The following is a 144,179-nucleotide window of genomic DNA, read 5'->3' as shown; positions in this document are numbered from 1 at the left end:
TTTATAGTTAATTGATTGCTAAACATGTTCTACAAGCTTCCCTTATTCAATAACATGTGAGTTACTGCACTGCTACTCTAGAATCTTATCTTCCAATGACGGAGAAATCATTTCATTTATTTTTTTGTAGGTCACACTCCTGAAAACCTCCCATCTCTCAAGGTATTGCATAGAGCAGAATGGAGGAAAGTATGCTAGATTTTTTACAAGAATGCTTATTTATTATGTTATTTTGACAATTGTAATTCTACCTTCTGAACTGGCAGAGTGTGCAAGTACATAAAGCATGATGGAAATCATATTTGAAAACCATCACCCATTTAATAGACATAACACTCTAAGTCCAGAGAACTGTCATTCCATAGGTAGCGTTGGCAACATTATTGAACCTAAAAAAATGGCGCCCACAATTTCCCATGGCCAAAATCTTGTGAGATCGTGAAGAGATTGCAGGAAAACCTATAAAACCTGGGGCATTCTATGAGACCGTAATGATGTATTCAAAGTCTAATATTGACAGGGCAGTTGCAAGATTATGTCTGGAAAAAGTACCTTAAACTCTTGAAATACACTGTTTAACCTATTTATACATATTTATATAAGCATATATAGTTGGTCAATCCAGTTCTCTGTGAAGAAGTAGAACTGCACAGAGTACACTAACCCAACATTACCATATAGTAAAGGTAAAGGTTTCCCCTGTCCAGACATGTCCGACTCTAGGGCACAGTGCTCAGCTCTGTTTCTTAGCTGAGGGAGCCAGCGTTGTCTGAAAACATTTCTGTGATCATGTAGCCAGTATGACTATACACACCGAGATACATGGAATGCAGTTACCTTCCCACTGAGTCAGTACCTATTTATCTACTCACATTTAGATGCTTTTGAGCTGCTAGTGGGCAGGAGCTGGGCAAGAATGTGAGTTTAGGTCGTCACGTGGTGCTGAGGTCTTGAACCTGGGCTGTCAGCTTTCCAGCTGTCTTTAACCGTTGAGCCATCATGCTGCCCTAACATATAGTACCCTTAAGCTGTTGCTGGAAACCCAGCTTCAATATATCTGCTCAGATCTAAAAGACAAATTTGTTTTATCTGAAATGGCATGGGGCTGGTTTATTTGAGGGGCTGCTTTTCTCCAGTTATATCTGTTCATCACGTTCAACAGGGGAGGCATGTTACAAATCTTGTCTGTTAAACGATTCCATCTGATGGAATCCAGGAGGTGAGTTTTCTTTGCAATTTTGGAAAATCATCCATCATGAAGTGAGAGTACCTCCAGCCTGACCTTTTGGAAATTTCTGCTAATAACGGTGTGCCTCTTTTAAAATGTAGCCACTGTTAAATTTCCCCAAGAGTTTCCAATTAAAACTTATCTGACAACTTCTTATGACCAGTGAGAGTTCTGCAGTATTTTGCTCTGCTTTTTATCCCAGATTCCCTCCATCATCTACCAGTAGCATTTGTAAGCCTGAGAGATCATGTAAGAAAATGGCAGATGGTTGTTTCTCTTCTCCATTCAATGTGGCCCTGTGAATTCGCCCGTCAGATAGCTCAGAAATTCAGTCTAATTTGCATAATAGTAAAAAGGATTGCACGTGGACAGATAGGTATGTTTATAATTATAGGCCTAGTATTGTTATCATAACTCAGGTTGAAAGTATTCTGTTATTTTTAAACATTTTTTAACTATACCCAATTTAATTGATTAAGTCTCAAAAGAGACTCAAAAGCTACAAAATACATACCTTATTTGTATTAATTGTTTTTATTGTTGTTTTTATTGTTGTTAGCCGCCCTGAGTCCTTCGGGAGATAGGGCGGCATATAAGTCCCATAATTAAATTAAATTAAATAAGGGTTGGGAAGGTATTTTATTTTGAGGGGGAAAAATACGAAAGTAAAAGATGGAAACTAACAAGTCCCTATGTGTTTTCCATTACCTCAATTCTGCACTATAACTACAGCACATTACTATAACAGTTGCAATTACTATACTCAGGTAGTATTCAATTACTATCACAGTACTACACACTAGAAGGGGCCACGAGGACTCAGTGTTAAAGAGTTCCCATTACTTGCCCCAGCTCCTTCCCACCTAGCAGTTCAAAAGCATGCAAATGCAAGTACATTAATAGGTACCACTTTGGTAGGAAAGTAACACATTCCATGCACCTTTGGCATATAGCCATGCTGGCCACATGATCACGGAAATTGTCTTCAGACAATGCTGGCTCCCTCAGCCAAGAAACGGAGAGGAGTACCATGCCCCAGAGTTGGACACAACTTACAGGGAAGCCTTTAACTTTTTTATTACACACTAGAGTAATATTTTTTAATGTTTTCTTTATAAAAACACTCTTCTGCCTGTAATTCCTCGCCTTGGACGTTATGCTTTTTTCTTTTGCTGCTGGCCAGTATGTACTTTCCACACTGCCTTTATATTTGCTCTTTTTCTTTCTGTGCCTCTGTTTTTGCTATGTGTCTTCTCCTTTGAACCGTTCACTCCTTGTGAAGGAAAAACACCTTTTATTCTGCTGCTTTAACCTGTTTTTGCTGGTGACTGCTGAGCTTTCAAAAAACACATCTCCTCCCCCATCTCTTTCGAAGTTTGCAGATTTCTTGACACTTCTGCCATGTTGATGCTGGGGACAAGGCTCAAATTGACAGGGACGAAGACAGCACAGGTTCCTGCAATTTTTCTAAACAGCCTTCTCTTCCACACACTTCGTACTGTAAGGTATTATTAGGACAGCTGAGCTTGCCATACATGGCAGAAAGTGTAGCAGATTTAATAACAAGCTTAGTACAATTTTTCCCAGGTTCCACTAAAATGCACACAGAGGGCTTGCTGAAAATCTTAAAAAGAGTCCAATCCAAGTGATCTTGTTTCCTTTTTGTCACCTGAGAAATTCTCCCTTTCCATTAAAGTGCAAAGCTAGCCATTTTCTTGCCTTAACTGTGCAATTCTTCAGGGACAATTGTACAGTAAAGTTATACAATCTTACTACAATTTGACAAAGTTACTCAGAGCATCCCATTCTTTGGCAAGCTGTGATCTTGCTATGACAATACATTATCTTGCATTCAGCACAACTTCTGAATCCAATATGTTTTATGTAACACCGAACTCAGTCTGATGGGAGATACTGATCCATCCCATTAACCTGGGGATGTGGAGAGGGGTAATTCATTATAATAAATCCAGAATATTTAGGAAATTTAAAAACAAGAAAAGGGTTGAGCCTGGGCAGTAAGAAATAAATGTGTCATTTTAATTATCACAAGTGATATTCAAAAGAAAACATAGAAAACAAAACTTAAAGGGTAATTAGGCCAAAGTACATATAGGTGATATATACAGTAAGTTATTAAAAAATAAGCAAATCCCTTAATTAAGAATTTCTGGAAAGCTGTTAGTGGTTAAAGAAGATTTTTCAATAGGTATAGAAGTATGTGTTTGAGGAGCTGCTAGAATTCTTTTACATTTGGAAGTTCAGGTGGTGTGGGTAACTAACAGTGTCATTGTAGCTGCATTGCTGCAAATTGCTAATATACAGTAAACCTTTAAAACCAAAATGCAGATTACCAATAAATTTGTCTATGCTTTAAGATTTATCTCAGAAGGCATGTGTTCAAATAAAGAGTTAAGCTCACTTATAATGTCAGGAATCAGTGATAGACTTTTTTTAATTTGCAGTCCAGAAGTCACCGAATTTCCTCCTACAGGATCTGAAGTTGGCTGATTTGCTGCCTTTTATAAAATACAATTAAAATAGAACTAGAAGGGACCTGGGAGGTCTTCTAGTCCAGCCCATTGCTCAAGCAGGAGAATCTATACCAGGAGTGTCAAACTGCTGGCCCGTGGGCCAGATGCGACACGCCAAAACCATGCACACTCCGTTGCCGGCATTGCCATCACGTGACGTCATGAGTTTGACACCGTCTCAGACAAGTGACTGTCCAGTCTCTTCTTAAAAACCTCCTATGATGGAGCGGCCATGATTTCTGAAGGCCAGCTGTTCCACTGGTTAATTGTCCTCACTGTTAGGAAGTTTCTCCTTAATTCCAGATTGCTCCTCTCTTTGATCAGTTTCCAACCATTGTTTCTTGTCCTTCCCTCTGGTGCTTTGGAGAATAATTTGACCCCCTCTTCTTTTGTGGCAGCCCCTCAGATGCTGGAATACTGCTATCATGTCACCTCTACTTATTTTTTTCTGTAGACTAGCTAGCCAAACCCAAGTGCTGCAGCCGTTCTTCATATATTTTAGTCTCCAGGCCTTTGATTATCTCAGTTGCTCTTCTCTGAAATTTTTCCAAGGTCTCAACATCTTTTTTGTAGTATGGTGACCAAAATTGGTTGCAGTATTCCAGGTGTGGTCTCACTAGGGTTTTATAAAGAAGTATTAATACTTTGCATGATCTTGATTCTATGCCTGTTTATACAATCCAGGATTGTATTAGCTTTCTTGGCTGCTGCTGCACACTGCTGGCTCATAGTCAAGTGATCGTCCACTAGGGCTCCAAGGTGTCTCTCACAGTTACTGTTTTTGAGCCAGGTCTCACCTAATCTGTACTTATATCTTTGATTTTTCTTCCCTAAATGTAGCTTTTCTTTTCTCCATATTGAAACTCATTTTGTTGGATAAGGCCCAAAGTTCTGAGAGTTGTTTTCAGTGTAAAATTATAGTTAAATATTTATATTTTATGATGTCAACTAGTCTATGTTTTAACTTGTTTTGCTTTGGCAGTCTTGATATTGAACTTGAAAAATATTTTAGATATTTAATTCTTAAATTAAACAAGGAAATTTATGATTCATTTAGTGACAATTTGAAGTTACAACAGCATTGAAAAAAGTGATTTTTAAACCATTTTTCACACATGACTGTTGCAGCATCCCCATGATCATGTGATCAAACTTCAGATGCCTAGCAACTGACTCATATTTATCACAGCTGCAGTGTCCTGGGGTCATGTGATCACCCTTTGTGACTTTCTAACAAGCAAAGTTGATGGCGAAGCCAAATTCACTTAACAGTCATGTTACTAATTTAACCACTGTGGCAAGCAAGGTCATAAAGACAGAGAAGGCCTCCTCAGGGTACCGTCAGCTAGGCAATGTCGGCTGGCGACCCCCAGGGGGAGGGCCTTCTCTGTGGGAGCACCAACCCTATGGAATCAGCTCCCCCCTGAGCTTCGGGTAGCCCAAAACCTCCAATCCTTTCGCCGCGGCCTCAAAACACACCTGTTCCACCAAGCTGACCTAGACTGACAGGCATTTTAATTAATTTATATTTAGTATTTTTAATTCATTTTAAAATTCTCTAATTTTTTATTGCACTGATGTTCTCAATTTTCATTTTATCTTGATTTATGTACTTATTATATGTTTTATTGTGAGCCGCCCTGAGTCCTTCAGGAGATAGGGCGGGATATAAATCCCATCAATAAATAAATAAATAAATAAAATGGGGCAAAACTCACTTAACAACTGTCTTGTTTAGTGACAGAAATTTTGGGCTCAATTGTGGTTATTAAGTTGAGGGCTACCTGTAGTTTATTTCATAGATGTTTATTCCACATTTCACTGAGAGCTCAAGGCAGCATACAAAGAGTTTCCCCTCTTGTCATCCTTGTTTGGTTGGTTGGGCTAAGAATATGTGACTGGCTCAAAAGTTACCCAATTAACTTTTGTAGCTAAAGTTAAACTAGAACCTTCTGTACATCTCCCGATTCCTAGACCAGCACTTTCATGGATCTAGTTCAGTCTGTTTATAGACCAGCACTCCAGTGGATATAATACAATCCATCCCTAGGCCAGCACCCATGCTCTCAAAGACATAATGTAGACATAGTGAAAATCAGTTGTATCCAAAGAAGCAATTCCATTGGAAAATACCATTTTATCAATGGAACAAATCAACAGGCCACCATGGAGGATTGGGACATATATTTTGGGGAAGAGGTAGAAGACAATGGCAAGGAATCCTAGTGCATAAATCTAAATGCACTCTCTTAACTTCCAATAGTGAAGGCCAATTAAGTAATCATCAGCCTCTGAAATGGAAATTTATATTATATATATGGCTGTAAGAGAGAAGCAGACATATAATTAGGCCCTCTGTAAAGTCAGTTAATCCTTTGAACATCAGGAGCCCATAATCCATTAACTGGCTTCCAAAAGATGGATGATTCATTTATTTGGCAAATAGTAAAGCATCAGTTATCTGGAGATTGTAGTTGAAATGAACTTTTGATTAGTCATAATAATATCTCAAAGTGAATTTCCCACTTTTAAATAGATTGTACTAGCTGCTTAATAATATCAACATAGAGTTGTTATATGTTAAATTTTAAAAAAAAACAGGCAGGATGCATGAATTTTGCTACAAAGCTCCTTTTGTTATAATCGGAAAGAAAAGCTATTGCACATCTAATTGCAAACATGGGCTTAGACTTCCAGCTGCCTTATCATAAAAGTTAAGTAGCACAAAAATTACACAGAACACAATTATACAAACATTGACCAGAGACTTTGATACTACAAACCTGGGTTAGCTGAAGGCTTTCAAGCAACTGCAAAGTAGACATAATTAGAAAACACTAATTTCATACTTTGCTTACACTTTTGTGAAAAAAATATAGTCCTCTGAAATTTTGCATATCTGCCATTGGATGTTACCAGAGCTGTACAGGTAGTTCTTGGTTAACAAGAATTGGGACCGGTAACTCCATCACTAAGTGATGCAATTGCTAAGCAAGATATCAAGGACTACAACTTGAGATTTTGTTGGCTGCTTCACCTTTGACTCCACTTGTCAGAAGCCAGACAAATGGCAATCACATGACAATGACACTATGAGGATCACACATGCCCATCAGTTCCAAAACTCCTAAATCTCAACCATGTTACAAGAGGGAGAGTGCAATGGTTTTAAGTGTGAGGAATGGGCATAAAATTACCTTTTTCAGTGCCATCATAACTTTGAATGTTCGGTAAATAGGGCAGTCATTAAGTGGAGGCTATTTGTACTGATAATATTCACTTAATTGCAAATACTTGTTCAGCTGAATTGTAGGTCAGCTGATATTGACCTATAATGATATTGTTAGATGGAGCTTCTTCTTATCTTGGGTCATAGTAGTGTATTCTTATAGCATAACACAACTAGCATCATTGAGCAATTTAAAAAGTGCATTCACAGATCTACCGTAAGTAGTGTAATACTATAGGGGAATTAAGACACTTTCTTTTCTTTGCTATGTGAAATAATTTGAAGAATTTAAGTTGGAAGTCTAACATTGTTGGAATGTTTTGATCACTATTCAGTAAAACACCAAAACAAATGTATTATAAATTAGAACGAGAACAATAGTTTTAGTGATATTATTTGATTTGTTTGAGTGCCCATCTCATTTAAGTGACACTGGACAACCGAGTTTGTAATTAAAAGTTCCCCAAAAGCGAACAAATATATATTTTCCACCAATCTACTGTACGATAGGGCTTGGGGAAACCATCTTAATATTTGAAGTGCTATGAGGTAATGTATCTCACAAAGTACCGTATTTTCCGGCGTATAAGACGACTTTTGAACCCCTGAAAATCTTCTCAAAAGTTGGGGGGTCGTCTTATACGCCGGGTCGTCTTATACGCCGAAAAAAAAAACACAAATCAGTCGAGCATACTTTCTGGCAAAGCCGGGCCACCCCGTGCAACCGAGCTATCTCTGGCGCAGCTCCGGGACACGGCTGGGCGGGAGCGTCGGGCGGCTCTCCCCACGCAAAGCTTTGCAGGTAACTCGCGGGCTAGGGAGCAGTGCCCTCTGCACGCCCGCGGACCCGGAGCCGCGGCGGAGAGGCGCTTTTTCCCTTTCCCTTCATGGGGGGGTTGGTGTGCGCCTCTCCAGGGACTGCTGGGTGGGCCACGTGAAGCCGAGCGGCGCTTCCTGCGCAAGTGGCTCGGCAGAGGCGCTGGGAGAGGCCGGGGAGTGAGGCGGGCTGGCGGACAAAGGCGAGAGGGGCGTGCCTGTGCTGAAGGTTCTCCCGGAGCCTGGCCTGGGGCGGGGGCGGCGCCCCCTGGGCCTGCTTTCCCCCTCTGGCCCCGCTCCTCCCCCGTGCCTGCCACTCTTCTCGGCCTGGCTTGGGGCTGCGACTGCGGCTGCGGCTGCTGGCCCCTTGTTCCGGGAAGCCCCGCGAGGAACCATGTGGCTTTTTGCAGTTTTGCTTAGCTTCCTGTTTGGCGGGGCCTTCCAGCAGCTGCAACATTCGAGCAAACTCGCATGGGGCAAAGAGGGAAGGAAGGAGACTTGGGGAGCCTAACCTTTGGGGACCAGCAACTTGGGAAAGCTGTAGCCTCAGGCTTCCTTCCGGACTCACCTGTCACCAGCACCGCTCTTCCCCCCGCGGGGATGCGCTTCCGCCGGGCGGTGCTGGCCGAGACGAGCCAGCAGCCCCACGCGCACGCGCAGCAGCAGCCGCCGGCTCAGCAACAGGTCGGAGCGCAGGAGCCGCACCGCCAGGCTGCCCAGGAAAAGCAGCCACACCGAGAGGCTGCATGCCCAGGCCAGCTCCATGAGGGGCAGGGCGGGAAGCCGGCCGGGAAGAGGGACCGGGAGCCCGGGCCGAGCGCGCCTCGGCCGACAGTGAGAGGGAAGCGGCACGTGAGTTCTAAAAAAGAGGCTGCGGGCGGAGCTGCCCCGCCCTGCGCCGAATGGGAGAAGTTCAAGGCCTGGGGGGGAAGCAGGAGGGGCACCGGCCGTGGCGGGGTGGTGGCTGCCCTCCGGCGCTGCCTGCCGCCCGGGAAACGCTGGGCCTCGGGGGCCGGCAGAAGCGCGGGAGCAGCGGGAGGGCCAGCGGGTAAGTATTTTCCGGCGTATAAGACAAAACCTTCAAAATCTTCTTAAAAGTAGGGGATCGTCTTATATGCCGGAAAATACGGTACCAATGCAGGACATCTTGATAATGTGATTTCATTTACTCCTGCCAGCTTTGGCACATTAACAATAGGAAAAGAACAGCATCTTTCAACAGGTAAGTGCAAAAATAATCAGTGTCCTTCCACAGAATTTCAATAGTTCATAAGAGTATAAAAAATCCTCCACGTTCTTCACGCAGAAAGGAAAACAAATATACTCTTCTCTGTATTTCCAACTAGAGTATTATGTGCATTTGGCCAATTTCCCAGAAATCTGAGTTGCTGGAATGCATGAGAAAGCTGCCCTACCCATGAAGAAATATAAATTTTAACATATAAAAGAATGATGGTGACATGATACTGAAATATAGTGACCAGGTGCTTTTTTCAAAAGCTGCAATTTGGATTATAAATTTTGCTTCTATTTGGTCTAAGCAGCAAAAATCAAGATGAGGAACTTTACAGTGAGAGGTAAACTGGCTTATGGACTAATCAGATTTGCTCATAGAAATGACTTGTATAACTGGGAAAATGAAGCCTGTATTGGAATTGTGAAAAAAAAATAAGATTGGGTTTCTCCGATAAGGTTGAATGTGAAAGTTAACAGAATTCCAGATTAATCGGGGAGCGAGAAGGTCTCCAACAAATGCAGAAACAGTTTCAGTTGCAGGAGTTTTGCGATTTGACTTGCACTACAGAGAAAATAAGTCATCCTAGATCTTCACCACATGTTGCCCTTCCACTTCATCAAATTGTTTGTAATATGGTTTATCTTTTAAAAGTGTGTTTCTTTTTTTTTATTGAAAAGTTTTATCATACATTTTATCTTTAACAAACCCCCCTACCCCTCCCCTATCCCTCCCTCCTTACCCCTCCCCCCCTCCCCCCCCGACTTCCCAGAGCTAAGTACAAGGTATAAAAAACAAAAAAATCATAAACAACCATATGCTAACAACCGTAAACTCTAAAATCTATCACTCTCTAGCTCATATAGGATAACTACAAACACTATTAATATAAAATATATAAAAAAGAGAAAAAAAAAGAAAAAAGAAAGGAAGACTTATTCAAATGCTACATGAAACTTTTTAGTCCCATATTTGTTCTGGATATACTCAATCCATTTTCTCCACTCCATAATATAGCGTTCTTGCGAATGATCTTTCAAATAGGCCGATATCTTTGCCATCTCTGCCAGGTCAGAAATCTTTAAAGTCCATTCTTCTATAGTTCCTCCTTCTTCCAATACTGACCTATTAAGAGTCTTGCTGCCGTAATTAAATTCAACATCAACTTAGTGTCCACAACTGTAGCATCTGTAATTATTCCCAACAAAAAAAGTTGCGGACAAAACTTTATCCTCTGTTTAAAAATCTTCTGCATGTTCCACCAGACTTTTATCCAAAATGCCTTAACCCTTTTACAAGTCCACCATATGTGAAAATATGTTGCGTCTTCGTCACCGCACCTCCAACATTTAGGCTGATAATTCGGATACATACTTGCAAGCTTTTTAGGATCTAAATGCCATCTATAAAACATTTTGTAAAAATTCTCTCTTAGATTTTGAGCTTGTGTAAATTTTACGTTCCTCACCCAAATCCTTTCCCACGTATCCATTGTAATAACTTCTTGGATATTTTGGGCCCATTTAATCATACAATCTTTAACAAGCTCTGTTTCTGAGTCAATTTCTATCAATGCAAAATATATCCGTTTGATATGTGCTGGACCCTAATTTCTAATTTGCTTTATCAAATTTTCATCAGTCATTGTAAAACCAATTTTCTGGTCTTCTTTCCACCTGGCCCGTAGCTGAATATATTGAAACCAAGTTTGAACAACCTTCTCTTCTCGCAAGAGGCTATATGATTTCAAACACCAGACATTTCTTTCCAAGCTCAGAATCTCCTTGTACGTAGTCACATCATGTTTGAAACCAGCATGTATATTTTCTATTGCATGTTTTGGAATTGCCCACAGTGGTATCTTGCAATCTAGCTTATGTCTATACTTCTTCCAAACTCTCAACAATGCCTGTCTTAGAATATGCACTCTAAACACATTGTCTACCTTCTTGTCATACAACAAATATGCATGCCAGCCAAACAACAAATCGTGGCCCTCAAGATTTAATAATCTCTCTTGTGTCAAATTAATCCAATCACTTATTCCTACTAATGCAGCAGCTTCATAATATAGTTTAAGATTGGGCATTTTAAGACCACCTCTCTCACGAGTATCCTGCATAATCTTAAGTTTAACTCGTGGCCTTTTCCCTGCCCAAACAAATTTATTGATACCTCGCTGCCATTCCTCCAAATTAGAATCTTTCTTAAGAATCGGTATCATTTGAAATAAAAATAAAAATTTAGGCAGGACGTTCATTTTCACTGCTGTGATCCGTCCCAACAAAGACAATTGCAATTTTTCCCAACTCTCCCAATTCTTTTTGAATTTTCCCCCATAATTTTTCATAATTATTTTTATATAACTTTGTATTAGAGGGCGACAAAAGCACCCCCAAATATTTAACCCTTTTAACAATCTCAAATCCAGTTAATCCTTCTAAGAGAGCCTTTTGCGAAACTGTCATATTTTTGGCCAGAATTTTGGTTTTCTGTATATTAACTTTAAATCCAGAAACCTTCCCGTATTGTGTTATTATCTCCATCAGGTCCACAACAGAGTTCTCTGGCTGGGTCACTGTAACAACCAGGTCATCTGCGAATGCTCTCAATCTATAATCCTGATCTCCAATTTGTATACCCTTAATTTTTTCCGAATTCCGTATTTTAACCAATAATATCTCTAATGTTAACACAAATAACAAGGGCGATAACGGACACCCTTGCCTTGTGCCCTTCTCAATATTACATGCTTCTGTCAAACTATTATTAACTATAATTCGGGCAGTTTGTTTTTGATATAATGCCCTAATCGGTTGTAAAAATTTTTCCCCAAAATCCATTTTGTCTAAAACTTTCATCAAAAATTGCCAATTCAATTGATCAAAAGCTTTTTCAGCATCTAGAAAAATTAGCGCCGCAGGGATCTGGTTGTTCCTTTCCAAAAACTCTAACACATCAACTATATGCCTCACATTATTTTTCATTTGCCTACCACTAATAAACCCCGTTTGGTCCCCATGAATCACCTGTTGCAGAACCCTCATCAGTCTATTAGCCAACACCTTAGCGAATATCTTGTAGTCTGTATTTAAAAGCGATATCGGTCTATAATTTTTAACTTGAGTAGCATCTTGGTCTTCCTTCGGAATCAAGGAAATAAAAGCTGTTCTCCAAGACGGTGGCACCTTTCCCCCCCTCTGGATTGTCTGGAACAGTTCCTTTAACGGTTTCATCATCTCTAATTGTAAATTTTTATAATAAGCCGCAGACAAACCATCCGTAACTGGTGCTTTATCCATCTTCAATTCCTTAATTGCTGTAAAAATTTCTTCTTCTGTAATTAATTGATTAATCCCCTCTTTTTGTACTTGCGTAAGAACCGGGATGCTAGCATTCTCCAAATATATATCAATGTCATTTTCATTAATCTTCTCCTTAGCATATAATTTAGAATAAAAATCCACAAAAGCATCCTTGATAAGGTCCTGTTGAAACACAACCCTTCCTTTATGCTCAATTTTGTCTATATTAGAAGCCCTTTGCTTTTTCCTCAATCTATAAGCTAACCATCTACCTGGTTTGTTGGCGTTGCAAAAGGTATTATGCCTGGCAAACCGCAAATTGGTTGCCACTTGGTCAGCCATTAATTTATCAAATTGTCCTCTTAACAGTTTAATAGCCTCCTTAATCTTCACATCCTCTGGATTCAAAATCAAAGCCTTTTCTTTTTCCTTTATTTCATTCTCCAGTTCTTTCCTCCTAGCTTCCACAGCACGTCTATGTTTATTATTCATATATATCAACACCCCTCTCATATAGGCCTTACTAGCATCCCAAAAGTGTGTTTCTTAATTAACAATTAAAGCTTAAGCTGTACTTCTCTGCCCTAAGCAAGACCATCTTTTCTCTTTTGACAGGGAATTACAGTGAAAACAATTGCTCTGTTGGGGTCCCCGGAAGCAGTAGTTTTGAACATTTCTATTTTCATAAGCCAAAGTTTAAATGGTTCAACCAACCATACAAAGACCCAGGACCTAGTTCAGCTTCAGCCACAAAAACCTCCTAATAATTTTGAAACTCTTTCTCTCTCAGCACAACCTAGTTCATAAGGTTGTCATGATAAGGGCAAACAGGAAAAGGAAATAGTATGTGCTATATATTTTTGGTGTTGCAGATACCTTTTTAGTTTAGATTTTTTTAAAAATCTTTTTTAAGTTAACATAATGGAATATGGGGAAGATACAAGACATGGAAACTTGGTAAATGTAGAAATAAGGAACAAATTGACTTTTACAGAATACAGGTAGTCCTTGACTTTATGACCAACCTGGGACCAAAATTTCCGTTGCTGAGTAGTTGTTAAATGAGTCATACCTGATTTTTACCTCTTTTTTGTCATAGTTGTTAAGTGAATCGCTGTACTTGTTAAGTGAATCTTTCAGTCATTAAGTGCATCCTCCCACTTAGCTCATTAGAAACTATCTGGGAAAGACACAAATAGGGATCACATGACCTCAAGACACTGAAACCAGAGGTAATACGTGTTAGTTGCCAAGCACCTGAATTTTGATCACATCACTGTAGGGATGCTATGGCAGTCATAAGTGTAAGCAGTGGTTATAAATCAATTTTACAATGTTGTTGTAACTTTGTTCACTAACTGAATATTTCTAAGTTGAGGACTACCCATACACTAAAATGGTTTATAAACATGTTCGCTTACTTCAGCAAATTATCTATATCCTGTTAATCTACTCCAAGACTAACAATATTCCTAACCCTGGCTCCCTGATAGGAAAAGTATTCCCAATCTATGGCTTTGAGCATCCTTTGTCCTTCTCCACACTGTTATACAGTATATCCCATTTCTCTATGTGGAATATAACATAGGGTGAGATTCCCTATGGTTTTATCGTCTGTCTCCACCATCCTTATTATCACACAATATACAAAGAGCTGAACTCTAGTGTAAAAGGAAGGCTATAAATCTAACAAATAAATGTCATGGAAGAGTGATTTATACATAAACATACTCCCTGTATACATAACACTCAAAGTTTATTATATTTGGCTTCATAACTTTCTATCAATATTATTCTCCAAATAAAATTTTCATAGGGAACCATGTCATGAATTGTGTGCTATAAGGACACTGTTACTGGCTATTTTATCCAGCAATTAATTTTAAACTATAAATGAATAAATCAGTATATACAGGCATACATATAGGCATACTTGGTTTATATAAACCCAGTCATATTAATTCCCATCATATGGCTTCAAAATCTAGAAAATTTCCCTAACATGTGAAATGTGTTTATAATGCAAAGTGGAATTTTCTCAAACAAATAATTCAAAGAACTCAAATTATTTTACAAATATAAATAATCGAACTATAAGACTGTCCCCAAAATAAAAGCTCTTCTTTTTAGTCAAACACAACCAAGGAAATTGATTTTTTTTGTACAATGGACATTTATAACAAATAATAACATTATTCTTAAGAAAATCAGTACTGCTAAAAAAAATCAGTAATTCGTGCCAAAACGACTATTAACTTTCGAGGTGCTCAAATAAATGACTAGATTAACTATAAGGTATTCATTTGTTTCTTCCATCCATATTAGTTCCATGTACACTTTTCCAGTTGAATCCTTATAATTCATACAATAACAAGGTCCCAGAAACTGATAAAGAGTAGATGTTTTGATTGATAATTTCATGTCTACTGGAACACTAATACACCAAAATGGTTTTTGTGAATCATCCAGAAGAGTCAGATCCATAATGAAACAACTCTATAATACAGCAGAAAAGGAAAGAAAATCAGTGTTTGTGTCTGTTATTTCCATTCCAATGAAGAATGTAAAATCCTTTCCATAAAATACATCTTTAGCAGGTGTAGAAAATAATAAAATATATCATATTGGCTTTAAAAATCTTTCGTAACAAAATTACCAGAGAATAGGACAGATATATTTTTGCTTTATAATTATAATTCTTGGTTATACAGGACAGTCAAAATGTAAAAGTCTTATATTCTAGATTAATAAGAAGTAACAATTTTTAACAGGTATCTATTACATTAACATCCCTCCCCCCAAATACCATAAAATTTGTTTGCATAATCCATTTGAAATATATTCTATATCAGAAACACTGCATTCAAAATAACTTTATGTGGAGATAGTTGGTTTTTAGGGTTATTTTGTAGACCTATAACTTTTATATAGCTGCATTTATCTATTTACAATAAAGGACTAATACTGTTTTATACAGCACACTAGCAACATAAAAACTTATTTTATAAGTAAAATCAACTATTCAGTTATTTAAAATTACCTTAATAATGCCTTCAAATGCATCTGTCCTCCAAGACAATCCAATGTTTCCATCAAGAGGAAGATGTTGAGCTTCCTTTTTGTAACTGATTACTGAAAGCCTGAGATATCTATTTTTAATATATTCTGAAAGTAAATTAAAACATAATTATATCATGTCATGGCCAATAATGGTATGTTGAAAGAATATGTCAATTCTTTAAGTCTTGTCTCAGTAAGATTTATGCTACCTATAAATGAATGAGGAATATTTCCTAGGTTACAGTCATGGTCCATTGGAACATGGAATAAATAGAGATTACAATACTATCAAAGGCAGTAACACTTTCATTACTTTAATTTTTTATGCCTTAATGACTAGCACTATAAAGTTCCACCATATTCTGTTATATGACATAGCATTCTTAGGCTACTTTGGCTACCAAACTGATTTTTTTAAATACCATTTCATTTTAATTGCAGTATTCTCAATTTTGTACTACCTGTCTTTTGTGACATCTACAGAACAGTGAGCAAATGTTTTTGGAGAACAAATTTTACAAGAAATACCATTAATCAAGCCCAGGTTGTAACCAAAAATACCTTTTGTTTGACTTTTAGCAGAGGAAGCATCTTATGGATGAGAAATTAAATAGACAAATATAAATGGCTAGATTATCGTTGAGATGTTTGAATTTTGATAAGAGGAATACATAATGAAATCAAGAACTGAAGCAGAATATAATTGCTAACAGTTTTCTTATTTACAGTAATTAGAACTGTAGGTGAAGTTTATGGTTTTGAACCTAAGACTGATTTTGAAACAGAATTGTGTACAAATGAAGAGTGTATAATTGTTAAAATGTGTAAACTTATCTAAATTTTAAACAGAAGAACAAGCAAAAAAACGTATAACAAAGAGGGCTAAAAGTTTTGGTTATAATATACAGATCGAATAGTGAAAAATGTGTGGCTGAAACAACTGTAATTTGCACTGTTATAATCTTAAAGAGAATTTTTATAAAATGATGTATCATTGGTATATGTAACCAAAGAAATTGTCTAGAATACATAAGGGCACTTTGAATTTTTCTTGGAAATATGAACAAGAAGGGACATTTTATCGTATTTATAGACATGAAAAAGCTAGAAAATTTTGGATTCAAACACATACACTGATTCAGTGAATTTTAAAGATTAATATACAATTGAGACCGGGGTTTTTAACCAGGCTCTGTATTTTTTGAACATGAGAACTGCAGTGAGATTACTGTATGCAGAAAATGGAAAGATTCAGAACTACCCACAGTGGAGGAATGGTTGGTAAAGATGGAACTTGATGAAAAGGTCAGATTGATTCTTTGATTAGAGAAACTATACCGGTACTATTCTACATTTATTGCTGACTGGAAAACCCTTATGGATTTTTTTTGCATAATAGACAAAAATGAATTTATGATTTATGGTTTTATTAAACAAATTATAGAACAAATAAAATCATGTTGTAACTTCAGTCAGAGATTAATTTATAATTTTACTTAAAATTGCTCTAAACAAGATCTAAAGCCACTTTGTATATTTTACTTTCTTTTCTACTTATGTTACCTTTTCCCCTTTCTTGCATTTTAACTTTGATTTTTCTTTTTATTCTTATTATTTTATATTAGTTTGTATCAGTTTTTATCTAACCTTTTAAATATATATAAAAGAAATGCCATTAATCAACTTCAGTGTGAATAGTAAAGGTAAAGGTTCCCCCACACATGCGTGCTAGTCGTTTCCGACTCTAGGGGCCGGTGCTTATCTCCGTTTCAAAGCCGAAGAGCCAGCGCTTGTCTGAGGATGTCTCTGTGGTCATGTGGCCGGCATGACTAGATGCCAAAGGCACACGGAACGCTGTTACCTTCCCACTGTAGTGGTCCCCATTTTTCTACTTGCATTTTTACGTGTTTTCGAACTGCTAGGTTGGGAGAAGCTGGGACAAGTAACAGGCACTCACTCTGTTACGTGGCACTCGGGATTTGACCCACCAAACTGCCGACCTCTCGACAAGCTCAGCATCCTAACCCACTGAGCCACGGCGGCCCTTATTCAGTGTGAATACATATTCTTTTTTTGTGCTCCTCTACTGTAGCTACTCAAAACTTTAAGTGTCTTTGGTGGGCAACTACACAGAAGGCTTTTAGAAGTCAAACTGAATGATGATAATAATCTTCATTCAAAAATATGTTTTCATAAATATTCCTAAAGATTAGGGCTTGTACTATCATAGCTTGCAATAACAGAAATTAGAAAATTCTTCAAAATTAGCACTAATTTTTGTTTTAAAAAATTGTATTTTCCTGTTTTCATTTTCTTACATGCCATGTCTTTCAAGATTGTAAGCTTCAACTCAGGAAAAAAAATTATGTAAGCCCCCCAGGTAAACTTTTAGACTGGAGACTAAAATTAAATAAACATATTTTCCTTTTTTGGTCCACTGTAGATATTTAAGTGTGCTCTATACTGAAGTGGAAAAATCTACTAAGGAACATTTGTTTTTTTAAAAAAATACTGTACCTAATGAGACTTATTGAGATTTCATGGTTATTCCTTTGAAAATTATAGTTTAAAAGCACTGCCCCCACAGATAAACATTAGCAAATTTGCAGTCCAAGTAGTACCTTTTTTACAAAACAAACTGCGAAATGTGTTACACAGATAATTATTTCCTCTACTCTGTAAGTCAATATGCAACTGATAGCCATGCAGGCCATATTCAGGGTCAATATCATCTGGGATAGCCTTAATAGGGGCTCCATAATGTCTCCTGGGGAAAAAAATGAGAAAATTGCATGTATAGGGTATATAATGACTACATAAAATGTTATATTATGAACTGCACCTGGGGAGAGGTTTTCAGTCCAATTTCAGCTCTCAGTTATTTTAATTTATATTGGATTATCATCTGAGTAGTCTTTAGCAATTAAACTATTAAATATATAAAAATGAATCTCTTTGGGGGATTTTTAATATGTTTAACTGAAATTGTAAATGTCTTATTCTGTTTATACAATCTTATCTCATATGGTTGCATAAGCAGCTTATATAAACTCTTTATAAAATAAGATTTTTGTGTTTCTTATTGACAATTGTTATGTGGCAGGTACTCGTTTGAGTCCTAAAGTCTCAGAGCACTTTAGTTTCTTCATTTTCTATTACTTTGTCTATTTTATGGTTCCACCAGATCTTTCTTTCAGGCAAATGGTATTTCTTGCAGATATTCCAGTCCTTGTTGCTATTTTATCATGCTGTTGCTTATAGTCAGTCTGTGTAATCTTCTTGAAGCAGCTAACTAGGTGATCCACTGTTTCTTCAGCTTCTTTGCAGAAGTAACATTTGCTATCCTCTCAATTCTGGCTTTGTATGCATTTGTTCTCAATGTTTGATCTAGTGCAGCCAGAATTAGACCCCTCTGTCTCTTTCTTCAACTTTCATGCTCTTAGGCATTGTCAGGTCATCTTGTTTATTTGCTTTGCCTGGTAGTTTTTTTTAATATACCGTATTTTTCGGACCATAAGACACACTTTTTCCCTCCCAAAGGTGGGTGGAAAAACGAGGTGAGTCTTATGGTCCGAAGGTAAGCGAAAACACTTGTCTCCCATTCAGTCAACGCAGTCCATCAGCTCCATTGGAGAGACATGATTGAATGAAGACGTGGAATTCTCCGCCTTGCCCCTGTGATTGGTCAGCAGGGGAGGAAATACGGACGTGCCTACCATGCCTTCTGACTGCCTCCCCCTCCCTGCATGCGCACATTTTCTTTCTTTTACCTCGCTGCTAAAGAAATAGTTTTTGCTAAACTAAACCTCATAGGCGACTTGCCCCAGCAAAGCCGTGAGGAGTTGTCCCTGCAGGTTTCTCTGCAAAGTTTATTGGAAGTGATTTCCCATTTGCAAGATAATACTGCTAATTGTTTGAAATTGCTTCGGCATCTTAGAAAACCTATTCAGGGAAAAGAAACTACCGGTACCTTCCTTTCTTTTTCTTTCTTTCTTTCTTTCTTTCTTTCTTTCTTTCTTTCTCTCTTTCTTCCTCCCTCTCTCCTTTCTTTCTTCCTTCCTTCTCTCTTCCTTCCTTCTCCCTTCCTTCCTTCTTTCTTTCTCTCTCTCTCTCTCTTCCTTGCTCCCTCCATCCTCCTTATTTCTTCCTTCCTTATTTTTCTTTCTTCCTTCTTTCTCTCTCTCTCCTTTCTTTCTTTCTTTATCTCTCTCTTTCTTTCTTCCTTCCTCCCTCCCTCCCTCCTTCCTTCCTTCCTTCTCTCTCTCTCTCCCCTCCTTCCTTCCTAGTATACCGGTACTATTTGGTTCAGAATATTTTTTTTCTTGTTTTCCTGCTCTAAAAACTGGGTGTGTCTTATGGTCAGGTGCGTCTTATGGTCCGAAAAATACGGTACTTGCCATGTAATATTTTGTCTTGCCATGTCTCTTCTGGTCTTTCATGTAAGCCAATTTCACCTCTCCAGTACTCAGTAAGCCTTCCTGTTGTATTAGTGTCCGTGCATCTTCTTTACTGTCCTTCAGATACTCTTTCAATGCTCTTTTTTCCTTCTTCAGCTATCTGCTATATTTAGAACATTTCTATTTCCCTAGTAGAGCCTGTCCACACTGCTGTGTGGATGAAGGGCATGATTCATTGTCATTTTTTTTTCCTGGTCTTACTGTACAGGGCTTTTAGTTCTGCTTGAGCCTAGTCACTATTCTAGCGGCGTATCTAATGACTGGAATTGCCCAGATGCTAATTGCCTCAATGGTATTTTCTCTATTGAGTTTAACTTTTCTTCCCTTTCATGATGGATTCACTTCTAATCTTAATATCAGTGTGCTTGGTGAAGTCAGCTTAAAGGATGCCCAGGTATTTGTAGTGATTGTGTTCGTCCCAACTCTTCGTGTTCAAATTATCCATGTAAAGGGGGTGAAATAGCCTGGAAGCTGTTTTTGATGTTTGATATCTATGGCCTGACTTATTGAGTATTGTTGACAGAAGTACAATGACAGTACAATGACAAACAGTAACAGTGATAGTGAGACTCTGAAAGATTGCTTCCTTGATATTAACTGCATCTTTGTTAAAACAACTAAAATCAGTACTTACACTGTAGCAGAACCAAAAGTGCTTCTTTCAATGAGCTGGTGGTAATGAAGACTTGCCATAACAAAAGCAATCTCACCTTTCTATGAAATAATTACAAATGGCATATATTTCAGGATTAAAGTCTTTGCCTTTCTGAAAGGTCTTTGACAAGCAAAATCCATTTAAGACAACAACATAAAGGCATCTTTTTGTTCTTGTGTGATCACAATCCATTTCTGAAGTTTTTAAATTATACGATTACAGTATTAAAGTAAGAGTTTGCAGAGGCTACCTCATTTTGTTTAATGATCAAAAACAAAGTTCCAAAAATAAGCCATCCTAGTTCCAAGTTATCCTGTAGATAATCAATCACACTTGAACCTGGAGTGTACAGAGATTTGGAAAAGTGAGACTTTGTTGCTCAGAATTTCCATAAGGATTCAATGAAATTTTCAGCAATACAGTTTACAGTAACTGTTTCATCAGTTGAAACAGGTGGAAGGACTTTTGAGCTATTCACCTATATAAATTATTTAAGTTGTTGTGTGGAACTGGAAGTGCAACTTTTTCCAGGAATTACCTATTCCACATTTTAGTCAGGGATGATAATTCCTCTTCCTGAATGCAGTAGAGCCAAATATCATGGTTGAGGTAGGAATGAATGTACTAACTAAATATTTCCATTAAATAAATCAGTTAGCTCATAGAGCTGAGAGACTATTCGACAAGATTGGACAAGATAATGGCATGGAGAATTTGCTTAACTAAAGATATTCCTTACACTGATATAAAATCTTACTAGAAATCCAAGATTTTGAGAGGGACTAGCTCATTCATCACTAAATCAAATATTACCCCTCCTGACTGCATTTTATATAAAATGCCAAATTTTTATTTTTGGTGGAGCAATCACAGAAATACAAGCAAATCAAAGCTGAAAACTAACAGATAAGAGTCAGAGCTTTGTGGATGCCTACATCTGAAATATAACATATATGATTTTGAACTAATGAAAAATATTTTCTAAAATCACCTCAAAACGCGGGTTTTGCCTGAATCTGAAAAGAAAAAGCCTATGAAGGAGAAACAGAAACCATTTTAAGTCATTAATCACTACCCATAAAGAAAAATCAGAATGATAAATGCCAGTTTGTGTGGTAATTTCCTACCTCTCTTTTAATTTAAATCTCACTAAACAATAGGAAGTTGTGTTCATTATTCTATAACTGCAAAGCAACAACAAGAGAGATGAGCAACTTTATGTATTTTAAATATAAACAATAATTTAAGATTGCCTCTGTATTGCAGTGTTGCTCCTGGACCAAAAATATAGACGTGTCCATATATAATGTTACATTTATCAGTATATTATCAATTACTCAGATAATTTAATACAACATACTCTATTTCATCACATTTCTACTCCCATTACAGTTCAGTTATTATTTTCCTCTGCTCCATTCCTCACATATCTTAACTTATTTATTTATTTATTTATTTATTGATGGGATTTATATCCCGCCCTATCTCCTGAAGGACTCAGGGCGGCTCACAATAAAACATATAATAAGTACATAAACTTGGCTAGAATTAGTAAATTACTTATAAAGGAAACAGCTAGTAGATCAGTATCTCCTATGAAAATGCACTTCTATGTGTTCTGATACAGAAATTGAACCATTTTCATATGTACAGCAATAATGCCTTCAAAGCAACAAATAGAAGACAAAACTCATAACCCCAATTATTAAATGTTAATTGTTCAGCTGAGCAGTACATTGTTTTCTCTTAGGGCTTAGGCTATCAAATTTTCAATGTTTTCTATATTTTTAATAAAAGCTAGACTTGGTACAAATCATCTTGTGTCTTCCTAATTGTAGTAACTATTATGACTTTTACTTTCCAAGTTTATTTTATATCATTGTTTTATATTTGACATGATGTAATATTGGCCTTGGACCACAAATGAAAAAATCTTTTTAGCTGAAAAAGTATCAGAAGTCTGTTTTGCATTTATTCTGATTTGTAGAAGAATTTCATCCCTATTCATAAGAGGCTGAAAAATAAAAGAAACATAGAAGCAGGAATATTCAATCAATCAATAATTATCTCCAGAATAGAAGTTTACTCAGATGTAAACTAATCAATCCATAGTAATCTCAATGTTTATTTTACATAATTTCTATCCCATACCAATTACAGCACAGCCGCATTAAACACCAGAAAACACAAACCCAATAAATGTATGGCAATAGCACCCCTGAAAGTTATGTCCAAAGACCCATCAAATGAGGACTGATTTTACTTTTTAAAAGTTAACAGAAATTGTATTACCATTTGTGGCAAGACACAGAGAAGGTACATGTCCAGATCCTTACCCCTTTAGCTTCATTGGAGGAGACATACACAACATGGCTCCCTTACTTAAACTAGTCAACAAATGTATATAAACTCTTTCAAGGAATAAACAATTAAATCATTAATAATTAGCAAAATTAAATAATTAGGCTCATGATAGTTTTAAAAAATAGAACAACTCAGTAAATATTAGCACAAACAGTTCTGATGTACATTATTAGCTACATTAACATACCAATTTTGATTACTGTGCATAAGCAATAAAAATAAATATCTCCAAAAAAAAGTTGTATATTAAAAAAAACAAACTTACCTTCCAAAGTCCCAGCATGAACCCTTGGTCAAAATGGTAGAGTTCAACAAGTGGATCACAACCAATCATTTTTGCATTTTCAGTCAAGTTAGCCAACTTGTATTCAGAAACTAAAGACCGTTGCCATGGGCTTCAGGGATATTGAATCAGTTAAACACAAATGTCCACTGTCAGTGATTGAACTTCAAAAAAATTTCAACTTTTCAATGTGCAATTACTAGCAATAACGTAAACTAAAAGCAGTTGCAAGTCTGTTGTTTTTCTATCAGATTATAAGACCAGCACTATATATTTATTTATTTACATTCCACTTTCATACCATTCAAGGTGACATACATAGCATTTTTTTTCTAACACAACCATCTTAGGTGATATGTTGGGCTGAGAGAGAGTAATTGCTCCATAATCAGCCTGAGATCTTCTGAGGCTGAGGATACACTGGAACTATTCTCCTCATTGTTAATCCAACCAACCCCTTCTCCAATCCCCCTCTCCCAAATATCTTTTTATCATGGGACTATTATGGAAGGGAAATCAACTTTCTTGTAATTTAAGGTGTCTTTCACATCTATATAAATATTTTCAATAGTAAGACAAGAAACATACAGAATCAATTGAAGACAATATTTGTAGCTCAGGGTTGAACTATGGAGTCTTTGGTGCTGAGTTTGTTTTCTTTAATTGTTTAATTGTTTCATTACCCAACTAGGTAACTTCATCAGGGCCAGAAGACATTCTAGTGTTGATGATATTACAGCTAATGAAAAGTCTTCCAAAAAATAACGAAGCTCAGAGAGCACAAAGAAACAGACAAACATAAAGAAATTGATCATTAATAATACTGTTATGTTTTAGACTATTTAGGAACACCTAAAGCACTTGTATAAGAGTCACCACCAGGAGGCGCTGAACTGTAACTGTTTTGGCGGGAAGCAGTTTCGGCGGGAAACAGACATTCAATCCGATTGGTTGGCTGTGTACCTGGCCAGGTACTGGCCAGCTATATAAAGAGTACAGGTAGCCCCTATTCCTCAGTACAGTCACTTCCACCTAATAAAGAGCTGTTATGCTGTACTCATCAGACTGGCGTCCTTCCTACTCTCCAGAACCCACAACACAACAATGGCGACGAGGATGGGATCCTGCTTTGCTTTAAAGAGCTGAATTCACGAGGGGACAGCTTCTTTCCCCCCCTTCTACAGCCGGCTAGTCACCACGCTAGCTGCCTCACATACTCAGAACTAACCGTCTGAGTCGGTGGAGCAGGATCCAAGAACAAGAGGAAGAAGATGCCAAAGGTCGGCCAGCCCAGAGAATTCAACATCCGCCATCCCGAATGGTGGCCATCACACCTGGGGCAAGTTGAGAACTATCTCGGGGCGAACCAAATCGCTGAGGACGGTCTAAAAGCGGCAACCTTGCTTTGCATAAGCGGGCCTGCCACATTCAATTTGGCCGAAAGCCTATTCGCACCGACACCGATCGAAACCGTCTCATACAGAGACATCACGCAAAAGCTGAACGGGCATTTCACACCCCGAAAGTCCAAGCTGACCTGGCGGTTCCGTTTTGACCAGAGGGTACAACAGCCGGGCGAATCTGTGTTGGAGTTCATTGCGGCCTTGTGACAGGCCGCCCGCCTCTGCAAGTTTTCCAACCTGGACGAGAGACTACAGGACAGGCTTGTGTGCAGCCTAAGAGACAAGCAACTGCAACAGAGGCTTTTCACAATGCCAGATATAACTCTCCAAGACACTCAAGATGAGATCTTGGCCGACGAGGCGGCCAGAGGCGGTACAGACTCCCCTGCCCAGCAGCCCAGAGGAAGCAATACACTATGAAGGCGCTACGTACGGCGAGCACACAGACAAGGAAGAAACCAACATCGACCAGATCCAGCGAAAAATGGAACAACGGGATCGACAATGTGAGCACAGGGAGAGCCAGCAGAAGGCAGCTCCCTCCCTGAAATACAGAGGCTGCAGAGGCAACCATGCGTGTGTGAGCTGCAAGTTCCGATCGGCCACGTGTCAGGCCTGCAGAAAATTGGGCCACATCGCAGTGGTCTGCCGTAGCTGTTTCCGAGAAGGCCTACCCAAGCGATAGTCAGAAAACTCGTGGAAAAGTACCGGGTCCCGGAGCTCGACAAGCATGGAGTTTTTTGAAAGCCGGAGGGCCATCGGCTGAACCAGGGCCCGCCTGCCGCTTAAACCCAAACTAAAATTTGAATTCCATTTACAAGGCATTCCTTGTAAAATGGAGCTAGACTCCGGCTCTGCAGTCTCGATTATTTCCGACGAGACATTTAAACTTGTTTGCGGCCGGAGCAAGCAGTGGGTTAAATTGAGGCCCTCCAGTATCATGTTAACCGATTTCCAAAATGCTCCAGTAAAAGTTAAGGGGGAGGCCACCCTTTCTGTGCAGTTTAAGAGGTTTCAGGGGCACTTGGATGTTATCATAGTTGAAGGCCGTAGAACCAGTTTAGTCGGGTTGGACTGGTTTGAGACACTGGGCACTATGATATCTGGCATCCACAGAATGCAGGGAAACAACATCGAATCTGTCTGCAAAGAGTTTGCAGACGTATTCGATAGTAAGCTGGGAAGGTACACAGGGCCCCATTTCATTTAAATTAAACCCCAGTGTCTTACCCATTAGAATTAAACCCAGGAGAGTCCCCTTCGCACTCAAACACAAAATAGAAAAAGAGCTAGACAAACTAGTAGAACAGGGGGTCCTGCAGCCGGCAGACAGGGGAGAGTGGGATACCCCGATAGTCACCCCCCTCAAAGTTAACGGGGAGATCCGTATCTGCGCGGATTATAAATGCACCCTAAATAAGGCCCTAAACCAGCACACTTACCCAGTCCCAACAGTCAGCCACGTTCTCGCTTCCCTCCAAGGCGGCACCATCTTTGCTAAACTGGACCTCGCGCAGGCGTACCAGCAGCTGCCAGTCACCATGGAGACAGTAGCAGCACAAACAATTGTAACTCATAAGGGAGCCTTCAGAGTTAACCGCCTGCAGTTTGGCGTAAGTGTAGCACCAGGAATTTTTCAAGAGGTAATGGAGCCAACACTTAAGGTGTATGCCCTTGTTTTGACGATATCCTCATTGCAGGAGAAACAGAGGAAGTGTTAGCAGACAGACTTAAGGCAGTTTTAAAGAGGCTTCGCTCTGCAGATCTCAAGCTAAAAAGAGACAAATGCAGCACAGGGGTTGCATCCACAGAATTTTTGGGGTTCAGAATCAATGCAAGGGGGATTCACCCCGCAGAATCAAAAGTGAAGGCAATTAAGATGACCCCCGCTCCCAGAAACAAGGCTGAACTGCAAGCCTTTCTGACATTATTAAACTTTTACCACTCCTTCCTACCCCACAAAGCAGCCATAGCTGAACCCCTGCATAGGCTCCTGGATAAAAAAGCTGCATGGAAATGGACCAATGTCCATGACAAAAGCTTCCAGGACCTAAAGGCTCTACTGTCCAACAAGTCCACAGTCACCCATTTCATTGAAATGAAGCCTATCTGCATTGCTTGCGATGCTTCACCATATGGAGTGGGAGCAGTGCTAAGCCATCTGGAGGAAAATGGTACACAGGTTCCCATAGCCTACTACTCTAGAACCTTGTCAGGGGCAGAGAGGAACTATGCACAGATAGACAAGGAAGCCCTGGCAATAGTGGCTGGGGTCAAAAAATTCCATGACTATCTGTATGGTAGGGAATTCACAGTGTTTACGGACCACAAGCCTCTATTAGGCTTATTCACCACTGACAAACAAACCCCACAAATACAAACCCCAAGGATGCTCAGATGGTCCATATTCTTATCGGCTTACAATTTTAAACTGATTCATAAGCCAGGGAAAGAAATGGGCCATGCAGATGGGTTAAGTAGGCTACCCCTAGCAAACATAGAACCAGATCCGGTGCCCGCTGCACAGATACTGGCAATCCAAGAGCTACCGGAATGCCCTCTCCATACAAGGGACACTGCAGTTGAGACAGCCTCAGACAAAATCCTGAGCAGAATTCAGTCTTGGGTATTCACAGGGTGGCAGGATAAAAGTCCAGGCCCGGAATTCCAAGTGTATTTTTTAAGGAGGCATGAATTATCTGCACATCAGTCACCAAGCGACCACGGGGAGAATTACCCCTTATTGAGTTTTCAAGATGGCACACAAGCTAGCTCACATCCCCCCTACCAGCACCACCAACAAACAACCGCGTCCGAACCCGAGGAGGATCATGTTGACACAGAACTGCATCGGGAGAACCCCGATAAACCAGGACAGCAAACCTCCCAGGACCGTTGGGCTAACCCTGCCACAGGATCTGACTATGGGGTGGGTCTACCAGAAATGGTCAGCCAGAGCTTACCTGCTGACTCTCCAGTTCAGGAGAACTTGGATGTCCAGGATACGCCGAGTAAGGCGCCAGCCCACAAGGGGGAAGAAACTCTAAGACGTTCATCTTGCCCCCATAGGCCACCCACATACCTCACTGACTATGTGAGCAAATAAGGGAAGCCGGATGCCTAGGTCCATTGGGAAGATTGGTTGTCATGAATGTAAGTTCGTTGTATATGTATATTGTTTCATCCTTAAGGGGGAAGGGGTGTTATGTATTAGACTTTTTAGTAACACCTAAAGCACTTGTATAAGAGTCACCACCAGGAGGCGTTGAACTTTAACTGTTTTGGCGGGAAGCAGTTTTGGCGGGAAACAGAGGTTCAATTCGATTGGTTGGCTGTGTACCTGGCCAGGTACTGGCCAGGTATATAGAGTGCAGGTAGCCCCTATTCCCCAGTACGGTCACTTCCACCTAATAAAGAGCTGTTATGCTGTATTCATCAGACTGGCATCCTTCCTACTCTCCAGAACCCACAACACAACAAATACTTCCTTAGATACAGAAGGAATCATCATACTTCTGCCATATGAAGCTGCACATGCACATTATTTTGCTTGCTCTCTTTCTGCCCTAGTTAAAACTAATAATCATATTAAACAGTCTGCAATAGCATTCCACTGATTTCCAATCTGATCGCTACTTTTATTATTATATTGTTCATAAATGGATCTACAGCATACTACAATAAATTAAAATTATACTCACAAAGATACAACTTAAAAAGTGATTAAATTAACTTACCCATTACTATTGTGCACTTTATCCTCACCCAGAAGTACTGGGGTCACTCCAAATAACTGCAAAGTTGACAAGGTATCTAAGGGAGGCCATTTATTATTATACCAATATACAGTAACAGTTGTTTCATTAAAAGAAATGTCAGCCTGATCCATTTCATGTTCCTTTTCATTGTGATCCTTTAATACGATTACCCATCTCAGTCCAGAGATTCTGTGATTGGAAAGGCAAAAGAAGTGCTGAAGGCTTTACGCCATCCCTTTAATAAGGAAATAGCTTATCCAAATGTTTAACAATTACCACACTGTGCTAGGAAATTCCAAGGACATGTTTCGGATTTTTTTTAAAAAAATCGTTTCCCCACCAAGATAGTCTCTCTTCAACAAGATTTATATATATCTAACCAACAATATTATTCAACTTTATGATAGTGGCGAATATCTATAGCTCAGGTTTAGGATGAGGGTGAAGGTTTGTTCTGAGAGTTTGTGGATTCGTTTCCAAATGTTTCATTACCAGGCTAGGTAACATCTACAGCGAAGTTTAGGGGCTGTCACTGTCAGTGTTCTTCTGTTTATAAGGGCTTCATGTGGTCAGTAGGTTTTGTGATAAAGTCAGGTGTGGGTGTGTCAAGTGAGGGTCTTGTAATGGATCTTATCCAGAACCAAAGACAAGATTCAGAAGGATGAAAAGTAACAATGTAATCTACAAAATCAACTATAACAATTGCAACCAATTCTACCTGGGACAAACATCACCTCAATTAAAAACCAGGATCCACAAACACGGGCTGGCAGTCAAACGCCATGATCCCAAATACTTAATCTCTGCCTACATCGACACCAAACAGCACCAGTTCAATTGGAGCAACACAAAAATCATCGGAAAACACTACCACACTACCACTACCACTACCACACTACCATTCTTGAGTTCATCAAAGCCTGGCACTCCACAAGCAATTCCATCAGAGACATTGACCTGCAATTAGCCTGCAAACCCCTCAGAATCCAAATCAACCGCACAGCAAACCAGAAACAGCACCAGCCCTCAACCAACCCACACAAGCCCACCCAACCAGCACTTTACCTCCCAATGACCCTCACCTGAGGTAACCCCCATCACAACCATCACAAAACTCTAATGACTCACACCTGACCCATTACAAAACCCTCACCTGACACACCCACATCTGACAAAATCTATTGACAAAACCCATATGAACAGAACAACATTAACACTGACATCCCTTACACCTCACTGAAGATGTCACCTAACCTGGTAACAAAATGTTTGGAAACCAACCCACAAGCTCGGAGAACGAACCTCTACCCTCATCAACTTTATGAATTTGTACTTCTTATCTTACAACTAAATATTAACCAGAAATAAAGAACTTCCATGTGTTCCCCCAATTAACAGAAATTTATAAGTGAAATAAATGTAATATTTTATTAAAATCTTATTTTATTAATACTGCTTACTTGATAGCTTCTTTGGTTTTAAGTGGAAGACCAGTGTAAGTGTTTATTGGCTTAAGAAGCTGAATTACACTGGATCTTTGAGCAGCTATTTTTTTCTTAAAGTACTCTCTTTTCCAGCACGTTGACTTGGAATCTTGCAATTCTGGAAAGCTCAGAGATGTGCTGTCTTTTTCCTGGACAGATTTAGTTCTCCATTTTTTTCTTTTAGGTAGAAAAGACTTAGAGTATATTTTGAACCAGACAATACTATTGAAAACACACATACAAATACAAATACTATGACAGTTATCAAAACCATGAGATAACAAAACTTAAAAATTAAGATATATTAAGAATATATTAAGTTTCTTAAACATTTACCACTATGCCGCTTTACAAATCCATGTTTTAATGAATCCAATGGCAATAATTCCACTAATAATAATGAGCCAGCACTATTACAAGTATAGCCAATTTCATAATTTCAACTTCTTATGTAGCTTTAGTTAGTGCTGAAAAATTAAATAATTGCCAAACAAAGAATGTTATATTACCTAATCAATTTTATCCTATCATCTTTTTCTAGCAAAAAATCAATATAGTAAGCCCTCTTTATGCTTTAAAAAGTAAATCTCATTTCATAACTACAAAAACTTGTCTTAGTGAAAATAAAATTATTGATCATCAAAAATTAGCATCAATAGTGCTTAATATAAATTATGTTTGTAAAAAGACTATTAACATATATACAATAACTACAGAACTTCACATGCATATGTTGTTGTATTTACAGTATCATTTTTAATCAAAATGCTTCTCACTGCAGTGTCTGAGATAGAATATATAATTTAAGACATTATCCAATCAAATTGTCTCATATAAACATTTAGACAACTTGATTGGGTAATGTCTTGAGCTACATATTCTTCTTCACTACTCTGTACTGAAACAGTGAAACCGTTTCTTTTTCGCTGATACAGATTTCAAAGATTTTAATAATTTATATTATACTGACTACTGTTATATAGTAGCCATGACTCATGCTATTCCTTACTTGTCATTGGACAGATGATAAAAACGTTTGTTCACACAGCCAATACACAGTAGAGATGCAATATCTAAGTAGGAGAATATTTTCAGAAGTATTTCTGATGGTATCCTGGAGAAAACAATGGGGTAATTTGAGCAAAAATTACAGCCAGCAATTGTGTTTTAAGGAATGCAATTTACAAATAAAACTAGAAATTCACATTACAACTTCTTTAAACCAAACTAAAAATCTGAAAAGTCACTAGGTCACCCACAAATGTAACCTGCAGAAAATAGTTCTTCAAAGCAGAAAACTTCTTATGCTCATTTGATATAAATTACAACATGTAATCTTGAATCATCCATCTAAAGGGCCTTTCAGCTACAGCAGATTGTACCAAAAAAGACTTTGTACAAAGATTATTGAATGATATTTTAACAATTATTGTAAGAATAAATAAAAACAGTTGTTAGATCCTTGGAAAACACTGCATATGAGACCTCCTGACCAAATTTCACTATACATATATAATGCAAATATTCATATAATACTGCATTATATAAACAAGTACACTTGTTTACTTCTAGCTAAACATCAAGATGCTTGCTTCAAATATTTCAAGCCAGAATCAAATATTTTATGCCACTAAAGAAGCGTAAAGCCATGAACAGAAAAATATTCTGCATTTTTATTTATTTATTTATTATGGGACTTATATGCCGCCCTATCTCCCAGAGGACTCAGGGCGGCTAACAACAATAAAAAACCAACAGTACAAAAGTTAAGAAAAAAATTAAATAGCCCCAAATATTAATTACACAGTTAAAAATTAAAACTTTTAGAAACCCATCATCAATCCAGGTCAGCCTGATGGAAGAGGAACGTCTTGAGGTCGCGGCGAAAGGACCGGAAGTCTGGGGCCATCCGAAGCTCAAGGGGGAGTTGATTCCAAAGGGCTGGCGCTCCCACAGAGAAGGCCCTCCCCCTGGGGGTCGCCAGCCGACATTGTCTGTCCGACGGCACCCTGAGGAGGCCCTCTCTGTGTGAGCGCACTGGGCGATGGGAAGTCGTCCCCGGCAGCAGACGGTCCTGCAGATATCCCGGGCCTAAGCCATGTAGGGCTTTAAAGGTAAGTACCAGCACCTTAAATCTCGCCCGGAAGACAACCGGTAGCCAATGCAGCTCACGCAGGAGGGGTGTAATATGGGAGTATCGGGATGCTCCCATCACAACCCATGCGGCCGCATTCTGCACCAGCTGGAGCCTCCGGGTGGTCTTCAAGGGCAGCCCCATGTAGAGAGCATTGCAGTAATCTATCCGAGAGGTAACAAGTGCATGAGTGACCGTACGTAGGGCATCTCGGTCCAGATAGGAGCGCAACTGGCGCACCAGGCGAACCTGGGCGAATGCCCCTCTGGCCACGACTCCAATATGATCTTCAAAACTGAGTCGTGAATCCAGGAGGACGCCTAAATTGCGCGCCCTATCAACCGGAGGCAACACCTCTCCCCCCATAACCAAAGATGGAACCTCTTGGACAAGACGAGATGCCGGTACGTAAAGCCACTCAGTCTTGGCCGGGTTGAGCTGGAGCCTGTTCTTCCCCATCCAAATCCGTACCACTTCCAGGCAATGGGACATCACATCGAGGGCATCACTGGCTTGGTTCGGGGTGGAGATAAAGAGCTGGGTATCATCGGCATATTGATGATACCTCATCCTGAAACCACGGATGATCTCACCCAGCGGCTTCATATAGATGTTGAACAGGAGAGGCGAGAGTACCGACCCCTGAGGCACCCCATAACTAAGGGGCCTAGGGGCTGACCTCTGCCCTCCTGTCAACACCGTCTGCGAACGGCCCAAGAGGTAGGAGGAGAACCACCGTAAAACGGTGCCTCCCACTCCCAACCCCGCCAGATGTCGCAGCAAGATACCATGGTCGATGGTATCAAAAGCCGCTGAGAGATCTAAAAGGACCAGGACAGAGGAATAACCCCTGTCTCGGGCCCGCCAGAGATCATCCACCAGTACGACCAATGCCGTCTCCGTGCTGTACCCGGGCCTGAAACCCGATTGGTATGGATCCAGATACTCAGTTTCCTCCAGGACCAAAGGGAGCTGCCGTGCCACCACACTCTCAACAACCTTCGCAAGAAAGCGAAGGTTGGAGACAGGACGAGTTGTTTAGAATAGCTGGATCCAAGGCAGGTTTCTTGAGGAGGGGCCTCACCACCGCCTCCTTCAAGGCGGCAGGGAAGCACCCCTCACTCAAGGAAGCATTTATAGCTGCCAGGAGCCAGCCTCGTGTAACCTCCTGGGCCGCATAAACCAACCAAGAGGGACACGGGTCCAACAAACACGTGGCGGCACTTAATTTCCCCATGATCCTGTCCACTTCATCCGGAGTCACAAGATCAAACTCTTCCCAAATATTCCCAAACCCATCGTTTCCCCTTCGTCAGACACTGCCCAGTCGGAGTCCAAGCCAGCCCGAATCTGAGTGATTTTATCCACCAGATACTCACTAAACTCCTCGGCCCATCCCTGCAAGGGGTCCTCTCCCGTCCCCTGATTTAAAATGGAACGGGTCACCCTAAACAGGGCGGCCAGGCGGTTATCTGCGGATGCAATGAGGGTGGCGAAGTAAGCACGCTTCACCACCTCCATTGCCACAAGATAAGATCTAAAAAAGGATCTTAACTGTGTTCGGTCAGACTCAGACCGACTGGACCTCCAAATGCTCTCTAGGCCCCTTCTCCGGCGCTTCATCTCCCGCAGGTCCGCGGAGAACCAAGGAGCGAGCCGGGATCTGCGCCGGGTCAGAGGCCGCAAAGGCACAACACAGTCGAGAGCCTCGGAAGCCACCCGTTGCCAGGCATCAACTAAGGTCTCGACCGGGCTGTGGGAAAGGGAGGAAGGAATCAGTCCAAGCGCCGTCTGGAACCTATCTGGGTCCATCAGGCGCCTGGGGCGTAACCACCTGGTCGGTTCCGCATCCCAGCAGCGGGGAGTGGCATGACGGAGGCCCAGCCATAGGAGATAATGGTCTGTCCATGAAAGGGGTAGAGATGTTGGATGTTGAGATGTTTTGAAATTATTCTGAAACATCACTGCAATTGTTCATATTGCTATATTATTATTTATATTACATCCTATTAATTACAAGTGATAATCTTCCTTTGGATTGAATCAGTATTGTTTATGGGACAAGCTATCAGTTTAAATCGGCTACAATCATTCAAATTTCATCAAAAATAGAATCTTCTACCTTGAAAAAAGGTAAAATATCCAAAGGAAGATTATCACTTGTAATTAATAGGATGTAATATAAATAATAATATAGCTAGTAGAATTGAAATATTCTTTTAGGACCATTATTTGATAGAAAATGGGAAATTATATCACACTTTTCATATAGCAATATGAACAATTGCAGTGATGTTTCAGAATAATTTCAAAATGCAGAATATTTTTCTGTTCATGGCTTTAGGCTTCTTTAGTGGCATAAAATATTTGATTCTGGCTTGAAATATTTGAAGCAAGAATCTTGATGATGTTTAGCCAGAACTTGTTTATATAATGCAGTATTATATGAATATTTGCATTATATATGTATAGTGAAATTTGGTCAATATATAAATTCAATCAGCATGGCTTAATGTTATGCACAACCAGACCATCAAGGTTATGATAATTATATCTTGGTTTACTTTTATGTAAGAATACAACCAATGAGATTTACATATCTGAGTGAATGTTTTTCAGTTACTGCTATAAAGTAAAATGCATCTTACCTGTCAAAATGTATTACGGATTTTGACATATTAGACTTCCCAAATTGCCAACAACTGCGTATCTCTTTCATTTTAGAAAGCTTCATTATTGATGAGTATTCTGACTCAGCACTAAAAAAACAAATACTTAATCTTAAAACTATTCCGTCTCAAGTACTGTATGAATACTTACTATGCTTTGAAAAAATATTGGTAGGCCACTGCACATTTGAAAGACCTAATTATTTTACAACAGGAACCCTCTTCCTTTACCAATAACCTAGTCAAGCTTTTCCTAGGAAATTATAAATGGTGGATAATTATTAATTTTACATGTTACATTGCTTTTAAAAGTGAATAAAGGAAAAACCAAGAGAATATAACAGTCCCTTATACAAAACAACATTGCTCATTTAAGCAACACAAAATACATAAAACTGGAGCCTCATTACGTTAAACAATATATTTATTTATTAAATTTATATGCTACTCATTTCACTATTGAGCAATTCTGAGTAACAATATAATTTTGAATATAGTGGTATGGTATTAACAAAATGCCCACACAGAAAGCTGGATTCGCTTAGCCAGCCTGGTAATTTGCTTAATGCTGTAAAAATTGTTGTAAACATCTGATCCAACCTGACTTACAACAGTATTTAGCTATGGTTGAACTGCATAGAGGTAGTCCTTACAACAGTGGAGTGGTCCCAAGTTGAGGACTACTTGTATGCAGTTCAACCATAGCTAAAATAACCATGATTAATGAATAACCACATATGAATCCAATTGTGCCACGACCCAAATTCGGGTTTGTCTTAGCATAAACTTAACATTTAAGACATGAGCAATTTAATTAAATCAGGATAAATTTCTTATTTACTACATGGTTAACTTTTTAATTTACATTTCAAACAGTGCTGATATCTGTTGACCCTTGTACAGTTGTCTACATTTTAATAATGATTTATACTTTTAAAATGGCACAAGTTATTTAAACCTTATTCAAGAATTTATCCTTCATTTTCAAAAAATCAAATGTAAACCAGGTAAGAAATATAACCAAATGAGCTAATTCGGCTCATTTCCCCCCCCTTCTCTGCTCCCCACTAACCCATCTTTTTTTTTTTAGTAATCATATTGATGTATTTTTCTTTTTATATTTCCTTGTTTTTTTATTGTTCTATTATTTTACTTGGTTTAAACTTCCTTTGTATTCTTTTGCTTTTTTATGGTTGTGAACCACCTAGAGTAGCCAGCCCTGTGGCAAATACAAATAATACTAATACTAATACTAATACTAATACTAATAATAATAATAATAATAATAATAATAATAACTCCATCAGATATTTTCTTTCCTTAAAAGAACCAATAAAGGAAGAAAGCCATGAACGAAACCCGGCATCATAGCAATCTACCGGTTTAAAACTAGCCAGAAGCAGAAACTTCAGAGATGAAGGGCACCACCGGGGCGTCAAGAATTAAGGCGGGAATCTTTCGGTTTTCCCCACCGGCAGAGACCGTGGAAGTCTCTTAACACGGGCCCAGGACACATGGGCAAGTTGGCGGCGAGGGGAAACCGGGACCGGGAGGCAACCGGAGCAGCTGCAGGCTGCTCTTCACCTCGGCCGCCGAAAGACGCGGCTTTGTCCGAGGAGACCCGCCATCCCTCGAAGCAAGCGAATTCGGGTTACCGGTCTCCCGCTGAAGAGCTGACCGCCAGGGAACTATTCCCGGCGGGGAGGATAAAGAGAGGCGACGGCGAGGGAACGCCAATTCCCCGCCGAGCTTCGGCCTCAATCGAAGAGCGCAGGAAGCCAACGCTGTGCTGCCTCAGAATCCAACCGCGTCCGGTTGCCATAGAGACGGGCCTCGGGGTGGTAGCTTTGGAAGCCTCAGGTCGAAAGCGCTCTTGGTCTCCGGGGGGTGGGGGGGGGTAGGGGGGGGGTTCGAGAATCCCAAGCCCAAACTTTCTGTCAAACGCCCAGACGCGCTTTGTCTCCAGCCGCTCCGTTTTCCCGGCTTCCCTTTGGCCCTGTGGACAAGGGGCGGGGCGAGCAGGCCAAATGGGAAGGAGCGCACGTGATTTTCTTTATTAAATTTAGACGCTGCCTTGTCTCACTCTCCAGATTTTCCAGTTAATTCTGAGGGTTTGTGCCGCTAAAGCCAGAGTGCTTCTGGTTACGGGGGTAGGCAACCTCGGCTCTTTTATGACTCATGGACTTCAACTCCCAGAATTCCTGGCAGTCGGCTTGGCTGGCTCAGGAATTCTGGGAGTTGAAGTCCATGAGTCATAAAAGAGCCGAGGTTGCCTACCCCTGTTTTGGTAGAAGGGGTGGAAGAGCTGGTCCAGGGCGGTGTGTGTGTGTGTGTGTAGAATCAGTGGATCATTCTTAATACTGTGGTATTCTGCTATGGCTCTCCCCAGCTATGGAACATATATGGCCTGACCTTGCAGCGTCTTCTGCAGTGCCCCACGTATTCCATCAAGAATGTTGCTTCCTGTGCATTCCAAGCCTTTGAATGATACAATCTTATTGGTCTCCCACCCCCACTGCTGAGTTGAAAAGTTACATTCAATTCATCCTTGAACTGGCAGAAATTATACTATTATATATAAAATGTACTTCCTCAGTGCTGATGCCCATTTCTTGCCTCTTCTCAGTCGTTGACTTAACAGTAATGGGCAGCAAAGTCAAACAGATGTTATATATCTTGAGTTTGTCCTTGGTTGGAATAAGTGAAAAAGCATTACAGGTACTCCTTACGACCACAATTGAGACCAAAATAGCTGTTGCTAGGTGAAAGACTTGTTAACAGAATTCTGCCCCATTTTACAACATTTAACAATTGTTAAGTGAATTACTGCAGTTAAATTAGTAACATGGTCATTAAGTGAATCTGGCTTCCCCATGGACTTTGCTTGTCAGAAGGTCACAAAGTGATCACATGACCCCAGGATACTACAACAGTCATAAATCTGAGTCAATTGCCAAGCGTGTGAATTTCATAACACAGGGGGATGTTGCAATGGTCTTAAGTGGGAGAAATAGTCATAAGTCACATTTTTCAGAACCATTGTAACTTTGAACGATTACTAAATGAACTGTTATAAAGTCAAGGACTACCTATATTCTCACATTTCTTAACCTTAGCAACTTTAAGTTGTATTGCACTTCAACTTCTAGAATTCTCCAGCCACAAATTCTAGGAGTTGAAGTCCATATTTCTTAAAAGTTACTGAGGTTAAGAAATGTTGCACTATGCTAATACTAATATAGTTAAGCAAGAGTTAAGCCTCTCTCATGGATAAGGTCGAGATGAAGATTGGATAACCATCTGTTCAGGATGATATAAGGGCTCCTGATGTGTGTGTGTGTGTGTGGTGTGGTGTGTGTGGTGTGTGTGTGAATATTCACCACAACCTGTTGAGGCGTAAAGGTACCTATTTTGGGGACAAGTGCAGGTGACTATGTCATGGATCCCTTAAACAACTCTGCACACATTGCTACAGCTGCTCACATGACAGCTTTTTTCCAAACATCAAAGGCACTTTCAAGCAAAGGCTTCTTAGAATTATGGGAATTACATTTATATTTTTCTCCATATCTTAAAGGAATTAATATATAATTATGCTGCTAAGTCTACAATATCATCATTTGCTGATCTTTTGATATGTCAAACTCGCAAGAAATTCGAATGAAAAGTAGCTGACAATAAGGTTATGTGTGAGGAAAAGCTATGTAAGAACCATTCATGGATGTTATTTTCCCCAATTCATGAGTCCAGTAGAACTCTCTCTCTCTCTCTCTCTCTCTCTCTCTCTCTCTCTCTCTCTCTCTCTCTCTCTCTCTCTCTCTCTCTCTCTGTGTTTGTGTGTGTGTTTCTTTAAAAATGTTTCTGTACTTTGTACAGCAAGCAAATCCATCTTTAAAGCAATTTAAAAGAACACTTTTAAACCCAAGCTCTCTTTCACAGAATGAAATTCTCAAATATCACCAATAATGGCTTTAGTTTATGGGAAGTGACTTTTTCATTAGTGACTTGAAAAACTAACAAAAGTCAAAGAGATACCAGCAATAAATATTTCAAATGCCATTTCGTAGGATAAGATACATTTTTTTAACCTGGCGTTTTCCAGTTGTGTTGGACTTCAACGTATGACAATTTTTACACAGCTCAAACTGATAAGGAATCATAATTTAAAGGCTTTGGGAGTCAAATTTGGGGAAATTTGTACTGTGAGGATAATATCCAGTTACATCAATATGCCAGACGCGCGGTATTTGATGCTATTCTCTATTTTGAATAACCCATGCTATACGGATCTCAGTTTTTTTTTTTTTCTTGTGCATTAGCCAGAATGACCAAATTCCGCCAAAAGCTCCTTCTCTATGAATTAAGCCCGCGAACTGAAAGCCGGAACTCTACTTCTGAATCTAATGCAATTTCGGCTCTATGGAAAATATCGCGCCTTGCATTTTGGGAATTGAAGTCTTTCATTTGTTTTCTCTGCAGATCAGTGAGCAGATCGTATATCCTGCAAACTACGGTTCCCACAATCGTTTGCAAACGTAAATGGTGCGGCGAGTGGCAAGTATCTGTGACATTAAAGGTCGTGGCCGCCTTTGCTTCGTTCGACTTCATTCAACAAGTGAAAACTGCAAAGAAAAACATCGTAATGGGTCGTTCAACGGCTACGGGCACTTTGCACCGAGAGTAAACTGCAGAGCGATGCCTCCGGCTGCTTGCACAAGTCGCAAGGGGGCTGGAATTGATTCCTGGGTCTTACGGGTCTTATGATTTACAGCTAGTAAATAATAATGCTTTCCGCTTTTGTGCGAGGAATTTGCTGTAGTGATCAGCTACTGAGATCTGCGGTGAAGCAGGCGCTTGCACGGCACAGGACGGCATTTCTAAGCACTTGGGTATGGTCCAGAGTAGGGCAAGGGTTCAGCCATGACCATGTCTTGAGTCCTGAGATAGGCTACGATGGCGTAAAACGAAGTTTCTGGGTCCCTTCGAGTCCCCTGAGATCCGAAAAATCAGAGAACAGGAGCTCGCAGGTGCCGGTGCAAATTAAAAAAGGAGACGTTTCACTGTCAGCTGCTCAAAAAGGTAAGGAGGGAGAGACGTTGCTTTCACTTATTACAACGCTCAGGACTTTTAAAGCGTTTCCTAAAATGGAGCCTCTTGCTATGGATAATATTCTTTGGGTGGGTCTGGACGGTTTCAACGTTTGAAGGGTAAGGGTAAAAAGTCGTTTGCTTCTTTGAAAAAACCCACTTTGGCCTAATATAGTCTTACAATCTCAGCCTGCAGGGCCAAATACAAGAGTGAACCTTAAGCAAATCTGGAAGGCATGTGGTTGCAGCAAAATGTGGAACGGGGATATCATAGCCAGCCAGATTTTGCAGAAATACAAATCTTGAAGTGTTCTTAATTTTACTGGGATTTGTAGTTTAGCAATTATGCTGGCTGGAACTTAGGTAAGTAACACTTGAAGGGCCAAAGGTGAAATACCTTGGCAGGCCTAAGATCTTTTTTCACTCCTAAGCTGAACGTTTGGCAGAAAATAAAATTTACTGTCTCCACTATCTGTCTATTCTATTTCAAGTCACCTTAGTTACCGTACCTGATTTACTATCAGAGCAATGGGAAGCAGCTTAACAGACTTTGATGTTGCTTTTGGACGTGACAGAATTAGGAGAGACATAGTAGTTTATCCTAGTACAAAGGACAATTTAAAGTTAACTCATTTTTAGGCTAGGGACAAGCCTGTGTTCAGTTGGACTCATTCTTTGTCATTCTCCAGTGGCACTTAAGGCATCTCTTCTGGTATTTCTTCTGGCAGAGTTGTTGTAAAAACCAAACAACATTCCAGGTTCAGCACATAATTAGAGATTTCATAGAAACAATGCCATCTGACTGTTGTCTCATCCCAACTCAAGGCTAAGGCCTTAGTCAAACTGTCCCAGTTCCATTGATGTTTGGGGCAGAATGCTAATAGGTCTTGTCTTCTTAGTGGGGAGCGCAACAAACTTTAAAAAAAAACAGCAAACTAAAAAAGCAGACCATGAAAACTGGTGGTAATGTCCTCGACTACCACATGTTACAATTGCCCCAAGCCAAAAAAACAGATCTAATGTTTCCCATGGACCCTTTATTACTTGGGTCAAGTCTGTGTGGCTATAGTAGCCATGAATTCCTGCACTGCCATAGTCTTTATGGCATCTGGGACAGTTTGAAGACACCAAGAACTTTTAACCTTGGCAACTCTGCTGCTAACACACTAGCAGAGTCCAGCATTTCAGACAAGAATGTCCTTGCCCAGCAGGCAGGCCGGTATAGCAGCACCAAATCCTGTATCAAGAGAATCTCACATCCAGTATCTGCAGAACAGAATGATGGTGAAAACCATTAAGGTTTCCCAGATAATAAGTGCCATCCAACCTCTTCTTCCCTGGGGTTGTGACTGTTGTCAGATTTGAAATCCAGATGGAAACATCTCCCATCTGGATCCACCCAGGCTTCAGTAATGAGTGCCAAATCAAATGTCTTGTCTACAACCTTACATTCAAAATAGTAACAACTAGAATCCAGGGCCATGTAGAATCCAGTGAGTTGGAATTGGAGTGATACTAATGATTCTTAGCAGAAGTAAAAGCTGTTTCTTCCTCCTAATTAAGCAGTTGTACTATGCTATTTATAATATATATGTTTTGCTATTTATAAAATACGTCACACCTTGACTATTCCAGTTTGATATTCATTGGATTTTATTCTGTTTTTTATTGCTATCACATACTTTGTGTTCTTTTCTGGGCTATGACTGAAGTAACATCTCTCTCTAAATATATAGAAAATTAAGAAACTTTTTGGTAGTCAGGTTTAGCTTCGTGTATTTATCTCTGAAAAGGTGAAGTGAAAAACACAACACAGTTGAAGCTTTTTTAACTAGTCAAAAACATGGGCCAAACCATGCCAAATTTTTAAAAAATATAGGAAAAGAATCATGGCAATAATGATTTACCTCTGCTGGTTTTAGAACTGCTGTTATCTTTGTTATGGAATAAATATTTTCTTGCCCATCTCATCTGTGCTATGAAGTCAGTAATTTTAAGGAAAGAGAGATGATATTGGCAGAGATTCAGCCAAAGCTAATCCAAAAGATTTTACTGCCCCTATTACTGGAACAGCAAAATCTTTTCTGTATAACAAGTTAACCAAGTACAGTATCCACTAATCAAAACTAAACAACCGTAGAAAGTTCCTGATCAAAAATCCATCCAATTGGATATATTCTTAAAATTCTTGTGAACAGAAAGCACAAGTACATCTTCCTGTCCACTAATGCACTAGCAAGACTACATTAAAATCTTAAAGAAGACGGAGAATGAAACAGCTGTAGAACGTTAGTACATGTGATAGAACTAACAATTTAAATGCTTTTCTCACTGTTCTCAAGACAAAAGCCATTAAACTGTTTTGATTCTCAGAGGAAGCTCTAAGAGGCATTAATTTTAGATCTTGTGCTTTTTTATCTGGTATTTTACAGGTATTTTGTTTGTTGTAATCTTTTTTTCCTCTTTCAGTGAAAGAAGCAGGAAGAGATTTCACTTATTTGATAGTGGTGATTATCGGGATTGGTGTAACAGGTGATTAAAACAGGAAAAAAATTCTAGTTTACAAAGTGTTTTAATATTGGCTTTTTAGAAGATTGATTGATTGATTGGCATCTGATTTTCTTCTCCTTCAGGTGGGTTATTCTATGTGATTTTTAGGGAATTATTCTCTTCTTCCAGTCCCAGTAAGATCTACGGTGATGCCTTGGAGAAATGCAGAGCTCACCCTGAGGTTTGTGTCCAAATTTCAATGAAAAGGATGTTGATTGTAGAAAAAACTACTCTTAATTTTTAAAAAACATTTTCTTTAATTGATCCTCAGAATCAATGGAACTGGGTTTGCTCATTATGAAGTGAAAGATAGTTTTCTTAAATATTGCTGATTCTCAACATATGAAAGTAGGATTGGCCATTCTTCTTCTGCCATACCAGGGACATTATATCATAGCATTTTCACATCGTATCAGTTATACATAATCTATTTACAGTAAAATAGGCCACAGGTGATAGAGTATCTGTGCCAACTGCTCCACTGTGTTCTTTTTTCTTTTTTTTTCTTTTTCTTTTTTTGTGAATTGACATTTTCAATAATCTTCATAAATTCCAGCATGGCTATTCTATCATTCAACATCAAACACAAGGAAACCCAAATTTCATGTTAAAAAATTACAGAGGGAAGACCACAGAAATTATTTAAATGCAGTGGCAGGTAATATTAGACTAGCTGATCCAGCACATGAAGCTTTTTCCCCAAAGAAGCATGCCTCGTTTTACTAAAATTTTGAAATCAGCATAGGGACCTGAAGACCTGGCTCTTCGAGCTCTCTGGCCCAGGCTGAGAATTTTAATTTTAATTTTAATTGGGGTTTTTACTCTTTCAGGGACTGTTATAATCTTTTTAATTGTTTTTTTAATTTTTGTATTTCTTGTTTTAATTCCCTGTAAACCGCCCTGAGTCCTTCAGGAAAGGGCGGTATACAAATCCAAATCCAAATAAATAAATAAATAAATAAATAAATAAATAAATAAATAAATAAATAGTAAAAAAATGTAAATTATGTCTCATGGGAGATTATATAGCATTAGTAGTTATTCTGATGAAGCTACTCACTAGTCCTAGATAGAAAATGGATCACTAAACACATTGTTTTGTTGTAACTAATTAGGTAATAGGAGTTTTTGGTGAACCCATAAAAGGCTATGGTGAAGCTACACGCCGTGGGAGAAGACAATTAGTCAGGTATCTGTAATGGAGCCCTTAACATTTGTATTAAATGTTATTTTCTGGTTGTTACTGTCTTTGTTACTGTTTCTACATTATTCAGCTTGATTCTTCTTGTATTTAATTTAAAAAGTAGTAATTTAGCCTAACCTAAATTTGCCTCTAATGAATGAAATAGCAGTTAATAAGAATCAAAAGTTTGGATTGTTTCTTAGCAAATATACAAGCATTTGTTTAGTATTAATTGTTGCACGTGTCCGTTGATGCTGATATACCTCTTATATATTGTTATGGTACAGGTAGTCCTGAACTTAACAATCACAATTGAGCCCAAAATGTATGTCACTAAGTGAGAAATTTGTTAAATGAATTTTGCCCCATTTTGCAACTTTCCTTGCCACATTTGTTAAAGGAATCACGGCAGTTGTTAAATTAGTTAACACGGTTGTTAACTGAATCTGGCTTCTTCCATTGACTTTGCTTGTCAGAAGGTCGCAAAAGGTTATCACATAGCCCCCGGGGCACTGCAACCCTCATAAACATGAATCAGTTTTTAAGCATCCGATTGTAAATCACGTGACCATGTGGATGCTGCAACAGTCGTGAATGTAAAAACTTTTTGTCAGTGCCGTTGTAACTTCAAATGGTCACTAAGTGAACTGCTATAAATCAGGGATGACCTGTGTTAGTGGGAGAGTCAGTCCTTGTAGAATTGCAAGGGAAGTAGCAAATAGATCATTACAGTTTTTAAAAATGCAATATGAAGTGCTTACAAAACTACAAATGGAATTCTCATAAATACAGTCTACCATATCCAAGATTCATTCTTTCAGATTCTAAATTTACAGTTCAGAATCAAATCAGAGCACATTTGTTTGTCTTTACCAAGAAAACACCATATGAAGCAAGATGGTTTATAGTTTGGCAAGCTTGATATCAGAGATACAATCAAAGCTGTACAAATATCTTAAAGAAAAAACAATATGAAAGGACATAGACCACCTGTTCCATTGCTGAAGCTCACACAAACTAGTACAAAAGGATATGAAATATGCCCATCTATAGGGCAAAAGAAAGAATATTAATCAGGCCAAACAAAACACCCAATATTATTTCAGCATGAAATAGTGAGTAGTTTAGAGGTAGGAATATGTTCTGTCTTGGGAAATACTTCATAGAAACAACTGAGAAGTAGTTGAATAAATAATTGATAAAGTCTTTCTGTGGAAACATGTCCCATGTTTGTTTAATAAATCCTTTAGTTATTCTGTACCTGAACAATGGAAGATTCAGAGGAAAGGCTATGAAAAGTTCTCCATTGTCATTCTCTATTATTATCATGAGTTCAAGTCCTGCCTTAGTCATGAAAGCCAGCTGGGTGACTTTAGGTCAGTCACATTATCTCTCAGCCCAACCCCTCCCCCCCACAGGATTGTTGCTGTGGGAAAAATAGGAGGAGGAAGAAGTATTGTGTTTGTTCCCCATCTTGAGGTGCATATTGCCACATTAAAGGCATATCTTTACCAGTAGCTGGAATTCAGAACTGAAAAGTCAGATTTCTTTTCCCAGTGTAAAAATCTGGTTTTGTTTTTCTTCCCTTTAAGGATATTGTTTTCAATAATGCAATTTTTGCCTTAAAGAAGTGGTTTAGAATGTAAATTATGTACATAGGATTTATATAATGATTGCGTAAACAATTTTCTAGGTATCTTAAATCTTAAACTTGTGTCACACATTGAAAGACAGCTCCAGGTTTATGAGATTCCAACAGCAGAATCAAACATGTTATGGCTGAAGGGCAATGAGTGTCATGTTCAGTGTGAAGGCATGGCAGGACTATTTGTCAGCTTACTTAAATTAAGGCATAAAGATGCCATATACAACTATCTAGTACATCTTGTAATATTGTAACTGTAAATTCAGGAATGTACTGTATATGGATCCTTGATCTCTGTGCCATAGTGATAGATGTTATTAGACAATAAGATAATATTTACTGTAGAAAATATTGTATACTATCCATTTTATGTTGTATTCTTTAGCTTCTGACTTTAGTCTGACATGCACTTGATTCAGTTCATTTCCCCTAAATATCCTTGATGAAATTTGCTTCTGATTAAACTGGATAGAATTAGACATAAATAATATTTATCAAAAGGGGCGCAGTGGCTCAGTGGGTTAGGACGCTGAGCTTGTTGATCAGAAGGTTGGCAGTTTGGCGGGTCGAATCCCGAGTGCCGCGTAACAGAGTGAGCGCCTGTTACTTGTCCCAGCTTCTGCCAACCGTAAAAATGCAAGTAGAAAAATAGGGACTACTCTGGTGGGAAGGTAACAGCGTTCCGTGCGCCTTTGGCGTCTAGTCATGCCGGCCACATGACCACGGAGACATCCTCGGACAAGCGCTGGCTCTTTGGCTTTGAAACGGAGATGAACACCGGCCCCTAGAGTCGGAAACGACTAGCACACATGTGCGGGGGAACCTTTACCTTTTAATATTTATCAAAATATTCTGTCTGATTGTGTTGGCACATTTGGAACTATGAGCCTAAGTAGGATAGGTATAAAAAGATTTATTTACATTCTGAAAGGAAGATGATGTTTACTGTGGCACAGATCTAAAGTACACATAATAAATGGATGGTTCTAATCAAATAAAATCTAGGAAATTGGTATGTTTCAACAAATAGTTCAAAATTTTACTATCCTGTCTTCACACTACATCAAAGCACATTGACATCTCGTTGTAGTAGTATTGCTTACTACCTACATTTCAAGGATTTTGTTTTCTGTGTTCCCATCTTTTGTTAATTAACTGTTTGCCATGGGCTGCACCATACATTTAAGTTTTGAAGTCACAATTGCTTTATCCAAAAACTGCAGATGTACGATTTGAAGAATTGTTTTCTTATGTTGAAAAATATTTCTTTTGTGATTTTCATCAGCCATATTGAATTTGTAAAAGATGGATTGAAATACATGCGTCTAAAATTCTACATTGAGGGATCTGAAAAAGGAAAACAAGGAACTGTTCATCTTGAAGTCAAAGAGGTACAAAAACTCCAATAAAATATAGACCATAATTTAATACAGAGGTGGAAAAGCTCCAGCTTGTAGAAGTGTAAGTGGCAGTCTCAGGCTCTTCCTCATAGTTACATACCATATAAGCTGGAACATGATTGGATCATGTATTAGAGTAGGTTTATCAGTAAAGGAGATGACAGAGAATATGAGAACTGCTTCTTTTTAAAAATGCACTACGAATGACCAGGATTTTAGGCTTTCAGCCCCGGAAATCCCACACCTCCGATGATCTGACCTTTGTGACATGTAAGGATTCAGCCTTTAGGTCAGATTTATTTCCACATCTCTGATTTAATACTGAAATTATCCACATCTCTTTCTTCATTTTAACAGAAATTACCCTTCTGTTTTTTTAACAGAATCCTGAAAGTGGAAAATATGAATATCGTTATATTTTTGTGGATATTGATAGCTACCCTAGAAGAACAATAATTATTGAAGACAATAGATAGTGGAATGATTGAAAAAGTCTTTAATTGCTGGGATACTTGTTGATAGTATGCAATGAACAACGAAATAATAAACATGAAAAAGGTAACAAGTCATGTTGCATCCTTACAGACTGTCCACATAACTCAAGAGGAACCAGTGGAACTATATATAATGAAGTTGCATAAATATTGGAAATAGAGAATTATGAAAATAATAGAAATGCAAATAATTTGATATTTTTATACAAAATTAGCAGAAAGTTCTCAGTGCAGCAAATGTGTGATTCATCAAAGATTGTAAATGAGTGAATTAGTTTTTATGTACATGCATGCATCCAACAAGTAAACTTCTAAATTTTTGGAATGAATATTTCTGTTTCAACTTGGATTTCATATCAATATTATAATAAATAAGACCTAAAATATATAAAATAGTGTTCTTTTTTAATAGAGTTTGTGTGTATTTTGCCCCTCAAACATTAGTTTAGAATGTTAAGTAGCAAAATATATTATAATACAATCTCAGCTGAATAATTTCTGATTTGATTTTGTTTCTTGGGAGGACATAGATTGAAATTAGCATACTATTCAATTTTTTGCATATATAAGAAAAGCAGCCAGTTATGAATGGTGCCTTTTTAAATTGCATCCATGGCCATAGTCTTTCATTTGTTGAATCTTTGTCAGGAACATGAATGATCCTATAAAATAAGCTATCATACAACAGTTCAATATTTATCTAGACAACAGTATTTACCCTATCTAACATGATAGAGTTGATTAGTAACTATAAAGATAGCTTGGATCAGTGATGTTGACAGATAGGTAGCACTAAGAGAATAGCATTCTACTATGACATTACTCATTCCAACCTTGGTTAGGTTGTAACAATGTCTCTTATATTCTAAGCAATTCCAAGAGCAGAGGAATGTTTAGCAACTATCAAACAATTCTATATAGTACTTAGTATACTTGTTTGACTTCATTGAAGGTAAAGAATGGTTCCATCTGGTGGCTTTAAAGGAAATTGCACCGATTCTAACATCCTTTTCCATAGTTCATTTACATGTAGATCTTCATATGCAGTTAATGTATGCCTCAAAGTCATACCATTGTTTGACTATTCAGAAAATGTTTGAATGTTCAGAAAATATGAAAGGGAAAGAGAGAGGAAGGAAGGCTTGTACTTTTAAATTAGATAATTAGAAACTTAGCACCTAACATTTTTTTATTATTTTGTTTGCAATATGGCACTCTTATGGCCTGTGTTTCTCCCCCTCTCCCTCCCCAGTCTCAGGGTAGCTTGCTAGCTGCAAAGACAGTTTAACAAAACACAGTTGAGCAGTGTCAAGTCTCAGCAATTGCTTTTTTAGGCTGCGGTATGCCTGTTGCCTTCACTTACAGGAACAAAGAATGTAATTCCACATGCTGAAATTTGATAGAGGCACAATTTGGACAATACAATAAATTGCTAATTTTCAGGTAATATATATAACTGTAGGAAAAAAACATTTTTTAAAAAAACAAACTACAAAATAAAATAGCAACGCAGATTGTAATTTTGCCCACTGGCCACTTTGCAAAGAATAACTCTTAACACTAAATTTAGCCATCCACGAAGAAGATTATAAACAAGTAAGCTGAAAATGTATTCACAGATTGCCAAGACTGGCCGTTGTGAACAGAGCTGCACATGGAACAGTGGAAACTTGTCTAGTAGAGAATAGATCAGTTTGCAGAAACAATCTTTCTCCTAAGCTGGAGGTTTCTTTTGTGTTAAGTCATTTTTTTTTCTTTTACACCTTTTCTTCCTTTGTCTCTTGTAAAACCACCTAGATTGGAAAAAAGTCACTGATGATTTTTGGATAAGGAGACATTTTCAGAAAGAGGCTCACACTAAAGACCGCTGCCTCAAAACTCCCAGCATTTTGTTTCATATTAAACTTTATAAAATATGCTGTCTGGCATTGTTTTGGGATTTTTACTTCCTCGTATACAACTGTATAGCAAGATGGAAGCCATTTTGAACTGAAACATAATGCCAAGTTATAAAAACAGCACCATTTCAAGGGATTGGAACAAATGTAGCTTTATTCATCCATAAAGTGAGAAAATCTGCCATTTCAGCAGGTATTCCTAATTCTACTAACATATGATCTAGTATAATTGCAAAATATGATTTCATTACTAAATTGGTTGCCAAGAAACACATCACAATAGAATTAATTAGTTCGATTTTATTGGCATCCATTTTTCTCTCACACATACATACACATAGGCACATACCTTTCTGCAGTTTTGAAACGCACCAGCTGTGCTTTATTGTAAAAGACTGCACAATTCTCAAAACTAATTGGAAGAGTAACAGACATCAGTAACTCAACTACACAGTTGAAAGTGGCTAATGTGACTTCCGAGTGGCAAGGCTTCGCCGCAGGCAGCCATTCTGGCTGTCAGCCCCGTCGTCTCCGTGGAGCCGCTGAAAACAGCGCCGATCAGCTGTTTTGACAGCTCGGAAGCCCGCTCCTCAGGAGAAGAGGAGGGGGTGAGCGCCCAGGTAGGGGTAGAGCTCTCCAGGGCCGCCAGAGCTAAAATTCTGGCGGCTGAAGGATTGAGCACCCCCGAAGCCTGAGTTTGCTCTGGACTGCGGGGCGCCTCTGCTCCGGGCTTTTGGAGCAGAGCAGGACGTCAGCAACCATCCCTGCCAGCAAGAGAGAACTTTAGAGAACTTGGATGCAGGCAGAGCGATACAGGAGAATCAGGTGAAAGTGAATTTATGATCTTTAACTTGGTGGATTTTGTGGAGTTTGATGAAAGTGAAAGTGCGTAGCAGGCAATAGTGGGTGAAAATGGCTGCCAAATCTTCAAAAGTTCCTAGAAGTGCGGGGGCTTCTCCAGTGCAGCAATCTTCGTTACAAGCTTTAATGCCCCCCTCTGCACCTGCACCTGCATCTGTACCAACTTTTACAGTTAAAGATTTGCAGGATGTTTTGCAAGAGGCTATGAAAAAGCAATCACAACAATTAGTTGAACTTATGGATGAGAAGCTTACAGAACTTATGGATGAGAAGTTAACAGAAATGAGGGCAGACATTTTACTTGCATTTCAAGGCATGGCTGTATGCATAGAGCGCTTGGACGAGAGAGTGGAAGATCTCAGCCAAAATAATATCAGATTAGATGCAAAAATGACAGAGACTGAAAATGTGGTGGATAAAATTGACAACGATTTGACCTTGGTACAGTACCATGAGATGGAGTTCGCTGTGAGAATCAGAGGCTTAAAAGAGGATCCTAAAGAAAATTTGAAAAAAATAGTTTCCGAGGCTTTGGAAGGTGTTTTGGGGCGATCAGCAGATGCAATTATGGAGGATATAGACAAAATTTTCCGTGTTACCTCGTGGATTGCAAGACAAAGGAAATTACCCAGAGATGTGGTGGTTTATTTTACAAAGAGAGCAATTAGAAATGAGGTTATTCAAGCCTTTTACAATAATAAATTTGCAATTGCTGAACAAGAAGTTTTGAGATCCCTCCAAGAATCCTAAGGAGAAGGAAGGAATTTGCCTTTTTGGCACAAGAATTAAGACGACATGATATTAAGTTCAGATGGGAGATACCAGTGGGTATGGTGGTGATGCATGAAGGCACGAGACATCGTCTTATTACAGTGCTGCAGGCACGTGATTTTTATAGTAATGTTTTAAAAGCAGTCCCCATACCACTTTTGGAATCTACAAAAAAGAATGGTGAGGGAGAGTCTCAATCCCGCAGTGAGAATTTACAAGGTGCTGAAGGAACAATGCAGATGAAAGAGAAAGCTACAGGAGTGGATCAAATTTCAGTATCATCGGAGGAGGTTAGAGATCAGAGAATGACATGTGCTGCTTCGAGACGAATGAGACGAGAGCAAGAACAAGAACAGCAGAAAGTCATGATGGCACCTCCAAAACTTACTTATAGTGAAGCTGTGGGAGGAGCGCGACTTAAGAGAGTGCAGGTGATTTTGGAAGAAGCGCTCCAAAAGCTTCAGGTCGCGAAAGATGGCGACAAAGTTTCTAACCTGGAATGTTAATGGCTTAAATTCACCACAGAAGAGAAAGTTTTTCAATATTTAAAACAATTTAAGAATGATGTTATTTGTTTACAAGAAACACACATTAGAGTTATGGATCAAAAGTATTTGTTAAACTCAAGACTGGGCACACAATTTATTGCTTCCGGATAAGAAGTGGATAATGGAGTGGTTGTTTATGTTAAGAATACTTTGACAGCGGCATTGATTGAAGCAGATAAACAAGGAAGATATGTTATAATTGAACTGTTAATAGAAGGCAAGAAAACGCTTTTGGTTGGATTATATGCTCCTAATCAACAACAAGCAGACTTTTATAGTTTATTACACAGCAAGATTACTCAGTGGGATTATAAATCTTGTATTTTTATGGGGGACTGGAACGGCGTTTTGGATGTACAAATGGACAAAGGGGGTTATTTTAAAAGTACTCCAAGTCATGCTAAACTGCCTAAATCTTTTTTTGAAATGAAGGACGATTTGGAATTGCGAGATATTTGGAGAGAAAGAAATTTGCAAGAAAAGGATTATACTTTTTTTCTGATAGACATCAATCTTTTTCTAGGATTGACTTTATATTAATTACTAATGATTTCTTTTCTAGGATTAAGAAGATTAAGATTTGTCCAAGAACTATGTCTGATCATAGTCCAGTCTGGTTAGAGATAGAAAGATAATAGGGATAGGCGCTCCTGGCGTTTAAATGAGAATTTGTTTACAAATCAGGAAAATGTGGAAGAGTGTAAAAAACAGATGAAGGATTTTTTTAAAATTAATATGCATAAAGGTACTCCTATTAAAATGGTCTGGGATGCTAGTAAAGCTTATATGAGAGGTGTATTAATATATTTGAATAACAAATACAGACGCAATTTGGAATTTAGGAGGAAAGAATTAGAGAATGAAATTAGGGAAAAAGAAAAGGCTTTAATTTTGAATCCATCGGATGTGAAGATTAAAGAGGTAATTAATTTATTAAGGGGACAGTTTGACAAGTTTATGGCTGATCAAGTGGTAAGTAACTTACGGTATGTTAGACATAATATTTTTTGCAATGCCAATAAACCAGGTAGATGGTTTGCTTATTTGTTAAGGAAGAAGCAAAGGGCTTCTAATATAGATAGAATAGAACATAAGGGTAAGGTAGTGTACCAGCAGAGTCTTATCAAAAAGACTTTTGTTGATTTTTACTCTAAGTTGTACGCTAGAGATAAGATTAGTGAGGCAGATATTGATGATTATTTGATGAAAGCTAATATTCCTGTTCTCACATAAGAACAAAAGGAAGAGATGAACCAATTGATAACTGAGGAAGAAATTTTTTCAGCAATTCAACAATTGAAAGTGGGTAGAGCGCCAGGTACGGATGGATTGACTGCTGTGTATTACAAAAATTTACAGTTAGAGATGGCAAAGCCATTAAGGGAATTGTTTCAGACAATTCAAATGGGAGGAGGGGTGCCTCCGTCTTGGAAAACTGCCTTTATTTCTTTGATTCCGAAGGAAGACCAGGATGTCACCCAAGCAAAAAATTATAGGCCAATATCACTTTTGAACACGGACTACAAGATATTTGCTAAGGTTTTAGCTAACAGATTAATGAGGGTATTGCAACAAGTAATTCATGGTGATCAAACTGGGTTTATAAGTGGTAGACAAATGAACAATGTGAGGCATATAGTTAATTTGTTGGAATTTTTGGAAAGAAACAATCAGATCCCTGCAGCGTTGATCTTCTTGGATGCTGAAAAAGCCTTTGATCAATTGGATTGGCAATTTTTGTTGAAAGTATTAGATAAAATGAAATTTGGGGATAAATTTCTACAACCAATCAGGGCATTATATCAAAAGCAAACAGCCCGCATAATAGTTAATAATAGTTTGACGGAAGTATGTAACATTGAAAACGGTACAAGGCAGGGGTGCCCGTTGTCACCCTTATTATTTGTTTTAACATTGGAGATATTATTGATTAAAATACGGGGTTCGGACAAAATTAAGGGAATTCAAATTAGAGATCAGGATTATACATTGAGGGCGTTTGCAGACGATCTGGTTGTTACAGTGACTCAGCCTGAAGACTCAGTTGTAGAACTGATGGAGATAATAATGCAATATGGGAAAGTTTCTGGATTTAAGGTTAACATACAAAAAACTAAAATGTTGTCTAAGAATATGATAGTATCACAAAAGGCTGTTTTAGAAGAGCTAATGGGATTTGAAATAGTTAAAAGGGTTAAATATTTGGGGATATATTTGTCACCCTCAAATGTAAAGTTATATAAAAATAATTATGAAAAGTTATGGGGAAAAGTTCAAAAAGAATTGGATAGCTGGAAAAAACTACAATTATCTTTATTGGGAAGAATTGCAGCTGTGAAAATGAATGTTTTGCCAAAAATTTTATTTTTATTTCAAATGATACCTATACTTAAAAAGGATTCAAACTTGGAGGATTGGCAAAAAGGTATTAATAAATTTGTTCGGGCAGGGAAAAGGCCACGAGTTAAATTTAAGATTATGCAGGATACATGTGAGAGAGGTGGTCTTAAAATGCCTAATTTTAAATTATATTATGAAGCTGCTGCTTTGTCAGCGATAAGTGATTGGTTTAATTTAACACAAGGGAGATTACTAAATCTTGAAGGCCATGATTTGTTATTTGGTTGGCATGCATATTTATTGTATGATAAGAAGGTGGATAATGTGTTCAAGGTACATATTTTAAGGCATGCTCTGTTGCGAGTTTGGAAAAAGTATAAACACAAGTTAAATTATAAGATACCTATATGGGCAATACCGAAACACGCAATAGAAAATATAAGTGTTGGGTTTAAACATGATGTGACTACATATAAGGAAATTTTAAGTTTGGAAAGGAATGTATGGCAAAGCCATATAATATTTTAAGAGAAGAAAAGATTGTACAAACTTGGTTTCAGTATGGGCAATTACAGGCCAGGTGGAAGGAAGATCAGAAAACTGGTTTTTCAACGATTGATAAAAATTTGGTAAAGCAAATTAGAGATCAAGGTCAAGCACATATTAAAAGGATATATCTTGCATTGATAGAAATTGATTCAGAGACAGAACTTGTTAAAGACTGTATGATAAAGTGGGCTCAGAATTTTCAAGAAGTCATTACAATGGATACTTGGGAAAAGATTTGGGTGAGAAATGTAAAGTTTACACAGGCTCAAAACCTAAGAGAGAACTTTTATAAGATGTTCTACAGGTGGCACTTAGATCCTAAAAAATTAGCAAGTATGTATCCGAACTGCCAGCCCAAATGTTGGAGGTGTGGTGGTGAAGATGCAACGTATTTTCATATATGGTGGACCTGTAAAAAGGTTAAAGCTTTTTGGATTAAAATTTGGTGGAACATGCAAAAGATATTCAAGAAAAGGATAAAGTTTTGTCCGCAACTGTTTTTACTGGGCATTATTACTGATACTACTGTTGTGGACACTAAGCTGATGTTGAACTTAATTACGGCAGCAAGACTTTTAGTAGCTCAATATTGGAAGAAGGAAGAACTGCCGACTATAGAAGAATGGACTTTAAAAGTTTCCAATCTGGCAGAAATGGCAAAGATCTCAGCGCACTTGAAAGACCAGTCGCAACAGAGATATATTGTGGAGTGGAGAAGATGGATTGATTATATCCAGAATAAATATGGGACTAAAAAGTTTCATTTAGCATTTGAATAAGTATTGATGTGATATTTAAATTGCTTGTAGTTATTTTATAAGAGTTAAAGTGTGATATATTTAATATTTTATTGTTGTTTGCATAAGGTAGACTATGATTGTTTGTATATTTATACCCTGTATTGAGCTCTGGGAAGTCAGGGAGGGGGAGGGGAGGGAGGGGTTGGGGAGAGGGGAGGGGGTTGGGAGGGGTTTTGTTTTTTAAAAAAATGTATTGTAAAACTTTTCAATAAAAAAAGTGGCTAATGTATTTGTATCCATTGAACAAATCCATTGGCTAATGCAATTGTATTTTTTAAAAAGAGTGTTAGAAGACATAGCACTGAAGAAACAAAATATTCAGCTCCACTAACATTTTGTTATCTAGGGGACTTTCAAAAAGCACTTTGATGTCACCACCATTTCTATTTCCTTATCTTTCCAAAGTGATCTCTGAACATTTCATTTCTGACAACTCATAGTTGAAGGCTTTGATTGCAGATCAGCCCTTGTCAGATGATGATGATGATGATGATGATGATGATGTTATCCATTCATTTGTGTCCAACTCTTGGTGATTCTATGGGCCAAGTCTCTCCGCATCTTCCGATCTCACTAATTCTTTGAATTTTTCTGCGCTCTGGCTGGTGTCAGCTTCCCAGAGGAGGAGGATACTAAACTATGGAGGAGATGTGAAGCTGTCCAGCAAGCATTCTTCTTCAGACAGTTGAAATTCTGGAACCAGGTGGAGAGGCAAGACAAGAATTTCTTCCAAGGGGAAATAGATCACCCCCAACTTTGCCGAGGTCGGATGTTTCCAGCTGAAACCCATTTTTAGGGCAGTTTTTCTTTAACCGTTGCTGAGCCAAAAAGTAAAAAAAGCAGCTCAGCTTTGAAAAGAGAAGTGTTTAACATTAAAACAGAACTGAGACAAAGGTGTGAATGGTGCAGACTTCATGTGGAACTGCAGTGATGGGTTGTATCATCCAGCACTGTATTATATTTGCAATGGCCAGTGCAACAAGTAACATGAAGATAGTTGCCACTTTGTTCTGTACCTGTGAAACAATAGATATTTGAAAATACATGTGAAAGACTTCATAAACAAAGCTCTTTAATTTCAGTGATTCTAATATGCTTCCAGACTGAAAGCTAGATTGACAGCACTATCAAAGGGCAGTTATCCCTGCTGACACTCTGGAGCAGACTCCTAGGGAGAAAATGTGGCAAGAACAATTTACTGGGCATGCAACCTTCCCCACTGGCTTCCCCATTGGCTTTGTTTGTGGGTAGCCAACAGGGAAGTAATAACCTGATGACATCCTAATCATGTTCTGGGCACCCAAGCAACCCTATCAAGGGCACATGACTGCAGGCACATTGCAATGGCTGGAACTTTGAGGACAGATTGGATATCCACTACTTCACCACTGCCATAATTTTGAGTGGTCGCTGAACAAATAGATTACAATTTCCTATACTATACATGGAGACAAAAGAAGGTTGTATACAGATAGCCCTCAACATATGGCCACAATTGAGCCCAAAATATCCACTAAGCAAGATAGTTGTTAAGTGAATTTTGCCCCATTGTATGATCTTTCTTGCCACAGTTGTTAAGTGAATCACTGCAGTTGCTAAGTTAGTAACACAGTCATTAAGTGAACCCGGCTTCACCATTGTCCTTGCTGGTCGGAAGGTGGCAACAAAAAGGTGATCACAGGCCAATACAACTAAATATATGACAGTTGTCAAGCATCCAAATATTTGTCATGTATCCATGGGGATGCCACAATAATCATGAATGTGAAAAATGATGTCATTTTTTCAGTACTGCTGTAATGTAAGTCCTGCTTCAGCTAGCACTTCCAAGAAATCAGAACGCCTGAAACTGGCATCGTTTCAAAAGGAATTTTTATTGAGAAATAGTGATAGCAGAATAGTAAGGCAAGATCTAAATAATTCTCACGCAAAACATTACTTTAAAACTCTTTTCAAACCCCTCCCCAGTGCCCAACGGTCCACTATGATTTCGGCCAATCCACAGGTGTGAAGTTGTTATGGGAACCAGTGATAAAGCCACAGTTCCCAGGCATTTCGTTTCCATCCCCCTCTCTTCCCAGCAAAGACAGATTGCCCCAGGCACATTCCTCCTCCCTTTCACACATGCACAGAGGTGAAAAGAACAAAGTAAAGGAAATACATCCCAAAGCCCACAGAGCTTTCCCCCTCCCCAAAGAGCGAAATCTCCCCCCTCCCAACAGAATGGCAGTACCCGAAAACGAAATGTAATAGTTTTGAGGGTCTGACATGTAACTTCAAATGTTCACTAAATGAATAGTTGTAAGTTGAGAACTACCCGTACATAGATTAGAAAGAAATGTGGGGACAAATATAGTCAAAGCACAGAGATAAGGTATGCCAATTAGAACATGAGAAATTAGGCCATTCCTTATTGGAAAAGTAAAACTTGAAAATTCCAGAACTAGAGCTCTGGGGACTAGTAACCATAAGATGGCTTTGCACCTTTTTGCAAGTGGCCAGTCAAATGCTTTTGCTTTCTTGCTAAATAAAACTCTTGATTTCTGAATTATGGTATCTGGCTTTTTGACTCTAAGTGAGGAAAAAACAAAAGGGAAGAAATTCTCCTAACAGTCTTTTAAAACACTTTTTTAAATTGTGTTCTATTCTTTTTAACATCCAGAGTCAATCGGCTATCCGGTGGCCTCTAAATCAATAAATAAATTCACTGCATTGTTTTCAATAAATAAATTCGCTGCATTTCTGAATTTGTTGTTTGATACATTGTATACCATCCAAATCTTAATTGATTGGCATGGAACACAAATAAAATAAAGTGTTGGAAACATTCAATTACAACTGCACTTGAACTCCATCCAGACTGCAGCTTTCCCATCAATGAGAGTTGCGCTTAGTTGCACTTTCAGCATCCTTTCATTTTTATCCTCATTGTAATCTAGGCCAAATTCTCTCAAGATTCATGATAGCTGCCAGAATGCTGGAGAGAAAAAGAAATAAAATAAATCTTCAATAGTAACAAAAAGCATGGCCTGGCCTGTCTCCACTCCCCTATTTTCAGCGATTTGATTGATAGAAGCCATTTCAGCAAGAAAACATATTTCACTGTTTCCACCACAATTTTATAGCACCTTACTTTTACAAGAAGGGCATGCTGATGGACTGTCAGATCTCCTAGTAAAGAAAGTCCATCATACACTTTTAGTGTTTCGTTTAGGACAAATTTCAACACTTCGCCTGGAGACACTTACATATGGGAATTAATCATAACAACTCTTAGAGGGTAGTATCTATCTTAGTTAATTTTATTTACTGCTAAGCTTGTAAGCCGCCCTGAGTCTTTGGAGAAGGGCGGGATATAAATGGAATTAAAATAAAAAATAAATTTATTGTTCAAACATACCACGAAGAGGTGATGTTTTGACATTGTCATAAGTCTCTAAGTTGGCTAGTTGGACTCAGATACTTCAGGTATCCATGCATCAATATTCAGCCAAATTGCAATTAATTAACCCTTTTAATGATTTTTGGGAGCATTCTATTCCCATAAGACAAACTAGAGTTGGCAACTGTATTTATGTCATTTATGAATGTATGATTGTTATTGTGTTCCAAAGTTTTCCAATGGTCCAAAATTAATATTGCAATATGAATCCAAAATTAATATTGCAATAAATGATTAATAAATCTTTTTTTAAAGTATCTTTGGAGGCCTTTCTAAATGCCAAGCACAGTTAGCTCAATTTGATAGGAGGCATATAGATTAGATTTTAATTTAACGTCGTTTAACACTTTTGATCTTGGTTGCAAGGAAAAGTTGGGTATAAGTCAAATAGTCCTAACAGGATGAGGAGTAGCCTTAACAAAATTCAGCTTAATGGCCAGAGAACATGAATTTTGAAAATTACATTTATGCCTATAGCCCTCTGTCTCTTTGTATATGACAGCAGTGTTTCTCAACCTCAACTTCCCCTGGTAGTGGAAGTCCATACAGCAAGGGTGTCAAACTGCCAACCCGCAGGCTGGATGATCATAGTGAAACCGCACCCACTCCATAGCCAGCAATGAATGAACGAACCTTTATTGTCAAAGTACAACCATGTGTACACTGATTGGCTGAGCCTCCTTTCATGCCCCCCCACACCACAACTCACAGTGACAACAAACCCACCATCTTGTTACACCGTGAGCTAATTGCACAACACACTGGCCTCACAAGTCAATCATACATAAAATTATAAAATTATTTCCCATTCAAGAGCCTAACAGCCCATGGATAAAAGCTGTTCTTCAGCCTGTTGGTACGGCTGGCTATACTCCTGTATCTCCTACCCGATGGTAGGAGAGTAAAGAGATATCGACCAGGGTGTGTCGTCCCTGAGAATTTTCCTCACTCTTCCAAGGCAGCGAGCCCTGGCGAGGTCATCCAGTGGTGTCAGGGGACAGCCCACAATGTCTTGTGCTGTGCTCACCACCCTCTGTAATACTTTCCTATCCGCGGCTGTCAGGCCAGCATAACAAACCACAATACAATGCGAGAGGACGCTCTCTATAGTAGACCGGTAAAAGGTCACTAGTTGTTGTTCTACCCTGTTCTTCCGCAAGACCCTGAGGAAGTGGAGTCTCTGTTGGGCCTTTCTGGCCACCTGGGTTGTATTAACTTTCCAGGTAAGATCTTCACAGAGGTAGACTCCCAGAAATTTAAAGAAGGAAACTCTCTCCACACAGCCCCCCCCCCGATGTAAAGTGGGGCAGGTTCCTCTCTTTTCCTCCAGAAGTCTTAACACCATCTCTTTTGTCTTGCCGATGTTCAGGTGCAAGTTGTTCTCTGAACACCGTATGAATAGTTTTTGTACCTCCCCCCTGTATGCTGTTTCATCTCCACCTGTAATAAGACCCACTATGGTGGTATCATCTGCGAACTTAATTATCACAGTAAATGGGTAGGACGATACACAATCATATGTGTACAATAAGGATAGGTAGGGGCTAAGCACGCAACCCTGTGGCGAGCCGGTGCAAAGCTTCAGGGGGGGTGGATAAAACAGGCCCGACCCTCACTGTTTGTAGCCGGTCCCTGAGAAAGTCTTTAATCCAATCACAGATGGAGGGGGGAAATTCAAGTCAGTTAGCTTTTCAATGAGTGCTTGACAAAATTGTGTTGAAAGCCGAGCTGTAATCAACGAAAAGCATCCTGACATAGCTTCCAGGTTTCTCTAGATGGCTTGCTACAGAGTGTAGAGCAGTAGCAATGGCATTGTCTGGCAAAAAAGTCACGTCACAACTCGTCGTGTGACGTTGTGAATTTGACACCCTGCCATACAGCTTAAAATTGCAAATGCTAAGAAACTCTGAATAGAGCATCCTTCAGCTGGACCTTAGAATAGGATGACATCAGTTTTGAAACTGTTGGTTAAGCGAGTGAGCCAAATTTGTATACCAAGTTAAATGTAACAGGAGAAAATAACAATATTCAGAATTCCATTTAAAATTAAAATCTATTTTAATTATAACTGATATTAAAATGAAAAAGCAATATAAATATTTAACAACAGAAGGAAACATTTGGTTATTTTTTAAAAATTTCAGATTAAAAAATCCCCAGGGGTGCCTGTAAGTTAATGAAGATTTAATGAGAAATAATTATTACGTACTTTAATGCACACCTGCTTCAACAGAACATAATGCAATACAGGTGCTTACACAACATCCCTCTTAACTGGAAACTATTTAGAAATTAATGGGAGTAGCAAGCATTAAGGGTGATGAAGTCCTCTGGGAAAATCAGCACAAGCAACAGCTAATATGATATCCTTAGTCCCATGTAAGGAACCAATCTGCATCTCTTCAAGGATAAACAGCATTTCCCATTACTTGTTACCATTGTCTCTATTGCCCAAGGCTTCTGTGAGTTTGAGTTCCCCAACTTCCAGTGTGACCTAGGCAAACACAAAAGCCCCCCCCCCAGCAAAAATAAAATTGTGTGTAAAAACTGGGAAAAATAACTTTTTTTCCTGTTAAATGACACTATATTTTCAATTGGAATAGCGTACCAGTTCTGTCTTAGAAATGATCCTCTCGTGTTCCCTGTTGTCACTGCACGTTTTTTTTTTGTTCGTCAGAAAAGTTCATTTCTAACTGTACATTTCCCCTGTTCTCTGCACCTGTTGTGATAACTTATCTGGTAACCATAGTGAATCCCATATGACTAGCTATGTTATGGTTTCAGTCTGTTTAGTGCGCATGTCTAGAAGAAGTTCCCAGAGTTATTATCTGTATTGTTTTTCTTCACTTTGCTGTTACTGTCTGTTACGTTAGGATGTAGCCCAGCTAGCTCTGTATAATATATATTTAGTTTTTATATTTTTGTAAGTAAAAGGTATTTAGTAAGATTATGCGTCGTGTTTTTCTTGCCTTCCTGCAAGTGTAACATGCATTCTCTGAAGCATGGTCCGTCGCCCTCTACAAAGGTGATTTTTACCTTGACATTTTGGTATCGAGGATGGTTTGATTTATGTTTTTGGAGAAGCATGTTTCTGCGGCTGTTATCAGTTCGTTAGTGCTAGTGAGGCAGCGGTGATTAACTGCTGAAACATGTCAGGAAGGAAGCCACGGCTGGAAAGGAGTCTTTCTGTTGGGCATCTCCCTTCGACCTTAAGAACTCCGATAGCTTCGGCCACACGCCTTGGAGAAGACGCGCCTGCTCCTGTCCACGATGCAAGGTCAGTCACTCCTTTTTCTACTTTTCCAAGCTCCCTGGCAGCTGTTTTTGGAAATGTTCACACTCCAGGGGCTCAAGATGAATTTCAAAGGCTTGGAGTGAAACTTAAAGTTCAGCCGAAGAAAATTCCTTCTGCTCCTTCAAGTCCCAAGCAAACTATGCGAGATAGGGCTATGCAAGGCTACTGTGAACAAATTGGGTTTTTTGAAAGGCGTTTGCAGCAGGCAAAGAAATATGTGTCAATGGTTCAGCAATATGAGAGGAATTATGAGCATGAACCGGCCATATTGCCACACCCACAAGGAGAAGCCATATTGCCTCCTTCTTCCCCAAAGCTAAAGTCACGCCCATCATTGAGTGTCATGCAAGACGAATGGGAACCGGAGGCTCCTGTGTCACATGATTATGGGCTGTCTCAAAGGCCATACAGAGCCACAGTGATGCCTGAAGCAAATGTTATAGCACCATCTACTGGTGAAGCTGCATTAAGACATGAATTGGAGCTCTCACTCTCGCAATTGTCTATGGAGGAGTTTTTGCTCAGAGATACAAGATTTCTGCCGTTATCTGAGGCTCCAGTCCCTGATGGTGCTAGGATTCCTGTTACTATTGCTTCTCCTGTTAATATTGCTTCTATGCAAGCCCCTCTACCTGGCAGAACACAGCCATATGTAGCCCACATGCAATTGCCACCGGGTTCTTATATGCGAAAGCCAGTGTCATCTGCAGGTTATGCTAATGCACCAGCCCCAGCGCCAGCGCCTCCTGCTGGCCAGGGTGGAATAGCAGCTCAAAGACAGTCACAGCCAGCACCAAGACTACCGGCAGCTTCAATGCAACTGCCGCATGTCCAGAGACAGACGCCACTGGTGCCCCCTGCAGGTTATGGTCGGATTGCACAACCTGCACAGCCAGTACCTCAATTGTATATTCCTCATCAAACACCTTCCATTGTACCACTGGCTGGTGACTCAAAATTAAAGAAGTCAGGACAGAATTACAGGGCATGGGTCAGTGAGGTTGGACTTTTGTTACGCAGAGAAGGTACTCACATGATGGTGTTTAATCCTCCTGCCCAGCCATGGACTCCTGACATATGGGACTTGGATAATAGAGCATGCACAACATTATTGATGTCAATGGACATTGAATTGCAGCTCACGTTTTCACAAGATGCAACTGCCCAACAAATTTGGACTCAGTTAGAGGCATGTTATCGGCCTACATCAATTGAGTCTACATGTTTGCTTTTGTCTGAGTTCCATGGTTCCAGATTAAAACCTGGTGAACATATTGGAGCACATTTGACTAAAATGAAAGGTATTAGAAAAGAACTGGGTGAAAAAGGCTATCCTATTGATAATTTTCAAATGATCAGCATTATCATCAATTCTTTGAATCATGAGTGGAAAGATGCTATTTCCAAGATCAATCAAGTGCCTATTGCTCAACGCACAGTGGATCATGTATGCAGGATCTTAGCCGAAGAAGAGGCAGTTATGCAAGCTGCGCCACATTTAAGGGAACCACCTGCATCAAGAGCTTCAGCGAGGCGTGCCTTCCGTGGAAGGACCTACGTTCCAAGAATGCCAAGATGCTACATCTGCAATCGTGTGGGACATGCCACCCGGGATTGTCCCCAACGAGTTCCAGCGCCCGTCACATACCAGCCCAGAGGAACAGATTCCAGAGGAGGCAGAGGTAGAGGCGGACGACAAAGTCATGGTCGTGGTTCCAGGCGTGATCCACAAGCTCCACTTGTCACATTGGTTGTGACCAACGATCCACAGCCTCAACCAGAGTATGACAGACGACTTCTTTGGACTTTGGACAGTGGAGCAGCATTACATGTAACCTACAGAAAAGAGCTTTACACTGAGATGCACGAGCCTGAACCTGAACTTCGTGAACTTTACTCTTTTTCCAATCATCCTGTTCAGGTCATGGGAAAAGGAACTGTCTACATTGAAGAGCTTGATGCTCTCATTCCAAATGTTTACTATGTTCCATCTGCCAGTAGTAATTTGCTTAGTCAGAGTCATTTGTCTAGGTTTTCTCATTTTCAGGTCCACCATCTTGAAAAAGCAAGTTATATAGTCAAAGATGGAGATATTGTTGCTGAAACCATGTTGATTGGTGGTGTTTATTACTTAAAACCAAAGCCTAAGCAGCAAGAGCAGGCAAGTATACAAGCTCCAAAAAGGGAAAGCACAGGCCCAGAGAGAGACGTCCCAGAGAGAGATCCTGTTGCTACTCCAAAGGTTCCTAAAAATGATAAAAATACAAAAAAGACACAGGTTGCTCACAGCAAGCCTGGGGTTCCTAATAAAAATGCTAAAGTTGAGAATTCACTAACAGGTAAACCTTTGCATTCCAGGTGTATCCATAAGTGGCACAGAAGATTGGGTCATGCCAGTTTCCGTGTTCTGAAGAAGATGCCAGAGTTCGCAAGAGGTTTGGATCTAAAGGGGTGTAAGGTGTTTTTGGACTGTGCTGTCTGCAAGAAAGCCAAATCCAAGGCAGCAGCAATTCCAAAACGCGCTACACGCCTGTCAACACGCATTTTTGATTTGGTACACACTGACATAGTTGGTCCTTTTGCACCAACACTTGGTGGTAAAAGATATTTCTTGACAATCGTTGACAATTATTCTAGATATGGATATGTATATCCTATGAAAGAAAAATCTGAGACCTTTCAGATCTTTAAAGACTTTGCTAGTCTTGTCTATACCCAATTCGAGGTCAACATTGCCAGAATCCAGAGTGATCGCGGTGCTGAATTCATGTCTCAGCGTTTCCAGGACTGGATGCGTGAGAATGGGATAGTACATCAGACATCCGCTCCTTATACTCCAGCTGAAAATGGGGTGGCAGAACGCAGAAATGGGGTTTTGCAAACCATGATGCGTTGCCTCCTTGAAGATGCTAACCTCAGTCTTCCATACTGGGGTGAAGCTATCAAATATGCTAACCATATCATCAACCGCACTTGGAGTAGTGTGATAAATCAGACCCCTTATTTCATGTTGTATGGACACAAGCCTGATCTCTCACATCTCCATATTTTTGGTTCATATGCTATGGTGAATATTCCTTTAGCCCAAAGAAAGAAAGGGGGTCCTGCAGCAAAAAGGATGAGATTTATGGGCATTGATGATAATTCAAAATGGAGCAAATACATTGACTCTCATCATGTTATTGTGGTTTCACAATCTGCTACTTTTGAGGAAGATGCGGACTGGTCCAGGATTCATTCTAACGATCCTGGAGTTTATTTTCCTAGAGATGATGTTGCTGATGCCACGCAACCTGATGATCAAGAATCACAGGAGAATGTTCCTTCCACGAGTTCTTCTCAACCTACTGTTCCGTCTTCGCAAGCCGCCGATGTTGCTGCTGGCGACGATGATGAAGACGAGGACGACACAGAAGAAGAATGGACGGTTGGCCCGAGACGTTCCAAGAGGTCCACAAAGGGAATCCCTCCAAAACGGTATTCGTGGCAAGTAACAAAAACACCTGTACCTTTGATTTGTAATGTAACACTTCCACCTGAGAAGTTCACACAGATCAAACATCTTCCTGAATCAGAACAGGATAAATGGTTTGAGGCAATGCAGGCTGAAATGGACAGTCTAAAGAAACTTCAAGTGTTTACGCCTGCGAGCCCTCCAGCAAACAAGAAAGTTATTGGTACTCGATGGGTCTACAGGATCAAAAAGAAGCCGAATGGTGAGTCGTTGTACAAGGCCAGACTCGTAGCCCAGGGTTTTGCTCAACGTTATCCTGAGGACTATACAAATACATACTCACCCACAGTGCGGACTGAAAGTGTGAAAATTGCTTTAGCCACTGCAACTATCCTTGGCCTGGAAGTTTTTCAGTTCGATGTTGAAACGGCTTATCTTCACGCTGATCTTGATGAAGACATCTACGTCAAAGGTCCTCCAGGTTTCAGACAGCAAGAAGGGGATACCTGGTTTCTACACAAAAGTCTTTATGGTCTGAAACAGTCTGGTTTAATGTGGTACTTATGTCTTTCTGACAAACTAAATTCAATGGGCTTTATTAAGTCCGAAACAAATGAATGCGTGTTTACCAAAAGATCCGGTAATAGGTATGAGATAATTCTTGTTTATGTCGATGACATTGTTTATATTGGTCCAAATAAGCAGATGAGTGAGGTTTTTGCTAAAGCTTTACAAAAGTTTTTCACGTTGAAGTGTTTAGGGTGTATTAACACTTATTTAGGTGTTCAAATTGCCAAAACTCAGAAGGGGTTTAGTCTCACACAAGAAGAGAAGATTGAACAACTGTTACATCACTGTAACATGGAGGACGCTAAGCCTGTGAGTATACCCATGCAAACTGACTTTCACATTTTGGCACATGAACCAAGTCCTGAGTTCGAGGATCAAACACTATATCGCTCAGTCATTGGGTCGCTTCTATATATTAGTAGTTGGACTAGACCCGACATTGCACTTAGTGTTAATCTCTTATCACGACACGTAGGCAAGGCAAAACAGTTTCATTGGACATGTGTTAAAAAGTTATTGAGGTATCTAAAACACACCAAAGACATGAAGTTGTTGTTGGAACCCACACATACTGACTATGCAGAGTTATGTTGTTTTGCAGATTCAGATTGGGCGAGTGATAAGAAGTCACGGAAAAGTACATCAGGTTACATGATGTTTTTAAATGGATGTCCTGTTTACTGGCATGTGCGTAAACAGAATTTTGTTTCTTGTTCCTCTACAGAAGCTGAGTATGCTTGTGTGTCTGATGCATGCAATTCTTTAACCTGGTTTGATGCTTTGGTCACAGATATCTGGACACATCCGATTCGACCAATCACAGTAATGGAGGATAATGAATCTGTGGTTTATATTTCTGAAACACGTTTTACAGGTTCAAGGTCCAGACACATTGACATCCGATATCAAAACATAAGGCAACTGGTTAAACAAGGTTTTGTGACGTTACAGTATGTGCCTACACGTGATCAAATTGCGGACATGCTGAACAAACCACTTCCTACAGCCCAGCATGAGTATCTGCGTGAGAAGATGTGCCTTACTTGAGTCTTCACTTTGCTGACGAAAGAAGGGGAATGTCACTGCACGTTTTTTTTTTGTTCGTCAGAAAAGTTCATTTCTAACTGTACATTTCCCCTGTTCTCTGCACCTGTTGTGATAACTTATCTGGTAACCATAGTGAATCCCATATGACTAGCTATGTTATGGTTTCAGTCTGTTTAGTGCGCATGTCTAGAAGAAGTTCCCAGAGTTATTATCTGTATTGTTTTTCTTCACTTTGCTGTTACTGTCTGTTACGTTAGGATGTAGCCCAGCTAGCTCTGTATAATATATATTTAGTTTTTATATTTTTGTAAGTAAAAGGTATTTAGTAAGATTATGCGTCGTGTTTTTCTTGCCTTCCTGCAAGTGTAACATGCATTCTCTGAAGCATGGTCCGTCGCCCTCTACAAAGGTGATTTTTACCTTGACACCTGTACATATGTCCCAAGATCCATGGTATGTCTGTGCAATGTCAGGATGATGTCTGCAATAACATGATTGCAGCCATGCCCTTTTTAATATGCACCATTCATGCAATGCATGGGAAAAAGGGGTTGTGGCTTCAGTCATGCAGCTGTGGACAACATCTTGACTTTTTTGACAGGACAGTCCTCAACTTTCTACCCAAATTTTCTGTTGCTAAGCCAGACAGTTTTTTTGCTCCATTTTGCAACCTTTCTTGCCACAGTTTAAATGAATCGCTGCAATTGTTAAAGATAGTCACATGTGGTTGTTAAGTAAATCTTACTTCTGGCTTCCCCACTGACTTTGTTAGAAGGTTGCAAAAGGTGATCGTTATGACGCCAGGACACTGCAACTGTCATAAACACGTCAGTTGCCAAGCATCCAAATTTTGATCATGTGGCAATGGGCATTGTACAAATGTCATATGTGTGAAAAATGGTCCTAAGTCACTTTTTTCAGTGACATTGTTAACTTCGGTCATTAAATGAATCACAACACGCTTTCAAAATAACACATACTCTAGAGGACTTCTAGTATACAGTACAGTATTAGGTACAGTAATTCCTAATTTATTCTCTAAGGAAGGCATTAGAGACTGACTAGCTGCCATGCCAGTACCAAGGGAATAAAAAATTCCTTGGTTTTCTAGATTGAAAATGGAAGTTTCTGAAACTGTTGCAACTTGTCATCTTAATTCAGATTCTGACAGCTGGTTTTGGACCAACTACTGAGAAACTCCCACATTTACGGTAATTCATTTAGTACCAATATCTCAGGGGCTGCCACAAAGAAGAGGGAGTCAAGCTAATCTACAAAGCGCCTGAATGCAGGTCAAGAAGCAACGGATGGAAACTAATCAAGGAGAGAAGCAACCTAGAACTAAGGAGAAACTTCCTGACAGTTAGAACAATTAACCAGTGGAACAACCTGCCTCCAGAAGCTGTGAATGTTCCAACACTGTTAAGTTTTTAAGAGGAGACTGGACAGCCATTTGTCTGAAATGGTATAGGTTTCCTGCCTGAGCAGGGGGTTGGACTAGATGACCTCCAAGGTCCCTTCCAACTTTACTATTATGATGATTAATTTCTCGTTGATTGTATAATTGTAATTTTGACAAGTATTCTTTGAAGTGCTTAGCTTAGCTGGTATTTCAGCTTGATTAGTTGGATCAGGCTGTAAATTTTCTGACCTTGAACTTTTGATACTGTGTTCTTGATTATGATGCAGAGGATTTTAGTAGAAACAAATAGCTTATGAAATTACTATTTTGAAGGGCAAGTGTATTTAGCTGTGGAGTTTAATCTAATACAAGACCATCAATTGTATGGTCAACAAAAGTAGGCAACAACAGCTGAAATGTTTGCTTGTTTACACTACAGAAACTATAGATTTAGAACTAACATGGTTTTGTCTTGCAAAATTAGGCAATTTGATATTTTCCAAATGCTTTAGCCTCAAGTTCTCTTCAGTCCCAATTGCTCAAGCATGACCAATGACAAGGAATTATGGGAGTTGTTCCAAAATATGAGGATGGCACCAGGTTACCTAGATCTGCATTGTTCTGCCAGCATCTTATTCAAGCAAAACTAACCAGTTAGGAGCTGGTGATATTCAATTTTCTTCCTCATCAAATGCCCAAGGATCTAGTCATTTGTAGGACAGAAATGTTCTTAACAACAAATGAATCTATCGTTAATGCAATTTCTTTCTCACTTATGATTTTTTAAAACCAGTTTCTCAGTTAATAGTATTCTTTTAATAAGCAAAATCGCTTTTGCTTATTATGACACTATTATCAGGCTGTGTTTCTTTTCAATTGAGGATGATTAATCTTATTCTGCAATTATTGCCAAGGCATACAGTATTTGCAAATATTGTTAAAAATATCTAATTAAAAAAGAACTTTCTGCTTTTGACATTGCATATTCTTTTATCATTAAATGCTTTCAAGCTTCATATGGCTTTAAAGTGTTGCACATTACGTATCCATTTTGATGAGCTCCACAGTACTTTTCTAGCCTGAATGCAAACTAGAATCTACCTCTATTAATTAAAGGGCCACATCTCTGTTCTATTATCATCTTATTCTTAAGTTCTGGAAACATGTTAATAAACAGCATCCAAAAATCCAAGGCCTAACCATCTAGAAATAATGATCACCAAAGATGTTGGTGCAAGATTATGCAGAACATCTAAATAGAAAACCAAATTCCAGTTCTTCAAATGTATTTTTAAAAAAGGAAGTAATGAACTGTGAAAACATGCATACATCCAAGTAATATTATAGCTTAGGCAAGAAATAATTTATCTATACATGCGAAACAAATGCTGAATACTTACCTGAAACTTAATTGTGACTATAACAAAAATGCTGTTGCCTTTCCAAGATGATTCACTCTTCAAATGTGTTCACAAAGTAGACAAAATAGAGGTTCCTTTTGTTTCTGCTTGGAATGTTTTTATCCCACTACTGTATGTACTCAACTTTTTTGTCAAGTTATTTCAGAAATTATAAAATAAAAGTAGCAAATGAAACTTCATCAATTTGTGGTTATCCATTAATACATTTGACACATTAAAATGTATTTGGGTATGGCAATGTGAGGGACGCGGTGGCTCAGTGGGTTAGGATGCTGAGCTTGCCAATCAGAAGGTCGGCATTTTGGCGGGTCGAATCCCGAGTGCCGCGTAACAGAGTGAGCGCCTGTTACTCGTCCCAGCTTCTGCCAACCTAGCAGTTCGAAAGCACGTAAAAATGCAAGTAGAAAAATAGGGACCACTACGGTGGGAAGGTAACAGCGTCCCGTGCGCCTTTGGCATCTAGTCATGCCGGCCACATGACCACAGAGACGTCCTCGGACAAGCGCTGGTCTTCGGCTTTGAAACGGAGATGAGCACCGGCCCCAAGAGTTGGAAACGACTAGCACGCATGTGCGGGGGAACCTTTACCTTATGGCAATGTGTATTCTCAACTTCAGGAATTGTATTTATTTTTATACAGTATCACATTTATACCTGCCACAGTCATAAACAGACTCTCATTAACAATCATATCCTTGGAATTAATAACACCTTTAATTTTCAGAAAGAAAAGGTGACCTGAAAGTAGCAAGAGCAATCATATTACATGATGATATTACAATACTTGAAAAGTTGTCAGTTCATAGCATAATCAGATCTTAAAATAAACCAAGTATTTGAGTCTTTTAAGAGAAGGAAAGTGTTCAATTATCTAAATCTAATTTTACAGAAAAACATTTCCCTTCCATCACTGTTGTTTTACTTTTAGTCCTACAAATTGCAATTCTGGTAATTTAAAAAATCCAAATATCTTTCTGTTGTCCAAGATAACATATTCATGGATACTTTCATTCAAATTATAAACTCAAATACATTTGAACATTTACTAGTGACAATTAAAATATCAATTATTGAGCTATACAGAACAATGAAATAAGCAATTCCCTGCTGTCATTTTTAATATTTTACATTTTAAAATAGCTTAAGGCTATTTTTATTTTTTAAAACACAATTTCATGGAAGTTTGTTTTTATATATGATAACTACAGCACGATTATTGTACGTAGAAGATGGAAAGATCTGGCAAACCTATGATACTAGTTGGTGAAGATGATAGAACTTGCTGAGATGGCCAAATTGATCTATTTGATTAGAGAAAAGATGTTTATTGCTGACTGGAAACTCCTTATGGACTTTTTGCATTTAAAGGAAAAATGAACTTATGATCTATGGTTTTGAGAAATAGGACAGATTATAGAAAGAAGAGTCATGATACAACTTTACAGAAAGAAATTTACAGTTGTACTTATAATTACTGCAAAGATCAGAAGCCCACTTCTAACTTTTTTCTTTTCTTTTTGTACTTTTGCTTTCTCTTTTATTCCTTTTTTCCTTCTTACTCAATTTTAGTTTGCATTAATTTTTACTCATTTTTAACTTTCAATAATTCTGTATTTTTAAAAAATTACTATTTCAAATGTAATGCTGTTTATATATCTGCTAGTGGACAGCCACTTAAATATGAGCCAGCAGTGTGTTGTAGCTGCCAAAACAGCCAATGCGATCCTAGGCTGCATTAATAGAAGGATAGAATCAAGATCATCTCCCATGCTCTTTAACACATACATTAAGCCATTGGGAAAAGTAATTCAGGGATGTGGGCTAAAGTCCATCAACATGCAGCAAATGGGAAATAGGCCTAGGATAAATGTCAATATGTATTTCATCAAGAGAGCATAAGTGCTGGAAATAACGTATTTGCTTTCAGGTACGGAATTCTGCAAGGCAAGCAAATCTTATAGGAACATCTTATATATCATGGGTTACATAAAATATATGAACTCTAATAACATGGTATAGTTAAGCTGGTAACTGAAATCCATACCCAGGGATTACAACTTACAACAGACTTTCCAAACTTCTTGCTGGCAACACAAATAAGATGGAAATATTGATACATTTTTTTGTATACAGACACAAGAAAATTTTTTATTTCTTGCACAAAAGTCTGAGGGACAGAATCCTGCTGTTTTATACCTGTACAACATTTTACTAAATCAATGATCCATATTAGAGCCAAGAACCATAAAGCACAATATATAAGCATTTTAACATGAAGTTATTTAGATCTAGATTTGCTCTCTATTATTCTTCCCTATGTTAGCCTCTATCTGTCATTATTATTTTCCTTTTTTTGGGGGGGGGGAGTTCAATAGATCTTATAAAACAATGAAGGCCACTGAAAATTTTGTGCCTATTATGGATCCTCCCTATCTCAAATCATTTAAGGATAATTAGTATTTTATTTTACACAATGGAATATTTGGATCCACAGCCATATCCTTATTAACAAAAATGAAATTATTTTGAGTGTTTATCATTTTCATACTGAAAACTCTTTAAAAATGATACAGATATACAATGAAGAAAATATATCAAAATTTAAGCGATGGCAAAGATGGAAACATTTGCACCGACACAAACTTCCATCCACTTATTTTTTTTTCTAAAAGAAGCCTAAAGAATTCATTAAAAAGAATCAGACTAATTTTAAACAGTAAGAAACTGGAGACTATATGAGTGTTCTTAATTTTAAGAGCAGCACTGTAGCAGTATGTGATTAAATAATAGACATGAAGAAATTTTTAAAAATTGCCATCTGAAAACAAAATAGAAAAAGGCAACATTATGTAGGACGCCATTAAAACAATTTAATTCTGAATTTCTGATAAAAAGAGAAATGCACTTTTTAGTTTTAAGATGCTGTCCTGATGCGCCACCCCTAGGTATACATTTCATTTCCTGGCCCAAAAACAGTGTCCCATTATTACTTTTTAATACTGGGTTTACTCAGACATGTAGAAGCGATACATAAGAGCCACAATGATAGCTGCTATTGCTGGAATCACCCAGTTGGTCCATGAACTGGAAAAAAAAACAACACCACATTATTTTCATACTATACCCACTAGTTACTAAATTCATTTACAGGTTGTCCTCATTTAACAACTGGTTGCTTAATGACCATTTTAAGATTTTAAGTTACAACAGGTTACTTGTGACCTTCAAAGTTACAACTTCCTGCATTTCAGGTGCTTGGCAACCGGCTCACTTTATGACTACATAATCCCATGATCATGTGACCATGATCCGCAACTTTTCTTTTTCCTGTTTTCCAGCAGAACATGGCAAAGAAAACACCCATCGGAGATGCCGGATTTGCTTAACTGGGTTAATTTAATGACCACATGTTCAGTTAATGACCACGTTGACTAGCTTTACAACCCTCATAAAAGAGTCATAATATCAAGACAGGTCACACAGTGACCTGCTCAATGACTACAATGACTTGCAACCCAAATTATAGGCCCAATTGCAAAAGTTAAGCAAGGACTCTCCCTGTATTTTCAATAAAGCGATTTTATTTTTATTTTATTTTTATTACATTTATATCCCGCCCTTCTCCGAAGACTCAGGGCGGCTTACAAGCTTAGCAGATTTTCTCAACATAGTAATAAATTACCTTGTTACCACATGCTTAGACAAGCAGCAAGACAATCTGCTTAGAAGTAAAAGTATTTACACAACCATTATTGAGTAAATATAATTAAGACTGCCTTTGTGTCTCAAGAGAAGGCAAGCTTCCTGAGTTGAACTATATGAAATGCAAAATAATAAAAGTTCGGGGGGGGAGGGTTTAGTTAAAAGTAATCACAAAAGTATTCTTAGATGCAGCCCGACTTAGAGATGTCTTCTGTTTAACCATCTGAGCTGTTCAGGAAGAAACAAACCCAACAAATTCCTCTGGACTCACACAACTGTATACCTCTCAAAACAAACCCAAGATATATAGGAGACTCCAAAGGATTCGTGAAAACTTCAGGAGGAATAATCAATATTCATCCCTGGATTCCAGCCATCCTTCCTAGCTTTTCGAGTATGATGATACATCTTAACTGAAGATGATATGATATACTAGATGAACCATGTGGTATGGGAACTAACTTGCTTACATAATTAAGAAATTAAGATCAATGTTTACACATGAATTATTAAAAACAAATTCCTGCTACCGTAACTGCTACCGTAACTGCCCACCCAATTATTATCCCAATCTATTCTTAATAGAACTCGTGCTGGGTTATAAAACTATTAGAACACAGTACTATCAAATTGCAAATTGAATAAAAATCGTACCTGGCATTAGAGTCAACAGTAGTAATATAAGGGCCCTGAAAGTCAAAGACATTTAGTTACAGACCTTAAATGGTTTCTATGTTTTTCGCTCTTAATAGAAAAATAGCTCATACAATGACTGAGATCGTTTTTCTGCTGGGCTTCTTCAAATTACCCCAGGTTTACTATTGTAGCTTGTCTTATCTACTTTGAGGTATCATTGAATATTGGTGCTCCCTTGTTAGTTTATTCTGATTCACTGAATTCTATTGTGTATGACATGAGATCCAAACTCTGCACAAACAAATTAATATAGTGAATACACTATATTCATATAGTGTATATGAATTACACTGTGTTTTTAGGAGTTCCATTTGAAACATTTTCACCTATAAATTGATCACGCAATTCTCAAAGCATTCAATTTGGTTACTATTGGGTTACAATATGAAAGCAGAGAAGATAAATGATTAACATTTGTCCATACCATTGTCCTTCAAAATGGAAAAAGCTGAAAGAGGCACTACAAAGGAATGTTTGCCAATAAAGATCAATTATCCAACTTTTATTACAAAGTTTAAACATTCACAAGGAACAAAACAATCAAAATGACCGCCCACTTTTGCTCATAAAATGTAGGTAATAAAATTGATTGATTTTTTGTATATATGAACATTTTGGACTTTATTCAGTATTGACTGGTGATGGACCACTTTACTGCTGAAAATTGAGGAATGTGTACATTAATTCAGTTTGAGCCTGCTCAATATTAACATATTTTGGTTTGAAATCTCAATTTTCAACTGATGCGTATGTTATTAATTTTATTAAGGCATAAGGAATTATGTACCTTCATACAAATCCATTAGCCAAGAAAATCATACAACATCAATCAATATCTGATTGCAAGATATTAGTATTAGTATTTTTGATCAGAGGGACTGGGTAGAAGAATTTTGAGCAAGCTGTTCTATGATATATATTCAGGCTGTTTTCCCCTTATCCTTTAGATTTATATTATAATCAGCTATTGATATAATTAATTCAGATTATACAATTTGTATTTTGTATATTATTAAAAAGCTAACTTGATAATACTTCCAATAAAATCCTGTTATTCTCTTTATCGCTATTATTTTTGGTTACTTGGATTTAACATCTTTCCTCAAAATTTTTTTGCCAATTCAGAGCTCACTTTTCTGACATGTGCCCAAGCACTCTGTCTGAGATAGGTTCTATTGTTACCTTACCCGAACAACAAGGATTCAGTAAAATACACCTTAATATGCACAATATTTTTTTTACATTTTGCTCAATATTGTTAACTCCAAAAGAGCACCTAGCTCTGACTAATTTTTACTGAAACGTGCTACCTATTCTAATAATATACCTGGTATAATGTAAGGGAAAATAGCTTTGACATTATCTCTACAAATTTTAGAGAAGTACAGAAACCCGGAGACTCTGAATTAAACACAAAGCCAACTACCTTCTCTCATCCTTAAACAGAACAATGGCAAGCCATTTGTGAGAAACCTCAGCAAGAAAACTGCAGGGACCAGTCCAGGTGGTTACCAGGAATAAAAAAAATATTTTACATTCATAAAGTTTAGGGCTCTATCCATAATTCTTCTGAATAAATGATTTGTGGTATAGTCTTTGGTGATGCTCTGCTCAAGGTTCTCTAGAATTATTACCTAATAGACCAATTGTAATTAATTCTACATCATCAAGTAATACACGGCTGACTCACTGAGATAACGTTAAACCACTCACACTGATTAACAATCTAGTAACTATCCTGTAGAATTTATTAAAGAATATACGTTCAACTATTGATTTTCATCTAAACTCTTGGGAATAATTCCTCCAGTATAATGAATAGTCAACAGCCCTCCTTTATGTATAGGATATTTCTGCTTAAACCTTTGTGCATTCTAGCCCCACCCCACCCCTCAAAAGATAGACACTGCATTAGAAAATATTTGACTGGGATGGAGATAAATAAACAGTAAAGTTCTGTCAACCTCCCCAAAACCTGGGATTCCTGTAAGAAAACATAGCCATGGTTATGCTTAGTGTTTATTTAAAAATGTTATAATGAAACAAGATTTGAAATTTGAAAAAGAAATGCTTACCGTCGGTTTTTCAACTTTTTCCCAATCATCCTGAAAGATACAAAACATTTTGTTAGAAATATATATCTAATCCATTCATGAATCACTTGGTTAACCTTTCAAGAGATAAATCATCTTTCCTTTAAAAAAATTAGACAAGTGTTTACAGCATACACTCAACATAGTATATAGCACAGCTTGAATCACAGCAATGACCGAATGATATGCAAGATGGTATTAAAAGAATTAACATGTACAAAATCATAGTGAAATACAGGTTTTGCAATATTTTCTACTGCCTTTGTAATGGCAAAAGCAGCAGGAACAGATATTATATTGGAAGGTAAAGTGCTGAGATATCATTTTAATTGAGGCTGTTAAAATTAATTCTTGTAGAGAATCAGGCAAGGGCTGTGTATATATCAAAGCTGTACCTTTTCAGAGAGAACCATTAATCGGCAGGAAGGCCCATTTACAAAGAATTTAGAATGAGAAATCGAAATATACATGTTTTACATATGCTAATTAATAATTTTATGTACATTTTTCATCGGAAGGGAAACTGCAGTTTTGAAATAAATTAATAGACCACAGTATTGAACCAAGGGATTAATAAACCTAACATTGCATTACCAATAGGAAGACATTGCTCACTAATAATATCCCTTTTTTCCTTCCTGTGTCAGTTTGCTCTGTTATTTGAATTTATAATATTTCATAGATTATTTTGAATGTAAAAGTACAATATAGAAATATATTGTAAAATATAATACTTCAATTATTGCAATTTAGATAAAATGCATTATACAATTGTGCCAGTTTTTGCATCCTGAAAAATACTTTGAACAATTATAATTCCTGATAAGAGGCTACAGTGACTGGGTAGTACAAAAATATCTGGATGAATCTAGGTTACAGAGGAATGTTTTCAACAATTCTAACTTAATAGCTCTTATTAAAATATGAAAACTACAGGTAGTACTCGACTTACAATAATTTGAGCCCAAAATTACTGTCGCTAAGCGATACAGTTCTTAAGTGAATTTACACTCTTTCTTGCCATAGTCGTTAAGTGATTCCCTGCAATTGTTAAGTTAGTAACATGGTTTTGGTTAAGTGAATCTGGCCTCCCTGTTGACGTTGTTTGTCAGAAGGTTGCAAATGGAGATCACCTGACCCCGGGGCACTGCAACTATCATGCCTAAGAGTCAGGTGCAAAAGTGTCTGAATTTTGATCACGTGATCATGGGGATGCTGCAACAGTCATAAATATGAAAAATGATCATGTTGCTTTTTTCAGTGCCGCTGTAAATTTGAATGAACTGCTGTAAATCGAAGACTACCTGTATAAGAACATTAATATCCATGCTTTTTGTACTTACTGGATGAAGCTCCCCTATAATAAACGTTTCTGACAATGACCTGGCATCTGTAGAATGTCCAACATCTTCAAAACTTTCTGTTGCATCTCCGCCTGCTTGTTCCCTCAGGACTTCTTCACCACCAGGGTGCTGTTAAATAGAAGAAAGCATGGAGACTTCAATGTATATACTTTAGCATTGCTGTAACTTGCACTACACCAGACATGTCAAACTCACGACGTCACATGACATCACACAACGTATTGGAGCCTTTTCACACGGCTTCCGGATGACGTGTCTGGCCCACGGGCCGGCAGTTTGTCAACCCTGCATTACACAAACTCATCTATTTTGAGCACAATTTACCATTCTAATATTTTTAATGTACAATCTGAAAATAAAGTTCATTTTTCCCTGTTCACTAATCAACTTTGATCTTTTTTCATCGTTCCAATACCATAGTATTATAACTCCTATAATTAAAGTTAAATCTCCTTTTAACCAAGCCATTATTTAGTCTCCAGATTTATTTATTCAATTTGTGTCCACTGCAATTATGGAGAATCTTGGTGGTTTACAATTCATTCATAAAAAAATAGAATAAAATCTCCGCAGTCCAATAAATAAAAATTACAAGAACAAGATAAGGCAACATAATAAAACCTCCAAAATACACAGATAAAATGAAGATAAGCAGATTGCAGTTAATATGTAAGCAATTACAAAGCAAATAAAATCAATCACAATACTTCATATTCCTAGTGCTTTATTGAATGATTCTGTTTTAATAACTTGCAGGAAATTAGCAATGTTGAAGTTGATAAAATTTTCAGGGTGAAGTTATTCTAGAGCAGGGGCAAAGCAACAGAAAAGTAGTTTCTGTGTGCTTCTGGTCCCTTTTACTTCAGAGAGAAGTAAATTAGCATTTTCTCATTAACAAATTTTCCTAGCATATATTACTTAGACGGCTCCAAACTGTAGTTGAAGATCATTCTGCAAGTATCTCAGTACAAAGCCACGTAGAGAATAAATGTTAAAACTAACATAATGAACTATGTTGAGTATTTGGAAGCATACGAACATGTGGGACCCAGAGCACAGAATCCACAAGCTGATCTGTACCAGCAAACAGGTGCTACATTGTGCATCAACAGTATTTTCCAGATAGTCTTCAAAGTGCAAATAAAATAATAAAATAAAATAAAATGTAGTTAAAATATTCACAGAGAACTTTTTAAGCAATTGACACAGTATGATCCACTGTCTGTTTCCAGCATTCATCAAAAATGCATTTGCTAATAACAAAATTCCTGGGAGGAAATCAAAATTACATGTTCATAAACAGCTCAACAGAAAAAAAACTGTTTGGGCTCAGCTCTGCAGTATAAACAGGCAGCCATTACCTCAGGGTAGGAATTATGTTCCTATTTTATATAAAAACAAATATATTTGAGTTGTTGCTGTATGTACCGTAAGAGTTACGAGTTTCTTAGAGCAGGGCTATCAACAACTAACAGTGTTAGGCATATGGTGATAGCCTACATAGTTGGGTTGAAAATATATAAATTATGATGTTGTGACTTTAAGATGTTAATTGGCCAATGGGTGTGTAAGTGTTCTCATGGCCATAAGAAGGAGCTAGGAACATAGCTTCTTTCTCTCTGAATTCACTGCTCTCTCTACTATTACTGTTTTGCTGTACTGTTGGTTTACTACTGTGATAAACCTGAACTGTGTATTGACCTCTGGACCGGTAAGAAGACTTTGTATTTGGAATACTCCTTGGACTGTTACTAATGTGTATGACCTGGACTGTTAATTTTTGACCGTGCATTTTTGTTTTTACACCACCTCAAAAAGTAAAATACTTTCTGTTTTCACACCTCAGTGTACTCTTGTGGTTACTGTGTGGCTCTTACTGCTCTCAGTACCCTTCCTTGTCTGTGCAACTCCTTGGTAGCACAAGGAGACCTCTGCACAACAATTCCTAACAAACAGTAATCCAGCTGCAAAGTCAAAAAAGAACAAGGCAAAAAAGTATATTAAACTGTGGGAAGAATAGGAAATTAAGCCAATGAGCGAAAGCAAGCTCAAAATTATAACCAATACACACACAATCTCTACATTCCATAGCATGGTCTAATTTCATCAGCTAGCTTGCTTGTTGTATTTCTATACTAGCATTACAGAAGCCTCTTGGAACAAAATCCCATTTATTTATGGAAAAACCAGCCAATTTCCTAGCATGGATTTTCACCTACAGGTAGTCCTCAGTTAACAATAATTCAGATTGGAATTTAACTAAACAATACAGTCATAAAGGACAATGACACGTACCCACATCACTAACTGACCAAAAATCCTAGCACTCCTCACTGCTGTCATTAATCAAATCCCACTGGTTGTTAGACCCACCCTGATCCAAGTCATTCTCAGCCTGGTCCCTCCCAGTTCAGAGCCTGAGTAAGGTAAGAGACTGTTTCCTTTTGACCTCCACACACCTGCCTATCTCCTTCCCATCTCTGCTTTTTTGGCTGCTGCGCACACCCCTGCCACCAGCTGCCTCCACTGTCCAGCCTTGCCCCTTACACTGCTGTACCAGCTAGAGGCTTCTTGTGCCAGTGCAGCAGGGATTTCTCTTGTGCCTCACCCAAGCTTCTGTTTGATCACCAGACAGGATCTCTGTTTGGGCTCTATCCCGGGCCTTCTGCAAAAGAAGCTTGGTGCACAAAAGAAGACCCTGGCTAGAAGGGTTCTTCTGCAGTCAAGCATCCTAGGCATTTTTTCCCGTAACAGGCATCTTTTACAAAAGAAGGGCACAAATGTAGGCCATTGTTGGTACACAAAGGGCCTGGATGGAGCAAGAATCCCCTTGTGCAAATCCAGTGTGACTGGGTTTCAGGATCCACTGCTTTTGAGGATCTTCCCTCTCTTGTAATAGGTGGAGTTGCACTGTCCCAGATGGATCCTGTGAATTACGTGGACTCCTGGACTCCTGCTTAAAGCCTTTGCACAGCTTTCCACTGTGCTCTGATCACAGCACTCCTGCCTTAAGTCACTTCCCAACTGGATTACTACGATGTGCTCTACATGGGGCTGCCCTTGAAGAGTATTTGGAAGCTTCAGCTGGTGCAAAATGCAATGGGGGACAGTTTTAGGGGGCACCTCTGCTTCAGGCTGCAATTTAAGCCCTTCATGGTCTGGGGCCAGATTTCTTATGGGTCTGTCCCTGCCTAGTGATGACTACTGTTACACTGTTTTTTCCAGATCATAAGAGGCATGTAGAGGACAACTCCTAGAATATATAGTTTACCTGTATTACAGACTTCCTTCTGCTCCAATGAATCTGAGGCTGCATGAACAATGGCCATAATGATGGAAAATGCAGGATATATTATGACATATCTGGAGGATAGCTGTCACAAGCAAAGCCATGTGAGATCTCATCAATGTCAATCTAGAATTGGGTAATCGAAGGTGGGAAACAAATGAGAACTCTTTGAGGGAGATGGGTGGTTCATAAATGTGAAAAACACTGCAGCATAACACCTTTCTTTAGGCACATATCATAGTTAAAAACCTCTCGTCTCTCATGAAATCCCACCTGCATTGCTCTCTCCAAATATTAAGTGCAATCTTTGCCTACTGGAAAACTATTCAGTTCTGAATATTGCTCTAATCCAATTTTCAAGTATAGAAAATCTTCCAACGTAGATACTTTCAAACTGTTCCGGTCAAAGAATTAACAGTACCTCAAATCCATAATAAGATACCTTGTTTTTGTTCTGTTCTTATAGCTTTTTTATGCTTTTTATAATTAATCTCTACTTTTATGCATTTACTTACTGATTTAGTTTTGTTGTATGCTGCCCAGAGTCCCTTTTGGTGAGATGAGCAGCTTCATCAATTCGATAAAATAAAACATTCTATAAAATCTAAAAAAAATATTTGTGTTGTTAACAGTAATTACTATATGTGAATTTTCAAAAGGTTATTCCCCCCCCCCCAAACAAGATATTCAGGTGTAGAAAGCATAAAATGCTTACACACAATGACTAAGCAAATGTACAGATTAAAGATTATGTCTGGTCATCCCACTCAAAAAAGGCTAAGGGAGGGCATCCAAAGAAGTTACACAAGACTGACATGCAAATATGAGAGGCAAATTCTGCCCTTGAATCAGTTCTGATAATGAAACACTCAAGAGAATGAAGCAACAGAGTTAAGGATAAAAAGCAACCCAGTACTTTAAGGATTACTCTTAACCAACTGAATCCAGAAAACAAGTTAGTTTACGTAAGTTTACTTAAACATTTCAGAACCAATAGTCATGAATGTCAAACAGTCAATAGTTTAACATAGTTTAGTAGCAGCTACTGCATTAATAAACACAGGCTTTTATTTTACTAAAAGCCTGAGAAAACAAACTAAGGACATATTTGCTCCATATGCAAATCCCTCTTATACAGAGATATTTTTTTTAGAAAAAATCCACTTGTTAATGGATCTAAAATTAATTCAATTATGTAATATTTTGCTCTACAAGTAAATGGTAAACCTGTACTGTGCTGTTATACTGAATGTGCAGAAATATCAAAAGTTAGTAGGATTAACTTAGGCATTCAATAGGTTTTAGATGGAAATCGCTGGGGCTAAATTTAAAAACCCAAGTGGAAATAATTAAGTGTACACTAGAATTTTGTCCTCCTTTAGGATGAATTATTTATCAGCTTTCCCAAATTGTACTCCCAATGTACTGATCCCAGTAAGGCAAAGTAGTCATCTAGTAAGATCTATGGCATAACTGTATGTTCCATGGAAAAAAGTCATTAAAAACAGCCATATATATAAATTCTCACGTAGATTAAAAATACAATTATTTTCTTTACTCAAAATATTTTCTACAATCGCTCGCTCCATATACCTAGAGATAGCAAAGTATTTTTCTTCATAAGATAAATTACATTCTCAAAATTAATACACACTTGAGCTACCCATTCATTCCATACTACACTAGAGAGTTGTATAATGATTGGTAGTAATGAAAAAAAACTATTTCATGGTTGTTAAAAGCAGTAAGAACTCTGGAATCTATCTGGCCCTATCTGACCCAACCTTTTCTACGGTATTATCAATATATGTAGAACTGCCAGAACTCTACAGCTTTGGAAAGGACCTTGGAAGTTCCCCCAGCCTTGGAAGATTAGGAAGCCAAGTTCAGGGGCGGGGGGGGGGGGGGGGGGAAGATAAGCTGACACCAGATTCAAAGATTGCATTTTGGCAGCTGTCCCCCATCCCACCCCCACCGCCCAAATGCAAACTCCAGCCAGTTCAAAAAGATTTGGAAACTAAATTGTAGTTTTTAACATGAGAGAATGGGGAAAAACACTTAAGTATATGGGAAATAAACAAATCAACTGTACAGAATGGGGGGGACACTTAAGTATATGGGAAATAAACAAATCAACTGTGCTGAATTAAAGATTACATTATCTCAGGCCACCCTCACTTTGGAAGGCAGCCACTAACTCAAGAACCAAATGCAACCTTTGGCCAAAAAAACAACAACACTTGTGCATTCAAGCCTCAACACATGGTTTGCAATGTGGTACATTCTTTAGAAATGATTTAAAAGAAATGCTTTTACCCTCATGCTGAAAAAAAATTGACTGGCTTTAATAAACTGCAGAGACATGCTCTGCTCATCCTAGATTTAAACCATTTTCTCAGTTGCAAAATGTACATAGTCCTAATTAATTGCTTAAGTTATTAAAGAAACTGCAAAGTTACTTTGAGCTGAGCTCAGATATTAAATAAAAATCAAGGAATAATGTAGATTAGAACTAATGTATCATTAACTGTTGATTTCTTTATAGCATTTATATATTGCTAACTTTACAGTGATTCATGGCAATACGTTTTCAAATAAATAGTTGATTAAAGTGTGCCTTCAATCCAATCAGAGCATCCAGTAAGGGATTTCATATTGCTTCTCAGGTTAATATGTTTTGAAATATAATCTGAAGGATACAACAAGACTCATAACCAAGAACAGTAATCCTGGATTTAAAGCAGAAAAGGGTTTTCTTGAGAGACCTGCTAATATATCTATACAATATAAGCCAAAGGTACTCTAGGAGGATACAACCTTGAAAGTTCTTCAAAATTACTATAACATTGTGAATTTTAATATGACAAAAAAAGCAAATGACTAAACATATTGGGGATTAAACATATTTAAATGCATTTAACATAAATTTTACTTAGTTACTGTGCATTAAAATTAAATTACATTTTTATCGTCCATGATCATGACATTTTTGAAAGGCCAAATGTTCTATTTTATTATATGACAGGATCTAAAAGCCAGTAAGATGGTATCCTGTATACTTTTTCCTCAAATTCACCCAGTTTGTCCCAACCTTTTCCCTACATATCTTATATGGAATAACAGAGATTTCAAAGGTAAATATTTCTCTTTGGCAACCATCTAACAAAAAAGAAAGAAAGAAAGAAAGAAAGAAAGAAAGAAAGAAAGAAAGAAAGAAAGAAAGAAAGAAAGAAAGAAAGAAAGAAATCTAATGGATTGAGTTATATATCATCTAAAATCTGCACATAAAGAGGAATGCCAACAGTTTCCAAAGATGCTGTTCCCTGAAAATTCTACTGTACCTAAGATTCGTGTGGAAGATGTTCAGTATATTAGTATTAGCCACAACATAGTTCTGGAATACAGGTAGTCTTCAACTTACAACAGTTCATTTAGTGACTTTTCAAAGTTACAACAGCACTGAAAAATGTGACTTATGACCATTTTTCACACTTACGACTGTTGCAGCATTCCCATGCACACATGATGAAAATTCAGATGCTTGGCAACTGGTTCATATCTTTGACAGTTGCAGTGACTTCTGACAAGCAAAGTCAATGGGGGAGCCAGACTGACTTAATAACCGTGTTACTAACTTAACAACTGCAATGATTCACTTAACTGTGGAAAGATCGTAAAACGGGGCAAAACTCACTTAACAAAACTAGCTTAGCAACATACATTTTTGGCTCAATTGTGGTCGTTGAGGACTACCTGTAATAAGCTGGCTATTTATTATTCCATACATACTGATATATGCACCTGTGGATTTACAATACGTGATGTCAAAGCTGCAGTCTTTGAAACAAGATTATTCTATTCTTTCTTAACACTGCCATTAAACTGATCCATCTCAGCATTCATTTCTACATTCTATTTTATTTGGCTGGCCCCCAAATACCATAAGAACTACCATAACCATGCTTCTTTCCTCAGCCCAGATAAACTAAACAGAATTTCAGTTTAACTCGGCAAACTCAGAACAGAGTCCCTGAGAAATGGCACCGTTAAGTATGCAGCATAAACTAACCTTGTCACAATACCTACTAATATTATCATTCCCCAGCCCAGAAGATAAGAGAATTGAGAATATCGTTCAATTTACATGAATGAAAATACAGGCTTACTTTGTATCTCTCATCACTGGATAACCTAACCTGGAAACATACTTACGGTATATTATTCTTGTTTTTGGAAAATTACCGGTATTTGTATTTATTTTAGAAGTAAATGTTTCTGCTTTTGCATCAAAACTATTATTTCACATTTCCAGAGAATTCAATACATTTTTAGAAATATATTTCATAGATATAATGCACTTAACTACTGAAAAGTTCCAAAACTTTAAGAAACCTTATCAACAAGAATTAAAAATTTGATGTCCTATGACCTATGTTATATACCCAATCCAAAATAAAAGCAAATGAGATTAAGTTTCAAGATAATCTTTTCTATACTATGAAACCTATTTGGCCAAGATTAGATTGAAATATGTTAGCAATTGTGTAGATTTCTATATATTAAGTATTAGGTAAGCAACATGTATAACGCCACTGGATTATTAATCTTTATTTTAAATGTTCCTATTTGTGTTGCAATTTGATAGATCAAAGGATATACAAACAAGATCTAAGCAATGCAATTGTTCATACCAGGAAAAAAGAGGCATGATCTATATTTATTTGCTGTACTTACCCAAAATATATAGTTTAACCTGGTAATTTAGGCAGTATAAACAAAAACAAAATATTTACAGATTATACCTGCAGATATCCACATACATTTCAGCAGAATGAAATAGCTTGAGACTATATCTACTCTTGAACATGTGGATAAATGGTATGTTTGTCCAGTCTGAGTCTTGTTATGAATTTTGGATTCATAATCACAATTATCATTTTCCCAAGCTCCATCTTCTAATATCTCTCTGCTCTAATCATTAGAGATCATATGCTTGTCTATGCAAATGTTACTGGAAAATGATGACTTGTCCTTAATCTTTCTTCATTACAAGAAAGACATTAGTGAACCATTTATCTATGAATATCGGGTACGTGAAAGGTGCATTACTTAATAGAAGCAAACAAAGGATTTCATTTCATCATAGCGAATCCTAGCACCTCAGCAAATTTGTTTTTCTAAATTATATCAAACTGGCTCTTTCTGCAATTATCACTTTTTATTCCACAAATACGTCTTGGTGTTAATTTCAAATAAATATAATCCATTGTTTATAAAATGCCGTATTTTATTTTTTTGCAACGCAAGCACCTGGATGTACTTAAAGCGGCCACCACTAGACTGATGTAAGTTTCCTAACTTCCCAACTGAAGTTCAAGGTTGTGTCAATTTGAACCTTGGCACAAAGCAAAACACGCTAGCTCTTAGCGAACACTTTTCACGCAGGATCCTGCAAACCTCCCAAACCTGAACGGCTCCGATGTTAAAACTGTTTCCTGCAACTTTAGCAGCACGTAATAGCGGACCCAATCATCCTCCCTCTCCTAATTTTTCCAGCTCTATATACTCACTTCTTCTAAAAACTTCGTGAGATCGTATACGCGACGGTTGATAATAATCCAAGTACTCTGGCTATGGTTATGCTTCTGGATTTCCTCGAGCTTGTAATAGCAACCCCGCCACGGCTCTTTCTCGGACTTGTCGCCGCTGGACTTCGTCATCGCCGCTTCGTTCGGTCCCCTTTTGCAATGCAAACTCAAGACTTTCTAGGCGAAGCACAGCAGCAGCAGCAGCAGCAAGCAAACCGGCGGAACTGAACTGCGGAGTGACCTATGAGCCTCTCACCTCACGCAAGCGCAGATTAAAGTCTTTACGTGAGCAACCTTAAAACTGCACGCGCCACCCTCTGCTTGAGAGGAAGGGAGAAAGAAACGGAGATGGGCGGGGGGGGGGAAATCGCCTTTGTCGGTTTCTGATTGGTTGACCGACTGCTGCTGGGTTGGTTTTTTCTGAATCAACGCTCCGGGATTCCAAGAAACTCGGCTTTCTTACGCACGAAGGGGAGCGGCGGGGGAGAAAATCAATGACATAGAGATAAAGCTGTGAAAAGGGACAGAGTAGACCGACATATAACAGAAAACGGTTACATGATGGTGCAAATTATAAATTGTACCCTCGGGTAAATTGCTTCAACTGTCGGTTTGTTTGTTATCGAATGGCATTATTTATTTTATTTTTTATTTTTATTTTATTTTAATTCCATTTATATCCCGCCCTTCTCCGAAGACTCAGGGCGGCTTACAAACTTAGCAGTAGCCTTCATTCTATGTATATGCCTGCTTATTAGGGCTTTCACACACCCCCTAAGCGGCATTATTACAAAGTCAGCTTAATTGCCCCCAACAATCTGGGTCCTCATTTTACCTACCTCGGAAGGATGGAAGGCTGAGTCAACCTTGAGCCTGGTGGGATGCGAACCTGCACTAATTGCAGGCAGCTGGTGTTACTTAAGGAGGCATTAGCCCACTGCTCCACCAAGGCTCTTTCTATTGTTGCAAAATGTTTTGCACGCCTGATGTAATACAGAGGGAAAACTGTTCAATGGGTATTTATGGTGCATTAAAGGACATTCCAAGAAGTAGCCTTGTCCACAAAAGGTTATCGCCGATAAAGTAATTTTTACTGAGGTGTATGATTCTTTTATATTATTTTTAGTTGGTATAATTTAGCCTGTTCAAAGTTGGTGTAAATTTGGGGTTTTACTCTAAACTGGTAGAGCCTTTCTCATACATCATTGAAACTTTGTTGTCTAAGTTGAACACCAGTAGTAGAAACACCTAAAGAATATACTGTTATCTCTGTATTTACTTATTATATTTATACGACTCCCATTTCGTTAACAAGTGACTCTGGACAGCTTACAACATGGTACTTTCCAACACATTTATATGACAAATATCTCACCATGGTCAGAATCTCTATGGATAATCTTTAATTTCTTTAAACCAATCATTCACCTGTACTTTCCTGATACTTTACTGCCATGTAAACAGCAATTTTGAAATGCCGTGTTTCACAACACAAAGACCAATAATAACTTGGGCCTTAATATCTTCTCAAATACAACTTTTTAAAGCAGCAAATTCTCAGATTAAAGACTTGGTTTTCAGGAATAATAAAACAGACAAAACATTCTGACACAAGAAAAAAATTGAAGGCAAAAAGATACAAAATCTGGATTCACTAGGTATTTTGAATGTTTCCAGTACCAATCCCACTTTTTAGATGGCTAGCTAGGTCAGGGGTAGGCAACCTGGGCTCTTTTATGACTCATGGACTTCAACTCCCAGAATCCTGAGTCAGCAGCTGACTCAGGAATTCTGGGAGTTGAAGTCCATGAGTCATAAAAGAGCCCAGGCTGCCTACCCCTGAGCTAGGTGAATGAAATGGGATGACAAAACCCATTTATAAAACCTGAAGTATAAGTGTAACTTTATTGTGGGACAGCAGAGTTTACAGTTTCAAACTTTGGGGACAAATTTGTGACATTTTACCACAGTTCAACAGTTGAAAGAGCCTGCCCAACCGGTAGTTCTATATTTGCAAAATACATAACATTGTTTAGCCCTGTATTTGAATTATATAGGGGACACACGTACAATTTTGAACTTACTAGAAGTATCTAGCTTTGTATGTGGTACAGAGATTTTCTGAAATCCCCATAATGCAGTCACTATGATCAAGCTGAAAAATTAGTGGACTCTTCAAAGAAAACATGTGAAAATCTGAAATAGCTGCTCTGATTTCTTAGGAAAAAAAATAAACCTCCTGTAGTTGCACAATATCTTCATTAGGGGATAAAGTTCAAAATGAGCTTCTGAATATATCTACCCTATCAGTCAGGATGATCAGAGGCTACAGAAGTTTAAAAAAAAAATCTTGAGTCTTAGGGAAAAGCCTTATATTTCCTCGCGGCACTAAAGCCGCCTGTCCAGAAGTTCGAAAGTAGTACGTAATCTATGCCTGAATCAGAATTAAGATCTTTTTAAAAAAAAAACACTGGGTCATTTTCCCCTCTATAAATCAGAAGGAAAGAGGTTGCGTAATCCCGCTTTCTGTCCCCAACTTCGGCGTGCTTCGAGGCTCCCCCAAGACTGAAGGTTATCACGTGCTGGTGAACTTTGGACGGGCAATTCAGCCGAATCCGGGGGCTGCGTTACAAGTCAGCTCTGACCTCTCACCCATCTCTCCGTGGCATTGAATTGCACCATTGAATTGCACTTTTGGTTAAGTGACCATTCTCGCTTTTGCTAAATCACCATTCCTATCCGTGCGTACTTTTCCTCTCTGTTTGAGCGCCTCAGGGCATAACAGAAAAACCTGAAGTGCAGGGAAACTAAAAGTCGGAATGCGCAGAAAGGGGGAAAGGGTTAAGATTTGTAACTAAGATAATTTCTTTTTTTCCCCTCATTTATATTTTTTTTATTTATTTATTTATTTATTTATTTATTTATTTATTTATTTATTTTTCAGAAAGTTAGATCGGCGACTTCCCCCGCGTGGTTTGCTTCTTCTCTGCGCCTTTTGTCTTTCACTCCTGCTTCTGTCTTTGTTGCCCACCTCCGTTGTGTGCCATTCCAGGCATAGCCTTTCTTTTTTTGCCTCACGACATTTTCCCGCGTTTTTTTTTTTTTTAAGATAACCTGTTTTTTGTCTACGCATTTTTCCCCAACGCTTTTGGAGCTGGAGATACAAGTAATAGCATACTCCGATTCCCAATTGAGATTGTTCTTCAGTGGCAGTTTTCCTATCATAACATGACTTTCAGGCAGTTGTGACTCATCCTTCAACGTCTTGATACAATCTTTAAATGGATTTCACAAACTCCATGCAGAATATATCCTTCTAGTCCAGGGGTAGGCAACCTCGGCTCTTTTATGACTCATGGACTTCAACTCCCAGAATTCCTGAGCTAGCCAAGCTGGCTCAGGAATTCTGGGAGTTGAAGTCCATGAGTCATAAAAGAGCCGAGGTTGCCTACCCCTGTTCTAGTCAAACTAGGTTACTTAGGCAGTTGATGTCTTGCTTAGTGGAAAATACTTACTTATGTGACAAGTTCCCAAAGGTACATAATTTGCTTTTTTTCAACATTAAAAACTGTGAGAAGATTGATGATATAAAGCGGAAAGAGGGTTTTGCTCCTATTATACCTGAGGTGACTTAGCCATATTAAAGCAGATATCAATTACTTAGTTTTCCTCTGGTCAACAAATATATTTTGAAGAACAAAATACTCCCAGCTTATCTTGTAGGAAGAGAAGCAAAAGTTATGTGATTCAGTTCCTGTTTTTCTGGTTCTCAGTCGGGTTTAGGCCTGAAGTAGCAGTTCTAAGGTTACCATGTTTTGTAAAAAAAAAAAAAAGTGCTTTTTATCACGTTTTTCTCTCACCTCTGAGAAAAAAGATTATTTCTGACATTCTAAATATTCTACCATTTTAGCTTTTTAGATGAAATAATTAAGACAGTCAAATAAACTTTGCTTCAGTTTTTAAAATCTGTGCTGTGAGATCAGCAGATAAAAGCTATGACTGAAAATGTTAGTCATAAGAATAATAACACTGACAATAGAAGTTATTTATTTATTTATTACTTGGTCTTATATTCTAGTTCATTTCCAATAGGGTTACCAGACTTCAAGCAATTTGTCTTCAATGTCCTCTATCCAGCAGGCATAGCATAATCAAATATTGTCCGGCTTTTCAGATATCTAACTTGCTACCTCTTCCTGATCATCCTTTGACTTATGCACTCCTGGCTACTTTCCTTCGTGACCAGAGGCAAGCTCGCCTGACCAATAACCAGCCAAGACACAGTGAAGGACTTTTGTTTCATTTACTGCAATAACCTGGGAGAGAAGCTATCAAAGCTTGGTTCTCTCCAAAGTTTCAACCCAAAATATTCCCTTCTTTATGCAGGACTGTCCCGGCCGCACATCCCTCCTCTTTCCCCATTGGCTGAGGTACTATGAGGTTACACTCTTTCCGACCACCTCCTACATATTTCCTGCTACATACTAAATCATACATCACATGTACATTAAAATTAAGAGATAATTTATGCAAGATGTGTCAGTTAATATTAACCAACTAATTGCACATGCTCAGTTGCCTGAGTTCTGGTCCCCTTTTTTATGACTTCTTAGAAAAATAGGTTCTTTCCTGTTTTGCTAGTTATCTTCTTTTACAAATCCTTTTCCCATTCTGAAGACCCAGATAATTTTTGCCTATGTATTTCTCTCACATCCTTTCTTTATGCTATCCTTTCCTGTTTCCCATCTTCTCCACTCAGTAAATTTCCACTGCAGAAAATTCAATTTTACATTTCTCTTTCATTATTAAATTTCTGAAGTCCTTTCCTTTACTTCTATCACTTTGTCATTGGTGCCACACTTCCCTAATAAGTGTTGGGCAAGTTACAAACTCAGCTTTGTGACCTTAATTAAATAATTAGCACTTTCCAGCCAATTGCACTGCTGCCTGAAATTATAGGATTTTAATTGGTTACACCCTGAATATTTTTGTTTCCTAAAAGGCTCTAGTCTAACACATTTTTGTGATTGAAAAACCAGTCTTTCTGTTGCTAGAACCGGCTGGCATTTAGAACCATTTGCAGTTTGCATGTTTACAACTGGCTTTCAACAAGCAGAGTCAATGGAGAAGCCAGCAATAAAACTGCAAGTTGGACTCGTGATGCTTAATAACCACAGCAGAACTGATGTCATAAAACCAGTACAATCACATAATGTCTTACTTAACAACCATGTTGCATGTGATGGAGTTGCTGATACCAATTGTGATTGTTAAGTGAATACTTATACCTACACAGTACAGGTAGACCTTGATTTATGACAGGAATTGGGATTGGAATTTCTATCACTAAATGTCACGGTCATAAAGTAGGATGGTATCAGTTAGCAACAGCAATCCCTGCAGGCCCAATTCCCATCATTAACCATATCCCATGATCATTAAGCAAGGCAACTTCCTGCTGGCTTCCCTCAACCAAATCGATGAGTTACCATTAGTACTAGTTTTATGAGTTGGACTTGCTTCTGAATACTTAAAATAAACTTTGAGCCATTTGCAAAGAATTTCAAAATGTCATATACAGAAGTACTAATGGAACTTATTAAAATGATCCAATTTAGGCATAGAATTACATTACAGGAATGTTTTGGTCTAATTTTTATTTAGTTTGATTAATTGAAGAGAAAACATTTACATTTACTTTCATTAAATGTATAATTCTCAATTAAAATCGCAGTGACAAAGTATTCTTCATAATTATATTTCGTGGTCACATTCAAGTCAGAATGTATCCAAATGCCATAATTTATTTACATTCTCTATAAGAATATCCTTACAAGGGCTCAGCCAATTTGAAAAAATACTTTGTATAGTTTTATTTAGGAAGTAAAAGTAAATTGGGGTTACATTTCTGTATTATATGCCAACGTGTCATTCTGGAGAGAAGGAAATGAAAGTAGCATTTGGGATATTTTTCTTTCATTTCACCTGAAATAACCTGAGTTTAAAGAGGGAAGTTCTTTAATAGAATTACATGCATGCTCCACATATATGGACATCTCCTTATGGTTAATTACTATGTTTCATATTGATAAGTACTACACTCAACCATCCAACTTCACTATAAAAGAATGACATTTAAAAAAAATCACTTTCTAATAAATTGAATCTTTGTTAAGCTATGAAGATTGCTTGCATTAGAACTTCCACGTTGTTTCTAGCTTGGAAAATTTGGAATACACAGGTGGATTCTATCCAGATGGGAACCAAGGTCACCAAACAGATGTTGTGAACAGAGATGTTCTTCTCATAACAACTGCCTGAGGATTAATTGGACAATGTGACCTAAAGTGTCAGAGTGGAGAGGAAAAGTTTTACTTTTAATTATCTTTTTCCCGCTATATTGCCAGAGCTGGTTTTCAACTCAATAGTGCTGGTATGCTGTATCCAGGGCTTTTTTTCTCATAGAACGCTCAGAACGGAGTTCCGGCACCTTTTTTGGATGGAACCTTGTAGGGTAGGCAAGGCAGATTGTATGACATGTGTGAGTTCCGGCACCTTTTTCTTTTACAAAAAAAGCACTGGCTGTATCCAATAAAGTTTTGCATTAGGGATCTAAATGGCTTTGGTGTATTTACTTCATTGGAATCCTTAGCCAGAACCTTGACAATCTTTTTGATAATCACTTTTTTATGTTACAGATTGGATTACTTTCTCATGGTTTGCAAAACAAAATGAATGATGATAGACGTCGGTCACTCTTTTTCAGCAGTCTGCCTGATCTGCAGAAGCTTTATGCTGTGAAGGTTACATTGAGTTCTCAACTGGCAGCAACTGAAATTAGAACAAAACAATGGAAGATGTGCAAGTAAAATTACCAATTCATAATAGATTCAGTTAAAAAATGTTGTAAAATACAGGATGACACATTGCTTATCTTTACAAAATTTGATTGAAAGCATTGTCAGCACAGAATCTGACTTAACCACACCCTTCTTCCTGAAATCTGGCAGGCATCTATCAGATGGCAGGCAGATCAGTGATGGCGAAACTATGACCCATGTGTCAAAGGTGACATGCCATAGCATTTGGGTGACACACCAGCATTCATCAACACCTGAAAACACCTGTTCTTGAAAGTATGCCCCTTTCTGTCATGGGAGCGATGCTGTGTAGACCACTTGAGAATGGGGTGTACTCTTGTGCAGCCTCTAGAGTCTAGACCCTCCGAAAATGAATTTGTTTTACATGTATTTTATTTTTGTAATTATTGGATATTTCTTTATACCGTACACTATAGTGTATAGTACCATACACTATTGGTGTGTATTTTTTAAATTAATGTATATTTAAAAATTGTTTTCCTTTTGTTTGGGATATGTGTGTGTGAGACAAGCCAGTAGAGTCAAGTTAGGCATTTCCTAAATATTTGACAAATCAAATTCAAAAGGTTCGCCATCACTGTCCTGAGAAGCCTTGAAAACTGGTTTTCACACAACCACTGAAGTAGAGTGAGACCGAAGCCAATAAAGTTTTTGTTAATGTGGGGAGGGGTGCTTTGGGGAGTTTTTATACTTTTACTGCATTTATTGCTGTTTGTAAGCCACCCAGGATTATGATGCATAAAATGAACAGCTTAAATGAATGAATGAATGAATGAAAAATAAATAAATAAATAAATAAATAAATAAATAAATAAATAAATAAATAAATAAATAAAGCTTTGCATTGATTATGCCTGATGACATAAGGAATGACTCTTGTTCTGTCACTGGTAAGTTGCATTATAAGCATAACATAGTAGCTGTAGATATTAAAAATCCCCCAGTAAAAAATAAAGCTTTTATTTTTAAAAAAAATCTAGAATTTTTTTATAATGGTGTAAAATGTCTGATGTGAAGAGGAATCTCCAAATTCAGTTTCAGTTTCAATTTAAGTAAATGTTATTCAAAATCTATTTTCAGTAAAATAACTGGCAGATCAATTTTTGCTGTTCTGTTTGCTGGTATAATTTGCTTTACAACTGGACCGGTAGAATTTACATACAATCCTATGTCAGGATTTTTATATTTGGGGGATGGCTGATAGGTCATTATATTAGAAATCATTTTGGTGAGGTATGTAGACTTTTAAATCAGAGGTCCCCAACCTTTTGGGCACCAGGGACCGGTTATGTGGAGAGAGATTTTTAACGCGGAACAGAGGCGGTGTGGTTTTGTGTGCTGCCTGCATTCCGTGGATGGGGTTTTGCTTGTTTGTGCGGCCCGGTTGCTGGCATGCTGCGGCCCAGTACCGGTCCTAGGCCCAGGGGTTGGGGATCCCTATTTTAAATGACCAATTGTAGTAAAGACACTGGAAAGTATATTTTAGTGGCAATATTTTATTTCCTTTCCTTTTTCTGTGTTATCTGTTACAGAGGCTGAATATGGTTGAACATGGTGGAATAATGAGAAAGCAGAATAATAATTCATTGGAGCAAAGTTCTTTTTTATTTTCACTTATTTTCTACCTCTCATAATGTCTGTTTTCATTATTAGAAGCTGTTTAACCTGTTAAATTTTTTTTAACTCTACTAAAAGGGGTTAGGATTTTTTCCCTTCAGGAATAAAACTTTGAGGGTTGGAATGCTATCATTGGAATGCTATCAAGGTGATTATTAATTTGGGAGGTTTGTTTGTTTATGTTTATGTTTTATTTAATTTATATACCGCCCTTCTCCCTGGGGACTCAGGGCGGTTCACAGGGCATATAAATAAAAATACAATACAATACAAAAGTTAAAACCAAGATTAAATCAGTGCCCAATTAAAAAACAATAATACAATCTAAAATGACAATTTAAAACCCAGCTCCCCATCAGGCCAGACCAGCCAATTCAAACAAATGGGTCTTCAGACCACGACGGAAAGTTCGGAGGTCCGATGCCGTCCGGAGCTCCACCGGCAGTTGGTTCCACAAAGCCGGGCCACCCACAGAGAAGGCTCTCCCCCTGGGGGCCGCCAGTCGGCATTCCCTGACCGGAGGCACCCTGAGGAGGCCCTCTCTGTGGGAACGCACAGGGCGGAGGGGAGTTGAAGCCGGCAGCAGGTGGTCCCCGAGGTACCCCGGACCCATGCCATGTAGGGACTTAAAGATCATAACTAAAACCTTGAACCTCACCCGGAAGACAACTGGTAACCAATGCAGCTCGCGGAGCAAAGGTGTAACATGGGAGTACCGGGAAACTCCCAAGACAACTCTCGCGGCCGCATTCTGTACCAGTTGGAGCTTCCGAGTGGTCTTCAAGGGAAGCCCCATGTAGAGAGCATTACAGTAGTCAAGGCGAGAGGTCACGAGCGCATGAGTGACCGTGCACAGGGCATCCCGGTCCAGATAGGGCCGCAACTGGCGCACCAGGCGAACCTGGGCAAAAGCCCCCCTAGTCACGGCCACTACATGATCTTCTAGGGTAAGCCGTGAATCTAGGAGGACTCCCAAGTTGCAAGCCCTATCCACGGGGGGTAAGAGCTCACCCCCCATAGAAAGAGATGGAACATTTTGAATGTCCCGGGATGCCGGAATGCACAGCCACTCAGTCTTGTCAGGGTTGAGCTGAAGTCTGTTCCTCCCCATCCAGACCCGAACCGCCTCCAGGCAACGGGACATCACAGCGAGGGCATCACTGGGGTGGTTTGGGGTCGAAAAGAAAAGTTGGGTATCATCGGCATATTGATGATACCCAACTCACGGGGCATTGATTGTAATGCTTGTGGAAGCATTCCAAAATTTGGTAGGGTCAAAAAAAAGAGGTAGGCCAAATTAGTTAAATAGTAAATAGTAAATTTAATATATTGCTGTTTGTATGATTACCTGTTTATATTTATTACCTTCCTCTGTTGTCAAAGAAAAAAACATTTGGTAGCAAGTTTTAAAGGAATCCTTTGAGGGTTCCATGCCTTATATACAAATCTTAATTAAAAGTATAAAATTATTAAGATTAGTGACAAACTTTTAATATTTTACCTAGGCAACTCCTGCTGCTATGTCAAGGCATAATTTCTTCACCTGTTCCTGGAACATTGGATCAAATTTCAGTGATTATGACGGTCAGAAATACTTAATTTTTATTAATTAAAAATAATAAAATCAGTTTCAGTTTATGCAGCTTAAAAAATTACAGTTAGTCAATAGGAAGTTCTCGCATACTCACATATCTCTCACATAGAGTGCTTTGTTTCAAAAAGCATTTTTTCCCTTTTAGCTTACTGAATGCAAGCAGGTATGTATTTCACACCCTCCATTTATACTAAATTGATAAAAAAAGATCTAAGAACTTAACAATATTGATCATAACATATTTTATCTACTATAAAAATATACACCTGATCAGCCTTTTGTTTTTCTTTACTCATCAACAGCAAGCAATACTATTTTTGTTCTTCATCTACCTTTTCAATCTTCATCTCCCTATGTTAGATGTCTCCTGAATTTCATCTTGTCCTCTATAAGTGTACCAAATGAGTGGATGGATTGCTTTTATGCTGGTCTTGTTTATGCTTCCCAAATCCTGATTGCAGGAACATTTTGCTCAACTTCTGCAATTTACGATGTTAAGAAAGGAATATGTCTAACTTTGTCATGAAACCCAATCTTAATTTAATCTTAATTTCATAATTTCATAATCTTAATTTCATAATTCCTCTTAATATTGGATTTGATTTTATCTGAAAATTGCAATGTTCTTTTTATAGTAAATTATTTTAAGATTATAATCTTAATATTAATGTACTTATTATACTTTACTGTATAAGATTATACAGTAAAAACTAATACAAACTTGAAAAAAAGAAAAAAGAGCAGTAGATGCAAAAAAGAAAGTAGAAAGAGAAAAGGAAAATAACAATATAGTAAAGGAAAAGAAAAAAAAGAAAAGAAAAAATATATATAAAGAAGTGACTTCTCATCTGTTCCCACAATAAGTAGAAACAATTTTAGCAACTTATCACCTCTTAAAATACAACAATGAGCTTTTCTTCCCGTATTCCATCTCTTATCTACAAACAGATCCATAAAGCATGTTATTTCAGTCTTGGTTCCAGCAAAAGTCCATTAAGGGATGCCAGAAAAAAAATAACATCTATTTTAACCTTGATGAGATAAACCAACTTTATATTTCTTACATTTCTTCTAACCATATTAGTCTGTGTCCATTCAAATAATGTTGCAGAACTGGATATCTTTTCATTTTTCTTTCTTTGTTCCTTCTCATGAGATTCTTCAGAACTTTAACAAGCCCATTTTGTAAATCAAAAGTTGTTTTTTCTCCATAACATCTTTTAGACACAAAGTGTCCATACAGGCAGATGTCTCTGTCAACACTGTTAATATTAACACCAGAGTCCATTTTTCAGAAATATCCTTCATTATATCCAATGTTAGAATATTTTGATTCATTCTGTAATCATTGGTCAAGTCTGTGTTGTCCTTTAATTCAGGGGTCCCCAATCCCCGGTCTGTGAACCAGTACTGGGCCACGGCATGCCAGCAACCGGGCCATACAAACAAGCAAAGCCCCATCTGTAGGATACAGGTAGCAAACGAAACCACGCCCCCTCTGGTCCGTGGAAAAACCTCTCTCGTAACCGTTCCCTGGTGCTCCAAAGGTTGGGAACCTCTGTTTTAATTGTAATCTTTGGCTACCTCTAGGGTCCAATTGCTTAAATCTTATGGTTTTTTAAAAAATTCAAAACAAAAACATTTCCTATGGGAAGAATTCTTTATAATTAATTCCAAAGTCTTATTTAAAATTTATTTATATCTTTAACTGTTTGTAACTTTCTAAAATCAAAGGTTTAATCACCTTTTTGCTGTTCTTTCCAAAAAAATTAAGTTGTTAAACTTGTAGCTTTTTTTTAAACTAAGGATTAAAGAAAACTCATCAGGTACAATCAGACATGATCCAAAAATTTTAATAGCTAAAAAACAGTTAACCAGCAATTTCTGAAAGAAATTAAAAAGGGAAGTATACATACTTAGTGTCTTTTCAAAGGTTCCAACCATGATTTGAGCAAGATGGCTATTCTCTCATCTCTCAGAGTTCTAAATCCAAGGAGCTGCTATCTGAAGTACTTGTATTGTTGATCAGAAATCTCATGAATTTGATGATTGCTCATATTTAAGATGGCAAGGTTAAAGTTCAAGCCTCAGCTGACCTTTGAGGTTATGGAAGGTCCATAAGGAAACCACTAGCCTGCAGTTTTGGAAGAAGGCATGCTTGACTATTTAATTTCTATACCTTACCTGCTGTGTGCCAGCTTCCTCTTACATAATCAAGCTAAAGCAAAAAAATGTATAAGTATCTGTCTCACACTGTGTTCAGGGTTCCTCCATCTTTAGGGAGGACCCGTCTATATTCAGCTGAATAAACATGTTTGGCTTATCAAGACAAATCCGGACTCTTTTATTTAATTTATTTTTATTTTTATTATTTTATTTTATTTATTTATTTTATTTTATTTTATTTTATTATTTTATTTTATTATTTTATTTTATTTTATTTTATTTATTTTATTTTATTTTATTTTAATTTTATTATTTTATTTTATCGAATCATACCTGACAACTGCATAACATTTTGTCACAATCATTTATAGAATTATTTCTCCAGTTCATTAATTTCTGTCTGTTTGTTCGTGTGTCTATGCAAAGAGCCTTATAAATGCATATAATATAATATAATATACCCTTGCGACCTCTGACCCAGCGCAGATCCCGTTGGGTTCCATGGTTTTCTGCGGAGCTCCGGGAGATGAAGCATCGGAGACGGGGTCTAGAGAGCAGTTGGAGGTCCAGCCGTTCCGAATCTGACTGATTGCAGCTAAGAGCCTTTATAAGGTCTTATCTTGCTGCGATGAGAACGGCGAGGGGTAATTACTTCACTGCCCTCATCGCGTCCACAGATAATCGCCCGGCCGCCCTTTTTAGGGTGACTCGCTCCCTTCTTAACCAGGAGGTGAGGGAGGATCCCTTGCAGGGACGGGCCGAGGAGTTTAGTAATCATCTGACGAACAAAATCGCTCAGATCCGGGCCGGCTTGGACTCTGACTGGGCGGAGTCTGACGCGGAGGAATCGGACGGTCTTGAGCATGTTATCTGGACTGAGTTCGATCCTGTTTCCCCTGATGATGTGGACAGGATCATGGGGAGGCTGAGCTCCACCACCTGTTTGTTGGATCCGTGCCCCTCCTGGCTAGTTTATGCGGCCCGGGAGGGGACACAAGGCTGGTTCCAGGCAGTAATAACTGCTTCTTTGAAGGAGGGTGTCTTCCCTGCTGCCTTGAAGGAGGCAGTGGTGAGACCCCTCCTCAAAAAGCCTGCCCTGGACCCGGCTGTTTTAAATAACTATCGTCCAGTCTCCAACCTTCGCTTTTTGGCGAAGGTTGTTGAGAGCATGGTGGCGCATCAGCTTCCTCTGTTCCTGGAGGAAACTGATTATCTGGACCCGTACCAATCGGGTTTCAGGCCCGGGCACAGCACGGAGACGGCATTGGTCATGCTGGTGAATGATCTCTGGTGGGCTCGGGACAGGGGTTGTTCCTCGGGAAAGGGCGGTATATAAATCCAATAAAATAAAACAAAATAAATATACTAATGTGTTTGAAAGCATGGCTGAAGGCAACCTACTTTTTTTCATTTATGTGGTAGGGAATAAGATTTTTTTTCTTATTTCTGGGGGGTTAGGACAGTGTTTGAGTTCCACTTTTTAAAATTGCCCTGTTGGTCAGGCAGTTCTGAAGCAAATTAAAATTCAAATCATATAAGGTTGCCTTCAGAGGTTGGCTTATGACAGACAGATAGTGGGGGGAAAAGTGAAATCTCTCCTATGTGAACGTGCCCTGAATCTTATCACAACTTTGCTTCTTTACCAGCAACTTTGCATCAGTCAAGCTGTTTACTCAGTAGCTCCTCCCTATTTTCCTGTTCTTAAAGGCTACATTTTCTTAATTACAAATTTATATCTCAGAAGCTCTGATTTGCCTTCATTGATTTCTTACGTATTTTATAGAAGTTCTCTTTCAGATTAAATGCTCAGTGATTTTGCATTTGGCTTCAATGTTTGACACATTAACAGTAGTATTAAATGAGTTTCTTCTATTTAACAAAGTAGAAACAGTACCTTTCACTTGTATTTCCCACAGCATTCATGTTTCAGAAGGATTTATTCAAAGAACAGGTAAAGACAAAAAAGAATTTAAAGAGGAAATATATGCCGTAACTTATCTTTTGCTTGTTTTAGATACCCTTTTATAAATCAGGAACATTTCAAGCTTATATAGAGAAAAACGGAGCTACAGTAAGTGATGAATATTATTTTTTCTGGTTGTTTCATTTATGCATATGAAAACTTCCCAAACTTTCCTGTATAGTTTAGTTTAACCTCTGCAGGGTCTTTATCATACAAAGAATCTATTTATATTATGTGTGTAGTTTGCGATGAAGTTAGCTTTTTTAATATAGATGTCATAGAACAGATGGGAACAGAAATATTTAATTCTAAATTTTTTGGTTTTTAAATAAAGAAATAATGAATTTGAATACATTTTTCCTAGCATATAGAATATATACTCAAGGTAAAATGCATGTATATCATTAAGGCTGTTGGAAAATTACATTTTATTTACTAAAATATGAAAAAAATGCTGCTTAATATATCTGAGTTTTTAGATATTTACATTTTATTTTTATGACAACATAATATGGTCATTTAATTTACTACAATTCATATGCTATACTGATCAAAGTATTGTTTATAAAATATTGTCCACAAATGTGACAATACTTTTCATATGAATTTCATCTCCCAGATTTCTTAGAAATTGGCATGCTACCTGGACTATCAAAGGAACTGAAATCCAAATAGTTGGAAGCTGACCAGATTATGGAAAATAGATGTAGGCATTGGCAGATCTGGGGGACCTCTGATATCCAGGGATTCCAAGCCATTCTCCCAACTTACCGTAGAGCTAGAAGAACAATTTTTAAAATGTAATTATGTCACTGTAAGGGGATTGACCAAAGATATTATGCCTTTGAGAGGAGGAATAAGAATCAAAAAAAAGGGCTGGAGAACCTCAGGAAAACAAACACTGCCATTTTCATCCTTAAATGCATTACTCAAGTGCTTAAAGATGGCCTGAAATTGTGCAACAGAAAATTGGTCATTGCTGGTAATTTTGGCACTGAATCTTGGTGAAGACAGGGTTGGAAATTGGGTGCTAGAGATAACTACATGTTGACCATGGATTATCCAGCCCTGAACTATAGAATCAGAGTGGACTAGGTTTTATTAGTTTTGCCAAAACCCAGCAGTTACTTCCTGATTTTGGCAAAAACAGCCCCATAGCCAACCATTGGTTTACATTATGACCACATCAGTCACGTAACAACTACCAGAAAAAAGGTTGTAAAATATGACTATGATGACCATAATGGGCAGGCTCCATTACAGTTGTAACTCGAGGACTCCCTATAAATAAGTTAAGACAGTAGAGAGTATCCTGAAAGTCTAAATGGAGTGGGGGAGAATTTCATCAGTTGGCCGTCTGGTAAGTGATATTTTGTGTTTATCTATGGCCCCCAAATCATCTTATGAGACTGTTCTATGTTTTAAGTTTTATATTTCTATTTAATGGTCCATTAATGTTCATTCCTCCAATACTGGAATCTACATAATAATAGCTTGATATAAATTGTACTGCCCTGAGTGTTGAGTTCTATTCTGTATCAATACAAGGCTGGCAAGTGGTGCCATCCTTATCAGTTTTAATGTAACTCAAGCTATGAAAAACATTTAATGGACTATCTTGGCTTTGTTCTTCCTCCCACTGAGTCTTATCTGCCTACCAGAAAAACAAGTGTGTGATGGGACAAGCTGGACAAGTGTAGGCAAGTATCTGGAATGTGAGATTTAGCCGTCTTTCAAGCTCTCCAAGTGACAAGTTGCAGATGCTGAAATGTTCTGCACCTATGATCGATTAATCAGTCTATTTTTAAAAACATGGGTCTAGCACAGACATGTCAAACACAAGGCCCGGGGGCTGGATCCGGCCCACAAAGTGGTTTCATGTGGCCCGCGAAGCCATCCTGGAAACAGTGAGGGAACAGCCCCCACTGCCTTGGCCCTGGCCCAGAGACCCTCCTCCTGCCAGAGACCCTCAGATCTGTCCCACTCCTGCCCAGGCCCCCATAGGCACCCTTGATGCAAACGATGTAGAGCTGGCCATGCTCACCCAGTAGGCCTTATGCACTCTAGCCACACCCACCCAGTAGGCCATGCCCACCCTGGCCATACCCACCTGGCCCCCTGAGGGCAACCGCAATGCTGATGTGGCCTTCAATGAAATTGAGTTTGACACCCCTGGTCTAGCACACGCAACAAATAGTGACAGGACACAGGTAACAGAGATGATTATCTGGCATGTTGCAACACCTGTCCTTTGTGCCCATGACCTCACAGTCAAGCTATTTCTGAATGGAGGTTTAGTGCTCTTTTGGAAAAAGGCTAGATTAATATCCAAATTAAGCTGAGTGGTGCAGTGCCCTCTTATGACAGTGCTTGTGACCACTCAGGATATTCAGTAGTACCTCAGTTATTTGGCTCCTGACAAATGCTTGGGTCAGTGGGTTTGTTAATCTGTCACAGTTTGTCTTTTATTATATGTGTTTGTGTGTAGGTCTTGTGTTATGTATTTGTACATGTTTGAACATTTTTTTAATGTAAGTGCCCTAGCTCCTTTTTACCTTTCTATCATCTACTTTGGGTATACCTGTCTTGCCTCTATCTACTAGAAATTAAGGTTGGATGATAATTAGCTAAAATTTAAAGAAAAAGGTTCTTTTACTTGATTTGCTGTGAAGAAAAAGATGACTTATAACTCAAAGTAACTGTTTTAAATTTAAGATAAATATTTAATTCTGAATTCTGCTTTGTGTGAATGATTATAAGATCGCTTGATACTAATCCTTTGGTTTTAAAGCCTGCAACTGCTAGTTCTCTGTAAAATATATTGAGGCATTTTTCTTTTTTGTTTGTTCTGAATCAGATGGAATAGGTGGGGGCTGGGGGGGGAGAATGGTATTCCATGTTCAGCTAGCCACAAAAATGTTCCTCATTTTGGTTGCAGGAACAGAAGAAGTAAGGATTCTAATTTTCTTCTCAACCAATTCTTCAATATCTTTAATGACAATGTAACACTATATGGATACAGCAGTTAAACAACAGCACCATTGTTCAGACATTTTACTGATGTTATATATCTATTTTGTTCATGGATCCATTGGTTCTGCCTAATCATAGAACCTCTGGATTTTACTGAGCAAACAGCTCAGTAAACTTTTGTTCCTAGAAGTATGAAATACTGTAGTAAATATGTTTTACTAAATGGATTTAGGGACAATAGACATAAATATGCTTTTCAGTAAATATGTAAGTTTATATGATTGAAAATGAATAATAGCACTATATATTTCTTTCCTTAGTTTTACAGCATTTCCCTTATAATTGTTCTTTTGTTGTTATTTTTAGGTATTGTTTAAATTATTTTTAATTGAGCCTGAATATAGGTAGTTTTACAAACAAATGTGGAATTTTCTGGTGGTTTTAGATGATTTTTCTAATTTTTCTAATTTCACGCTAGTTTCTTCTTGACAGATAAGTGATTAGAGTGATTTGCATACATTTTATGAGTAATTTGTGGGTAATTTTATGGGTTGATAATCAGATACTATCTGTATCTTTCCAGTGATACTGTGTTTCCCCGAAAATAACCCTGGGTCTTATATTTATTTTTGGTCCAAAAGACCCATTAGGGCTTATTTTTGGAGGGTGTCTTATTTTTTTCACCACAAGGCCCAGCCCGGCCAGCACCCTACCCACCAGGTGACTCAGATTTCCCTCGGTGGGGGAGGAAGGGTTTGGAAACTGCCTTTTTATTTACATTCATCATCAATATTGTAATTCGTCCCTTTGTTTTTCAAAAAAAATTATTTGTATTTACCATGATTAGCCTCTTTGATCGCCAATGGGAAGGTGCAGTGTGAATTCTGCACATGAGCCTTGGAAATACAGACAGTTGCACCCTCAAAGCTCATGCTGCTTCCTTGCTCGAGGTGCACCACTGCTTTACGTGAGTGTTCAACTTTGTGGCTCAGCTAAACTCTTCAACTGCAGCAGGCTGCAGTTCACATCAGTTTTAGGAAGCCTGGGCGATGGAAACCTTAGGCCAGGCTTCTTGGAGCTGAAGCAATCTGGCTCCCCCGGGGTCAGGTTGGCCGTTGCCAGAGGGATGGCCCATCCCCATTCTCCAGCTCCGCCACACATGCGGAACGAGCCTTCTGCAACAGCCAACCTGACCCTGGGCGAGCTTACAGGGAGAGGCTGCGCATTGCAGGAGGATGACTGCAAAGGGCACGTGTAGATCCCTGCAGCTACCAGAGGCTCTGAGCGCTGTTTTTGGTGCCTCCAGGAGCTGCAGGGATCTATGTGCACCCTTTGCAGTCATCCTCCTGCAACACGCAGCCTCTCCCTATAAGCTCACCCAGGGTCAGGTTGGCCATCGTGGGAGGGTCATCCCACATGTGCAGTGGAGCTGGAGGACGGGGATGGGCCATGCCTCCAGCAACGGCCAACCTGACCTTGGGTGAGCCGGATTGCTTCAGCTGCGAGGAGCCTGGCCTAAGGTTTCCATCACCCAGGCTTCCTGAAGCTAATGGGAACTGCAGTCTGACGCAGCTGAAGAGTTTAGCCGAGCCACAAAGTTGAATGCACACATAAAGCAGTGGTGCGTGAGCTGCCGACTATAGAAGAATGGACTTTAAAGGTTTCCGACCTGGCAGAGATGGCGAAGATATCGGCTTATTTGAAAGATCACTCGCAAGAACGTTATATTATGGAATGGAGAAAGTGGATTGAGTTTATCCAGAATAAGTATAGGGTTAAGAAGTTTTATCTAGCATTCGAATAAGTCTTCTTTCGTGTTTTTTCTTTTCTTTTCCTATTTTTTTTATATATATTTAATAATGTTAAGTTTTGTTTGTTCTTATATAAGTTAGAGAGTGATGGATTTTAGAATTTATGGTTGTTAGTATATGGTTGCTTATGATTGCTTTTATATATATATACCTTGTATTTAGCTCTGGGAAGTCCGGGGGGGGGGAGGGGGGTGGGGGGGAGGGAGGGGAGGGAAGAGGGAGGGGGGAAGGGGGGAGGTAAGGGGGGAGGGAAGAGGTAGGGGGGAGGTAGGGAGGGGAGGGGGGAGGGGGATGGGGGTTTTTAATGGAAAATTGTATTGTAAAACTTTTCAATAAAAAAAAATAAAAATAAAGCAGTGGTGCGCCCCAAGTGAGAAAACGGCATGAGCTTTGAGGGTGTGAGTATCTGTATTTCCGCGGCTCATGCGCAGAATTCAGGCTGCGCCTTCCTATTGGCGATCAAGTAGGCTAATTGTGGTAAATACAAATAATTTTTTTAAAAAAATAAAGGGACAGATTACAATATTGATGATGGATGCAAATGAAAGGCAGTTTCCAAAGCCTTCCTCCCCCACCAAGGGAAAACTGAGTTGCCTCTCAGAGTGGGATGTCTGAGGACGCCTGTTCTGTTCCAGCCTACGACCGGCCCTGCTTGTGTGTCAGGGACAACCCCTTTTTCCTTTTTACAGTCAATAGGCTGGAAAAACCCAACCCAAATTTATTTACAGTTCAAACAAAAAAGCAACAGAATATTTCCTTCAATAAATGAAACAAAATATCAAACAAGTCAACAAACAAGAGTTAAACAGAAGTATCAAGAACAGACCAGGATTCCCTTAGAATGTCTCCAAACGGTTGCCTTCAGCAACCAGCCCCGCCCACACCTTCCCCTTTTATTATCAGTCCCAAGGCGTGGCTTCTCACTGCCTTCTCCTCTCACTGAGTTGCCTCATTGATTTTCTCTGCTCTGCTCTGCTGGATTGCTTTCTGCTTCTAGCATCTCTGAACAGATTCAGCTGTGACTCTTCTGAGTCCGACACCTCATACTCACACAGCTGAGCCTCATGAGGAACATGACTGGAGGGGCCAGGCTGAGAGTCCTGCAATGTATCAGAGCCTCCCTCTGACACCAAAGGCTTTCCAAACCCCTCCTCCTCCTCCTCAGATTCATTGGACTCAGCTGCTGGGAGCACAGGCTGACACTGAATCACAACAACGCCCAGCTTTCTTTCCCGCCCTTCCACAGAGGAAGAGAAAGTCGGCAAAGCCCATGGGACAGTGTAGGCCACCTCCGGAGGTTGCTTTGGGATGAGGGTGAAAGAGAGAAGCTGCTGGTTGAGGCCATGGCCAGTCCCCACCCCTGTCTGCCCTCTGGATTCCCCAATTCAGAGTAGGGATAGAAATGAGGCAGCCTCTGCTTGCCTCAGGCCCTGTCTCTCTTAACATTCAGGCCACCTCGCAGCGGTGTCACCAGCAGCAGCCAGGGTGGGGGGAGGCACACGATCCAGCCTGCCAAAAAGTCTACTGTGGATCAGAGTGGGCAGGGTCTTAAATAGGACTTACTTTTGGGGATAGGGCTTATATTAGGCCAAACCCCAAATATCAATCTAGGTCTTATTTTCTGAGTAGGTTGTATTTTCGGGGAAACACGGCACACATCTGCCTTACCACAGATTTGCCAGGGCAGCCTGGAACCTTTGTAGGTGTTCCAATAGAAAATAGAAAATAAAACAGGTGTGAAGTCCCAACAATCTTCTATGAATTAGCACACTTCTTTACTTAATGTGTGTATTTCCATACTTTTTAAGAACAGTCATACAATTCTTACCACTTGTAACATTCAATACATGATTTGCAATCACCATATCATGAGTCCATCAGCTGTATTATGTTGGACCTAAATAAGCAATTTGTCATAAGCTTTACTGTACAGTAGGTGATTTGCAAATGCCTTTTTCAGAAATATTCTATATATTAAAATCAGTGAAGCATACATTTTATGACTGAGTCATTTGTGGGTCATTTTATGGCTTGATAATCAGATACTATCTGTATCTTTCCAGTGACAGCATTGCTGCCATTGTTATTGCCTTACCACAGGTTTGCCAGGGCAGCCTAGAACCTTTGTAGGTGTACCAATAGAAAATAGAAAATAAGACTGGTGTGAGACTAGAACAATCTATGCCTGAAGGTCAGTCTAGATGCATTTTTGCTTAGTATATAATTGTTGTGACAGGAGAATAATAATGATTGAGACCAGTAGAGTGGAAGAGAGGATTTAACCTTTGCTGCCAATGCAGACCTAACTTAAGTCTATTCCTGTCTTGTTAATCATTAATGCAAATTACAGTGGAACAACTAGCATGTTATCAAGCTGAACCGTCTTGCAAGGGTTATTCACTGAACACAAAGCAGTAATATGGTTATTGTGTTTGACTCTTAACCATTGAAGAACACATTGTACTCTGCTAGATGGGTTATATTTGCTTAAATGTAAGGTGTTCCGTAATAATAATAATATTCAATTTCCTATGGGGGCAATGTTTTCAAAGAGAAAATACAAATGCATTTTTTATTTATTTGTATATTTATCAGGTAGGAATTCCAGAAAGTGTTACCCCAACTATCTTTCAAGTCTGCCTTTCTTATACTCTTAGAGCCAAACTTGCCCCTAACTGGAACCAAGCCGGTCACTTGTTGATACAAGGTAATTATTTGGAACCTTTGATAATCAAAATGTTTTTATAGTATTATATATTTTCTACATGGTGCATATATTTATTATTAGCTATAGTTATTACCCCTTCATGGATTACTGCCTTGTCGTGGCGAAGGGGCTTGCGTAATTCAATGAAGCTATGAGCTATGCCGTGCAGGGCCACCCAAGACGGACAGGTCATAGCAGAGAGTTCTGACAAAGCGTGATCCACTGGAGAAGGAAATGGCAACCCACTCCAGTATCTTTGCCATGAAAACCCTATGGACAGTACCAAAAGGCAAAACGATATGACGCTGGAAGATGAGCCCCTCAGGTCGGAAGGCGTCCAATATGCTACTGGGGAAGAGCAGAGGGCTAGTACTAGTAGCGCCAGAAAGAATGAAGCGACTGGGCCAAAGCCGAAAGGACACTCAGCTGTGGATGTGTCTGGTGGTGAAAGGAAAGTCCGATGCTGTAAAGATTTTTTCTCCATAGGAACCTGGAATGTAAGATCCATGAATCAAGGAAAACTGGACGTGGTCAAACAAGAGATGACAAGACTGAACATTGACATCTTAGGTATCAGCGAACTAAAATGGACAGGAATGGGTGAATTTAATTCAGATGACCATCAGGTATACTACTGTGGGCAAGAATCCTTCAGAAGAAATGGAGTAGCCTTCATAGTCAATAAAAGAGTAGGAAAAGCAATACTGGGATACAATCCTCAAAATGACAGAATGATCTCAGTTCGAATCCAAGGGAAACCATTCAATATCACAGTAGTCCAAGTCTATGCCCCAACCACCAGTGCTGAAGAGGATGAAATTGACCAGTTCTATGAAGCACTACAGCACCTTATAGAACTAACACCAAAAAATGATGTTCTTATCATCATGGGGGATTGGAATGCTAAAGTAGGAAGCCAAAAGATAACTGGAATAACAGGCAAGTTTGGCCTTGGAGTGCAAAATGAAGCAGGGCACAGGCTGATAGAATTCTGTCAAGAGAATACGATGGTCATAGCAAACACTCTTTTCCAACAACCCAAGAGACGGCTCTACACATGGACATCACCAGATGGTCAACACAGAAATCAGATTGACTATATGCTCTGCAGCCAAAGATGGAGAAGCTCTATACAGTCAGTAAAAACAAGACCAGGAGCTGACTGTGGCTCAGACCATGAGCTTCTCCTTGCAAAGTTTAGGCTTAAACTGAAGAAAGTAGGGAAAAGCACTAGGCCAGTCAGGTATGAATTAAATCATATCCCTGTTGAATATACAGTAGAGGTGACAAATAGATTTAAGGAATTAGATCTGATAGACAGAGTGCCTGAAGAACTATGGACAGAGGTTCGTGACATTGTACAACAGGTAGCAACCAAAACCATCCCAAAGAAAAAGAAATGCAAGAAAGCAAAATGGCTGTCTGAGGAAGCTTTGCAAATAGCTGAGGAAAGGAGGGAAGCGAAAGGCAAGGGAGAAAAAGAAAGATACACCCAATTGAATGCAGAATTCCAGAGAATATCTAGAAGAGATAAGAATGCCTTCTTAAATGAACAGTGCAAAGAAATAGAAGAAAACAATAGAATAGGGAGGACCAGAGATCTTTTCAAGAAAATTGGAGAAATGAAGGGAACGTTTAATGCAAAAATGGGCATGATAAAGGACCAAAATGGCAGGGACCTAACAGAGGCAGAAGAGATTAAGAAGAGGTGGCAAAATTACACAGAAGAACTATACAAGAATGAGCTTAACGTCCCTGATAATCACAATGAGGTGGTCACTGACCTCGAGCCAGACATCCTAGAATGTGAAGTGAAGTGGGCCTTAGAAAAGCTGAGCAACAACAAAGCTAGTGGAGGTGACAGTATTCCAGCTGAGCTATTCAAAATCTTAAAAGACAATGCAGTAAAAGTGCTACACTCAATTTGCCAGCAAATTTGGAAAACTCAACAGTGGCCACAGGATTGGAAAAGATCAGTTTACATTCCAATTCCTAAGAAAGGCAGTGCCAAAGAATGTTCAAACTATCGCACCATTGCACTCATTTCTCATGCTAGTAAAGTCATGCTTAAAATCCTACAAGCTAGACTTCAGCAGTATGTGGATCGAGAACTACCAGAAGTGCAGGCAGGATTTCGAAGAGGCAGAGGAACTAGAGATCAAATTGCCAACATACGCTGGATCATGGAGAAAGCTAGGGAGTTCCAGAAAAACATCTACTTCTGCTTCATTGACTATGCTAAAGCCTTTGATTGTGTGGATCATAACAAACTGTGGCAAGTTCTTAAAGAGATGGGAGTACCAGACCATCTTATTGGTCTCTTGAGAAACCTATATGCGGGTCAAGAAGCAACAGTGAGAACTGGACACGGAACCACTGATTGGTTCAAAATTGGGAAAGGAGTCCGGCAAGGCTGTATACTGTCGCCCTGCCTATTTAACTTATATGCAGAGCACATCATGAGAAAGGCAGGGCTAGATGAATCAAAAGTTGGAATTAAGATTGCCGGAAGAAATATCAACAACCTAAGATACGCAGATGATACCACTCTAATGGCAGAAAGTGAGGAAGAACTAAAGAGCCTCTTGTTGCAGGTGAAGAAGGAGAGTGCAAAACTTGGGTTGAAACTTAATATTAAGAAAACCAAGATCATGGCATCTGGCCCTCTCAATTCCTGGCAAATAGATGGGGAAGAAATGGAGGTAGTGACAGATTTTATTTTCCTGGGCCCCAAGATCACTGCAGATGGGGACTGTAGCCAAGAAATTAAAAGACGCTTGCTCCTGGGGAGGAAAGCCATGGCAAATCTAGACAGCACACTAAAAAGCAGAGACATCACCCTGTCAACAAAAGTGCGTATAGTCAAGGCTATGGTCTTTCCAGTTGCAATGTATGGTAGTGAAAGTTGGACCATAAGAAAGGCTGAGCGCCAAAGAATTGAGGCCTTTGAACTGTGGTGCTGGAGAAGACTCCTGCGAGTCCCTTGGACTGCAAGGCGATCAAACCGGTCAGTCCTAGAGGAGATCAATCCTGACTGCTCTTTAGAAGGCCAGATCCTGAAGCTAAAACTCAAGTACTTTGGCCACCTAATGAGAAGGAAGGACTCCCTGGAGAAGAGCCTAATGCTGGGGAAGATTGAGGGCAATAGAAGAAGGGGACGACAGAGAATGAGGTGGCTGGATGGAGTCACTGAAGCAGTAGGCGTGAGCTTAAATGGACTCCAGAAGATGGTAGAGGACAGGAAGGCCTGGAGGAATGTTGTCCATAGGGTCGCGATGGGTCGGACACGACTTCGCAGCTAACAACAACAACATAGTTATTACAATATTGTTCAGTAAATCTGACTGCAGGTAGCCCTCAATTTACAATGGTAATTGAACCTGCAATTATGGTCATCAGTCATGATGGTCATTAAGTGGGTTATCAAGTGACCACACCAATTTTATGTCCTTTTTTGCAGCAATCGTTAAGTAAACACCAGAGTTCGTTAAGTGAAACCATTATTTCCTATGGGTGTTTTTTTTTCATAAAATACCGGTTTTTATGATTTTACATCAAAAATCATGATCACGTGTCCATGGGACACTGCTAATGGGCATAAATGTGGCTTGGTTGCTGAGCACCCAAAATGTGGTCACATGACCAGAGGCCATTAGAACTTTGAATTTGGGTTGTAAATACCTTTGGGGGGAGTGTTTGACTCCAAGATTTAGTTGTGCAGACCAGAGGGAGGATCTTTAAGCCTCTTTAAGAACTGACGGGACCATTCCCTCTCCCAAGAAGAGTTAACTGCAGCCCAGACCTAATCACACTTCTCTCCCTATGGCCATTTATCAAATAATACATTACTCTCTTTCCTCTTTAATACATAAGGAATATATTGTGATGCAAACATTACATAAACAATGTATAATGAAATATAAACATATTTTCCTCATATGTTAATTTGTAAAGACATTGCTTTGGTATAGTTTTAACTGTGAGTAATAATACAGCTTCATATTTTTAAGGGAGAAATTTTTTGTCACAGATGGGAAAGCAAAATGCAATTGGTGAGTACATTATGAATAAATGTTTGCTCACTCTTACAGGCCTGGAATTACCTTATTTATATTTTGTACATGCCTTAGTTATATTTTGTACATGCAAGAATAAAAAAAAGTCAATGGTATATCAAATATAACCTACAGAGATTGTCAGTTGAGCAACTGTTAGGCATATAAATTTATCAAAAAGTTTCATGATTGCAATCAAGACAGAGTCAGCATACAGGCAAATAATGCAGACTTATACTACTGCTTTGTTTTCCTGTTAGTCCAGGCTCCTGCTTAGCAATATTTAAAAGTGTAAGTAACCACAAGCAATTATTTTTGCATGGGATTCAGATGTAACAAAACCAAGATGCAGTTTTTCAGGCAGGCAACTTTTATTTTTTATCATTGGTAATCATCACTGAATATTTCACTTGCCTTGCATAATTAACTATTCTTAACATTAATTGCTGTACCATATTATTTACCTAGATAATATTAAGCAGACACTGTTAATATTTTAATCTTCAAGATATGCAGTTCCAGAGATAAATAGCAATAGCACTTAGATTTATATACTACTCCAGAGCTTTACAGGATTCTCTGAGCTGTTTACAAATGTCAGCATATTGCCCACCAAAATTTGGGTCCACATTTTACTGACCTCGAAAGAATGGAAGGCTGAATCAACCTTGAGCTAGTCAGGATCAAACTTCTGGCTTGGGCAGAGTTAGCCTGCAATACTACATTCTATCCACTGAATCACCACGGTTCCAAATAGCAGTCAAGCCACTCCAACCACCAACCAACAAGTAATGGAGGCAGGAATTCCATGATATTGCCAAGTGTACTACTATATGTCTCACCACCCTATGCCGGCTACTGATACTACAACTCTTGAGTAGTTCAGCTTTCTTTAGATTACATTCAGATTTCTTAATAGCTAAAATAGTAGCTGATGCAAACAAACTACGTATTTTTTTTTCCAAAGGCCAGATTTAGGGCTATAGGGAGAAATAAATTTACAGTAGAGATGATGCAAATATGTTAACTTCACTAAATTTTAAACGGAACATTGGTGGGCAGCAACTGCATTTAGAATTCAGTATAATTTTTGCCTTATGCACTTATGGGGAAAATAGGGATATATGAAAATGCTGTATACTGGATGTTATGAATTTTATTTCAGCTGTGGATATCAGTGTATCAGAAACTCAAATTTGCATCAGTATGGAAATATGCAGGATATGTTTACCACCACCTGAGGTACAGAAATAATGTAACTTTTTACATTTGCTTTTTATGGGGCTTCATTGTGCTTGTGCATCTAGGGCTATTTAAGATTCTTTTACAGAATAGAACAATCAATAATTGTTAAGCAATTCATCTCACTCTCTCATTTCTGTCTCTCTTCTTTTCTCCAAACCATATTTTTTCTTGTGGTCTGAAGAATATATATATTTACATTTTTCTTTATTATTTACATTGCTGGATGAACATTTGCCAAGAAAACAAGCATTTTTTAATATATCTCTCAGATGCATACAAAAATTATCCGACACAATTTTCATCTTATTGAAGAGTTGTATTGGTGATTTCTGATATAACACTGAAATTTTAAAATAAAGATATTCAAGTATTGAAAGAGCTAATTAGGTGTAAAGATTAAGGCATCAGTCTAGAAATCAGGAGAGTGTGAGTTCTAGTCTTATTTTAAGCACAAAGCCAGCTTGATGACATTGGGCCACTAACTAACTTTCAGTCATTGTAAACCAGTACGGCAAACCACTTCTGAAATCTTGTCAGGAAAACTGCAGGGACTAATCCAGGCAGTATCCCAAGAGTCAGCAGTGACTCCAAGGGAGCAAAAAAGGAAGAAAAAAAAAACCAACAACATGATCTATTGGTGTATTTCTGATGATGACCGCAATCAAGATTTACTGGTTATTTTTAACTCATTAGAAAGAAAATTGGGTATTTAAATTTAAAAACATGCATTTTTCTTTTAACGCTGTAATTTATTTTAACATGCATATTGTGTCAGTAAATTGCAAATCACAGATCCATGCCGAGAGTAATTTCAAACTCTGAAAGGATTTAATTACTGCTTTCTATTAAATAATTAGGGATCCCTTAATTTTACAGCATGATTTTTATAAAATGCTTTAAAAAGGGATTTAGTTATTAAAATGTAATTTTAGTTACAAATGTATTGTAATAGCTATTTTTTAATGAAAGCTTTTATGCAATATTATTTTAACACACATTGTTTTATATTTTTATACTTAACATTTTAAAAATTGTTTATTTTTTTCTATTTTAGCTTGAAGATTTTGATATTTCAACAAACATCATAAAGAGCTTTAACAATGATACTACTGCGGTCATTTCAGAATGTTCTATTTTAAGTAATTGGTGTTATGTTTTGCCAAGGTATGTTTTTCATATTTTACAAGGAATTCTATTAAGATGAATGAAACTTTTCCTGCAATATATTTTTATTACAGTAAACATATTAGCGATTGGAGCCACTGAGAAAACTTTTCATTCTCAGAGTTTCATGAATATTTAGACTGCTTTTTAAAAATACAAATTCAAAAACAAACTACGGTATTTTGAGTAGTAACATAACAAAGCAAATATCTTCTTTAAATTTGAACAGGCATTTCTGAAAACTCAGTATAATCTTTACTTCTTTGCACTTATTTCCAAATGACAACTTCACATCTGTGAACAAAACTACTCTACAGAAAAAAAAATCCAGTTGTATGATTTATTTCTTTAGATTTTAAAAATGCCAGAACAACAGTCAAGCAACATATTTGGGGATTACAAAGGGGTCCCTGTCATTTGTATACAGGTTTTGTTTTTAACATCCTTGCCTCTACCAACTTCATTTCCAATATCACATTACAGTAGGGTTTTTTCATTACTTGTATGTATAATACTAATGAGAGATAGATGTTAGTATATCATTTGAGCCACATTTCTGCTTTAGTGGATTGCTGAAGTGAAAATAGTGATTTGTTATTTTATGATGTGTCTTTATAGACATATTTGAATAACAGATCATTCCTCTTTTACGGAAGTTTCTAGGCAGGCAGTCTCAATCCTGTATCTCATAATTCTTATCAGCCCGAACATTTGCAGCAATCTAGTAATGTTTTGCACAATCCCTTATATCACCTGCTGGTATCACAAATTATATTTTATTCTGTGTATACTTTGTATTATATTCCATTATATATTGCATTAAATAAGTTATAGAATGTGACCAATTCAATTTCTGCTTAGCTTATTTTAGGATAATAGAAGTCCACATTTTTCAAACCAAGTCTAAAATGTTACATAATTATGATTTCTACCACTTAATACTAATTTTATAATATTCTTTTTGTACCTCTGCCAGTATGAAAATGGGTCAGATTATGAGTATCAGTCATTTAATTCCATCTGATTCTCCATTTCATTCATACAGTGATTTACAGTTACATTGGGAAAATCTGGTAAGGAAATATTTACATATTTATATATATATATTATTCATTGATAAATAATAAATCAATTGATGAAGTTATTACTATGTATTATCTTATGTATATATTTTATCTTTAGTATGGCTACCTTCTGCCAGAGGATTCACAGATGTATTTCAACATTTATTTCAGACTGATAGGAGAACAACTCTTTACATATCTTTTATATGTTTTATTTGTTTTCATGTGGTGCCTTCTTAGGAAAATGAGCCAAGATAATATGAAAATAGGCTATTAAAGTACTTCCTAACTGAATATTTGTTATGAAATTAAATAAATATTCTGTCTCTTACCACATGAAAAATAAACATTCGTAGTCAGTTATCTTTCATTTGATGAGATAAATGTAAAACAGATCAATGCACATTCCATTTTTCCCCAATATAAACTGAGTTTCTTAAAGCAGAATTCTGTGCTCTAATTGTAGATTCTCTGCATTTTGTGTTTTCATATATAGAAACCCATCTGCAAACATTTTTCTTCAGAAGTTAGTGAAGTATAAATGCCAACTATTTATTTATTTCTTCCAACTTTCTGCATCATGGTCAGTTTTAAATTAACTGGAAAGATCTGTAAAAGGCTTCAAAATTTATATAGAGTATACTGTACAAGCCTGAATGCAAACAATTAACTTTGACTTAACACTGACAAGGCTGTATGGCTGTAGGTTTCATGCCCCACCTCACCTGTATCGAGTGATTTGCCATTGTTATGGGTAGCTGCACAATTAGCCAGAAGTTTAGATTATATTTGTCATTTTTGTCCACCTAGCAAGTCCTTCCTAAAAACTTGGAAGAGGGAGATGTTTAATTATACTAAATGTATCATTGCAGGATGTAAGCTATTTCAAGTAAAGCTACCTTTGACGATTGGTGGTTACTTTATATTGTTGGTGGTGTTCAAGTGGTGCTTCAGATGTTTTAGGATTTCTCCCAATGCACCTATTACTATTGATATTTGCTTTCCTGTGCCACAGTCAGTCTACTTCTATTTACTAGTTTCACTGCATCTTCTTTACCATCCTTCAGCTATTCTTCCAATGTTCTTTTTTCTTTTTTAACTGTTTGATGTACTTGTAACAGTTTATGCCTACTTGTGCTCCAGGGCTTCTAGTTCCTGTACATTTGTAAGTTCCAATTTTTAACTTGCATCAATACTTGTTCTTGGCTATCTTTACATAATTACCCAATTCACAGTTGTTGTTTTTCTTTGACCATTTATTTGACTTCTAAAAATATCTGCCTCCATTTCTGCAGGGCAGGTATAATCTATCAAAACCACAACAGAGAAGTAATGTGTAGTGAATAGTCATCAGTTTTCTTGTTTTTTGGTCCAAAGGGTCCAGTTCGGCTTCTGTCCAATTAATAATTACAGCAGTGTATTGTATCACAGATAGGGCCCAGGTATTGATGGCTTTGATGGTGTTTCCACTGTTCAATTTTGCTTTTAGCAATTTTCTGACTCTTTGGATGTATTTTTTACCAAGCACATTTTTAACTTGTCCATGTTTGATGTTACCCAATGGTAAATGCCCACGTACTTGTAGGCTTCATACTGATAACATAGGTTCTTGGGGAAAAAGCCCAATGTGTATGAGGACCAACACCAACTAAAGAACTGGCAGCTGTGATTACACATTGTTATGTAAAATGACAACAACAGCAATAATGGCTTCATTACTTGGCTTCATTACTCCCTCCCATCGTTGTTGAATGCCTGGAAGATAGAAATATCATAGATATCCCTCCACTGTCACTTCTGCCATTCCAGCCACAGACCACAGTCTCTGGTGCAGCGCGTGCTTCAACTCTGATCTTCTGCTCACCATTCCTCACCAGTGTTCAGTGAGTAAGCCTAGCAATTACTGCAATAACAACTGCTGTATTTACTTACTACAATGTTGCTGCCAGTATCGCTGAGACCTACCTAATTGCAGTCAGCTAAACTCTGACTGCATACCTCATCCCCACCACAGGACAGTATTACCACTGCCACCTCTGCTCAACTTCCTTTCTAATTCTTGTTCTTCTCTTATTGGTCCAGTCTCTCAATTACATATAAACCACACAAATTCACCTAGCAAATCTTGCTGTACCAGTGGATCCTTGGAGCCTCTAAATCCTGTAAACTCTTATTTCCTTTCCTCCAATACCTACATTTAAAGTTAACCGCCAAACCTCTGCTGAAAGAAATGAAACATGAGCAAGTTTTTTCTGAAGTTCTCATTCATTTCACTGACTTTGTGCAGAAAGTAGGTACCCATTGTAGGTTTTACTTGCTGTCTTTACTTTAACGAATCCCTGTCATTCAAGAAATTGTGCCTATGGTAAACTTGATGCTTTTTAATATCAATTTATCAAATTGTTTATTTCATCCCTTAATACTGATTCAGATATCCTTACAGTTGCATCAGAAGTCAGCCCGTACAGTACTTTCCTAGAGCAGATTTAGAAGCTATTTTAGTTTCTTTTGTTACTGATCTGAAGACTGCCATTCCTCATATATGTGGATTTCCTCTTAAGATGACACAGAAAGCAATGTGTACTACAAACAATTTTATAACAGCATCTGTTCAGGTAATACTGTATAAGTGAATGTGTATGTGTGTATCGTTTATTGGTATGTAATTAAACATTGAAAGTCAACTATCTTCATTTTTCTCAGTATAATGCTTTTCTAATGCTTTATTATCATAATTTAGAAGGCAGCTAAAGTGTGGTAGTAAACACTTAGAGCAAACCAAGAGTTTTTGCTGTGACACCAAAAACACTGATGTAACTGGTATATCCGTAAATAGCTAAAATGATTCCTTAAGGTCTAGATAAATGCAAATTGTGATTACTGTGACACTCATTTTTCTATAAAAACCTCCTGAATAATAAAAAATGACTTCTTTGCAGAATTACGCACTAATTACTTCCAGATGGAGATTTGTACCAATATTATTCTTTGATTTTAAGAAATGATAGCAATCAGTCACAAATCTAATCTAAATTGTCTTGAGTAATAGAAATAAGAGAGAAAGAGCTGACAAAACTGCTTATTGGTATTTTGAGATGTTCCATAACAAGGCTAGATACTCAGTAATTTTTTAAAACTGCAGTTGAATTACATCTTAAATCAGTTGGGTTGGCTTGTACTTATTAGCTGTTGATCACATTTCAGCTTAGCTCTGCCTGTTCCATACAGATTTGGCTCTAAGGTTTTATGTATGGGCTTTGTCTAAAATTTTGTCCTTACAAAACAGGAGACAATCTTCTATTCTTATACTTTATTTTCCATCCATTTTTAAAATCTATATTGTATAAATATGAAATATACTAAACCAAGATGGTTCTTGCTATTGATTTAGTTATTTAGAATGCATACATTGTCTAAAAAATTTTTCAATCCTGCTCAAACATTAAAAAATAAAATCGTCTTCTCACTATGTTATAGTAATAGAAAAGAAAGAATAAAGAAAGTTGGAAGCATGAAAATAAGCTTTTAAGCATCTGTAATAATCTTTGGCTAGTAATTGAAGGCAGGTTATGCCTCTCTTCATTTTTTTAGTTTGAAGGAAATGAGTACTGTTTTTGGCAGAAAAGCTAAAATAAGCTCCGTATACTTGACATTTTCTGGGTGAGAGATGGAATTTGATTACGTCACATTTTATTTATTTATTTATTTATTTATTTATTTATTTATTTATTTATTTATTTATTTATTGGATTTGTATGCCGCCCTATCTCCCAAAGGACTCAGGGTGGCTAACAATGATAAAAACACAAAATACAAACATTAAAAGGTATTAAATCAAATTATCCCATAAATAGACCAATTAAAAACACAATAAAACAAAATTAAGAAAACCTCCCTTCCATCAGTCCAGGTCGGCCTGTTGAAAAAGCCACTTTACATGACAATCTTCCTGGGAGGAAGGGAATATAACTAGCTTCCCATCTGGCCTTAGTTATTTCCGGAGGAAATTCACCACAGCAAGCAGTGATGAACCCTGGGATTGATATTGAAGCCACTGCTGTATGTAGATGGCATTTAATCCCATGTCTAATTTGAAAATAGATACTGCATCATGCCCAGTTAGGCACTAGCTATATATGTCTGAGCTGTGTTGAAATCCAAAATGAAAACATAAATGTATTCAATCTGAACAAGGCTAAAGGTAAAGGTAAAGGTTCCCCCACACATGCGTGCTAGTCGTTTCCAACTCTAGGGGCCGGTGCTCATCTCTGTTACAAAGCCGAAGAGCCAGCGCTTGTCCGAGGACATCTCCGTGATCATGTGGCCGGCATGACTAGACGCCAAAGGCACAGAACGCTGTTACCTTCCCACCGTAGTGGTCCCTATTTTTCTACTTGCATTTTTACGTGCTTTTGAACTGCTGGGTTGGCAGAAGCTGGGACGAGTAACAGCGCTCACTCTGTTACGCGGCACTCGGGATTCGACCCGCCAAACTGCCGACCTTCTGATCGACAAGCTGAGCGTCCTAACCCACTGAGCCACCGTGTCCCTTTTTTTGAACAAGACTAAAGGGCTTTAATTTACTCTGTTATCTTATTCAGAAATGTTTTAACACTAGTGTTTTTATGATATGGCAGAAACAAGGTAATTCGCCTTAGAAAATATATTATCTCTAATACAACTGCCAAGTGTTGTGTGAAAATTCCTCTGTGTCTTGCTTTTGCTAATATAGCTTTATGGTGAAAAGGGCTGATCTACCAGCAAATGCAGTGAGGTTAGAATAAATTACAGATAGTCCTTGACTTCCGACCATTAATTCGGCGATCATTTGAAATTACACCAGTTTTGAAAGAAGGGATTTCTTAGGACCTGTATCTGAAACTGCAGCCATTTGCAGCAACCCTGTTTTCCTTCTGTTTATGCCTTTTTAGCCCGCTGCTGTCCTGCTTTTGACTGCTCTTTTTTTTTTTTTGCAAGAAGCCAGACCCAGCCCCACCCGGGTGCAAACAGGTTTTGGGGCATGCTGTGGCTTAGAGCTGCTGTTTCTTTCTTCTTCTTTTTTCAAAGTGTGAACAGCCTGCAAAATGCAGCCCACAACCCAGCCAGACCAGGGACGCCTCATCAGCAATGGGAGGAAAAAGAGAGCAAATGTCAGCTGGAACTAGGGAGCACATACCTGTGCAATTGCAGAGAGGCCAGGGAAAGAAGGTGCAAGGTGCCTGCCAGCGAAGCTAGGAAGAAAGATGGGAGAGTAAAGAAAGGTCCCGGGAGGGAAGCTTACTCAAGCGACTTGGAACCTTCCTTGCTGGCTTCCCCACTGACTTTGCTCGTGGGAAGCTAACAGGGAAGGTTGCAAAATGACGGTCAGGTGACAGCAGAACACTGCAACCTGTCATAAATGTGAACGGGTTGCCGAGCATCCAAATTTTGTTCACATGATCACGAAGGCACTGCAGTGGCCAGAACTTTGAAAAACGTCCGTGATTTCTTTCATTCAACACTGTCGTTTACTGCAAATGGTTACTGAATGAATGGCGGTAACTCAAAGACTATAAGTTCATTCCAATAACAGTTGATATAGAATTGAATTATTGTTCACTTTCAGTCTCTTAGTAAAAAAGCACAGGTCCATCTGAATGGATTTTTATCCAGTGTCAACTTTCATGAGAAGATTATAGCATTTTATGTGTTATTAAGAGCTGGACAACTGCATTTTCTATTCATTTTCTGGTATTATATTACAGCTAAAATTGTTAATTCCAAAGTATTTACAACAATATATATAAAATTAATTAGCGATGTGTAATGTGATTCAGATTGTTCTGTTTGGTTCCTGTGTTTCAGAAAGTAAACTCTAAACCAGCCAACCTTACTGTAGGAAGGAACTGCAAGTTACCTTTGACTCAAGTAGTTCCAAAAAAAGGTACTGTATTTCAAACTTTAAGCATGTACTATACATAATAGCCACAAGGGGGAGCTTAAGGTCAACCATCTGTAAACTGGTATTTTCTTTAAATACTATATACTTCTGCAGATGATGGGCATGCTGGAGTAGGTGGTGACAAAATCAATATTGGACAACAGTGGAAAACATCAGAAAATTCTGGTTCAACATTGAAATCAAATGATGCCAAGAGGATCATACCCATTTTCAAAGGAAAGTTACTGCAAGTGGATAGACTGTTCACTAAAAGAATCAATGAAAAGAAAACAAAAATTTTTTCAAAAGATTTACCCAAACTAGTAACAGATAATGCAATTGCTAAATTGGCTGTATTCAGCCCAAATGCAGATCAGATTAACAAATCACTCTCTGATACATCATTTCAAAATGTTACAAATAAAAGCGTTTGTCAGAAGGTGAGAAAAAATATTAGAGCTAACAAATCTCTATTAAAAGAAGAAAATAAAGATGTTGGCTATCTGTTAAACTTCCCCTTATCTAATGGAACAGTTTTAACCAAACATTCCAGTAAAACCAAATCATCAAAGCTACATTTTTCTTTGATATCTGCTGATAACCAATCAAAGCATCACACAGCAAACATCTGTCAGCTTTGGAATAAACCTGCACATGTCAGTGCAGGTCAGAATCTCCTGAGATGGAAGAAAACTGATGAAATAGCTGAAGGAGCTCCTAGAGTATTTCAGAATCAGATACCAAATTCTATGAAGGAAACAAAAACAAATGATTACACATTAACCAGTTCAGGATCTGAAGGGCTGACAATATCCAATAAATCCAAAAGAAAAAGAGATTGGAAAGAATCAGTGTCCTATCAAGACATCGCTAAGACCTCAAGACCTCATCTGCAGGTATAGTAAATAATATAGATGTGCATAACACTGCGTTCAGGAGCTTTTCGTGATACTGATTTACTTAATGTAATAATAAAAAGCAGGGAGCAAGCACAGGGAACTGTGCTGAGTTCCATGCATATACATGTAAGTATGTTATCCCTCATGCTTAACCAGAAATTTGTCGTGACACCTATTGCTTTTCCATATGACTTATTTATGTAGTCTATATGTATCAAGTCTATTTATTAAATCAGATCTGAGCTATACAGAGAGTGGCATAGTGGCCTAAGGGTGAAGACTCTCACCTTCCACTCGGAAGGTTGAAAGTTCAATCCTAGGTAGCATCAGATGTTTCTCTCCTAGGATGCAAAGAAAAAAATATCTGCTCTAAACTCTGCATGGCGTCAGGAAGGGCATCCAGCCAGTAAGCACTTAGCTCCATCCAGTCGCCCTGACTCTATTCTGAATGAAGGGATTAGAGCAGACATGTCATATTCGCGACATCGCGTGACGTCACACAACGTATCGGGACGGTTTTGCCATTGCGGGCAATGGGGTGGGCGCAGCTTCCAGATGACGCGTCCGGCCCACGGGCCAGCAGTTTGACACCCATGGATTAGAGGGCCATCAAATGGGAGTATCTGAGCCATACAGAAAAGTTCTGTATTGATTTTTCTTTAAAAATTGGTCTGAGCCATATATTTAATTTAATTTAATTTATTAATATTTCTATACCGCCCTTCTCCCGGAGGACTCAGGGCGGTGTACAGGGCAAGAATAAAACACAGAAATGTACAAAAATTAAAAGATATTGATAATGCATTGGCAGTGAGCATCAGGATAGAAAACTTCCTGGCCTGTACATCAGGAAAATCTCTGAACTTCTTAAATTAAAAGTATTGATTTGTGAAATGATAAGATATTAGATTAATCCTTTGCTACCTTCATGTAGTTCCTTTTATAGATTACAAATGAACAAATCTTTGAAGCTAGCTTTAATAAGAATATTTAATAGGAACTATATGACATTAGATGGCAGAAAATATTAGTTGATGTAACCTTAAAAATTTGTATAACTCTCATAAAGGCTAATTACAAATATTATAACATGCAGTACACTTCTTTTTAATTCTGGGATACATTAACTTCCATTATCAAACTTTCAAAGAAGAGTTCAGGGCAGCTTAAAACCCTTTAACGTTCAGAATCAATTTCAGGCCTAGGAACTAACTTGGGAAAAATCATGAACTTCTCCAACAGAAACAGAGGAAGTGGTTGTTAGGAATATATTTTATTGGAAAATCAACATGATACAAATTGATGCTGATATGAATGCAATCTAATAGCTGATGTTCTAAAAATGGTTAGGTTGTAGAATTGAATATTTTAAGCTTCTTCTTGTTGTTAGCTGCGAAGTCATATCCAACCCATCACGACCCCATGGGCAATGTTCCTCCAGGCCTTCCTGTCCTCTACCATCTTCTGGAGTCCATTTAAGCTAATGCCTACTGCTTCAGTGACTCCATCCACCCACCTCATTCTCTGTCGTCCCCTTCTTCTCTTGCCCTCAATCTTTCCCAGCATTGGGTTCTTCTCCAGTGAGTCCTTCCTTCTCATTAGGTGGCCAAAGTATTTGAGTTTCAACTTCAGGATCTGGCCTTCTAAAGAGCAGTCAGGGTTGATCTCCTCTAGGACTGACCGATTTGATCGCCTTGCAGTCCAAGGGACTCGCAGGAGTCTTCTCCAGCACCATAGTTCAAAGGCCTCAATTCTTTGGCGCTCAGCCTTTATTATGGTCCAACTTTCACTGCCATACATTGCAACTGGGAAGACCATAGCCTTGACTATACACACTTTTGTTGGCAGGGTGATGTCTCTGCTTTTTAGTGTGCTATCTAGATTTGCCATGGCTTTGCTTCCCAGAAGCAAGCGTCTTTTAATTTCTTGGCTGCAGTCTCCGTCTGCGGTGATCTTGGAGCCCAGGAAAATAAAATCTGTCACTACCTCCATTTCTTCCCCATCTATTTGCCAGGAATTGAGAGGGCCAGGTGCCATGATCTTGGTTTTCTTAATGTTAAGTTTCAACCCAACTTTTGCACTCTCCTTCTTCACTCATTTTAAGCTAGGAATGGCAAACTGGAACCTTGCAGATATTTCAGCTCTGATCAGCATCAACTAAGATGATAAACAGCAAAGATCTGCAGGATTGTTCAAAACATTTGTAGCCCACCCCAGTTGTAGAATCTGGGCAATGGTAAATGGCTCTCTGGATTTCTATTGCTGATCCTAAGGAAACTATTTCATGCTGCATAAGAATGAATGACCACAATAATTCATTTAACTATATAATGGTTACTATTATATATACTTTTGAACTTCATTGTAAACTTCCAGAGTATTTAAAAGCACATATAACCATTTTAGATCAATTTCGTTTTTCAAATGTACTCTTTATTAAGTCATTGATATTCCAAATTCTGTTTATAAAACTTTTTGGAAAATAATATTATTATGCTGTTTTATACTGAATTGAGCTCTGCATTGTTTTAAAAGCTATAGCAATGTAAGCTTAATAATAAAGACACAGAAAGAGAGAGAGATAATGCAATTGCATTCATCAAGAGCCTGCAAGCAAGCCATAGATAACTATCACTTTACTTCATCTGGCTCAGGAAGCATAATTGTACAAGACATGCCCCACATCATAGTTGCCACCCACAATCTCGCAGTTCAGTGGAGGGGAGAGAAAACTGCAAACCACTTCTTTCTGGAGGAGTCATTCAAGACAGGTTTCATCTCAATTTGGGAATTCAGCTTTTTCCTTACTCAGGGACCACCTGTCTTGTATGCATTAAATTTCAAATTGTTTTCCATCATCTAGCCCCATTATTCAGATTAGGTAGTGCTCAATGGTACTGATTGGTCCCTTCAGATTACAGAGTATGGAATAGCAGAGTTAGGTCTTATTGGTGTATTGATCCCATTCTAAAATTCTGGGTGACCAACCCTGGAAGTTCCATGTAAATGCTAAATTATATAATTGATAAGAACCCTGTGGAATAGTATTAATTACTGGCCTAGATATTGAATCATTGTCCCCCAGAACCACCGTCTTCTCAAGTCCCAACAAGAAAGACCTGCAAAATAATTACCCCAAAGCCCAACCCAAACAGACACCTCAAGTTATCATGATGGACCACAGCAAAAGATGCCAACATGTCCAATAGAACTAGCAGAATTACATTCCTTCTTCTATACAGTATAGGTCATCTTTTGAGATAAACAAAGCAGTCTCAGCCTCATACTCTCAGAGAAATCCTGAAAGAAGTAGGCTTCTAGATACAAGTCTTAAAATCTTTTACTAGGCTATTTTCCCAGGAAAAGCAACCACATCATTTGTTAATTATTTGTTCACAAATATTCCTATTTGCATTCCTTGTTCCATATTCTGATTTTGTGTTTTTTATTTTATATACAAAAGGTGGGGAATTATACACAAGCAACAAAAAGGATTTTTTTTAAAAAAACAACTCAGTTTTTTGATATAGCTTTAAGCCTTGAGCACACAAAATAATGTTGATCAGACTTTCCATTACACAAATAAAGAACCAGTTCATAAGAAGGAATCCGGTTTTGTAAATCTGGGTCAGCATTGTCTTTTCTTTTTTGTCTTTCTACGCTCTTCTTTTTTCCGTAGTAAATTCACAGATTTAAATAAGGATAAAATCCAAGTTTTTGGTTTATAATTCATCATGACATCCACATCTTTAAATCATATTACTCTTCCCAAAACTATTTTGACATACATAAATCAAATGGGATGACAGTAGACCACATTCATACCACATATGCAAATGTGCCTCACTCTCAGCCTAGTGAAATTCACAGGTCTCCTTTTACATTTTTTGACATGTCCATTAAACATTATAAAATATTTTATTGAATAAATCTCATCTTAAGATAACAATAAATGTATTCTTTAAGACTATTAAGTATTGATTTGTTAGTATAGTATAGGGATCCTTCTATATAAATTTGGAAATGCCCAATACACATTTCACTGCTTATTCATCTTTTATTTAATCTACAATTTTGAAAGAAATGTTTGTTTATAGTAAAATATTTAGTTTTAGGCCTAAGATGTACTGTATACTTTAATTACTTTGTAAATCCTAGCTTTGGATCAGCCAACTGATTATTGGAAATCATAGATACATTTTAACATAAATTAATAATAGATGATTGTGATAGCAATTTTGATTTCCTTAAATGTAAATATAATTTACTTTAATGCTTAATATATTGTATTGACAGGAAAAAGAAAGAAGTTATGCAAAACCTAAAAAATCAAGAACCAGTAAGTCATCTAAGTAGAAAAAAGATGCAAAAGAGAAAATAAACAGCAGGTTTATTGAAACTAAACCATGAAAGGATGATGATGGTGTTTTCATATTTAATTCATATTGTGCTTTTCCTGTTTCATGATTGAATAATTTATGATTAAAAATGGCCAAGTTCCAATTTTTCCCCCACAGCAGTCAAGAAACCATACACATTCAAACAGACAAATAAGTCTCCAGTTCGTGCATAGAATCCAACTCATACAACATAATTATTCTATGTGTAAATTAGAATTACTGATTAAATTTCTAAGCTGCCAATAACTGATATTCTCTGGGCAAATAATACATATATGCTTATGAATTATTTGCATTGAAAATAATGGAAACAGTACAGGCAATAACCTCCAGTATAGCTCTTATGTTCTGAATGTATGATTAGTATGACCAAATGTACTGCTATTGTTCATATGCAATGATAAACCATGAAGTGCTAGGCGCAGATATACAAATCTACAAATCTACAAATCTAATTCTCTGCATTAGGAGGAAGAATGAAATAGGAGTCTGGTTTACTTTATTCAAATCCTGGTTTATCATTCAATTTAAACCAGGAATTATAATTATAATAAAACTGTAAACACATTGGTGATCTGCCAACTCCTATCTAAGGATGTAATGACAGGAAAACATGAAGGACTGCAGGTGTAACAAGAGTTTTCCACTTTCACTCTAAAACATATATTCAATCGTCCTTACATGTCATGAACTGTGGTTTATTTCCTAATGGGATAAAAAAACAATATTTGTTCACACAACACAAGTGTTTTGAAACAGTGTTTTTGTTCTTGTTTAAAACAAACTTTTGTTTAAAAAAAGAATTTCATTCTTGATACTTCCTTTAAAAGTTATCATTCAAATTGTTTTTATCAATTTTTGAAGATTTCTTCTCTTATATTTTCTCTGTCCTGTAAAGACATTATACTTCTGTTCTATAGGTGAAAGAATATATTTATATGATTATAAACCAAAATGCACACTTGTCTTCAGAAGCTGTTACATAATTATTGCAGTTGATTTGTTCCTCTGAAAAGTAATAAAAGAACATTCTTGCATACTTTCCTTCCTTTCTGTATCAATATATAATTCCTAATTTTGATTGGTATATAAGATCATAAATGTGCTATGTGCATCTATAATACATCAAGAGCTTATTCAAAAAAGGTAAACATATGTAAGTTATAAAAATGATAATTATATAGAGGTGATTCTCATTTAATGGCCACTTTTTTGGTTTGTATTTTGGCATGTACTTTGAGGGAGATGATATTCCTTAGCACCAAAATAAGCAAATAGCCCACTTTGAAGGAAAAGAGCCTTTCAAGGCGTTGCTGCTAAAACAAAATTTTGAGCAGTTTCTGCAAGAAAGGCATTTATAATGCAGCACAGATTAAGGTACTTTAAAATTATACTTGATAATTGTATTGATGTACAGCGTAGCTTGTGTTGATTGGCTTAAAGAATATCCATCTTGATTCTTTGGTGTATGAAAAAAATGTAATCAGGCTTTATTGTTGTTAAGTATATTTGAATTCTATCATGCATGTGGCTTAATTTAAAGGCTTTATAGTAGGTAAAGTGGGAATAATTTGTCAGAATATTCTGCTTGAAAATATAAACTTATATATGTGTACTTTGAACAAGCATCACTGAGTTGAAAAGTAAGTTAAGTTTACAGAATTTCAACTCTTAGAGTTATAAAGAACATGGTATTTGGATGAAAAAGCTTATAGCTCTTCCCAAACATGTTAGTTATCCCTAAATATGGATTTTAATACAATGTAATATCTGCACATATAATCGTATTGTGCCTTATATTAAAATTTGTGGTAATTTCTTTGTACTATATCAGGGATATTGACCTATGCCTATTTTCCCCTCCTAGCATTTTGTAGAAGCATTAGATCTGCAACTTCCAGAATTCCCTCTCAGCATGTCAATTAGTTAGCTAGTTAATTTATTTCTTTATTCTCATTTATTTCCTGTCTTTTAGCTCACTCTTTTCCTGATTCCTCTCTGGGGATGCATGTGTGTATACACTATAGCAGATTTACTGTATTATATACATGCTTATAGCAGATCTCAAAATTGTATACTGTAGATATTGTCCTAAGATTTAATTTGTTGATTGTGCAATTTATAAAATCTTAAATAATATACTAAGATGTGAATGAATTGTAGTGAAACCATAAGAAAGCAAAAGACAAAAACCACAGTGATAATGTCAAAAAAGGCAGCGTCAGTGATAATAGAAACATTTTGTCATGAGTGCTATGAGAATACAACAGTATAGAACTGTAGCTAATAAATACTGCCATTGTTAAATTAAAAACTTCAATATGATTTTAAAAATCCATAAAAGAATCTCAGAATTTTAGCATTGTTTAGTCCAAGGATAACCACTTTGAAGTAGATGATGGACATGAAATAATAATAATAATAACAACAACTATTATTGTTGTTGTTAAAATTTAGTTTAAGAATAGAGACCTTCTGATCAGATATAGCAGATTATTTCAGTGGCATGATTTTAAGTCAGTTACTGTATATATTAAATGCTGAACTGAAGATGTTCATTCTTAAAATAGTTTCAGTAATTATAATAGTTGAATGAGCCAAAGGTATGTCCTTAACAACAGATCGTCTCAGCATTCCATACATCCCATTCAGGGAACTCTCAATCTTCCTCTGGAAAAGAATAGTTCAGGAAAGATACAACCCTTAATAGATGGTCCAAAAAGTATTTTGGCTGTGTGAATCACCCATATGGTGGGGCTCATCAAGCTGCCTCTGAATGTTCCTCTAAATTTTCTGGTAGAGTTATTTTTTACAGAGTCTCCTAAAAGTTAGGAATCCAAATACAAAAACAGAAATGAATTATAAGGACACTTTGCCTGCTATAATTCTTATCTCTTGTCATAGAAATTTAAAAATATACAGTGATTCCAGAATCATCCTGATTCTGCATGTTTGAAGCAGGTGAATAGAAATCATAATAGTTTAATATCACTGCCTGACAAATCTCCTCCATTGTATTTGTAACATTTTTAAAACATGCACATGGAATTAAAAAGCTGATATAACAAACAAAGATAAATTGATTTGCTATAAGACAGGAGTGGCATTGAACCCTCTTCACATGCATAAAAATCATCCCTATTTGGTTTATATAACTGCTGTTGACGGTCATGCCTCAAAACACCCCTCTCTATGGATTCAGTTCTCCACTATTCCAAATCAGCAATAAAATACCCTTTCAGAAATATTAAGAGCCTGGATTTTAGAAAATTCCAGCCATTTTCTCACATTTAATAGTTGGTAAATTACAGCTGAGATTCACAACTATTTGTGAATCAAATCTAGGAAGTTCTAATGCAGTATATTCTGAAGATACTGTTTTTCATATTTGTATAGAGAATCTGTAGAGGAATCTTAATATAATCAGGCTTCAAGTTGAATTTGGTAATTAGTTTTTAAAGTCTCCACATTTAAACATGGGAACTCCATTTAATTTAGTTGCCCTTTATTTTGAGTACTGTAGAATTATGCTGGAGGGCACGTGTTACCTTTACTGTGCTATGCTTTGCTATACTATATCTATATATCCTGCTTTGCCCTATTGATAAAAAACTATCTGATTAAATTTAGAGTTTATTAGACTAATGTCAATATCTGCTGCTGAGGTATTTAAAAATAAGATGAACAATAAATTTCAGAATGTGGAGGGAGGAAGTCGATGCACTACAATAATTGAAAACATGTGGGCACATCTCCAAACAATGTATGTAAGGTGGAATGCATTAATCCTAGAAACACAGACCTTCAGTGCTATATCAGATATCTTTAGAAAGGCAAGGATGTAGAAGATTTTAGTACTTTATTCAATTCAACTATTAAATAAAACAGAAATCACCCAACTCTTTCTGTCTTGGTAATTAGAAAAAGTGTATGTGAGAGACAGAGAGAGATCCTTAATCCATTAGCTGTTTTTTCACACCTAATAAAAAGGCAGTCAGAAAACACAGTATCTGAAGACCTGGAAAAAGGTGCTACACTTTATATTTTCTGCTAGGGTTTCCCTATTAGGGCCTACATGCTGTTTTAAAAAATAGTACAGTCATCACCACTTTAACTTTCCTGGAAGAAGAATGATAATTAAAGAAGACTGCTTATTAGGTACAGGCTTATTTTAAGTGGCAAAGGACTGTTCAGTTTTCAGCAATGCTTTGTCATTAACTCTATTGGACCATCCATCCATTGGTCTATTCTACAAAGACAACTCTTGAAAAGATCCCTGGATTTCTGCAGTTGAACTGAAATATCAAATATTGTAAGAACTTCTACTATTTCAGTGGATATTGCTGCTCAGATCACAAGGTACACTGTCATACATCACCTAACCCCAAGATAAATCTTCATTCAGAGCAGAGAAAGGAACAATTGATAGATAAACTGTATAAGAAATTTGGTAAAAACACCTCACGTACTGCAGAACAATATGCTGGAGCATTGAGAGAGTGCAGAGGGGGAAGAATGCTGAAAATAGTGTTTCTGCATGAAAACATCTACCCCTTCATTATGAACATGCAGAAACAAAAAGGGAAGCTTATAGTGCAACACCCCTTTCCATTAGACATTGGCGGAAAAATTATATAAGGTTCATGTTATGTACTGGGCTTTTCAGGGAATACCACGTGGGTTGCTGGAGCAGCTAACAGCTCTCCAGCAACCCAGACTACAAGTCTCCTGTGCTGCAATTGGCTATCTCCAGGCGGCAATGGTTGATTCAAACCTATTGGCTGCCGCCTAGGGGCTAGATTATATATTGCGGCTGGTTGCAGCCATTTCCCCCAGTACAGTCACAGCACAAAATAAATGATGAGTTACCCTGTACTCCGTTTTGCGTCTTCATTCCTGCGTCAAAGAACCCGCTATTTAACAGTTCAGGCCTTTATCCAACTGTCAGTGGGATAACTCTCCAAAACTGAAATTAAAAGTAATCAAATGGGCAAGGGCGGGGGGGGGGAGAAATTGGCCAAAAGAATCAGTTTGAAAATAGGTTAGGTTCACATGGGATAGGTCAAAACCATTCAAGCAATAATTCTTTTCTATGATCCCTAGATTGGGCTGCTCTAAAGCAGAAATTTTATTAAAGAAAAAATGCCCAAAGCGATGCTCAACATACTTTCCCTAGCTCAGTATTCTTTCCAACCTAAATTAAAAGTTGGATATAAATGTGTGTGTGATGACATTCAGCTTTCTGTCTGTCAGTCTGTCTGGCAGCAGGATAACTTTAAAATCAAAGGATAAAGACACCAATGCAGTTCCAAAATGAAGAGAGAGCAGAAATGCACAGAGCAATGCAATATGCAGCAGAAAAAATACATTCCTGGTAAAACAGTTTTGAAGAAAAAAAATCCATAAGTTAGGCTTTATGTGCTTTTTTTCTTTCTTTGTATTGACTTTGTAGTATCTAAAATATACAGTATGTATAACATTCCTTACATATATTATACTCTTTAAACAATTTCCAAAGCAAAGGGCGGGTTTTTAATAATTTAATTCATGAAATTGTACAATAGAATTAGTAACTACAACAGGAGTAAAAGCAGTTAAAATATCATTTAGCAAGTAACCCAGAATGGGTTTGGGTTTTTTTTAAGAGAGAAACATATTCACTGTCAAGAGCAGTTCTACATTTCCAATGAAATGAATGTGTCTCTTACGGTGTATTACACTTTAGCAGAAATAGTCTGAAATATGCAGAGGCTGTAAACAAAGTTTAGGGTGACACAACAGTGAAAGCAGGGATTCAAATATACTTCATTCTTAATCTCTCTATCTGCACCTGCAGAGATCAGCAATGATCCACAGAAAAAAAATTGGTGGGGAGGCTAAACCACACTGAGTCCAAGGACAAAACTATACACAGTCACATCTTACAAACCCAGGTTGCTTGGAGGAACAAATTCTGGCAGCTTCCAAATGACCCTGTGATGAAAGCTGAACCTAAGAGTGAGAGGCGCTGGGATTATGCTTGCTTGGTTTTTCTTTGACAGGATGATCTCTCTGCCACTAATTTCCAGAAAGGAGGAAGAAAAACACAGAAGACAAATATAACAAGGGAACTTAAGTAAGGGAGGGGTAAGTGGAAATGGTTATAGTAATCACTCAAAATGGCTACCCTCCATAGGTTTTGAGGAATATGCATCAGAAATAATTAGTAAATTAATCTGTGTGGTTTTGTCTCCATGATCCACATTTTTCATCATTACATATTATATACATACTGTATTATTTAATTAATATTTAATTTATTACTGTTCTTATCACCATTATCATGCCTTCCATTATGGAAGTGTTATATGTTTTTATGTCTGCGTAAACATTTTTACCCACTCCGATCTTGGTGCCTCTGTCATGTGACTGTCTCTAATGGATAGTCAAGCCGATTTTCTTCCATCTGTCTTTCCCATCTGATAGCAAAACTTTCTGTTTTTAATTTTGACTTCTTGGATCCCACAGAGATGGGGAGATTGGGTTTGCAGTTTTGGTCGTGCCTTTTGTAAAAGCAAGGATCCTGCAGATATGTCACATGCATATCATTACTGTGAAGATCAACTTATATGGAGTTGTGAATTTAAATTAACACAATATGGAAAATTGGAATTGCCCAGAATTTTTTTCTGTGAATATGTCTTCCCTATCAATTCTTCCTTTCAGAAAAGGATTCTCTTCAACATCTTCGTCAATTATTTGGATGAAGGGACAGATGGGAAACTCATCAAATTTGCAGATGACACCAAGCTGGCAGAAGATAGGCTTAAGATACAGAAGGATCTGGACAGACTTGAACATTGGGTGCTATCTAACAAAATGAAATTCAATGGTGAAAAAAGTAAGTTTCTACATTTAGACAAGAAAAACCAAATGCACAGGTATAGTATAGGTGGTACCTTGCTCAATAGTAGTTACTGTGAGAGAGATCTTGGAGTCGTACTGGACAATCACTTAAATATGAGCCAGCAGTGTGCTGCAGCTGCCAAAAAGGCCAACACAGTGCTAGGCTGCATTAACAGAGGGATAGAATCAAGATCGCATGAAGTGTTAATACCACTTTACAATGCCTTGGTAAGGTCACACCTGGAATACTGCATCCTGTTTTGGTCACCACAATGTAAAAAAGATGTTGAGACTCGAGAAGGAGTACAGAGAAGAGCAACAAAGATGATTAGGGGACTGGAGGCTAAAACATATAAAGAACAGTTGCTGGAATTGGGTATGTGTAGTTTAATGAAGAGAAGGGCATGGGGTGACACGATAGCAGTGTTCCAATATCTCAGGGGCTGCCACAAAGAAGAGGGAGTCAAGCTATTCACCAAAGCACCTGAAGGCAGGACAAGAAGCAACTCATGGAAACTAATCAAAGAAAGAAGCAACTTAGAACTAAGGAGAAATTTCTTGACAGTCAGAACAATTAATCAGTGGAACAACCTGCCTCCAGAAGGCTGCCTCCAGAAGTGCTCCAACACTGAAAGTTTTTAAGAAGAGACTGTACAGCCATTTGTCTGAAACAGTATAGGGTTTCTTGCCTGAGCAGGGGGTTGGACTAAGTCCCCCTCACTTGCACTAGCGCCACGGGTGCGGGGCACAAAAACAGGTGGCTGCTGTGCCACGGGATGCAAAAATGGCTGTCACCACAGTGCAAGGCACCAAAACAGACATTACCGTGCTGCAAGATGCAAAAATGGGGCACCGCCACACCATGGGGCATGAAAATGGAACACCGCCGTGCCACAAGGCACAAAAATGGACACCGCTGTGCTACGGGGCGTAAAAATGGGGCACCGCCACGCTGTGGGGTGCAAAGACAGAGGCCGCCGCACTGCAAGTGCAAAAATGGATACCGCCACTCTGTGGGGCATGGAAGCAGGCCATCAACGTGCCATGGAGCACAAAAATGGCCGCCGCTGTGCCACAGGGTACAGAAACAAGGCCCTGCACCATGCAAGAACAGGGCAGAGTTAATGAGTATCAGGCAGCCACTAGCCCCGCCCCATTTGTGGTACATGCGTGCTTGCGGCCCCATGTGCATGTAAAATGCTTTCCTCTCCCTTTTTGTCCAGTTCGCCAAGTGACAAAGGTTGATGACCTCTGGACTAGATGACCTCCAAAGTCCCTTCCAACTTTATTATCATTATCATCATCATCATCATTATCATCATCATAAATTTACTAGGGCTGTGCTAGCTGGTGACTTCCAATATGACATCTAGTGTTTCTATAATGGGGTGATGTGATAGTATGATGGTGCTGTATTACACAATTTAATATATAATCCTATTAGGTCTAGATACCACAAATTTTGGGAATACTTGCTTTAGATACTCCTTTCTCAAGCTTAGCTAGGACCTCCTAATTAATATTTCCACTAGAAGTAAACTGATTTTGGAAATCAGTTAATTGTTAAATCAAACAACATTAGAAGAGTGGAAATTTGAACTTTGGTATAGCCAAATGTACTTTTAAAATGTACTTTTTTAATATCACATATTTATTCTGAAGGCCCTTAAAATAGATGACATTTTAAAATACAGAACTGTTTCCCTATTGCATAGTTCCTAATGTTGCTCAAGGGAAAGCTGAGCCAAAGTTTATGTCATTTGAAACTATTATGAATGCTTAATACAACATATTAAAGTGAATTCTCAGCACAATAGTAAAGCTTCCTTTTTAATATGATGTACATGGTCATTTTCCCTCTTACAATGAAGACAAAGACAGACCTCATCAGTCATTATTTCTTATTGCATAAAGAAAGAATAAAATATTTATAACAATTTTAATTATTAATGTTGTTTATTTTCTTAATTAAATGGTTTAAGCTAGTTTGGCAGCTCAGTGAAAGCAGAAAAGTCAGATGCTGTGTGTATCATAGAATATTTGACAGATTCTGGTGTTCATCCTATATATATATGAGGTTGAACTCTCTAAAAAGTAAATCATGTCCACTGGGGAGTTTTTCCAGATTCAGAATTTTTGAAAAACATCAGTTAGTTCGGCAGGTAAGACTTTACTTGTGAAAAGCAAATCTATCACTATTATTTATCTTCCATCAGGATCCAGTCTAAATTATTGCACTCTTCTCTGCAAGTCCTGCTTTTGAACAAACTAAGGTTTAAGGTTTATTAAATTTATATGCCGCCCTTCTCCCTGAGGACTCAGGGCGGCTCACAACAATAAAAAGTTAAAAGATATAAATGCAAAAATTAAAAGAGGATTAAACAATATAAGAAATAAGAACAATTTAAACCAATAAAAAACCAAATTTAAAAACTATGATCAGTCCAGGCCCGCTTGTTGGAATAACCAGGTCTTTAGGTCGCGGCGGAAGGACTGAAGGTCAGGGGCAATCTGCAGCTCCAGGGGCAGTTCGTTCCAGAGGGTCGGTGTGCCCACAGAGAAGGCTCTCCCCCTGGGGGTCACCAGCCGGCATTGCCTGGCCGACGGCACCCTGAGGAGGCCAACTCTGTGGGAGCAACCCGGTCGATGGGAGGTTGACATTGGCAGCAGGTGGTCTCGCAAACTTATTCAAGAATTTCAATTTGCTGCTAATGAATGTGGAAATTATTTGTTTGGAACATTATACCAATATTGTATCTGGTATTCTTTTCTGGTTCTACCATTAGACACAGCAAAATCAGCATTCCCTAGATCCTGGAGACAATCATGCAGTTGGCAGCGCATGGTAGACTACACCCTCTTGTGACTTTTCTGGTGTGATATCTGGACATACAACATTCTGCTTCCCCTCCAGGACACCAGATATGGCTGCCTTTAGAATTCTAAAGACCTGAATCATAAGGGACTTTCTATATTTTTAGATCCTTCTGAAATCATGCAATCATCCCAGAAATCTGTTTTATCAGATTGGCTCATAGCTGTGGATTTTCATTTTCTCTGAGGAAATATACACTTTCCCACATTTAACTGTAAATCGATTCCACAGATGTTTTTGTTTCAATATCTGCGACTTGTCAAAGCCTGTTGAACTGTTAAATACATTACAACGATTCAGTCCCCAGTCTTTACAAATGGCGTTGCTTTAATTCTGTGATCTGATTTGGAAGGACTCTGCCTTGGAAAGCAGAATAATATTCCAGAAAGTAAACAAATGATGTATGTTTTTCAGGATTTATCTCAATTTAAATAATTCTCAAAATGGGTTGTTATTTGGGAAAGGATTGCAGTTTCTCCATACACTTAAAAAAAAAGATATTCAGGGATGAGTAAACACGTGCATATTGTAAACGAAATTCCTCTTCAATTAATTCAAGCAATAACAGGAGCCAATAGTTTACCAAACTTCTCCCTAAGTATATTAATTCTCTAAAATCAATTTTTCTGCTAACTGTTCAGAGTCTTTACTGAATCTGAGAGGACATGGTACCAGCTGTTCTTGGTGTAGTTTCAATACACTTGATATTTCAACTTCCAGTGAAGAAATTACTTTTATTTGGCTCTTTTATTGAAGATTCTGGAAGTTTAATTCAGAAAGTCATTTAGTACACTGAAAAATCAAATATCCATTAAATAGCTTGTGAGCTGACCTATGGAACAGCTACACCTTACTGCAATTTTCTTGACCAATGCTCCTTTCCTCTTTGTTTCATGAATCACCATCGGTTTCACCTCTTTTTGTATCCTCTGCGAGTTATTCTCAGAAGGATTTTACTATCAGAAGTAATTAATGCATATGGCTTTCTGTGAAAGAGAGAAAATTAGAGTCAGTATGCTTTTTGCATTTTGCATTAATGTTATCCAGGATAATCATGCTGGTCTAGTAGTTAAGGCTAGAAAGGGGGAGACTGTGAGTTCTAGTCCCACCTTACCCTGAAAGTTGGCTGGATGACCTTGGACCAATGTGTTTCAGCCCATCCCACAAGATTGTTGTTGTGGGGAAAATAGGAGAAGGAAGGTATGTTGGATATGTTTCTGCCTTGAGTCATTTGTAGAAATAAAAAAGACAATAATAAAGGTCTTTTAGCTCAAAATGAACTTGGGCTATACTTTTTAAAATCCTGCCAAGTGGCCTGGCCTGATTATCCTACTACAAATGGATTCACCACAAGTTATTATTGCCAAGCATACTGTCTTTTTTGCAGAAATCATGTAATGTTTGAACTTCCAGTGTACCACACTTTACTTATGTTTCATTGATTTCAGGGGGGTTAAACTAAGTATGATTAAATCTGAATCCACTCCAATTTCTTCATTGGCTGTCAGCCTTAATAACTAACCCTACTATGATGGATTTGGCCCTGTTTCAATTTTTTTTCTTTCAGAAATTTATTACTTTTTCTTGCTGTCATCTCAAAATGCTATATTGAAAAATATTCTAATAATAAATCAATTTCAGTTGAATCATGATTCAATTTTGCTGCATCATGCTTGTGATATTGCTTTTAAAGACTGAAAAACAATTTTGGGAATCATGAATGCTCACAGGAAAGACTTAGCTCAGAAGAATTATATACTGCCTAATTAAAGAATATTTTTACAGTTAATGTATCCTTCGACATTTTGGATTATGTGACCAAGAGCACCACCTTGTCTCTGAGATTATGACCATTGGGTAAAACAAATTGTTAATGTATTCTGCTTCATTAAAAGGATGAGCCAAAACTGCTTTAAGTTCTTTGAAATAAGCATTTTTCTCTTGCTCTGACTCTGGCTGGAGGAACATGTGAAAATATAGGAGAAAGCATTCCAGGGATAGAGAGTCAACATTTGCAAGATGACAAGCATTTGCAATTGAGGCCTTCTTCCTTACATGCACATAGAAAAAGAGTCGGGCTTCAATCTTAATTCCATTGACAAAATTGATCTTCCCCTCTGGATGCCCACAGAGTTTTCTCATGGATACTTCTAACCCCTAGAATCCATTGCAAAGGTAGCCACATGAGGTCATCTTTCTTAGCAATGTAATTATTATTTAAACAAGCTTCTGGCATTTTAATTGATTTGTTTGCTGAAATCACTCTGTCTCATCAGTGTCATTTTTGTTTACATTAATGTTATTAATTCTTGCATTTGAATTGATTAAATCTTATTCTTAGGTTACGGTTCTATATGTTATTTTTGGTAGCTCCCTTGAGCTAGTTTGGGATGGAATGGAGGGAACTAAATTATAGGAATAGGGGGAAAAAGCATGTTTATGCTGTGTCACTTACAGGAATCTCATTATTAAACAAGCAAAGTCAATGGGGGAAGCTGGATTTGCTTAATAACCACGTTTTGCTTAACAGCAGTGATTACCTTAACCATCATGGAAAAAAGGTTACAAAATTGGTGAGACTCACTTAAACAACTCCCTTGCTTAGCAACAGATATTCTGGCCCCAGTTGTGGTTAGATGCATTCATTATTGTACACCTGCAAATTTAACACAACTTAAAGGGGAATTCTAATTTACAACTTATTCAGTTCTTCACACATATTCTGCCCCCCCTCCCCGAGAGCAGAAATAACCATTTCTTTCCTCTCACTGTCATCTACTGTGTCCCAATTCTTCAACCAATTCTCTCCTAATTGGATATGGTGCAGTAACATCTTCTCCCTATTCTCTCACTCCAGGGAGGAGGCTGTTTGTCTAGTTCTCAGACTCATCCCAACAGCAAGACAGCTCTTTCCTCTAGTTCAGGGATGTCAAACTGCCAGCCCACGAGCCGGACATGTCATGCGGAAGCCACAGCCACCCCATTCCCGGCAATGGCAAAACAGTTCTGATACGTTGTGCAATGTCACGTGACGTTGCGAGTTTGACATGTCTGCTCTAGTTGTTTTCTTCAACATAATTTTCAGGTTTCCATCTAGCTGTTCACAGTTCCACATAGATCCCTTAAGATGGAGTATATTCTCACTAAGCCTAAGACATTTAGCTCCTACCAAATTAACTTAATTGTTCCAATTTATAGACCTCTGGCCAGCCAATCTAAGTTTCTGGGCCCACTTTGTCTCTTATTTAATCCTTCCATTCAGCCTAATTTTGTCCTTCTCTTTGTTTTCTATCTCTTCTTCCTTTTTCTATATATCACTATCACATGCTCAAGTGTTTAAAATATTACTTTCCCGTGAGTCTGCTTGGGCGGCGGCGATTTCGGGCGGCGGCGATGGCAGTGATGGCGGCAATGGTGTGGGCGTTGTCTCCGGCGCTGGTTGCGGTGGTCTTTGGGCCGCGCTTGGCGCCGACGGCGGCCTGTGCTCAGCGGAAGCGGCGGCAGCATGCGTTTGGCGGCGACGGCGAAGATGGTGCGTTCTGGCCATTCTCGGCGGCCAACAGCTGGTGGGACGTTTCTGGGGCCTGCTTTCGGACTGCTTTCGGCGGCACTGGTGTTCCTGGGACTGTGTGGCCCGTTCGCGGTGGCCGGTGGCTGGCTTTGGCGCTTTTTGGGCTTTTGGCCCTCCCGCCGGCGGTGGGGTCCCCATGTTGCCCTAGGTCGCCTCGGGCCGCTTTCAGCGGCGGTGTCGCCCTCGGGCCGTTTTGGCGATGGAGAGGGCGATTGTCAGTCATCTTGGCGGCGACGGCGTCTTCAAGCCATTTAGTGGCGGAGAAGACGACCGCGGGTCATCATAAGGGTGTAAAGATGATGTGGTTCCTGCACCGCTTTTGGACTGCTTTTGCAGCGACGACGGCGACTTTGGACCATCTTCACTATCCTGGCCTGCCTACCCTTTTTGCCTCGGACATATGGACATATATATTTATCATCTTCTTGCCTACCCTCCCCCCTCTCCCCTTGGATTTTGGACACACCTGGGTATCGGCCACGGTGGGAGAGTGGCTTGACTTTTCCATTTGCAGCCCCATAGAGGTGGGAGCTCTATGGGGTTTGCCTACCCAGAGGATATCTGGTCTACCTCCAGGAACAGAGTTGCAACCCGTCGTGAGAGGGCGGGGGGCGGCCCGTCTCTGGGGGCACCCGACTGAGTGGCAGTGAAGTTGGATGGGGACCCAGATATCTGTCTCCATGTTCGATCCTCCCATGGACAACTAATGGGATGCCTATCCTGGACTTCCTAGACTCATGCGACAATACACTAGCACGGACTTGTATGCCCTCAGGGGTGCCCCCCTCTCCTGGGTGCGACCCGCCTCCTTAAATACTCGTAACCTCGATGACGGGCCCGAGTTCTGGGACCCGGAGAGATGGCTGGGCAGGGGCAGAGGCCGTCAATACAAATTTAATAGATGGCCTCTGATTACTTTTTTATCGAAATTTTTTATGGGGTTAGGGAGAGGGGTGGGAGATAGGGGTTGTTTGGCTATGGGGGGTGGCCAATCAACCATGGCTCAGGCCAGACTTGGGTCCGACCGCTCGGGGGGAGAGCGGGGTGTGGTTGTCTCCGGGGCTCATGAGCGGGTCGTGGGATTACCGATTCCCACGACGGGGAATGGCAGCAGGTGGATAGACAGAGGGCCGTATCGTTACCGGGAGGGCCGTCTCCGCTATTTGCAAGCGGTGGGGCGCTCCGACCCTCTGCTTCTTCCCCGAGGCTCCGGGAGCGAGGATGTGCAGCCTCCTGAGCTCCGGCTGGTGTACCTGAATGCCAGGTCCGTGGTTAATAAAGCTCCCCTCGTTAGGGACTTAGTTGAGGGTGAGCACGCGGACCTGGCTTGCATCACGGAGACTTGGTTGGGCCCAGAGGGTGGGGTCCCTTTGGTTGACCTCTGCCCACCAGGCTTCCGGGTGCTACATCGGCCACGAGCTCATGGTAGGGGTGGGGGAGTGGCAGTGATTATTAGGGAGACCTTATGTCCGCGGGAGACCACCGTTTCTCAGATAGTCGGGTGTGAGTCTCTCTTTGTGAGATTTGGTTCTGGGGCGCAGTTGGGCTTGCTGCTGGTGTACATTTTGCCTAGTCGCGCAGCAGCAGCCCTGCCCGAGCTGCTCGATACCCTCTCGGGGTTGGTGGTTGAGTTTCCCAAACTTATAGTTTTGGGAGACTTCAATCTACCATCCCTGGGAGGTTCATCTGAGCTAGCTCGGGAGTTCATGGCTTCCATGACGGCCATGGACCTGACGCAAGTAATTTCTGAACCAACTCATGAGGGAGGCCACACCCTTGACCTGATTTTTTTATCTGGACGGTGGTTGGATGATCTTGGTGGGGGCTCTCCATTTATTATGCCCCTGTCATGGACCGATCATCACCTCCTGCGGATGGTCTTCCGTTTTGCCACCCCCCGCTGTGGGGGTACGGAGCCAATTAGATGGTTCCGCCCCAGACGCTTAATGGATCCTGATAGATTCCAAGCAGCGTTGGGGTCCCCACCTGCCTCCATTGCTCACAACTCGGCGGATGCCTTAGTGGAAGCCTGGGAAAGGGCAGCCACCGAGGCACTTGACCGGGTTGTACCCTTGCGGCCCCTGATCCGGTGCAGATCCCAGCGAGCTCCATGGTTCTCCGCGGAGCTCCGGGAGATGAAGCGTCGGAAACGGGGCCTAGAGAGCTGCTGGAGGTCTAGCCGAACTGAATCCGACCGGTTGCAGTTAAGAACCTATATTAGGTCTTATCTCGCAGCGATGAGGGTGGCGAGGTGTAACTACTTCTCCACCCTCATCGCATCCGCAGATAATCGCCCGGCCGCCCTGTTTAGGGTGACTCGCTCCCTTCTTAATCAGGAGGTGAGGGAGGATCCCTTGCAGGGTCGTGCCGAGGAATTTAGTCAACATCTGTCGGATAAAATCGCTCGGATTCGGACCGGTTTGGACTCCAGCTGGGCAGAGTCTGGCGATCAGGACACGGGCGGTCTTGTCAATGTTATCTGGGAAGAGTTTGATTCTGTGACCCCTGATGAAGTGGACAGGATTATGGGGAAGCTGAGCTCCACCACATGTTTATTGGATCCGTGCCCTTCCTGGCTGGTTTATGCAGCTAGGGAGAGGACACGAGGCTGGCTCCAGGCGGTTATATCTGCTTCTTTGAGTGAGGGTTATTTCCCCACCGCCTTGAAGGAGGCGGTGGTGAGACCTCTCCTCAAGAAGCCTGCCTTGGACCCAGCTGTATTGAACAACTTTCGTCCAGTCTCCAACCTTCGCTTTCTTGCGAAGGTTGTTGAGAGTGTGGTGGCGCGTCAGCTCCCTCTGGTCCTGGAGGAAGCGGATTATCTGGACCCTTACCAATCGGGTTTCAGGCCCGGGTACAGCACGGAGACGGCATTGGTCGCTCTGGTGAATGATCTCTGGAGGGCTCGGGATAGGGGACATTCCTCTGTCCTAGTCCTATTAGACCTCTCAGCGGCTTTCAATACCATCGACCATGGTATCTTGCCGCGGCGTCTCAGAGGATTGGGAGTGGGAGGCACAGTTCTTCAGTGGTTCTCCTCCTATCTCCTGGGACGCTCGCAGTCGGTGTTGGCAGGGGGGTAGAGATCGGCCCCTAGGTCTCTCGTTTGTGGAGTTCCTCAGGGGTCGGTTCTCTCGCCTCTCCTGTTCAACATCTACATGAAACCGCTGGGTGAGATCATTCGTGGTTTTGGAGTTGGGTATCATCAATATGCTGGTGATACCCAACTTTTTATTTCGACCCCAAACCACCCCAGTGATGCCCTCGCTGTGATGTCCCGTTGCCTGGAGGCGGTTCGGGTCTGGATGGGGAGGAACAGACTTCAACTCAACCCTGACAAGACTGAGTGGCTGTACATTCCGGCATCCCGGGACATTCAAAATGTTCCATCTCTTTCTATGGGGGGTGAGCTGTTACCCCCCGTGGATAGGGCTCGCAACTTGGGAGTCCTCCTAGATTCACAACTTACCCTGGAAGATCATGTAGCAGCTGTGACTAGGGGGGCTTTCGCCCAGGTTCGCCTGGTGCGCCAGTTGTGGCCCTATCTGGACCGGGATGCCCTGTGTACGGTCACTCATGCGCTCGTGACCTCTCGCCTAGACTACTGTAATGCTCTCTACATGGGGCTTCCCTTGAAGACCACTCGGAGGCTCCAACTGGTACAGAATGCGGCCGTGAGAGTTGTCTTGGGAGTTTCCCGGTACTCCCATGTTACACCTTTGCTCCGCGAGCTGCATTGGTTACCAGTTGTCTTCCGGGTGAGGTTCAAGGTTCTAGTTATGATCTTTAAGTCCTTACATGGCATGGGTCCGGGTTACCTCGGGGACCACCTGCTGCCGGCGTCAACTTCCCTCTGCCCAGTACGTGCCCACAGAGAGGGCCTCCTCAGGGTGCCTCCGGTCAGGGAATGTCGACTGGTGGCCCCCAGGGGGAGGGCCTTCTCTGTGGGCGCTCCGGCATTATGGAATAAACTGCCGGTTGAGCTCCGGATGGCATCTGACCTCCGATCCTTCTGCCGCGGGTTGAAGACCCACTTATTTGAATTAGCTGGTCTGGCCTGATGGGGGAATATGGGTTTTTAAATTGGTTTTTTTAGTATTTATTATGGTTGTTTTAACTGGGCACTGGTTTAATTTTCTTTTAACTTTTGTATTGTTGTTTATGTATGCCCTGTGAACCGCCCTGAGTCCCTAGGGAGAAGGGTGGTATACAAATCTAATAAACCTAAACCTAATAACACCCAACCAGTGTAGAAAAATCAGTTAGGGTACACTGCTTGTGGGGATG

At 38.6% G+C, this 144,179-nt stretch overlaps 4 protein-coding genes across 4 annotated transcripts; 2 read left to right on the top strand and 2 right to left on the bottom strand.

The window, feature by feature from the left end:
* Window positions 1-14,052: 14,052 nt before the first annotated feature.
* On the bottom strand, window positions 14,053-35,022 carry FBXO15 (F-box protein 15). The gene is made up of 9 exons (XM_083357345.1): window positions 34,593-35,022; window positions 30,820-30,924; window positions 29,787-30,032; window positions 28,306-28,515; window positions 23,148-23,277; window positions 20,498-20,577; window positions 18,028-18,173; window positions 15,387-15,511; window positions 14,053-14,842 (listed from the first exon to the last, which is right to left on the bottom strand). The coding sequence occupies exons 1-9, from the start codon at window positions 34,676-34,678 to the stop codon at window positions 14,573-14,575; spliced, it is 1,398 nt and encodes a 465-aa protein (XP_083213471.1). The 5' UTR covers window positions 34,679-35,022; the 3' UTR covers window positions 14,053-14,572.
* Window positions 35,023-39,164: 4,142 nt separating this feature from the next.
* Window positions 39,165-47,577, top strand: TIMM21 (translocase of inner mitochondrial membrane 21). The gene is made up of 6 exons (XM_083360716.1): window positions 39,165-39,692; window positions 42,170-42,232; window positions 42,334-42,431; window positions 43,366-43,439; window positions 46,364-46,469; window positions 46,862-47,577. The coding sequence occupies exons 1-6, from the start codon at window positions 39,398-39,400 to the stop codon at window positions 46,952-46,954; spliced, it is 729 nt and encodes a 242-aa protein (XP_083216842.1). The 5' UTR covers window positions 39,165-39,397; the 3' UTR covers window positions 46,955-47,577.
* A 22,488-nt stretch (window positions 47,578-70,065) lies between these two features.
* CYB5A (cytochrome b5 type A) lies at window positions 70,066-87,099 on the bottom strand. The gene is made up of 5 exons (XM_083359973.1): window positions 86,085-87,099; window positions 77,205-77,333; window positions 75,844-75,873; window positions 73,727-73,761; window positions 70,066-72,454 (listed from the first exon to the last, which is right to left on the bottom strand). Exons 1-5 carry the CDS (start codon window positions 86,232-86,234, stop codon window positions 72,376-72,378), a joined length of 423 nt encoding a protein of 140 aa, XP_083216099.1. The 5' UTR covers window positions 86,235-87,099; the 3' UTR covers window positions 70,066-72,375.
* A 5,734-nt stretch (window positions 87,100-92,833) lies between these two features.
* On the top strand, window positions 92,834-122,164 carry LOC310638949 (uncharacterized protein C18orf63 homolog; the record flags this gene model as incomplete). The annotated part of the gene is made up of 10 exons (XM_083360310.1): window positions 92,834-92,967; window positions 96,106-96,184; window positions 100,375-100,431; window positions 107,703-107,814; window positions 113,035-113,111; window positions 114,169-114,278; window positions 115,255-115,351; window positions 115,461-115,550; window positions 121,187-121,265; window positions 121,377-122,164. 10 exons carry the CDS (start codon window positions 92,834-92,836, stop codon window positions 122,162-122,164), a joined length of 1,623 nt encoding a protein of 540 aa, XP_083216436.1.
* Window positions 122,165-144,179: the final 22,015 nt, after the last annotated feature.

The sequence above is a fragment of the Vipera ursinii genome, assembly GCF_947247035.1.
Source record: "Vipera ursinii genome assembly, chromosome: 3".
Classification (NCBI taxonomy): Eukaryota; Metazoa; Chordata; class Lepidosauria; order Squamata; family Viperidae; genus Vipera; species Vipera ursinii.
The sequence above is the reverse complement of the archived record's forward strand: the minus strand, read 5'-3'. Positions and strand labels throughout refer to the sequence as shown.

Coding starts and splice junctions, on each gene's coding strand:
- FBXO15 (XM_083357345.1), bottom strand. CDS start 34,678: ATGAAGCTTTCTAAAATGAAAGAGATACGCAGTTGTTGGCAATTTGGG. Junction 18,174..20,497: donor ACTTTTGGTTCTGCTACAGT/GTAAGTACTGAT, acceptor TTTTTTCCCCAG/GAGACATTATGGAGCCCCTA. Junction 14,843..15,386: donor CATTTGAAGGCATTATTAAG/GTAATTTTAAAT, acceptor GCTGTATTATAG/AGTTGTTTCATTATGGATCT.
- TIMM21 (XM_083360716.1), top strand. CDS start 39,398: ATGCTTTCCGCTTTTGTGCGAGGAATTTGCTGTAGTGATCAGCTACTG. Junction 42,233..42,333: donor TATCGGGATTGGTGTAACAG/GTGATTAAAACA, acceptor CTTCTCCTTCAG/GTGGGTTATTCTATGTGATT. Junction 42,432..43,365: donor AATGCAGAGCTCACCCTGAG/GTTTGTGTCCAA, acceptor GTAACTAATTAG/GTAATAGGAGTTTTTGGTGA.
- CYB5A (XM_083359973.1), bottom strand. CDS start 86,234: ATGACGAAGTCCAGCGGCGACAAGTCCGAGAAAGAGCCGTGGCGGGGT. Junction 77,334..86,084: donor TCACGAAGTTTTTAGAAGAA/GTGAGTATATAG, acceptor TCTATTTAACAG/CACCCTGGTGGTGAAGAAGT. Junction 73,762..75,843: donor AAAAAGTTGAAAAACCGACG/GTAAGCATTTCT, acceptor TTTGACTTTCAG/GGCCCTTATATTACTACTGT.